The sequence below is a fragment of the Pholis gunnellus genome (genome assembly GCF_910591455.1).
Source record: "Pholis gunnellus genome assembly, chromosome: 6".
NCBI classification, from domain to species: Eukaryota; Metazoa; Chordata; class Actinopteri; order Perciformes; family Pholidae; genus Pholis; species Pholis gunnellus.
Window position 1 is genome coordinate 24,285,321 of NC_136532.1, and position 119,706 is coordinate 24,405,026.

Sequence of the window (119,706 nt, forward strand, 5' to 3'; positions counted from 1 at the left end):
GTACATGTATGATGGCAAAATGTGTTTTTGAGTACATTTGTTTTAGTTCAGGATGAAAAAAAGGTCATTTTTGAGGCATAAATCAACACATTTTGTAATATTTTTGCGTGGAACTGGAACACCAAAGCTTGTTATTGTGGTTCATGCGCCGCCTCCTCCTGCTATCACACTGAAAACATGTCCTGATATGATGAATGAAGCTTATCTTTGGTCTGGAGACATACGTACTTATTTTGGATCATTTTCTCTTTTCTCAGCCAGAGCAGCTGCTCGATATTTCTGAAGCTGAACCTTTGAGTATCGCTGAATAATCAACCAAACTGGAGCTCCAACACCAGACGCCATTCATCAGTTCAGCCCCTTTCTTTACTGGTTTCAGAGTTAGACTCACTAAACAAAGAGAACGGCTTTAAAATAGGTTTATTCTCTCTTCCATTGGTTTGAATCTTATTTCAGAGCATCAAAGGAAACATTTTTGGAAATGCATGTATTGGTTTTCTTACTGAGAGTGAAATCAGAGGATCAATACCGTTCTCTTACAGTAAAGATGAAGCTACAGCCAGCAGCTGGTTAGCTTAGCATAAAGACTGGAAGCAGAGGGGTTTTGTTTGAAACAAAGTACGACAACGTGCTGGAAAGATTCCTTGGTTGCCAGAATCAGCCGGAGAGAAAAGATTTATGGTTCTGCCATGAAACCTGGCAACTTCACCGTGACCCTGGATGGATTACTGAATGAACCTACGGCCGAAAGTCCTCACCGACAAGATGTCACAATCTAAGAGACACAAACCCTCCAGGAAGAGACTCAAAATGTCCACAAAGACACAAAATGACCACAAAGAGACACAAGATAACTACAAAGAGACACAAGACAACTACAAAGGGACAAAGAGACACAAAACAACTACAAAGAGACACAAAACAACTAAAAAAGAGACATGAAATGAACACAAAGAGACATGAAATGAACACAAAGTCACAAAACAACCACAAAAAGAGGTTTAAAGTATAAAGTCTGTGTCTTGCTGAGGTGGTGGGTCACTTTTCCTTCTTTGTGCTCAGAGGACCATTATTGTCTCATAATCTGCCCGACTCTGTGACGACTGTGATTCTGTTCACACAACGTTTATTAATTAAACAAGAAATACTTTCAGCTCATAACTCTCCGTAAAGCCACAAACTGTTGTTTCACATTTCTGTTTGTTACGGATAAAGAAATGGAGATGAGGGAGCTTTTTTGTTAGGTGTTGAAATCCTGTCTTCAACATTCCCAGGAACAAAACTCTTCCTCTTTCCGGATGTGAACACATTCCTGACATTTGTCCGAGTATGCTAAAAATGATATTTCTGCCCTAAAAAAAAAAAAAGGTAAAAAAGCTGCTTTAAGGGAGTGAATCTGCAGCCAAATGACAGCTAATGTTAGAAAACGCAGAGATTTATTGACTCTGACGGAATGCAAGCTGACAATTATTATAATAGTTTTATTTTTGTAAGGCAGCTTTAGCACAGAAACCTTGTTAGTGGGTCAGTAAAGTGTAATCTCTCCTCTCACAGCTCCCCGTTAGCGCACGCCTGCATGGACGCCGTCCTGGCGGGCCTGAAGCCGCTGTACTGTCCGTCCGGACTCGGGTACTGCTCCCGGACCCTCCGCACGCAGCAGCTGGGGATGGCGGGCTGGGCGTCGACGGGCGGGACCCCGAACCTCCAGCTGACGTACTGACCGTAGGCGCAGTGACGCAGGGCGGCGGTCCGGCCTTGGCCGGCGGGCGGCGAGGACAGCGGGTCCCGGTACAGGAGGACGGCCTCCAGCAGGGGGCGACGCAACACGAGCCGCTCGAACAGCGGCGACGAGGCGACGCAGGCGCCGTCGCTCCACCGGCAGCATAGCTCCTCCTGGGGGAGGGAGGAGGGAGCGCAGCGGCCGCACTTACACCAGGCCGGAAAGAGTCGGCGGAGTTCGGGGTCAGGAGCGGGTTTATGGTCGGGAGCGGGTTTATGGTCGGGAGCGTCGGGGTCCACGGCGATACCCGGCTGGAGCAGACAGACGACGGCTCTCAGGTGCCCCTCGTTCTCCTGTCGGGACAAGATGAACAGGTTCAGGCTGTAGTTTGAGATTTTGGTCTATTTTACTTCCATAACACGTCTTCTTTCAGACTTGTGGAAATAAAACATTTATTTTGTGTGTTTGTAGATTTCTCCTAAATATACCAAGTTACCATTAGATAATGCCTCATTTGCATATTTAAACATAACATTTCAGAAAACGTGTGATACATAAAATAATCGTCTTAATGTCAGTAATGAACTGGTGAAGTTTCATGGTGACATCTATGAGTTCATTTTTACTATAATCTCGATTCACCTAAATTACTAAACATATTCACTAATAGAAATTATGCTTTTGTCCTATTTTAGAGATGCAGTATCTATTGTTCCTCAACAACAATACAGTGGAGGTAATTTAAGTTGTTAAAAAAATCTTCATTTCACATTTGTATGTCAGTAATATGACAATAAATCAAAGTTTGATGCTCAAAAACTACCTTATGGTCACTTACACCCTAAAAAACAACAACAATGTTTTAATGTTCTTGGCGTCGCGTTCAGTGGGGAATCTGAGGATCTGTCTCTTTATGGGGAGTTTATATTCATTAAATAATGCTTCATATCAAGGTTCCATAAAGTCACCAGAGATTCATCGCTCACTGACGCTTCAACCCTGAACGCTTTCTTTAGTTTCTGAGGCTATACTCTTGGATTATCAGACAGATTGTCGGTGTTGATTAAATATAAGAAGGATATTTAATGCGTGGTTCCTCTTCACCTTGTGCGGCCGAACAGACGTCGGTTTGACGTGTTGTAAACTTTTCTTCTGAGATCTCTTCACCAGCCGGATGTGTCTCTCGTCTACGTAGGACACGCAGAGGACACACTGCAGTCACACACACACACACACACACATCAACGGGATTATTTCATCACACTGTAAATAAAGTGTGTGTGTGTGTGTGTGTGTGTGTGTGTGTCGTCACCTTCCGTTTGTCCGCCACAGACTCCACTTTCTTCTTCGAGTAGATTTGTCCGTCCTCAGCAGAATAGCAGCTGGTTCCAATCAGCCAGTCGATCATCACGGTCGTCTGGAGGATGAAGAGACACACACACACACACACACACACACACACACACACACACACACACACATTTACCTCCCCCTGCAGCATCAATCGATGGTGCTGATGTGTCAACTGTGACACCAAATATGGCTTTATTATTTATTTTTGTGTAAATGGAAACGTATGAATATAATCATATAATAATAAAAATAATATTAGAAACGTGACAATGAAATGTTCCGTTCTGCATAACGAGAACTTTTACTTTTACTACTTTAAGTACATTTTGATGCTCAGAGTATTTCTACGCTGCAGTACTGCTACTTTGTACTGCGAGTACCAGATCTCGAGAGTACTTCTTCCACCTCTGGAGAAGTTTAATCCTCTCGTCTTCACCACGAAGCGAGCGAGTTTATTTACAGCGTGTCAAACTGTTTATTTGGTGATTAAAGTGTAACACGTCTCACCAGAGCGTAGTACGACAGCGTGGAGCCGATGTAGATCATCAGCCGAATGAAGCTGAACTTTCCCGCCTGTAAAGTCAATGAAACTTCACCACTTCATCACATTAAGATGATCATTTATTCTATTACAAGTTTCCTCAAATGTTTTGTTTAAATATGTAAATGAGGCATTATGCAACGGTAACTTTGGTGAATTTAAGAGAAATCTACAGATGTAAACAGACAAAAGTAGTAAAATTAATGTTTTATTTCCTCTCGTCTGAAAGAAGACGAGTTATGGAAGAAAAATAAATCAAAATCTATAAATAGACCAGCGCATGAAAAACAAGTCTAGAAAACTCCCCAACGTAACAAATAAATCGAATCTGTAAAAGTAAAAGAGAATAAAGCCACCTGTCCGAACACCATGACATCGAACCGGATCCCGAATGCTTTGTACAGCGTCCGCTCCTCCACCCCGTTCACCGTGTTGTACTTAGCAAATCTGATTAGAAGACGACAGAAATATGAGAAATAATGAATAAAAATAACGTTGACCTCTGACCCCGGCTCACCTGAAGGACGTTAACGTTGACCTCTGACCCTGAAGGATGTTAACGTTGACCTCTGACCCCGGCTCACCTGAAGGATGTTAACGTTGACCTCTGACCCTGAAGGATGTTAACGTTGACCTCTGACCCCGGCTCACCTGAAGGATGTTAACTTTGACCTCTGACCCCGGCTCACCTGAAGGATGTTAACTTTGACCTCTGACCCTGAAGGATGTTAACGTTGACCCACGTTGACCCTTGACCCCGGCTCACCTGAAGGATGTTAACGTTGACCTCTGACCCCGGCTCACCTGAAGGATGTTAACGTTGACCCCTGACCCCGGCTCACCTGAAGTTGAGTCCCGGGTAGAGCGTCCGGTTGCTCTCCTTCTCGTCCAGCCGTCTGAAGGAGTACCTGGGGAGGCAGCGCTGCGTGAGTCGGTCCAGGTTACAGTCCCACTTGATCTGGATGCCGATGACGCCCCCCTGTGGTCCACGGAGGAAGTGCTGATCATCAACCACAAAACCCTCACTGACCATCAGTAACTGATCCAGGGTCACATTTCACTCAGAGGGGACAACTTTCTGCTTTTACTTATTGTTTAGTATTACAAGATGTCTGAAATATTATGTTTAAATATGCAAATGAGGAATTCTCTAACGGTAACTTTTGGTGAATTTAGTAGAAATCTACAGACGTCAACAGACAAAGAAATAAAATGTATGTTTTCATTCCACTAGTCTGAACGAAGACGTTATGGAGGAAAAGTAGATCACAATCTCTAGAAGTGCATATTTGTACCTGCAGTGTCTCACCTTAAGTACATTTTGTTAATACTACTTATGTACTTTTACTTCAATGAAGGATTGTTTTACTTTGTGGTATAAAAACGTTAAAAGTGTTTAGGACGGAGTTCAGTTATTCAACTACAGAATAAATGTAATGAGTTACAGAGAATGAAATATCTCATTAAATGACTGTTAAGCTTCTAGAATAGAACATGAATGCTGTTATGTTAAATTAAAGTTTGACAGTAATCAGCTTATATTACTCTGCCTGGTTTCAGTTCATGCTTTTATGACTTTTCAACTTTATTCCCTTTAGTTTCAAACATTTGATAAAGAAGACTTTGATAAAGTAATTTAAGAAGTTACATTATTTAATCTGTAAACTATGTTTCTAAATTAACCTTCAACGGCTGGTTTTTGCTCAAAAATATATGAAACAGGTATAAACATTTGACACTAGACATGTTTTTAATCCTCTCAAAACATGTTAGTTTAAGCTTTCAGCATGAAGTGTATCCCACGAGTCACTGCAGCACAACCTTCAGCTCAGACCATGTTCAAACGGTGGAAATGAACTTTTTGTGCATCTTCTGCTTTTGTCTTTTCCGTTTGAGTCACTTCTGAGTCCTTAAAGTCTTATTTCCTGAAAACAAGAGAATGAAATCGGCCAAAGACGTAAAAGGATTTAAACTTGCTTCCAACAGAATTTAACTTCTTTTGAGATTTTTATAAAAATTGTGAAGAAGGAAAAAAAAAAGAATTGTGTGCTAAATATGACAAAAGTTGATCTTCGCTGGAAGATTTCTATCACTTGTTTTAAGAGAATAATACTGTTTAAAAGATGTTTAAATGTATTTTTAATGTATTTCACTGTGAGCAGATTTTTCACTTTCACACAAAGTGAAAGTTTGCTGAGTCAGCACTTCCTTTTTTTCGGGCTGTTTCACTTCAGCTTTTCAGAAAAACAAACAGGTCTGGAGTCAGTCAGTAAAATGTAATACTGTGATGTAAAATATACAGAAAGATTTAAACTTCACCTCCACGGCCATTTCAGAGAAGTTCTCCCCGGCCTCCCGGACGACGTCTCCCAGTCTGAAGATGGGACACAGAGAGTCTCTGTTCCTCTGGCAGCTCCTCAGGTAGCCTTCGTTCATCTCTGGGAGGATGTTCCTCCTGGAAGACACAAAGACACAAAGACACAAAACCAGACGCTTTTATTCACCTTTTAGAAACATCACCAGTCTGTTTTCAGCTCAGTTTTAGGCTCAATCTTCACACTCAAGAGGGTTTTATTTTCCATATTGCATTTCTGTAGACTTTGCCAAAGAGAATTACCCATAATTCATAGCATTGTGACGTTAAACATGGGGTTACCAGCGGGGGAAGAACAAAAAAAAGGTAAACAAAGAGGAGAGCAGGATGTAAAATTACATTTCCACAGAAAACATAAAATGATTATTATTCATCAAACATCTCTTTTGATTCTGATTATTGAGGCTGTTGACAAAAAACAAACCTCTCGTCTCTCGTCTCTAAAGTAAAAACCATCAACCATTTAAAGTTCCATCAGCTTTCTTATTTCATGAGAATAAAACAATGTAACCAAATACTTAACAAAAATAAAAAAGGAATAACTTCAATAATTTTCTTTTTTTTTGATAAGCTGTGACATGATACATGATAATACAGTAATTAAACCCCAAAGAGAAGAAAAACACTACTTTGTTGAGATACGGTATAAATGAAAGTGTTGCTGTTGGAGATAAAGCGTAACAACGTCTCACCGGGTGAAGTTGAACGCAGGGAACCGGATGTTGTTCTTGATGAGGACCGTGAAGTTCTCAGCTGCTGCCAGCAGAGCGGGTCTGCGTCATGGGAAATTAAAAGATATATTATATAAAACATATATATCACACTTAAGTCATTACAGTACATTTTTATAACAGACTCAAATCCACTGAACCTCCATCTTTGAGACCTGAATAGTTCTGAGGACGTTTTAACATGTTAGAGACTCGATCACGTTCGCTTCAAATCCTTTATATGCTCTAAAGACTCTTTACTCTGCAGCAAAGACTCAACATAGAGGAGCATTCAGCAGCTAAAGAGGAGGTGGGGAACAAAAACAGAGCTAAAAGAGGTATTATCTTATTAAATATCTGGTCATTTCATACATTTCCAGAACATGAACGTTGGATAAAGCCAGGTTCAAACCCCTCTGTGTGAACCTTCAGCACATAGAGAGGAGTGAACCTGTGAAGTTTGGTGTGTGTAAGAGCTGCTGAAGTGGAGATTTATCATCAGAGTCTGAGAACAAACTCCTTCAGAGAAAACGTCCTTTAAAGAGACGTTTAGTTCAGTTACAGACATTTAGAGACTCTACAGGTGAAGAGGGTCAACACATGAACTCATAGATATCACCATGAAGCTTCACCACTTCATCACTCACATTAAGGAGGATTTATTGTGTTACAAGTTATGTTTAAATATGCAAATGAGGCAATATGTAATGATATTATTGTGTCATGATACTATTCTGAGTTGCTTTCAAATTCAAAATAAAAATCTAATCAAATTTTAAATATGATGATGTGTCAACGTTGTGTCCGCGACTTGTTTCTGCTGCCCCCAAGTGGCCAAACAATAATAATCAGTTTTTGTATGTTTTAAGTTACATTCTGACCCGTTGGTGCCTCAACACTATTAGTCAGAGGACCAAGAGAAGAGGACTTCCTGCTGAGTCACAGGTCACATGACAATGAAACGGTGGAGTTCACCTCGGAGGCTTCGTCCTGGATTCGATGGGACACCAAGCAGAGACCTCGCAGGTTTTCCTCAACACGTCAAACTTCAGACACGATCCCGTCTTGATCCCTGAGACAGAAAACAAAGCGCTCAGCCTGATTCTGCAGCAGCTGTAATGTAGCAGAGCGCTGAGAGCGACTCGTCTGAATCCACAACACAGTGACGATACATTCCTCTGAGCGACGGCAGAGAAGTCCAAACCCCAAGTCACACAGAGACGCCTCGACACGTTGAGATGAGCCGGTAAGGCTCCCAAAGCTGCATGCAGCGCTGGAAAGTACATCTACTCGAGTACTACTTTCTGCTTCTCAGATATAAATATTGTACTTTTTACTCCATAGAAACAGACCATCTTCTCTCTGATGGTCTCTTTACTGATGGAGGTCTGATAGAGGATCAGGACTACACTGAGACTTGTTCATATAGAGGATCAGGACTACACTGAGACTTGTTCATATAGAGGATCAGGACTAGACTGAGACTGGTTCATATAGAGGATCAGGACTAGACTGAGACTGGTTCATATAGAGGATCAGGACTAAACTGAGACTGGTTCATATAGAGGATCAGGACTACACTGAGACTGGTTCATATAGAGGATCAGGACTACACTGAGACTGGTTCATATAGAGGATCAGGACTAGACTGAGACCGGTTCAGATCCAGATAAAGGTTCCTCACAGTAACTTTAAGATCTGAGTATTTCTTGCATCTCTGGATTTACTGTAACCAGGTTTCTAAAGTCCACGTTAACGATCCGGCTGCTTGACCCACATCAGGCTCAAAGAGGCACAAATCACAATTTGTGTTTTTTATTATCAGTTAATCTGCTTTAATCAATTTTACTGATGAGTCATCATCCGGTCTTTAGAATCTTCAAACGTCTGGTTTTGTCCAACAGAAAGCCCCAAAAAACTAAACGATATTCAGTTTATAATGATATAAAACCAGCATATCTTTTGCCAAATTTAGTCTTTAAAGGGGAATCGATTAGAAAAAAATGTTGCCCATTCATTTTGTGTCGCATCAATTAATGGACCGATGGTTGCAGCTTCAATCAGCCGTCTGTTTACTGGAGGATTTACTGACCCGACGACAGTGAAACAAGATGAATAAACAGGGAAAAGAACAATGAAACATCACGTTCACGTTATTTTAAATGTAACAGAAGCAGAGAGTACCGTGGCTCTGCTGGTCCCAGCCTCCTTCCTCACAGTCCTTATCACTGCGACACAATCTGTCCTTCTGGGGAACCTGGAATATAAACACTGCTGCAAAGTAAGAACGGTTTGCTGACGAGTTTTCACCCGAGTCATCGTCACTGCTACCTAATTATTAACGATGATGATGATGAAGAAGGACGAGCACCTCGGGACACTTCCCCTGCTTCTGGTTCTTCGTCACGATGACGTTGGTCACCACGAAGAAGGAGTTTTTCTCCTGAAAACAACAGAGAAACTTCTTAACTTACGGAGGACCAAAAGGACCTAAAGGGACCCTGAGGGGACCTCCTCCCTACCTGTGCGGGCCCGCTGTAGTCCACCACGTCCCAGACCACGTCCCCGACCCCGGGCAGCTGGGTCCGAGCTACACCCTTCAGCTTGGTGGTGACGGAGCTGACCACCAGGTCAAACTCCTGGTACTGCCTGTTCCACAGCAGCATCATGCTGCAGGACAACGAAACACACAAACTCTTCATTCAGCCGGGCAGACGGGCAGACTCACGTGTGTTTATTCCTTTAACCTTAAAGATATTTTCTTTTTATGCAAATCCAGATGATGGCGCTCTTCAACATTTCACCGATTTCATGAATTTATCTGCCAAATGTTTCAAAAATCTCTAATTCACTCCTTAAATTCTCTCTTATAATGTAACTTCTTCTCAACTCTCAGTTTACTGAACAACAAACAAGTTAAACCCTGTCGGAGAATTATGGAAGCTCTTTCCTCATACGTCCGATTGACTTTGTGTATATATATATATATATAATTAATTTAATAATTTCTGCCCAACGACTAATAAATCAATCAGCTAGTTGAGCGTTCTGTGTTTTTTCTTTTGTTGCTGACAGTTTAAAAGTATACCAGTATTTCATCCCTACTGTGTACTTGTACATGGATGTGTACTAACACTAAGGTTCTCTTGAGTCTTCAGTAATGACATAAAACATGATATGTTTGGTCTGACTCTCGAAAACCAAACTCACAGAACTTTGTGGGTACAAAACTGTAGGAATATACCGGAAATTACTTTAAACGCAACTGAGAACTGAACTGATACCAGACGACCAGATACAACAAGTTCTTTCTTTTTGTTTCCAAAGATATAAAACAGAGAAATCCAACAGCTCCTCAAATTACAGAAGAGACAAACAGAGAATTTCTAACATTTTTCTTAAAAAAATGTCTTAAATTATAAATGTATTCTCAAAATACAGAAATTGCAGATTGATTTTCTGTCAATTAGCTACTGGAGGAATGGACTGATAGTCAGATGTGACCGTTCTGTTTATAATCTCTCTTGTGAGTCGCTCAGGATCCAGTCAAATAAAACTCTAAAGTGCAATGAAACAAAAACTAAACTGCAAAATGAAAGAAATATATATGTTCTCATATTGTAAGCTACATTCAGAGGAATACAATCATCTGTTCGCTAATAAATGAAGGTCACCACTGGGCATTTTGAAATTATAAATATAAATGGATAAGTGATATTAAATATTACAGGGATCATTGTAAAAAAAAACTAAAATTAAAAAAAACTTTCCACAGAGTATTTCTTCCACATGCTCAGTAAAATACTCAGTACTTTATGGGATTAGTATACAAGTAAGTATTTTAAAGATAAACCGGAAATGATTTAACAATAAAAGCGTACCAAAAACGGACTGTTCCTACAAAATAAAACACATGTTAAAGAATAGTGTATCACGTGTCCACAGCAGGCGGCTCAGCTCCATTCAAACACCAATAATCCGCGTTATTGATTATCAGTTAGTGTGTCGTTTGAACCGTTAACTTGTTAGAAAGCAGCAGAGAGAGCGCCGCCGATCACAGCGCATGCGCAGATCAGCGCGGCTCAGAGACTTCTCACATGGCCTTCACTCACCAGATAAACAGCAGTATGGTTGCGTTCAGGCTCCACTTGAGAGAGCCGAGCCGGACGCTCTGGATCCGGACCAGCTTGTTGGTTTCATACTGACACAGGACTCCGCAGCCCGGCATCCTGCTGCTGCTGCTGCTGCTGCTGCCTGCTTCCTCTGCCGGAGGTGGAACCTCTGGCCAAATCCCAACGTGCCCCCTCACTGACTCACGGACTTTGAGGCGCGCTCCCGCGAAGTCCGTGACGGTTTAGGGCTGTCCCGCTGTCAAATCGTCAAGTGTTTGAGGGCTCTCTCGCAGACATTTTGAGCCCTTTATGAACCCTTTCCGCAAGTCAGCATGGTATGCTGACTTAGCCTAAGGGAATTACCCACGTCATTGCAATGTGACGTTAAACACGGGGTAACCAGTGGACGCACGGAGACGTAAACAAAGAGGTAAACTGAGAGGACGGCTCAGTATTACATTTACTCAGAAACATTAAGGGTTAAAGATGGAACAAAAAATAAACATGACATCAGAGAATATGTATTTATTTATTCATCAAATATTAGATTTTGTCATTGAAGCTGTTTTGACAAAAACGAGTAAATATATTATATGAAATTACTTCTAATCTTGTGAGTAAAGATCCTGGAAGACGTTCAAATCAGGGAGTACAAAGTATAAAATAAATACACACAATTCTACATCATATTTGTTGTCGTTTTCATGGTAACGTGATAAGTTGCAGTAAAGTGCTGTCCCGTTCATATTTACACCATTTGAAGCCCTCACAGTCCCTCACACTCAACCACTCACCAGGTGACGTCAGTAAGTCCTTGAGGGTTCAGGGTTTGAGGGTTTAGGGGGGACACTGGGGCCAAATCCCAACTTTTATTCAAATAAGAAGAGGGACACGTCCTCAATACTGTGGAAAGGAAAAAGACATTACAAAACAGAAAGTGTCTGTTCTGCAACAAAGTTCAGTTTTTAAGTAAAATATCACTCTGATAATATGAAAACAATAAGTTTCTTATAATTATAATAATAAACAATAAGATCTTTTGACCGCAGCCATGTTGGGAAAAGTGATCGCTGATCGATTAATTAATTAATTAATCAAACTTCAAATTAAACGAGATTCGTAATTGTGCAGAAATGTGTTTATATTTATTTATTGAATTCACTTTTCCTAGAATGCAGTCTCCAAATGTCTTATACAGCCAATTACGAACACTTGTTTTTATACACACCGAAATGTGTGAAGTCTTGGAGGAGAAGTATCTTCTTCTATCGTCTTTGAGCTGGACGGTAAATGATGCTGCAACATGAAACACGACGTGTTTACGCGTCAAATTATGAAGCTGACGCATCACTGCAGAGTATCTCAATTACTAAGAATATAATGAGACTAAAAAGCATCAAAAGCTGAGGCCTGGTCGCCAACCTGGCAACAACATGTTAGAAGTCGACGCCTGAAATAGTGATTCTGATGAACAGGACGGGGAGCTGAAGCGATGAGTAGACAAGTTATTGATCAAAGAAACCGTCTCTGGTTCCAGCTGGAGAGACCGTTCACTGCGTTTCTCCATCTTAAGTCTTTTTAATAGAACATACATCTTTTGTGTATTTTAACCTTTTTCACTACTTGTGTTGAAGTGTTTTCCTCACCGTGAATACACAGACGAACATACTGAGAAATAGAATAAATATAAAACAATGATTAACTTTCCATGATATAAAAATGTGAGAACATTTGTTTGGAAACAAACCCAGAAAAAAAAAGTAAAATCTGTTTTTCCATCTGCATGTTTTGCAGCTTTCCTTGGAGATAAAGAGCTTCTTGTTCCCGACAGGAACAACAGAGGATTTCTTTTGAGGAAACAATGAGCGTCTCTGCAGAAAGTCATGTGTGCACCGCTGGAATGTCAGCGAGGACGTCCACTATGTGTTTTATCCAACTAAATACTTCTCCTCCACCACAGCTAGTTTACATGCTGAACGATACTCTAGTGTGGTAGTGTTTAGATGTATAGTTAGTGTTTAGTGTTTAGATGTATAGAGTTTAGTGTTGTATAGTGTTTAGTGTTTAGCGTGTATTTGTATAGTGGTGCTGTGTGATGCAACACCAAATGTCAATTTATCAAAATGTATAATGTTCTCAAAGCGTCAGTTTTTCATTTGAATAATGAATTCTCATTTTGAAGGAAGGGCTTTTATGCCACCAGCTTTTTATGTGGAGGTCCAATCAGTGTCGATGGGAAATGTAGTTGAGCGCCTAAAATTAATGTGACAGTGCTGAAATGTGCCAGAAATCCTCTTCTTTTCCCCACATACTTAAAGGCAATGATGGACTGTGACTTCCTCTCACCGAAATAACTGTACTATATATATATATATATATATATATATGTATATATAATGTGTCATATAACAATTTAAATGAATCCAAATGATCTTTTTAAAACTAAAAACTACGTTTCAGAAAGCAGTTTAAAAGTTGACAGAAAGTAAAAAAATGGACACAGATGTTGTTGTTTTTGTATCACTTTAATATTTGTGGCGTTGGGATCATAAATGTGCATTTATTCATGACAAAGCACACACTGATACACAGTAACACACATTTGTCCTCGTTTTTCCTGGCGAATATTTAAAGTTTCCATTTTGTTCATTTTAATTTTATAGCATGAAAACAAAGTTTTGTTGTTTTTTGCTGATAAATCAAATGATGCTGAATCCGATAATCACATTAAAGATGTTTAAACAACCTGCACGGGATTTCTGCTGATGAAAAATGAAACCCACCATACATGAGTGAAATTAAGATGGCATTAAGATATGTTGACGGTAGTATTATCTGATCGCACTCAGCTGAAGAGCTTCCTAAACTTTGGTTTGAGCATCTCCATCTCGCTGTTGTTCTGCATCTTCTGCGTCAGGCTGCTTGCCGTCATGATCAACTCGTGGCCTTCGTCAAACAGCTTCTCACCGATCGCCTTCTTCACCCGCTCTCTCCAGACGGTCAACTTCGGCCGGCCTTCGAACACGTCCACGCCGACTCCAACGGGCTGAAACACACACACACACACACACACACACACACACACACACACATATATATATATATATATTACTATTTCTTAAATGTACTTTTTTTTTCTTGTTCTTACTTTTTTATTTTCAATTTTTTTTTTTTATATTTGAAATCTAAATTTGAAATTTAGATTTTGGTATAGTATATATATATACACACATATATATTTATTTGAAGTTATTTTTGTGTATTTTAAGAGGTTACAGAGTTTGTTATGATGGCGTGTTGGGGCCATTGTAGGTATAAAAAGGTTGGGTAATATTCCAAGAAAAGAATATATAATCTTTAAGATTATGAAGTTATTTAATCTGAAAAAAATAGTCAAAGTTAGAACAAGAACAAAAATCTATAAAAAGCTATTTTGAAAAGGTCAGAAAAAAATGAAATGTGATGAAATCAAGATCAAATAGTCACAGCTGTAGAATCAGTAGAAGTTGTTACTTACACGTACTTACCACTACTACTAGGTAGTAGTAGTAGTGGTACTAGTAGTAGTATTACCTGCATGATCTCAACGATAGCCACCAGATCGGCCAGAGAGATTTTCTCTCCGATGATGAACGGTTTGCTCTGCAGGAATTTCTCCTCCAGCATTTTGAGCGACTGATTGAGATCCTCGACGGCGGCGTCCATCTTCTCCTTCGGGACCTCAGCGTCCATGATGAAGGGAAACAGAGCCTGCAAACATCAAACACACAACAGCAGGTGTTCCATCATGACGGGTCTATTCGGAACTTTGATGCTGATTCTGCTGCTTTCTTTGATAGTCAGTGAGATTCTGTAGTTTTCATTTCTATAAAAACTAGAGACGCGAGAGGTAAATTAAATCAATAATGTAAGAAAGAAGAGGAATATTTTAAAGTCTGTAAAAGCTGAAGCTGAACTGGATCATAGGATTTAAAGTGTAAGAAGAAGGTGATTAGTTGCAAAATTGGGAGTTTGTTTCATTCGTATGAACGTCACGGAAAAGTCAAACAATACCAATTATGTATTTAAGATTATAATTATACGTTTTTTTAAAGGAAGTGAAGTAGTAGGAATAGGAATATAATCCTTCTGATTGTCGTTGGAAAGTTGAATAATACCCCAAAAAACTAAAGCTACAAAATAAATAAAGTTACTCCAGTTTGAAGCGGTTAAATGTGTGTGTGTGTGTGTGTGTGTGTGTGTGTGTGTGTGTGTGAGGACACAGCTGATCCGGGACTCGTACCTTGAGCAGGAAGACCTTTGAGCCGTGAGCTCTGAGGTTCATGTGCTGCCACGACAGATATTCATTAACCCGAGCTCTCTGCTGCAGCTCAGCCGGGAACCAGTGATCCGCCACCGACGGGTGTTTCTGCACCAGGTACTTCAGGATGGCCGTGCTGCAGCACAGACGCAGGACAGAAGAAACCTGTCAATCACTGTGTAGCCCCGCCCTAAAGCATCCCCTGCTTTATGGTCTGTTTGACTCTAAATGGACCATCATTTACTAAATGAACATCATGCTGTATTGAAGAAGACTTGAAACTAGAGATTGAGACCATAAACTCATGTTTACAATGTTTACTGAGGTAATAAATCAAGAGAGAAGTAGAGTCATTTTCTCATAGACTTCTATACAACCAGAGGAGTCGCCCCTGGTGGACATTAGAGAGAATGCACTTATAATAAATCTATTAAACGTCACTTTTGAGTGCTTTAAGTAGTGAACACGTCCTTTGAATCCACCCATAAAATTAAAATCCTATAAAAAAAACTCTTCCTCCTGCTGGTGTCTGAAACACAAACAGATGGACTGATCAGAGTTTACACTCACTCCAGTCCATAACTATCAGCATCAGCTGTATTTAATAGTAGATGTAAGGACGTCACCGTTGTACCTCTCCGTCAGGACGAAGCTTCCGTCCTTCATCACAGGAACCCTCCTCATGGGGCTGATCTTTCCGAACTCCTCGCTGTACTGTTGTCCTGAGACAAACACACACACATTGTTTGTGTTGTTATGTGAACAGAAAGAAAAGAAGAAGAATTCAATAATGTGAAGAGTTCACGCTCCATTTAGGGACCAAGAGATTTATGAAATATGAAACAACATGAAACTGATTCTGGTGATGTTTTTATGTGGGTCCCCCCCCCTCTGCTCTCAAACACGCGTCTCCTTCCTTTATTTCCTTTCCTCGTCCCCTCCCTGTTACACTCAATCACCTCAGGGACGCAGGACGGTTTTATCTGGACGCTCTGACCTTTGACCCGAGACATTCCCCCCCCCCACACACACACCCACTGTTTGCTTGTGACGGCCGGTGATCGAGGAGTTAACTTCGCTCTGCTGCTGCTTTCTGGGTGAAATGTGGAAATGTAAACTGATAGCCTCGAGGAGGAGGACGAAGAGGAGGAGGAGGAAGAGGAGGAGGAGGGATTCTTTTTCACTTTTTTTTAATCTTCGTGCTTACGGTTCAATGTCCTTCTGTTCTTGTGCAAAATGTTGCACAAGATGGCTACAAATGTAGATTCCTGGAGCTGCATCTTATGCAACAAGTTAAAAGTTTTGCACGTCGACGAACTTTGGAAACTTTTGCAAAACATCTGTTAACTTTGTGTTCACTTCTATAAGCTCAAAAACAAAGTATTTTAAAAGGCAGAATGTGAGCTTTACAAACACAAATCACACATGCAAGCATCAAATAAAAACAGGTTTGTCCCTGTGTGTGTGTGTGTGTGTGTGCAGCATTACCTTTGGAGAGATCCACCAGCTTGAACTCAAAGGGAATCCCGACCGCTTTGGCGAACAGGAAGACGGATCGGCAGGGCTGTGAGTGCAGGTCCAGATAGAGCTCCATCGTGATGCTTCGTGTCCAGCGGTTCAGTCCTCTCCCGTCCTGCAGAGACTCTTGTTATCCTCCCGTCCTGCAGAGACTCTTGTTATCCTCCCATCCTGCAGCAGAGCTCCTCCCCCCCCTTTGGCTGCTTGTTGAGAGGCTCGTGGTTTCTAAACGGTGGCGACAGTTCAAAGTGAAGCAGGCCGTCGTGGTTGAGCGGTCTGACCTTAGACCTCGGCCCGGTGAGACACTTGTGTAAACACACTCTGCTGAGATCGTCACATGACTATCTGCTTTATTTATCTCCTTATTTCTGATGACTCTACAGCAGCAGGCGTCAGTGGAAACAGGGTTTGACGTACAAAACGCATTCTTTACACATTAATAAAACATCACTGTGAATGTGCCAAGAGAATATTTCATCTGTAGTCCGGACAGATGTTACAAAGTCCCCCCTAAAAAAACATTACAAGGTTATTCATCATTTATCCTTTTATAAACACGCAGAAACAATAATAAAAGAGATTAATATATATTTATATATACATATACATATATAAATACATACATACTTCCAGGTTTTGGACTGTTGGTCGGACAAAACAAGACATTTGAGGACGTCAAGTTTGGAATCTGGGAACTTGTGATGAGCAATTTTTCACTATTTCCTAATTTTTGTTATTAAAGCAATAATTCAACAGAATAATCCTCAGAGTTATAAAAATAACTTTTCAGTCTGTAAACAGTAATTATCTCCAAATCTACAGAGTAATCTGAACAAAAACAGGATGAAAGTGACTAAAACCTTTATTTTGAAAGCGAGCGGTGGGATGAAAACAGTTGTCTTTCTTTTCTTTTTGCCATTTCTGCTTTATTGTGACGGTGAAAGGAGGACGGGGCCCTGGTCTGGACACAAACCCCCGGCGCCAGCCTCCTACGCAAGTCCACATTCATCTGTCTTGCTGCTGACTGGATCTGGTTCAGCGGTCTGCAGAGGTGGAGGCCTCTGGATCACAGCTGGATGTCTTCTCACGGCACAGTTTCCTGCGGGACGGACGGAGCGACAGCTTTTAAACAAAGAAATAGAGTCAAACTAAGAACACAAGTCAAAGACAAGAGTCCGGTTTATTTTATTGCAATAATCTGAAATGCAATTGTTTTTACTCTTCCCAGCAGCTGGGCTGGCCGGCTCAACATCCGGCTCAACATCTGGCTCTAGTTCGGCTCGTAAAGTGAAAGTATACTCCTTGTGCAGACTGGCCCATTCCAAATCATATACTCACGGTGGGTTTATATCATTGATTATAGTTATTGATGCATTAATGTTGCAACTCAATGTTGAGCTCATTTGAACTACTTTATATACTTAGTAATTAGGCTATATAATACTTAATGCTACATCATAGTTTAGTAGTTGATTTATATTTTTGGTATTTAAACTGAATCTGCAAAGAAGCCCAACTAGTAACAGATATTGTTAAATAAATGAAGTTAAAAGTAGAATGTTTCCCTCTGAGATGTAGTATAAAGTTACATAAAATGGAAAAGCTCAAGTAAAGTAGGCAACGAGTCCCTCAAATTGTACTCAAGTACATTCCACCACAGCTAAAACAAGAGCACAACGTTCTTCTTGCATCCAGCCGCTTCATTTTAGAACCAGATTGGTGCTTTTAACCTCCGGTTCTGAGGTCCACCCACCAGCCTCACAAAGCCCCGTATGGAAACACCGAGGTAGGGTACGGTGGGTGTTCAGCTACAAGCAGCTGCTCCTTTTGGCCTCACACAAACGCTCTTTAGTTTGCATGTTTTGATAGTTCAACAGCTGATATGGTTCTGGTGGGACCAGAGCCTCAGCAGGACTCTGACCCGCTCGCTGTGAGGAAACAGCTGCAGTGTCTTCTGTTGTTTTTCTTCTTTCCATAACAGGAAACAGAGACACGTTTCCTGTGGAGAGGGATCCCAGTACCTGTCTGGTTTGGAGGTCTTAGGTCTGAGGTTTCTGTGCTCGGGCGAGTCGTTGAGGGGGCGGAGCCTGGGGGGCGGAGCCTGGGGGGCGCTGCTCTCCAGGATCTCCAGCAGCCTCAGCATCTTCCAATCGGTCTCGGACGTCTCCTTCGAGTCCTGCAGAGGACAGTAGACTACATCAAGAAGTGATCTCAACACAGAAGCCTAAATATTTAATGTAATGCAAATATTATATGTTGAAAGGTCACAAACAATTTGATCAAAATGTGATTGATAATAAACAACACAGATAAAAGTATGCTTACAAAAATACAGCTTCAATTATTATTATTATACTATTTTATAAGTTTCTGATGTTTTCCATTTTAAAAGACTCTGTTCCTGAACACAGCAGCTGCATGTGAGTCATAAAATGTAGACGGGATCACTAGACCAGCTGACAGCCGGACAACAGAAGCACTGATCAGATTAAATGAGACAGAAAGTCGTTAAGTGACGGTGAAGCTGTTACGATACTGTAAAGATGCATATTGTTGAATATTAATGCTCACATACTCGTCCTAGTTTGGATTCATGCAGAAAAGTGAAGCAGCTGTTTAATTGTTGCTAAAGCACATTTAATCTCGTACTGCACTCAAGTATAATCTTGAGGTACTTGAACTTTAATCGAGTATTTCTAACATGTGCTACGTAATACTTGTACAGCTGTAAACTACTTCTACTCGTAATGGAGCGTTTAAACGTGTTAGATTGTGTTGCTAAAGATCTGAATACTTCTTGGATGTTCGTCAGAAGGTGAAGGTGACGTCATGACTCTCTGGGAAAACAGCCGACGGTATTTCAGAGCAACGAGCGGTTCAAGGTTTTTGTTTGGAGGCGGCGGGAAGTGAAGCAGCTGTCCTGGTGCTGTGTTGTTGTTGTGATTTACCGTCAGGATGTGTCTGAGGAGGAGGACTCCCTCCTTCGTGACGGCCTCCAGCTGCCTCCCCCGGCTGCTGCTGCCGCTCTCCCTCTGGAGCTCGGCCCTCAGCTCGGCTGACTCGGCTGTTTTCTGACGGATCTCCTCGGACTCTGAGGTCAGGAGCCGTCTGACATCACGACTGAGAGAATCACAGCAACGACGTTTACATGTACACTAATATTCCACTGTTATTCCAAGTATGAAAATACTCAGAATGTGATGACAGTCATTATTAGGCCATATTCAGAATGGAGCGTTTTCTGGCATTTCTAGGACATGTGAAATATGCCGATGATATTCAGGTTTTCTTCTGCACAGCTGCAAAGAACAATTACAACTTGAAGAACACAGTTTTTCTAAACTTGCAGGACGGTGACATCGAGGGTTGACCACAGGAGAGACATGACTGCAGTTAATAAAAGGTTTAGGATATTTAAAAGCACGTTTTTAAGAATCAGAATCAGCTTCATTGGCCGCGTGTGTGTCGGCATACGAGGGATTTGACTTTCCGTTGCTCTCAACGTACATACACAGAATGTACAGAAGAACAGATACCAGCATAAACATGAACTACTATGTACACATTTTAATATAAATATACATACAAAAGCATATATATATGAACATAAGAACAACAATGACCATGAAATGGAGGTACTACTGCAGATCAGAGTACGCACGGCTGCATGTAAACTGTAATAATAGCAGAACGTTGATTTTCATTAACCATCCAATCAGATTAATGAGAGTACCGTCTGGAATATTTTGTGCATCTAACCGTAGTCACTGTGGAGCAACAGTGGGGGTGTAGCTCAGTGGTAGAGCATTTGACTGCAGATCAAGAGGTCTCTGGTTCAATTCCGGACGCCCCCTGTGACATTTTTATTATCGCTTCATTGGCTTGAACTCAGGGTGTGAAACACCCGGCCGGGGGTTCTGGAGGCCTCCACAGACTCAATACATAAGATTCAAGACAAATTGTAAGTGACAGATGATTCTCTTATGAATTTAGAGACCCCTGTGATCTGTGTTGAGGCTTTCAGGAGATCTCAAGTGTCAATCTACGGGTCTCGGAGCCCCAGAGAACCCCCGTATTCCACGCACGGCTGGTACTGTCTGTTTACTTCTATGAATGGACGCGGTGCAATCGGACAATAATTACTATAAAAAATGGGGTGTAAATACTTTGAGCGTTTTAATGTTCCTTGAAATGCACCTTACATGACAAAGAAAGTGAATCTCAGGCGGTTCGTAGGACGAGAGTAAACTTTTACCTGAGAAAGCGTTTCCTGGCCAGCACGCTCTTGTGGGAGGAGCTACAGTCCGTCAGCTCCGCCTTCAGCTGCTCGCACGCCATCTTCATCTGCTGCACCTCCTGGAGAAGAAAAGAAGTCAATGATGAAGTGTCTTAAAGCTGCATTCTCTCTAGTGTCCACCAGGGGGCGACTCCTCTGGTTGTATAGAAGTCTATGAGAAAATGACTCTACTTCTCTCTTGATTTATTACCTCAGTAAACATTGTAAACATGAGTTTATGGTCTCAATCTCTAGTTTCAAGTCTTCTTCAATACAGCATGATGTTCATTTAGTAAATGATGGTCCATTTAGAGTCAAACAGACCATAAAACAGGGTATGCTTTAGGGGCGGGGCTACACGGTGATTGACAGGTCTCTACCAGAGACGTATACGGCGTCTCTAAGTCACTCCTCCTCAGTCCAGATATGGACACTTCCTGTTCATCGGTTTGCGAAAATAAAAAACATGACGACCATAATCCAAGATGGCGACGGTGAAATCGCTGAACTCGAGGCTTCAAAAAACTGCAGCCCTAGTTTCAAGTCTATATTCTTTCTCTGATTTTTGGAGGGAAACTCTGTAAGAAACGCTTCTTCTCTGACTGAGGTTCATTTTCAAGTTTCTCACATGTTCTCGCCTTCAGTTTGCTCACCTGCTGCGCGTTAGAGTGAGGTTGATAAGCTAATACTACAAATCATAGATTAGCAGAATGTACTACAATGTCTGAACTTTCTGCACAAGCTATTCTCTCACAAACACCGAGGCGGAGTTCTCCAGCCTGTGACAGTGACGCTATAGTCAGAATGTTGGGGTGTAGCTCAGTGGTAGAGGTATTCAAGAGGTCTACAGTTCAAATCTGGATGCCCCCCCTGGAGTCTAAATGATGTTTAACTGTCCTTTACCTTCCTGCGGGTGTAGTTCTCCATGTACACCCTCATCAGATCGTTCACCAGCTGGTCCCTCTCAACGGCGACATCCCTGTCTTTGTCTTGCAAGGCATCTCTCTCCACCAGCAGAGCCTCGTTCTCCTTCTGCAGGGGGTAAAGCTGCTCCAGCAACTTACCGTGAACGGCTCTCTCCTCACGGAGAATATGCGAGGTGTTCATCCCAATGTAGAAGTCCATTAGTTTCCTCTCAAACGCAATCATCCTGTTTGTTGGGTGAAGAAGAAGAAGAAGAAGAAGAAGATCAGCATGGAAACGTTTCCCTGCGGATTTAAACGCTAACTCTGTCCTGGACTTTTACTTTTGCCCCTCCAACTTGTCTTCGTTCTTCCGGCTACCAACGTTGGCTTTGAGCTTCTCGTTCTGACTGACCAGCAGCTTCACCTGGGCCTCCATGTCCAACTGCTGCTGCGTCAGCAGGATCAGCTGCTCCTCCAGCTCCTGCTGCTTGCGGGATTTTGCCGCTGAGGGGAAAAGAGGAAAAGTAAATAAGGAGATGCTTCCCTGTGTCCGGCTTGAGGTGTTGCATCCAACAATCTGACATTCACAACTTCACGCAGCAATATCAAGCTTTAACCTTTGACATCAGAATCTAGTCTGAGTCAGGCGGCAACCTCGGGTTCTGCTGATTGAAGCCAATGCGGAAGTGTCTTAAAGCTGCATTCTCTCTAATGTCCACCAGGGGGCGACTCCTCTGGTTGTATAGAAGTCTATGAGAAAATGACTCTACTTCTCTCTTGATTTATTACCTCAGTAAACATTGTAAACATGAGTTTATGGTCTCAATCTCTAGTTTCAAGTCTTCTTCAATACAGCATGATGTTCATTTAGTAACTTATGGTCCATTTAGAGTCAAACAGACCATAAAGCAGGGGATGCTTTAGGGGCGGGGCTACACAGTGATTGACAGGTCTCTACCAGAGACGTATACGGCGTCTCTACGTCACTCCTCCTCAGTCCAGATATGGTCACTTCCTGTTCACTGGTTGCCAAAAAAAACACAAAGATGACGAGGGCAATATCGCCGAACTCGAGGCTTCAAAACATCAGTCCAGAAACTAATGAGTGACGTCATGATGACTACGTCCACTTCTTATGAACAGTCTGTGGTCTGAGTGCATACAATTCTACTTTGACCCAACCAGTGAGAACTAGGTGCTTTACTAATCCTGTGTTTTGTTTGTTTTTAAGGCGATTACACTAATGTCTCACAATCAATATATTGATCATTTATTGATGTTACACTGCCAATGAGACAAAAGGCTCCTCTTCTCTGTCCCGGTGTCGTCAAATTATTTTTCAATCAAAACAAAAATCTGTCAAATGTTGAAGAAAGATTTACAGACTTGACGTACATTCTGGGACCTCATTAAAAACTCAATCCACCGGGCTGTGATCATGAGGCGACTCTTCAACCACTACACAGTATTACTAACTCAAGAATCATGGGCACGGTAATCAAAACCAGTTAATCAGTTTAAGCCAACATTAAAATAATACGTTTTCTCAACGAGCAATGCTGTATTCATTTAATGTCAATCAATGTCTCGGAGCAAATATCGATATCTAAATGCTAACTTCTGAGTGAACATGAGCGCAGTTCATGCTCGGTCAAGATGAATACCGTCTATTTGATTTAAGTTCAGAGAAGTTTAATTTATTTTTTATATAAAAATGACAAATTAAGTGAACTGAATATATCATTTTTAACTTAATATTTACTTAAAAAAAACATTACCATTACTTCTTTTATTCTTAGGTTATCAGTTCCCTCAAACATTTTGAGTACTGTGAACTAGCTGCTTAAAATGCTAAATTAATAATAAATGTAGTACTAATAAGATAATTAGTTAATTTCCCTAAAGTGCCGTCGCTGCAGATTGAAGCAGCTCTTAAAAGGTAAAGAAGAGTAAAAAACACTTTTTCCATCGTCTCACCCAGCATCTCGCTCTCCGAGTTAACTTCATCCGACCGCTGCTGCAGCTCCTCCATCTTCTGGCTGTGCTGCAGCTCCAGGGCCTCTTGGTCCAGTCGGCTCACCTCCGGCTGACTCTTCAGCTGCTCCTTCAGCTCCTTCACCTTCTTCTCTTTTGCACCCACTATGGCTTTCAGGTTCTTGGTGGTGTTGTTCTTCTCCTCCTCCAGCGAGCTGTACTGAGAGGTCCGGTCCCCGTTCTGTTTCTCCAGCTCGTCGTATTTCAGGTTACATCTGCAGGTTGAAGATATGTTGTTGGTTGTGTGTGTGTGTGTGTGTGTGTGTGTGTGTGTGTGTATCTACTGAGGTTTGTCTTGTTTAAAATAAAAAAAGACTGCACTAAGCTAATAGAAAAGTTAATAGATAAACTGATCCACCACATATCATACAGGTTTGTTATATATGTTTTTTTAATAAAAATATATTAATAATGATCTGCAAAAGAAGTGGAACAGAATTATTTAAATTACCAATAACATTTAGAAAATGCTGTTGCTCTAAAATACATAAAAATAACAGACTAACTTAAATAAAGCTGTAACATTACTATTTATAAAATATTAAATAATATTCAGCAAACATTTGCAGGTTCCAGCATCTCCAATGTGAAGATCTGCTGATTTTCTTTGTCATGTATGACAGTAAATCTAATGTTTTTGGATGTTTGCACTGATGGCTTAATAAAACATACAACTAGAATACAACCTCTGAGTCTGGGAAGTTTTAATTTGCATTTTTTCACTATTTTCTGACATTTTATAGAAAAGACTATTAGCTAATTTCAGTTGCAGCCTGAGCTGTCACTTTACATTGTTTCTGTTTTAGCTAGTTGGCTATATTATATTTATTATTGTACTGTATGTTTTAAAAACTATTTATATTATAGTATATAATTGTAGTTAAATTTACACTTTAACTCAGTATTGGTCAAGGTTGTATCTTTGTTCCAATCAGTTAATCAGTTTTATTATAATTACATTTTTTTATTATTAATTATTTTAACAGCAGATTTAACATTGTGGCAGTGACACTGATTTCATTTGTCGTCAGTCACAGTTAGCATTTTATTTAGCACAAATAAGGGGAACAAACTGGTGCTAATGCTAACAGAGCTAACGTCGATTTAGCTAACGTTAGCTAAAGAGCTAGTTACACGACAGTTCTCTTTTTTATCAGTTGGTTACATTCACTAAGTTTAAAAAAAAAAACTAGAGCATATATCTAAGTTACATTTATATATCATTTGTTATATTATTATATACTTTGTTTTAATAAACTATTTAGGCTTTATTCCCCCCCAGAAGAGAAGCAAGTCTGTAGTGTAACATTAGCTAACATTAGTTAACATTAGCTAACGTTAGCTAACATTAGCTCAGTCTTACCTCTCCAACTGCTCCTCCAGGTATTGAATTTGTCTCAAATATAACAACCTCTCTTTGTCCGTAGAATCGATTATATCCTCCATGTTTATGTATTTGTCTTTTTCGTGAATATTTTCCCGTTTTTTGTGTATCTCTGCTTTTTTAGGGCATTTAAAAAACATACAAGATGAGAAAATAACCTCAACTTGTTGCTACGGAATGCTGCATTCAGGGTCTGCTCGGAAAGTTCTACTCTATTCAAAACAAACTGTCATTAATAGGATTTACAAGAGAAAACAAAACAATTAAAACATGATTTTATGAATTTCTAAAATTGAAATATACAATATAATAATATATCATATATATATATATTTAATATCCAAACTTTTACAGATGTATTCCAGTTGTTGCTTGTGAATGCTGCCTTCAGGGACTGCTTGGAAAGTTCTTCCCTTTTCTAAAATAAAGAAAGCGATTTCACCTGCTGAAACAGACACCTGAGAGAAAAGCTCAGAGCGACGCTGATCTGCAGGAGAAAGAACACAAACACACCAGATGAGAGTGGAGTAACAGTTTGACAGTTATATTTGAGAAACGTGGGCAATGTTGTCTGTATAAAATAAATAACAAAAAAAACTATAAATATGTAAATATATGTATTTCATATTTTTATTATATATAATACTGTAATATAATACTGTATACTATTCTATATCATGACATTTGTATATTTGCTCTTTTAAATCTTAACCACACCGGTAATTTCGGCTTTACACCTTCTGGAAACATTCCCGACAAAAAAACACCTCCTGAGTGTTCAGGGAAAGTTACCCAAAAAACAACCTTCCTAGAACCATTATAGCTTGTGGGAACGTTCTCAAAACTTTCAAAAAACTAGAACTAAATGGGAAAATGTAGGGAACATTCCAGTCTGTTATATTGTTGTTATCATTATGTTGAAAATTACTGATTATACATTTTCTGGTTTTGATTGTTCTTAAAAGAGACATTTTGAATTGTTATTGTTTTATTGGTTTGTTGGTTGGTAAATGACACCCTTTATTTTATTGTCTATATTTTCTATTGATTGGCAAATAATGTGCACTAATAATGACATAAATTATCAATTGATAAAGATTACCTGATTGACATTATTAATTCAGTATTTGTGTGTGTGTGTGTGTGTGTGTGTGTGTGTGTGTGTGTGTGTGTGTGTGTGTGTGTGTGTGTGTGTGTGTGTGTGTGTGTGTGGGTATATAAATCTGTTTACACACTCACATTGTGGGGACTCGCCTTCTTATTGGGGACAAAATGCACGTCCCAACAGGTAAATAATTACATTTTAGAGTTTTGGTTTAAGGTTAGGGTAAGTCTCAAGGAAATTAATGTAAGTCAATAGGCTGTAATCAATGTAATAAAGTGATGGAAGCATGACTGTGTGTGTGCGTGTGTTTTTGTCCATGTTGTTGCAGCTCCCCATCATCACCAGCAGAGGTCAGTAAAAGCTTGCTTTGCTTGTGGTGGACACACTCTGAGGTGTGTGTGAGACAGACTGTGACAGTTGGAGAAACTCTCTCACCTCCACCTGGAATGCAAAAGAAAGAGGACGAGGTCAACTGGTCAACTAATCAGACTTTTTTTTCTAAAATACCATTATAGACATATAAAAACTACAGGAAGTTTGAAGTGATTTTATGCAACTACTTTGAGACAGCTGTAAATCATTTAGTACATCAGGAGATGTATCAGGAGATACCTGTACAAGGTCACTAAATATTCTCACCTGACCTCTGCATACATACCTCAAAATCACAAATATACAGTAAAATGTAGCCTATAGTATTACAGTAGTTTTAGTATATTTAATATATTTAATCATTAGTATTTTAATAGTATTACATTATATATTCGGTTTTTTTAGAAGAAGAAGCTTTGTAAAATATTTAAATAATGTAAAATATTTATTTTGCTCATTATATAACCCTTAAACATATGAAGAATAATAATAAAACATCAGTCCGAGCAATCAAATATTTTCTGGCAATCCTCTGGATGAATTATTGCCTTTTTTGTGCAAATAAACATCCAAAAAATCGACATATAGGAAACACCAAGAAATGAGATATCAGAATCTTGAGTAGAACGGGCATTGAGCCATTTTCAGTGTTCATTTGACTAGTATGAAAGAAAATGGGGATTGTTGTTTGTTGTTTGGTGAGAGCGGACGCAGCTATGGAGACAGCTGGCTGGCTAGTTAGCTAACATTAGGTAACTAGCTTGTCTTTCTCTGGAGTGACGGGGCTGTTCTGCTCATTTTCTGTAACCAGTGTAGCTTTAAATCTGGTGGAATTATCAAGCTAGCTAACTAGCCAGCTGTCCACTAGTTAGTTAGCTAGCTAGCTTGTTAATTCAAAATGCTAAAATGCCACACTGGTTACAGAAAATGAGCCCAACAAAGTTGTCAATCATCTGGCGATAGCAATGTGCTTTCCTACGCTAGCCAGCTGTACCCTAGTAAACTAGCTAGGTTGTATATTTCACTATGTACCCCTGTGAAATTAGCATGATAGCTAGGTAACTAGCCAGCTGTACGGTAGTTAGCTAGCTAGGTTTTAATTCTGCTATGTACCACCATGTAATTATTAAAGCTAGTTAGCCCGCTACAACAGTCAAAATGGAAACGGTACACGTAAAGATGGCAGCTGCTCAGACAATCCTGCTATGTTAAAATGAATGTGAATGTCCGCTCTACTCCTGCTCTATTTCTATGACCTAAAAGCTTTCCAGGGTTTATACGCATGCTGGCAGAGCCTAAAAAACATAAAAGCTACTTGGTGCGTTTCTTTTGATTGATCAACAGATCAATCTCCATGAGTGAATAACGCATGACATGGTTGAAAGCTCCAGAAAGGTTAGTAAGCGTACTTTGAGTTGGGATTGTTTGGTTTTTTCATAAATGTTTTCTTTTCTTGTATCTCAAAGTGAAAACTAAACTTGTAGAAGGAAACCTGGTTGAATTTGTTTAAAAAAAGTACAATAAAGCCATGATAACATTACAAAAACTTTTAAATAAATGGTGTGAGATTTCTGGACCAGCTGCAGGTTTTTTTATCTTATCGTCTCCAAAGAAAAATATTTCAACATGCTGCCGACAAAAGTTTTTATCACAGAAACTGCAGCAAATTGATGTTTGCTGACATGATTCCACGACAGAGGATGCTGAGGCCTGTTATCCTCAAAGGCGAAACCAAGATCAGCTGCAGCAGCAGACGGTTCTGGCTCTGTTTTGATCTCCCCTTCTCTACGCCGTCGCCCCCTTTGGCCCTTTTTGTTGTGGCGAGGCCTGCAAGAGGTCACCTGGGGTCACGCCAGAAGGAGAGAACGAGGGTTAAAGCCTCCAAACTCCACTAATAACCCCCACTGTGCCCCCACCATCCGTCCTTCAAGGCTATGTTTCATAGCTTCTCTCTCCACACACCAGAGCTGGAGGCTGCTTCCATCCACGCGTCTGGTTTTCATTAAAATGGACACATGTGGTCTTTGTTTTGAGACGCGCGGCCGACACGATCCCATAACCGGCCGTATGAAAAATGGAATTCTCAGGCAGCGGATTAAGGCTAAACCTTGTTCAGGGTTTCACTTTAAACAGGAGGTATCGTAATGACAGGAAGACGCATGATTTGACTCGAGCCCTTCGTTACGAGCGCGAGTATCGCTGCGATGTGGAGCTGATAACGTATGTTAGATGTTTCAGCTCTAACTTATATATATCACATGTCAGAGTTTTTTTTTTTTTTTTACGGCTGGATGTTACCGTAAAAAGCAAGACGACTAAGATTTACACTCCAGGCTCTCACACAATGGCTCAGTGTTTAGTTCAGGGACACATGGCGGTTGATGGACACCTTGGCTGTGGCAGAGATCGAACCTGTGACCTTTTTTTATTTATTTTATGACCGGACAATCTATTTAACCACCAGACCACCCTGTAACTCCAAACAGCCACTAGATACTTCAATAAAGTCTAGTGCTCTCCATTAAAAACTCATCAATAAGCCTCATTGTAGAGAGCACTAAATGTGGATTAATCCGCCGCTGAAAATAGTCCCAAAACAAATGCACTATTTATTTTTTTCTGTTTGTTTGATTAATAACTAGAGTGAACAACTGTTTTAGGAAATTACTTAGCCTTTGTGAGAAAAGGCAATCTAGTAGCTGTTCTAGAGCTTTCAATCAAATCACATGATCTTCATTGACAGATGGTGTTGCCAATGATGGAATTGTAGATGTCTAAATTTTTATTTTGTTGCAATAACTTCAAAGACGTCTCAGCCATGTTGGCTTAAAATATTGAGATCCAAAGTGCATTCTTGAGCTTGGAAATGGCAGTAGGTCCATTTAGTATAAGAAGATATCATTTTATATGACAATCATAATTTCATATCAGTGTTACACTTCAATCAGCTGAAACCAACGGGGAGATTTTTCTCACCTCACTGAGCTTCACTAAGCATGAATATGGGAACTCACACACAGTTACTTGTGTTCAAACAGCGAGACAGAGTCATTTTTTTTGGGGGGGGTCCAGTTTTAAGTTTTGATTTGTTTTGAAGTTGAGCGTAAAAGACATTTTAGGAAATATAAATCTCTTCTGCTATCAGGCAAAAGAGCTTCTGGGTAATGTAGTTCCTAACAAGTGCACATCAGAACATACACTTATTCACTCGCGTTAGATGAGGAGATTGATACCACCGTCATGTCTGTACGATGTCTGTAGCTTAATTTAGCTTAGCTTAGCACAAAGAATGGAAAGGGAGGAAACAGCTAGCCAGGTTCTGAACAAAGGGAACAAAATCTGCCAGAAAAGTGCAACAGTTGAAGTTTGTTTTTACACTAGATGTAACGTGTTAATATGGGAGCTTTAGAGGTGTTGGTAGGACGATATTTGATTATCCAACAAACGTACATGGTGGAATTAGCAAGCTAGCTAGGTAACTAGCCAGCTGTACATTAGTTAGCTAGGTTGTGATTTCCTTCATGTTTTAATGCTACACTGATTACAGAAAAGGCACACAAAGTTCATCACTCATCTGTTGATAGCCATGATCTTTCCTACCATGTGGACAAGAGTGTTTGGATGAAGCTGAAGTTGTTAAATTTTACTCATTTACTCCGGCTCTCTACACTTCATGATGTTTTAGTTTTAGTTACTGCAAAACCTCACCTCAGTGAGTCAGCGATTTGCTGTAAGTCGGTTTAGTTTATATGGAAGTTAGCCCGCTACAACGGTCAAAATGTCCGCCATTTTGATCATCCTGCTACGTTGATTTGAAGAGGGATGTCTGCTCTTCTCCTATTCTATGTCAACACACTGAAATAACAGCTGTAGCTACTAAAAATATAACGTTAAGAAGCTTAAACTATTGATACAATATGAATGAAAGTTAAACTGAGAGATAGTGACTCCTGAAACTGCTGTCATTAAAGAGAGCAGAGCGCAACAAAAACACAGTAAACTTCATTGAAAAGAGGATCAGAATTTGATCAGCTTTATTTTAGCAATACTGATAAATTATGATCATTATAATCGACTCGGGACATTTCTAATAAAAGTAATATCGATCTTCTGAAACGAGTATTTCACAATATGCGGGACGATTCCTTCAAGTTTACACATCTCCTCACTTTTATACCTAATCTGCCGAGTCCAACAACAGTCTACTGTCAGTCAACAGTGCCTTGCTCAAGGGCACATTAGCCTTGGGAATAAAGAAAGTACAGATTTATCAGGCTGCTCCAGGATTTAAACCAACAATCTTTAGGACACAAGCTCTCCTTTCCAACCTCTACTTTATTGTCACATTCAAGTCTTTAAAAAACTACTGTAAAATGTGTGTGGATGTGTGAGATGATGAGGCGTGTTCAGAGGCCTCGAGGGTTAACCAAGTCAAGTCCTTGGCATGAACAACCACCACCACACATACATAACCGCGTAACATGTGCACGTTTTTTGCATTTCTACCAAAAGGAAAACACCATCATGATGATCTGCACACCTGATAAACAGATTCCATTGATATCGTACCAACAGCTGCTGCGTCAGGACCAGATGGAAACCACTAAATCTTTCCGTCTGAACATTCAGCTTGACTTCAACAAGACAAAGAGATTGTTACATGAAAGCCTGCAACTAATTTGCAGCTGTCAGATTGGGATCGTAGATATTTATCTTGTGCTTTAAACTAATAAAAACGAGTACATCGACATTGAATTGTTGATGTCCACATGAAAGGTTTTGGCCACATACTGTATATCAGAACTGAATGTCACCCACTGATTTGTGGACTGATGTTTTGGCATTTTGGCCGTCGCCATCTTGTTTTTTTGCAACCAGTGAATAGGAAGTGACCATATTACGACTATGGAGGAGTGACGTAGAGACGCCGTATACGTCTCTGGTAGAGACCTGTCAATCACTGTGTAGCCCCGCCCTAAAGCATCCCCTGCTTTATGGTCTGTTTGACTCTAAACGGACCATCATTTACTAAATGAACATCATGCTGTATTGAAGAAGACTTGAAACTAGAGATTGAGACCATAAACTCATGTTTACAATGTTTACACTTGAGACAGGCGTTGGACACCACTGTCCCAAAGTGTTTCCCTAAGTTTACTTATTATTTTAAGCCCAACCATGATGTGTTTTACACCAAACTAAGTGGTTTTGCCTAAACTTCACTGAGCCTGTTTCACAGGAACAAACTAAAAGCATAAAATGCATAATAATGACACGTGGTAATGTCGGAAATGCAGCGCTATTTATATATGAGATCGGGTTGATGGTCCCTAAACTTTGGGTTCATGGACTTTTGCTATTATGGCCAAAACTTCTTTAATATACTGTATATGTATATAGATTATATATACTACAAACATATGATGATCTTATAGAATATGATGCATTGATGTAGATATTAAACTAGTTCAAAACATGCAGCAGAAATGTTAATCCAGAAACATCAGATATACTGTACGTAACAGTAATATATTTTACTGATCAATCAACACTTTACTTTAAGTACTTTAAATTTGCTGATGATACTTACATAATACTTGTACTTGTAGTGGAGGACTTTCACAGTGCGGTATTAGTACTTTTACAATACTTCTTCCAAACGGTCCAGGTCACCAAAATACAACCGGCACTTCCTTGAAGCCAGCATCTGTGGCTGTTAGAGAAACTTCTAAAAGCATTTTGCTCTGTGTTGATCTTGTTTTCTTTACATTTAGTCGTAGATGTTCCCATTTGAACTTTTACAGTGGCTGTCCCTGTAGTCTCTGATGTCCTTATACTCATTATCAACTTTGTGTCACAGTGTACCGAGCATGTATAACCATTATTTTGAATGGGTATCCTTTTATTGTGCTTTAAATTACATCCTTCTACATCCATCAGCATGTTGTGTTTTCAGCATTTCCCTGCACCAGTGTCACTCACTCAAATTCCTATATATTTTGTGGACTTGGCAGTGACTCGTATCCTGATTTCCAGGCGTATTTCTTTTCTAATTGAGAGCTGCTGTCATGCATTGGACCGCTGCCACCTCTTGTAAAAAGTACTGAGGAGGAAAATGTATTGGGACCATATGTGGGGAACACGAGATAGCTTGTTTTTATGATTCATGTGAAGACAATGGCCAGAGCAGGTTACTTTTGGAGCTACAAGTTTAAAGTCTGCTAACTTGAGGGAATAAAGACTTTGTGAGAGTCAAATATCAAACATGCCGTTGATCAAAAACACAAAAATATATGGAGCATGATCGAGTTCAACTTACAAACAGAATCATTTTGGACAGAAATGATGTCATTGGTTGAGTTCAATCTGAAAAGGCAAAAACAAAACAATGATAAAACAAACGTGACAATAGAAGAGAGCATAAAGCCAGATTTTAGCATTATTTTAGTTAATAAAAAAATGTATTAAGGCTCACAGTGTTCAAAGCTTCTATTACTGATTATCGCTGAGGGTGGCATGATCTCCTGTTAGCTAACTTGCTAACCGACAAGTAATGCAGCTAGCATCAGCTAGCTTAGTCACAATGATTTAAACATTTTAGTTTTTGGTGTAACCACAAATTTAATTTCTAGAAAACTTTTAAATGTATTTAAAGGAAATACATTTTGCTTTCTTTGTGTCTGTGCGTTAAAAGAGCTCAGTCTGTTCTCATACAGCATTTGTAGCTTTAGCTACAAAAATGAATTAATTCGAACTAAAACTGCTCTTTCAGCCATTACACCGATGTTGGTGAGTCATGTGAAACGAGAAATCAACATTGATTTATTTGTCACGAAACAGTAAAAGCACCTCCTCCACCTCCACGATCTTTTATTAAACCAAACTAAGTATTTCACCATCTTTTCCTAAACCTAACTAAGAATTTTAAGATCTTTTCCTAAACCTAACTAAGTATTTTAAGATATTTTCCTAAACCTTACCTAATTTTGTTGCCTAAACCTAACTAAGTTATTTCCTGGGAAGATGGAAGTTTATTTTGAAAAGGCCGTATTTATGTAATGAGCACAAATTGACACGTTTTGCTGGACTTTTGTAGGAAAACGCATGAAAAACGTGTCCTCATACTAGCAGTTGTATGAGGACACGTTTCATTACTAGCTGTTTTGTTTTTGCATCAATGTCACAAAGAAATGCGTCTGTCGAAAACAGGAACACAGCCTAATTCATGATTATTACCGTCATTACATGTTATTGTGTTACTATCTTATGTGCCCCCCGACACACTAACAACAGCTTAAATAAGAGGGTGAGGTCATCTGACCAATCCAGCGTGAGCTTTAACTCTAATTGGCCTCCGTACGCAACACATCTGCATCCAGTAACATTGATTATAGTCTCCTGTCCAGAAATTACAAGCGTCACTGTCTCTTGAAGCCTTTCCCTTTTTTCCTCTTTCATTACACTCAGAAGATAACGGGCCTGATGTGGTGCAGAGCTGGCAGTCGGTCAGGCATTCACATTTTATTAGAGCCCCTTTTTTTATTTCATGTCCAAATAGCCTTCAGAAACCCGGCAGCCATTACACCGGAAAGCTTTGCTAAATTCTTTGCTGCTATTAGTGGTTGTAATTATAGAAGTGATCTCAAACTGACTCAGAGGTTTTTTTGTTTCGGAGGTGGGTCAGAAAACTCCAGTGGGTCCGACCGTGGAGCATTTTATCTTACAGCTGCGAAAATAAATCAACGGATTCCCACACTCTCATATAAAACTACACTTCACACACATTGTACCCGTCTTTGATGTTGTAACGGTTCCTCTTTTTATCCGTAGTTTGGCATTTTGGGAAACATTTGTTTTGTTTCTGAGAGTTATTTTATGAGAAGATTGTTCAATCAAAAGGTGGTTAGCTTATCTTTGCAAACAGGAAACAGGAAAGCTGATCACGGTATATCTGGCTGGGTTAATGCGCACAAAAATAGAAATGGAAAATGTGGTTTTATTGTCTCAGCTGGTTGGTTTGTACCAATCAAACAAAGGAGATATAACATGTTAATTAGTGAGCTTTAAAGGTGTTTGTAGGTGTGTTCTTGATCTATGAACAGATCCAAGCTAAATGTTCCCATCTGCTTCATGTCTTTACGCTAAGCTAATCCTCTGATGCCACATATTTTACATTTCATAGTTTCCAGGTGTCCAGATGTTTTAAAAGTAGTTTAGTGTCTCCAGAGAGAGCTGTGTGAAGTCCAAAGACGGTAATAATCACAAAGTAGGCTGAGTTCCTGTTTTCGACAGTGTACAGATGCATTGTGATATTGGTGCAAAAACAATGGTACTGAGTTGGTATGAGGACACATTTTTCATGCGTTTTCCTACAGAAGTCAAAGGAAACAACTTTTTTTAGTTTAGGAAAAAATCGTAAGATACTTGGTTAGGCTTAGGCAACACAACTATGTACGTGGGATATCTATGAATTACTGTGCATTTATTTTCTGTATGCGTCGGGTTTTGACAAGGAAGGCAAATGACGAAATGACAAGAATAACAAAAAGATGATAGCTGAGTTTCAAATCACACACTTTTTATTTTTACCTTTGGTTCATGCTGTAGCTGCCCCTACAAAGCATGCACTGGGACAAACTACTTCCTCATAACACGGCACCTTATACTTTGACACTCTTGCTCATACATCTGCTGCACAAAAGGATTGTGGGTCAGAATAGCCAGAAAAACACGCCGGTTTACAAACTGCAAAACGTGACCGCATGTAGTAGAACATCCTGGTATTTTTGGCATTCTGCATTTGACGAACTATGTTTTAGGACATAATTAATATTTTTCTGGCATACTAAATAATATGGAAGTATGTGGGTTTACTGCATCAATTTGGATAATTGGTGGACTTTTCACTCAAAGACATTGCTGATATCAACCGGTAGCATTGAGCTTTTTCATCCAAACGTCAAAAACAGAGGTCATATCTTCCGTATTCATTCTGGGAATTATGATGATTCAGTTACATCCTACATTTTTTTTTACTCATTATTTCACGCTTGCATTTTACTCCTAGCAGTGTGTAGAGTCTCTGTACAGTGAAAAATATCTCCAAATATAGTGATTTCCACATTTTCAGATAATTTTATGGATTAACTTTGATTAAATTGGACTTCTTAGGGTTAATAAACTATCTAAAAAAAAACTGAAAATGCAGTTTTGGAGACACATGCTCAACTTTAACTTAAGAGAATAATAAAATGTTAAAGGTTAAGAATAAAAAACTTTTATTTGGTGTTTGTGGTCAAATTTGTTCTGAGGAAGTTGTGAAAGTCGGTATACATCCCTGTTAAAAAGAAACAAACGTCACATTACTGAAAGCATTTTAATCTGCATTGTTTGACATATACTTTTATATATGTATTTCCTCCACATAAAAGGGATTTTGAACAGACTTGTCGCGTGTTTTGTGGTTGGCTGGTTAGTTTTTACTGGAGGTGATTGTGTTCTTGTAATACTCTTATCATAATCCTGTAATATCTCCCTCTTGGTACACGCTGTTTCATTGTGTTTACGCTGTTTAATGTGGGGCAAAGTGTCCATTTTATAAATATAGATTACTTAATATTAGGCTTCTTGGTTTTGATAAACTCAAGAACCGCAGGTGGGTAAAAAAAACGCAAAGCCATCATCATCTGTTTTGAGTTGACGGGCGCGCGGCAGAGAAAGGGTTAAGAGTCACATGGTAGCGGGTGGTATTATCAGCCCTGGGCTGTAAAAAAAAAAAAAGTGTATGTGGAGGAAAAAAAAACCTTTAGGAGAACAAAGAAATCAGAGTCTATTTAAAGAGAAGTAGCCCCGGACCCCGCAGCCGTTGTGACACCCGGCTTTTTTTGCGCAACCGCTCCACAGCTGCGCCAAATCCAGCACCAGCACTGCCCGTGCACCACCACGGTTCTCCCGACGTGCGGCGAGGATGCGGACTTCTCTGGTCGTGTGCTGCTGCGTCTTTGCGCTGCAATGCCTCCCGAGCACGCTTTGTCTCCCAGTGCGGGGATCCAGCTGGTACAAAGTGGCGCCGGTAAGTTGGACCACGCTTGTTTTCTTTTTTAAGTTAAGTCGAAACAAAAAAAGAGTTTTTGTGCAGAACGAGTCGGTTTGGTTTGAATTGTTGCACGCGTGGGAGATGATTAATTCTGTAGCATTTTAAAGGAATCTGCAGTGTTGACTTTCTTGATTCTTTCTCCTACAAGTGACTCCCCCACCCCCTAAACACACTAAACACACTCAACACACACGCTCGCACAATATTTTGCAACTTTCCTGTGCAGACTTTAAAGCAGCACGAGTCTCTTTGCTGCAAAGTAAATACTATCCACATTATTGTATGAAGAATTTATTTAAGGATTAAGTGTCACTTTTCTGCAGCGAAATGCACACGCACGTGCACGCACTCACACTATTTTGCAATAGTTTTCTTGTGCAGACTCAAACGCAGCATGACGCTTTGCTTCAAAGTAAATTCTATCCTCATTATTGTTTGAAGAAAGTGTCAACTTTTCTGCAGCCAAATGCACAAGTGCACGCGTGCACACATGCACGCCCCTACCCCATCAATGACACTTAATGTTGTATTTAAGAAAATTGCTATTTCTAACGTGCGCACGTGGAGCTGACCTGTCACTGTAATTAGCACCGGGAGCTGCTCTTACCTTGAAAAGATTACTATCATCACTATTTATTCATTTGTATTTTTGTGTCTGCTCAGCAGCAGCAGTAGACGCAGTCATGCCAAAAAACCTGACGTCTTCTCTCCTCTGCGTGCGTGCGTGCGTGCCAGCAGAGTGTTTTGGTTTTTTAGTCTCAGTGCAGCCAGCGCTGAAAAAAACACTTAAAGGTTGCTGAGTTCCCCCTCGTCTGCAGGACAGGAAGCAGTAATAACAGGTCTTAGAGGCATTTTGTCAACAACACCATAAAAGACAGGGGTCCTCCATATGGACCCGTGATGAGGGAGTCTGTGGCACGTGTGACCTCTGCAGATAGTCACGTGTCTTTATAGCTTATTTACTTACTTATCTAACAAGTTGTATTCTTTTATCAGCCTCACTTTGCTGTTTTGCACACCGGACCACATGCTGCTACTTTAATACTTTTAATTCTAATATTTTGGTATTTTGGAACACTTTGTTTACTGTCCTCTCTTCTCGTGCATCTAACCTTTTTTAGGCTGGTTTAGCGTGCATACTTCTTTTCCACAGGAATGTCCTGTTTACAGGTACACCAAAAAATAAGGAATTTATCAAAACATACAGGCGGCTCAGATAAGCAGTTACACGGAAGAATGTGGCAGTTGTAGTGAGAATAGCATGTGGTGCTTTTAAGGTTGTGATTTTTAGACTGTACAGTAAATCCCTTTTGGTTTTGAAGCATCAGCCGGTCACAAAGCAAGAGATGTTTGGAGTCGAGCCGCAAAACAAACGGCGAGCTTCTGACGAGAGCTTTCCGCAGAAATAAAATCAACAAGTTTGGCACATTAACTCGGGATGAAACAACCAATCGTATAATAAGAAATGAAGTGTCTTAAAACCTGCATTCTCTCTAGTGTCCACCAGGGGGCGACTCCTCTGGTTGTATAGAAGTCTATGAGAAAATGACTCTACTTCTCTCTTGATTTATTACCTCAGTAAACATTGTAAACATGAGTTTATGGTCTCAATCTCTAGTTTCAAGTCTTCTTCAATACAGCATGATGTTCATTTAGTAAATGATGGTCCATTTAGAGTCAAACAGACCATAAAGCAGGGGATGCTTTAGGGCGGGGCTACACAGTGATTGACAGGTCTCTACGTCACTCCTCCTCAGTCCAGATATGGTCACTTCCTGTTCACTGGTTGCAAAAAAACAACATGGTGATGGCAAAGTTGCCGAACTCGAGGGTTCAAAACATCAGTCCACAGACGTCCCCATGACTACGTCCACTTCTTAAATACCGTCTATGGTTGCACTTATTTTACAATTTCCTGAAGGTCTTAAAGGCTCAGTGAAGTTCACCTGACCTGCTATAGAAGCTTGGTGAGCAGGGCGAGTGGGGATCTAACCTCAGTAAACATTGTAAACATGAGTTTATGGTCTCAATCTCTAGTTTCAAGTCTTCTTCAATACATCATGATGTTCATTTAGTAAATTATGCATTTAGAGTCAAACAGACCATAAAGCAGGGTATGCTTTAGGGGCGGGGCTAAACGGTGAATGGCAGGTTGCTACCACGGCAATGCCTGGTCTGTGAGGTATTCTTGTTTTACAACTTTAACCCTTTCACAGTGGGTTTTCACTTTATGACAGTTAATTCTTAACATTTTTGTCACCTAAAAATGTCTAAGGAAAGATGTCGAAAGATGGCACCTTCTTTCTGATTATCTACGTCACACTAGTCATGGAAAGACGTCAAAGCTTCAAATTCAGGATTCCCCAAACCCCCAAGAAGTCACAGCAAGAATGTTGCTTTAATCTACTGGTTCCCAACCTTGGGGTCTTCTTGGGGGTTTCTCAGACTTTCCTCTAGTCTCTGTTTTAGTCTTGTAAATACGTGGATATTTTTTACGTTTTAATGAAATAAAACACACCTGGTAGACACATGTAAGTGTTGAGTAGGGGTCACTTAAGTAGATTCATAAACCTTTATCTGACACAGTGAACATCTCAAAGGGCAAAATAAATATAGTATAGTGTGGACTGATCCTAGCGTAACCATCACTTAACATGCTGCCTTTGTGTTGATTCATTAGTACCCACACTTCATTTTGTTTTTGTTGTTTAATCCACAGTAATCAGAAGCCGTTGTATTTTTTACGAGACGTCTTTCGTCGACGGCGTGATCGTCTTGTCAAGTTGAAACCCCCCCCCCCCCCAAAAAAAACAGGTTTCCACACATGAAAAATGACTCTCTTCTAGCAACACATTATCAGAGCAGTGTTGCACCTGTGATGACAACGTTGTTATGTCTGCTGGTCATCTCGCTGGAAAGTCTAATCTGTAGTTTTGTCAATTTGCCCCCCCCCCCTCGTTGTTGAAAAAGGAGTGAGTGATTACACAGGCCCGGACAGGCCTCAAAGTCAGTGGCATTCAGGGGATTCACAAAGTGTCTGTTTTCCCTCTCTCTCTGGGCTGAAGAGGGGGAGCTAACAGCTAACTGTTTTTGTCAATAAACCCCGAGTCGCTGGGTTCTGCGTTTTCTTTCTTCTGTCTTTGCACTATCATGTCGATGTCTTCGGGCAAAGCGATTGGTCGGGGGAAACCGTGGGAGCAAAGGTGACATCAGAGCCGGGCCCGGGTTCCCAGCGAGTATAGATCTAGGTCACAGCTGCGCCGGGCCGTGAGTGGCTGATGATAAAAGGCCCCTCCCTCACGAAGTTAATCAGATGCTTTTGTTAGCTATAGCGCGAGGAGCCCCCAGCCTCAAACCCCTCACTAACAAGGTGAGAGGAGGGGGCCGGCAGAATGAACCCCGTCAGGACTGGCCCAGTTTGACAGGATGGTGTCGGCACTTGAATTGAGATCCATCCTCTGGGTACCATGAAATGTCTGAACAAGATTTCATGGCAATCCATGGTTGTTGAGATATTTCAGTCATTAATTCTGCCGGTATTTGCTCAGAAACTAAAGTACTGGACAAATGAAAGGTTTGACATGATGGTGGCGCTAGATGAAAAATCAGAGAATCACCAAAGTCAGTGGGATTCATCCTCTGGGTACCATGAATGTCTGTACTAAATGTCATGGCAATCCATAAAATAAATGCTGAGATATTTCAAGTCTGGATCAAAGTGACCTACAGACAAGCAGAGCTGCCTAAAAAGTGTTATTCAAGAATCAGCGATCGGGTTTTTAAACAGCAGGTGTTGCTCCAGATGTTTTTTTTAAAATCACTCCACACTCCCTAGAAAAATAGATGTTGTGTAAACTGGGCTGAACGTTCACCGCATGTGACTATGATGTCCTGACTTAACCTTCTTGACTGGAGTCTTGTCACTTTCTATCCGTCCATCTCAACCACATCAAATAACAACTGATTGCCCCCAAAAGCCTAAAACAAAAAGAAAGCATAATCTGCCTGGTATCCATTACTCTCCAGCGCTCTAGTTAACGATGGAATAATCCGTTAGTCATCCTGCAGCCGGACGGACAGAAGATCTGCATGTCTGAGGTCTCTGCAGAAGGAGAGATAAGAGATTCAAGCAGATGGTTTATATCACCTTCCACTGGCGGGTGTTTCTGATTTTCAGATGACATATTGGATCAGCAGAGTAAAACAGAACATAACGAGGTATTTGTTGATGAAGAAAATGAACCCCCCTTTCCTATCCGGCATTTTAAATCCTCTCTCACTGTAAGCAACCCTTTGTCCTCTGTTTTTTTCAGAGCACACCCCTCCAAAATTGAAACCTTATCTGTCTGCTCATGTAAACACTTACTTATGACTTACTTCCTATCATCCGGATTCTCTGTAACCAGGTTTAAGACGGTTAAGATATCCTCAGACTTTTATCAGGCGCTTCTTGTTTTTCTGCTACAGATTCTTGTGAGAGTCATCGGCTTCTTTGAAACAATCAATAAAACCAGTTTGTGTTTTTTGCACCGTCAGATCTCATCTGTCTGAAATGTTCAGTGAATATCAGGAGGAATTTTTCGATCATCTTTTCCAATTTCCTTACTTTTTTGGAGTGACTTTCCACTCAATCTTCTTTTTCTGCTTCTGCTGCAGTTCCTTCTTTCTTTTATTCAGAACACATGTTGTCGAGGATGCAATGCATTCTGGTATGTGATGAACAAATTGGTCTCTGAGCCTTTTGTTTGAGTTGTTGTTACCTCCGCAAAGAAGGTTTTCGGGTTTGGTTCATTTTGTCTGATTGTCAGCAGGATCACGTGAAAACTAAAGGCTGGATTTTCATGATACTTGGTGGAAGGGTGCATCATGGGGCGAGGAAGATGTCCTTTAAATTACACAATACATTCATTATTTGTTCCTTGTTAGTAGGATCAATTTATTGTTGGTTTTGGATTTCATGGGATTTAAAAAAACATCTGAAACTGCATTTTCTCTTTTTATTGGCAAGAGTTAGCTGATAAGATTGATACCAATATGACATCTGCACGATAACTTAGCTTAGCATAATTTACTAAATGAACATTTGTACAACAACAGCTGTATTGAAGAAGACTTGAAACTAGAGATTGAGACCATAGACTCATGTTTACAATGTTTACTGAGGTAATAAATCAAGAGAGAAGTAGAGTCATTTTCTCATAGACTTCTATACAACCAGAGGAGTCGCCCCCTGGTGGACACTAGAGAGAATGCAGGTTCAAGACACTCAAGATTCACTTTTTAGAACTGCAGGTTTACTGTGATTGACAGGTCTCTACCAGAGATGTATACGACGTCTCTACGTCACGCCTCCACCATCCAAAAATGGTCACTTCCCGTTCACTGGTTGCAAAAATTCGAGATGGCGACGACCAAAATGCCAAACTCGAGGCTTCAAAAACGTCATTGCACAAACCAATAAGTGACGTCACGACGACTACGTCCACTTCTTATATGCAGTCTGTAGTGGAGGAGAAAATGTTACCGTGGCTACTTCTTTTTTTACATTATTATGCAGTTTCTCCTCAAACTCGCTGCCGACTAATTTGAAACGATGTTCGAGCGTTGCTCAGACGGAGGCGGGCGACTGAGATGAGTCGGTCATAGTAGTCATCGCACCTGGAGCCGATAAACACCCGTGTGACTACTGCAGAGTAATTTGTCCTGGGAATTAATTCTGATTGTAACCTTTTCCTTTAAAAGACAAAAAAGCCAGGTGTTGGTGGGTTTTTGTCAGGTAGGAAAGAAGCTTTAGACACCTGCTGGCAGTAGCTTCATATTAAGAAAGTAAATAAGCTTATATCTGATTAGATCTTTATGTTCACTTCAAAATAAAATTAGTAGAAACACATCTGGCGAAGTTCATGCCAATAAACGTCTATCTCCAGGGGTTTTAATTTGCTAAATGTTGAGTTTGCTTTGTATCTTGGGGGCAGGTGATCCCATGTCAGTGACTCAGCAGGAGTGTTGTGTTCATGCTCGCGTGTTCGCGTGTAATTTTCAGAGCAGACAATGGAAATCCTGTTAGGAGACTTTGTGACGACGCTACAAGAAAAAAAAAAATACCCTCGGGACAAAGTAGTCTGTCACTTTCTGCTGAGAGTGCAAGAAGCCGGTTGATGAGATGTGAAAACTCCCAAAGAGCCTGAAGGCCTCGTGAAAAAGGCTTCTTCACTCTGGAAACATGTGAATTTGTGATGGTGGCGGTGGAGGAGGAGGAGGAGGAGGAAGGTGTTTATTACATGTATGGACATATCTAGCTTCTGGTTACAGCGATGACAAGATGTGTGAGCTGCGGTGGATCTGACAGCGGTATTCAGAGAGAAACGTGTCCGTACACGGCGCGTCTGAACGTCGTTGTCTTCAGTCTGACAACAAACCCCCCCCCCCCCCCCCCCCCCCCCCAAAGGTCAGTCAGGACGTTTTCCACCGCCACTTTAACCAAGAAACCTTTGACCGAGTCCAACGCCAAGAGAGACCCTTTATTTAATACCTTTAAAGCAAAAATGGAAAACAATTAGGTGAGTACAGTATTGAAACATTACAGTAACAGCACAGTAAAGGCTTCTTGATTAAAGACATTCTTAGTCGACTAACACTCACACGGTTTCGTCGACTAATCGTTGAGTTGATTTAATAGACAGATCTGTAAAAGGGATCACCACTTTAAATCTTGTGTTTACCAGAGATGTGCTCATAAGTTTATTATAAAAGTTTTTCAGCACGAAAAAATAACTAATGGACGAGAGAAAGCTTCTTTCCCTCCTTGTTTTTGAGAAAAATATATTGTGTGTTTTACATTTTACATTACATCATTTTACATAATTTCTTCCTCCTTTCCAATTCCAGTATGTTTTACTTTTGGCAGCAACTGCAGTTAAAAGACAAACTACAATGAATGTATTGTAACAAGTATTGTGTGTGTTTTAAAGCCTGATGTTTATTATTCCTCTGACCCATAGAGATCCATTAAGAACACACTTTAGTTTATTCTGACTCAATCCTAGAAACACCGACCTGCTGCCACAAATAGCACTTCATTTGTCTCTTATTGGGCAGCCTTTATCAATGAATACTATTTGTTATTATCAAGTTAAAAAGCATTAAAGCACACACAAGATATTCTAGATGGAGCTCTTGTTTGGGTTTGACCTTGAGCTTTGATGTTTGGAATCAGGAACGTTGAGGTCAGACAGGTCAAACAATCACAGTGTTTCATTTCCTTCTTTGAAATGACACCCACCACTTAGAATTAGCCAAAGTTTTACGACCCTGAAAGCCGACCCTCCCCTCACAGATTGGGATCAGGCGGCGGGCGACTTCGGTCTAAACTGTCTCGTTTTTCGGGGGACAGCGGTCGGCTTGTGACCAGGTGACCTACAGGTCAAATCAAACCTTAAATTAGTTTACATTATCCTGACAACAACAAGGCTGGATTATACGTTACCAACTGGGAAAAGTGGGTAACTCCACAAAAACTAAATTATTATTATTATAATAATTTGATTAATTTACCTTTCAGTTTACAGTGTCTATTGTGGTCGCAAGATGCACATTCCCACTAAAGTTGAATCAAATTACCACAACACAGATACAGCAGAGGAGTTCTGGTTACACTGGATTTACTGGGATCTTCTCAGAGGGCAGGAGATGGGGGGGTCGGTAGGGGTCATTACCCGGGGGAGGAGTGACGTAGAGACGCCGTATATGTCTCTGGTAGAGACCTGTCAATCACTGTGTAGCCCCTGCTTTATGGTCTGTCGGACTCTAAATGGACCATCATTTACTAAATGAACATCATGCTGTATTGAAGAAGACTTGAAACTAGAGATTGAGACCATAAACTCATGTTTACAATGTTTACTGAGGTAATAAATCAAGAGAGAAGTAGAGTCATTTTCTCATAGACTTCTATACAACCAGAGGAGTCGCCCCCTGGTGGACACTAGAGAGAATGCAGCTTCAAGACATGAAGCATCGGCTTCACTCTGCAGAACCGGAGGTTGCCGCCTGGTTGCTACATTTCTTGACACCACCAACTGTCAGCTGTGGAAAGAACCTTCAGCAGGAACGCATATTGCACATCCCTCATGTGCTCTCACTTTAACTTCACACAAAAAAAACACCCACTCATCAAAACAAGTGGACAAAACTCCACAAGGGAGCCTTTAAGTCTTTTTGAGGCTAAACTTGTACTAACTTTTTCCACACAGAGGAAAAAAAAAACCTCATTTGTTATTATTTTTTGGCAACAGTCACTGACAAACAACCGGCTCTATCGTTTTTTTAAGTGGATTTGTTTTAAATATTATGTTAAAGAGTAGGAAAAGCCACAGGGCTGTAGGCTTGAATCTAACTTAATTATTTTTCCTAAAACAGTCACATCGGGAATACAAAGAATATCCAAAAAAGCCTTTAAAACCCCATCATGCGTATATAGTCTGTAATTCTATTATATAAACAAAAAAACACAAATTCCTATAAACAATACTGAGGACATGAACTCAACGGCCTGTTTCACTTATAGAGCCTATAGCCCCCCCCCCCCCAGGGTAACAAATGTATAAACAAAAAAAGCAAATAGAGACTGAATTCCATGCTGGTTATGTTTTCCAGCAGTTTCATGTCAACAGCTTTTAGAAACGTACTTCACACCGCGATAAGGGTTTCGTTGTGAGTCTTTTTTGTTGTCATTGGTCCAGATGACAGAGGAGAAACCTCAGATCTCACTCCAGAAAAATAGGAGCTGAACAAGAAGCCGGTTTAGTTTTTTCTGAGGCCCTTTTTTAGCTTATTCACAACCCTAACAAGCCGTTTAAAGAAACACTGTAGGACATGAGCAGAGACGCCCCCCCCCCTAATGTGATAAAGTGCTTTGTGCCACAAAATAAGCAGCTTACATCTCGTTTAAACAAAGTGAAACACAGGAGGTGGAGGAGGGTTTTTTTTTCGGGGAGGTGTGTACTGTTTGTTCTGTGATCCAGACCCATCAGTCACCGTGTTTTCTGCAGTCTGGAGCACATTCCATGAATCCTGCTGGGTTTTGTTCCCCTTAACCTACAACAACGACACGGTTTGAGAGCTGCAGAGCCGAGCGAGGCAGCCTCGTTCAAACACAACACAAAACACGGTGGTGACAATTATTGTCCTGTATTTTAGGCATCTATTGTGAATTAGGGGGTTTGGCTTTTGGTGTAGGAGTTGTAAAGTTGATTTCACAATCTCTGGTTTAATAACGCTTACGATTGATATTTTTTGGTCTGTTTGACTCTAAATGGACCATTATTTACTAAATGAACATCATGCTGTATTGAAGAAGACTTGAAACTAGAGATTGAGACCATAAACTCATGTTTACAATGTTTACTGAGGTAATAAATCAAGAGAGAAGTAGAGTCATTTTCTCATAGACTTCTATACAACCAGAGGAGTCGCCCCCTGGTGGACACTAGAGAGAATGCAGCTTTAACATGAAGAATCAGCTGCAGAAACGGAGTTTGCCGCCTGGTTTTAACCCAGAAGCTTAGACATATTTCTACCTGCACGTCTCTAAATTTATGTTTCGTGGGAACCGACACTCGGGAATATTGCAGTATTTCATGGACAAGGACAATATCAGAAAAAACATTCGCAGGATTATATAACAGAGAAGTTGTGGGAAGATTCACAGGATCTGATGATAAAAGTAATTAGTTTCATCTCTACACAATAAATTGATAGCGTCTTTTCCCACAGGTTGTTGTGAGTAGCAGCGGAAAAGGAAATGCACTTAATTGTGTGATGGGGGAGAACACCCAACAGTAAGTGAAGTACTGTAGATGTGGTCTGGATCAACGGGATGAGTCCGATGAGGCGGCTCTGCTCTGTAATTTGATTCAGTGGAAATGAGCAAAGCCATTTCCTCTGGATCTGGTGGTAGTACCGATAACGGGACATCCTGGGACCGTCTCTTAAACTGGGGCAATCGACGTGACTCTGTGACCTGATCATGCGAATTCAAAATTAATTCAAAGTGTTTATTCACATTTAACCATCTCCGTTATACACGTCTGTCTCAGGTTTTTGTCTTTGTTTCTTCCTCCTCTTTCTTCTTGTTTTCTTCTTCCTCCCCCTTTTCTAATATTCCTCTTCTTCATCACACCTTTCTTCTGTTTGCTATTTTGCTCATCCTTGTACTTGTACTTGTTTAACCTCCTCGATCAGATTATAAACTGTTATTTGCAGACAGCTCATTGAATTTTCATTTAATTTGTTTATTTATTCTGTGATCAATAATAAAGACAATAGCCAAAACTAAGTATATTTAAATACTCAATTACTATAGTTGAAAACACAATTACATTAAGATAAAGATTTCTGCAGTCGAACCTTTTTTACCTCTTTAACTGAAATATAATTATGTTGTTGTTTTTTAAAACAAATTTCTTTCAAATCATATTATTGAGACAGTGGTTTTGGACATTCATTCATTATTTGTAACTGCTTGTTCTATTAAACATGTTTTTCTTAAAACAAGGTTGATATCATACAAACTTGTGGAGGAGCATCTACCATTGTTTCACAATCTCATAGCTCGTGGTAAATCTACCCTGGATGGTTACAACATCATGGCTGACACTGTGGAGCTCAATAAGCTATATTACTATTAAAATAAATAAATGTACACTCAGTTAACAGCACAGTATTGAGTAAAAAGATAGCAGCTCAGAGCGCTAAAGACTGACTAGCACATGTTTCCGGCTAGCTAACGTGTTAGCGGTTAGCTCACCAGCAACAAACTATGAGAAATACGTCTTCAAGTCTCGCAAGTGTGACCAGACTTTTATTCTTGTTTGTCCAACGTTTCTCCCTTTACTTTTTTTATAATTCTCTTTATTTGCTTCCACCCATTGTTATACCACACCAAAGACGATTAGATGACACAGCACAACAATTCCTTAATTATTTACGTATTTAATGACTGTTGAACAAAAACCAACCTGCTCTGATTCATGAACATCGTGTTTTTGTCCCCCAGGTCTCTGAAAAGTTCCCCGACCTGAAGAAGAAGGGGAAGCTTCCTCACGCTCAGGACTTAGTAAAGGAGGTGAGTTTGCCGACAAACACCTCGAACGCGTGGAACCGACCTCGCTGTGGCGTACCGGACTACCCCGCTCACAAGGAGGTGCACTATCGGGGGCGACACCGCCAGAGACGCTTCGTCCTGTACGGAGGACGTTTGGAGAAGACAGACCTCACCTACAGGTACAGATAACCCACCTAATCAGCTGTGATCCAATATTACTCTCATTTGAAGAACTCACAACATTGTATTATTGGTAAGCAGAGGATGCTCACTAGATATCTGAGATGGTCTGGAAAAGCATAAGCTGATTGGACGTTGATTTATTTGTTTCCTATTGCAAGCACAGTGAATCACCCCATTTTACTATGTGCTGCAGTTCTTTATGTGATTTAAAGTAAAAAAATAAGTTGTTTAGCCAGGATCCTCGTCTGTAATTCAACTCAAAATCATACTGCAGCAAAACACGAAACGCAAAAAATACAAAATATATTAACACAAGAATAAAATGTTGAAAGGTAGTGGCCAATCCATAGTTGACCCAGCAGTGTCCAATAAAGTGAAGACACATTATGTGTAAAAACATCTCAATTTTAGCACTAGAGCAATCCTAGAGTGGAGATTTACTTTTGTCTGCTTTCAAGACTAAGAGTGAACGATCATGCTCAACTTTTAAGACATGGATGAGAAGTGCTCAGAATAAACTGACATCTGCAGTTCTGTGAAAGCTTCAACTGCAATAAAACTGTGTGATCTGGACGAAAGCTCAGAGTGTGTTTCAAGTGTGAAACATGAAGTCAATGTTGATTTATTTGTCACGTAGCTTCCGTACTTAAGCAACGCCACTTCCGTAGTTATATTAACTTAAACCACAATCTTTTCCTAAACCTAACTAAGTTGTTTCCTGTGAAGAATGATGTTTATTATTTATTAAGACTGTATGCATGTAATGAGCGTCAATTGATACGTGTTGCTGGAATTCTTTAGGTTCTTTTCATAAGATATCATACGGATACGCTGTGTGTAAATAAGTAACGATTTGCTACCGTATCAATTTAAAATGTAACGATATGTCAATATTAACTTGTTTCTGCTGCCCCCAACAGGCCAAAAACAAAATAATTGATTGCAGGTTTAAGAAATTATTTTGCACGCTACGAAAGTTCATGGCGGACGTAATGATGACTCTGTTGCAGGCAGGATGTGACCGATTCGTAGACACATTGAATGTTGAACTCAAAGAGAGCACATGTAACACAGGGAGGGCTTTTATAGTTCTTAGAAAATCAAATCTTGAAATTATGATTCTGACAAACGAGTGCAGGTTTTCTTTCATCTAAGGCCTTGGCACCACCGAGCGTCTGGCAATCCTCTGTTGGCTGGCTGCCGCTCTGTCTGCGTCTCCTGGAGTCCCTTTCATTGTAGTCGTTCTTTAACGTAACAGTATATTAAGACAGATAGAGAAAGAGAGACGGGGGAGGCAGCAGCGACCACAGACTAATGAGATTCTGCTGGATCGGACCAATAAAAGGGCTCAGAGTGACACCCGACAAAGTGAAGTTTAACCAGGCAGCAACCCACAAAGTTAAACTAAACTTGACCCAACGGGGCCACCGTTGCGTCTACGTCCTTCTAAATGACTTAAGCATGAAGAAAGAGTGGAGCCTCACTAATGAATCCCCGTGTTTGCTTTTTATTTAGAATCAGTCAGCATTTTGATCTTGTGAAGCAAGTTCTGGCACGACACTTGAAGCCAGCTGAGAGCAGATTTGATTTTAACGGCTTTAACGGTTGTTAAGGAAGCTGAAAAGAAGGCTGCAACACGTTGAAAGATTGAGCTTGTTGTGGTAGAGGGGGGTCGTCCTGTAACCGCAAGGTTGGCAGTTCCTACAGTTTGTGTGCCGACGTGTTTGACTGTTGAAACGATCAAAACGTGGGCAAATTAGTCTGTAAAGAGCCCCAAAAAAAGAATCCAAACAAAGAGATACAGCAACTAGATTGACGGTTACAACCACAATGATGAAAGGAGAGACCACCTGCACCCGGCGTGTTACTATTTTACATTGGCTCAGTTAAGTTGGCAAGTAGCTAACTTACGAGCTAACGTTGTTGTGAGGAATGCAGTGTCAATGTTAAAATGATCTATTTTATCAGAGACATCACTAGTCTGAAAGCTTATTAGTTTGATATATTAGTAATATGACAGCAGACTAAAGCTAGCTAATGCGAAGCGCTAACGTGAAGCACTCCAGCTCACTAATGTCTGCGTTATTCTTTAATAAAAACACCGGCTAAACACTAAAATGACCTATTTGAAGCTCAGCAAAGTGGGGCTGGAGAGTCATCTTAAAAATATATATATATATATCATCTTTAATCTACAGGGTATTTGTGTTGAAAAGGTGATAAGCTCAATGTGTGAACTTTACATTACTCAAACAAATGTTTGCACCATTGCACAAGCACTCTTTATTTATGATCAAACATAAATTATTCTCTGTCAGTTTTTTTTTTAAATGAACATTTTCCAGAAAAGTTATCTCTTCCTCTCCTCCTACATACTTGTTGTAAACAAAAGACAGTGGTTGAGATGAACACCAGTGGTATTTTTTATTGCTAGTGTTCCTCTAAATCAAGACCACATTTCCCGAAAACCTCGTCTGCTTCCTGTCCCTCTCGATCCTCCTTGCATGGAAATGACAAGAGCTGATGACAGCCAGGATAAATTCTTAAATTCTCCGGATTTGTGCCAAAGAATGATGCAGCAGATTTTTCTCAGCAGAAAGGCCTCTGGAGACTCACAGACTTGGTTTGTTTTTGTCCAAAGTAGCTGTATTTATACATCTTAACTCTACATGAACTACACAATACTACACATAATGCCTTTAACTTTAAACTTTTACATCACTAAAACCTGTACATGTAGACCCGAGGAAGACAAGCTGATATTCAGGTAATCAGGATACCTTTATTAAAAATTAAACAACTACTTCAAGTGCTCGTATCCAGAATTGACAGCTAGAGGTTAAAGGAATAGTTTTCATTTAGGTAAATACACTTATTATATTAATCTCATGTCTGTGAGTTCAGTACAGAGCTGGAGTCAGGATGTGTTTATCCTAGCTTAGCATAAAGACTAGAAACAGGAGACGGTTAGCCTGGCTCAGTCCAAAGTTTAAAAGTCTGCCTGCTAACACCTCTAAATCTCTTTAATCAGCATCCTGTATATGTTGTGTTTATTGTGAAACACAAAGCAGTCATTTTTGTGACATTTTCTTTTTGAATGATCCGGACGCGAGGTTTGGTACCATTGTGCCAAAACCCAAATCTTTGCTTACATGTGGGCCGCGTTATAGCCAGAAGCGCTGCACAGAATTCAGGCTAAACACGTCCTGACAGCTCCGTACTTCGCCCACATCAGAGTGGTTTCAATCCTCTCGTCTCAATCCAAAATGTTGAACTATTGCTCAACTTCAACTAATCGGCTCATATATTTATAACAGGTCACCGTGTTGTAAGTTAAAAGAAGAGGTCGACAATTTGGGATATATTGGAATTCGTCGGCTAACTTAGCTTAGCACAAACACTATGGGGGGAAACAGCTAGCCTGGCTCTGTCCAATGTGGGGCTCAACAGTAACAGACATAAACAATCACAAAGAAATGTGCAAATTGATTCAACTGACAAAGAACCAGATGAACATGAACAAAAAAAGAAAAAGGGAATTTGTGAAGTCTTCATCTATCTTTGAGCTGGAAGGAAGAATTTAGTTTGGCTTTACTAATAAAGCTTTCATTTTTTTATCACATTTTCATTATTAATAAGCTGACGTATAATTGTAAAGTATCTTAGCAACGCAAAATATAAGTTGACAAAGGGCTGATGACCTTTAAAAGTTAGTGTTGAGCCCGGTAACAGGTTACAAAATCCAGCTAGCAACACCTATAGAGGTCACCAATCAGCACCAGGCGGCAACCTCCGGCTCTGCAGAGTGAATCTGATGCTTCATGTCTTAAAACCTGCATTCTCTCTAGTGACCACCAGGGGGCGACTCCTCTGGTTGTATAGAAGTCTATGAGAAAATGACTCTACTTCTCTCTTGATTTATTACCTCAGTAAACATTGTAAACATGAGTTTATGGTCTCAATCTCTAGTTTCAAGTCTTCTTCAATACAGCATGATGTTCATTTAGTAAATGATGGTCCATTTAGAGTCAAACAGACCATAAAGCAGGGTATGCTTTAGGGCGTTGGCCTGTTTTTGCTTGTTTCCACTCTTTATGCTAAGCTAAGCTAACTGTCTGTGGCTTCATATTGACCATATAGACATTCTCATCAAACTCTCCGTCAGAAAAACAACAAGAGTATTTCCCTAAACTTTTACTTTAATATCAGGATTGAACCTGTTACCTTCCTAGATAAAAAAAGCAAACTCTCCACATACTGTGACAACCTTTCTGCAAGTTAATACTCTCATACAAAGAAACATTTATTCTCATTTTACTGCAGCAGTAACTTTTAGATTTGAGTCATAAGATAAGGAGGTTTCTCTTCTTCTTTTTTTTCATCACGCTGGGTGGTTTTTATCAGAAAGGAAAAGGGAGGAGACGGTGATGCGGTGTTTTGTTAGTGAGCCTGAGGGCATCGGTAACGGCACACCTCCACTGCTGCAGATATCAGATTAGAGGGAGGCATGCGAGGCCGGTGGTCCCCTCTCTGCTACTATACTGTACATCCTGTGTGTATGTGTGTGTCTGTCTGTGTGTGTGTGTGTGTGTTTGTGTGTTTGACACCTGCGTTGATCTCCTGCAGGATCGTCCGGTTCCCCTGGCAGATAGGTGAGGAAAAGGCTCGGCGTGTCTTTCGGGAGGCGCTGAAAATCTGGAGCGACGTCACACCGCTCACCTTCACCGAGATCCACAGCGGGAAGGCCGACATCCGCATCGACTTCACAAGGTGGGAGGACTGAGACGAGGGGGAAAGTAAAAACTTCTTTAAGACTTATTTTATATGTGTAGATTCAAAAATACAAATATTACTTAAAAAGGAATGCATTTGTTTTGGGGCAAAATAACAGAATATGAATATATTTGGTCTGGTTCAGACATTCATATCTTTATTTATTCAACATTTTCCAAAACAAAGTTACAAAGGGCTTCCAACTGCAAAGAAAATATATCAATTACAACACAAAATAAAATGGAAATAAAATACCCAAAAGTAAAGTCAAATAATTAAAAGACATAAAAAAACTTAAGTTTAAATGAATTTCAGCAGCTATATTATCGTTAAGGAAATATTTTACCGTTCTTTGTTTTTTCCAGAGTTTTTTTTATTCTCATCAGAGTGTTTGTTTTACGGACCTGCAGGTACTGGCACGGAGACAACCTTCCCTTCGACGGCCCGGGTGGGATTCTCGCTCACGCTTTCTTCCCCAAAACTCACCGACAGGGCGACATCCACTTCGACTACGACGAGTCCTGGACCCTCGGAAACCACATGGGTGAGTGTTCGTCTGAAGAAAACAGAATAATATTTCACCAACTTTGTTTCTTTTAGTAGAACATAAAGAAATAAATATGATCAAATAACAGACCAGGTCACCAAAGACAATACACGTGTCATTATTTCATCGATACAAGAATCCAAACAAGGAGTTTTAAGTTCAATGTAATAGAACAATGTAATTGCCTCATATTACAGATATACTTTGCCTCGAGTTAAGCAGGATCATAATCAAATACAGAGATGCTAGGAACCAAAAAATAAATATATATATATATATAATTACAAAAATAAATCAACTACAACACTAGAGCCATCTCAAATTAAATTAAAGCTATCAAGTAAAGAAAACAACTTTAAAGCGTACTTGTCTTTAACAAGTTTCAGTGACTTACTAAACAGTTTTAAACACATTTTAGTCTTAAAGTATTTACATTTATGTATAAAGTCCTTCCCCATGTAGCAACACAATGTTTTCAACACAGACACCAAATGTAACTGCTGTAAACGGGTGAGAACTCAACCCTGAAACTACAATATACCAGACACATCTGTATCATGAGACATGAGGACTAAACAGAGACGTGAGTCAGGAAGGAGAGGAAGTGGTGAGGTGCTTTTTCTTCATGACTCTTTGTTGGCACTGTAACGTCTCAGGTAGCAAAATCTGCACCGCCAGCAGCTCAAAACAGACAAATGTTTTTTGCATCCTCTGACTCGTCTTTCCTCCCTCCCTCTCTGCAGGGACAGACCTCCTCCAGGTGGCTGCCCATGAGTTCGGGCACGTCCTGGGCCTGCAGCACTCCCGTGAGCCGGGAGCCATCATGTCGGCGTACTACTCCTTCTCCTACCCGCTGAGGCTGAGCGACGACGACAAGCGAGGCATCCAGTACCTCTACGGCGCTCAACCCCAAGTCCTGCCCTCGCCGCCGCCTCCGCCGCCGCCTCCGCCGCCGCCTCCGCCGCCGCCACCACCGCCACCGCCTCCGCCGCCTCCATCAAACCCAGAGACCAACGAGATTGTCAGGAACGTGAGTGGAGCCGACGCAGCATTTAAAGAACAAAATCGTGTTTAAAACTTAACCGGTCAAAGATGAGCATGTCTGTTGACACTTTGGCGCCAATTCACAAAAAAAGCTTTTGCAGCCTCACAACTGCACAAATAAGACTGAGACTATTTGCATATATTTAAAATGAGGTCACATGAAGACGTTTGGCCCCTTTTCTATGCAAACCAGCCCGTCAATATACCATATACAGGCTTGTCAACAACACATTTGTTGCCATCAAATCGTAGATTAAGGGGTTCCACAAATTTTAAAGGAGCAGTGTGTCGGATTTAGTGCCCTCTAGTGGTGAGGTGGCAAATTGCATCCCGACTGAACACCCCTTCCTGTTCTACGATGGCCTTCGGGTAACGTAAAAACATTAAAAGTTTGGTTTGTCCGCTCTGGGCTTCTGTAGGAACATGGAGGTGCAACATGGTGGACTCAGTGAAGAGGAGCTGCTCCCTACGTAGATATGAAGGACTCATTCTGAGCTAACGGAAACAAATATTCTTAGTTTCAGGTGATTAAACACTAATGAAAACATAATTATGAATATTATATTCCATATCTGCCAATAGATCTGTATTTCTAGATATTATACAATGTTGTAGATCAATATACAAATATATTTGACGGATGTCACGCCCAGATCCGTCAGTGATCTTTGGTATTAAATCACAAAGTTATGAGGATCCTCTGCACCCCGTCTGTCTTTGTTCTGCCTCCAAAGGCGAAATTTATATTAATTTGCCAGATGGATAATTGCACTCAGCTGCAAAACATTAGGAACGTTTCTATACATCTCTTGTGAATCGGACCTTGAGACGGAGCAGAGAGCGGATGCAATTAATTCTTTGTGATTTTGTCTTATTGTCTCTCTGACTTCCTGTCTGTGTCTCGGCTCAAAGCTCAGTTGGTTCCTACTGAAGACGTGAATCTTTAATACAGCTCAAATTAGAAGTTTCATTATTTAAAGAAAGGTTCAGTAATTTCCTCAAACAGCTGGTCAGTTTAAAGTGTACTAAAACAGGAGGAAAATAGTGGATTTGTTTGGGACTATTTTCAACGGCGGATTAATCCGCATTAAGGTCAACCCCCCCAAAAAAGAGCATGAGCTCACTTTAGAGTGTCATGTATGTTTCATTGTTTTAAAACGTTTTTTTGATCAAGTTGAGCTCACTTGTTTACAAAAGATACTTAAAACATTATTGAATATATTTTAGGAAATCCCAAAAGACAAATAAAGAGCCTTGCTCTTATGAATTCGGCATTTACTCAAAAGCAACAACAACTGAAGACGTAAATCTTTAAAAAACGTCTCAACAAAAATAACTCAAACAACAGGAAATAGTGTATTTGTTTGGGACTATTTTCAGCGGCGGATTAATCCACATTTGGTGCTGTAGTGAGTGTTTGTGGGATTGAGTCGGAATACGTTTTTAAATGGAGCTCTCTGACTGAGAGGAAGAGGAAATATCCACAGGAAGTCACTTTTTCATTTTTATGGGATTTGTTGACAAGATGAAAAACATGGCACCCCCCCCCCCCCCCCCCCACACACCCCCCCGGCCTTCTCCCCTCAGAGTTAGTGGTTTCTGTGGTCATGACACAGTTAAATAGAGAGAATATCTTTGAGACCGCACCACATCATACAAGAGTGTATCTTTGAACCTCGGATGATAAATGAGGGTGAAAGACAAAAGTAATCTTTGTGTGGATGTGGAAAAAATATCATTTTTCTCCTTCAAAACTTCTAACCGAGAGGTTTTTTATTTCGGGATCAGACAATAAAAACGTCTCCTTAACACGTTTTAATCTCCGCTGCAATAAGAACTTTTGCGCTCGTGTCTCATTTTCTAGCCCGACGCTTGCCAGACGGACTTCGACGCCGTGTCCATGATCCGGGGAGAGCTGTTCTTCTTCAAGTCGGGCTACGTGTGGAGGATCCGGGACGGGCATCTGGAGGGCGGGTACCCGGCGCTGGCGTCCCGTCACTGGAGGGGGATTCCCGACAACATCGACGCCGCCTTTGAAGACAAGTCGGGGAATATTTGGTTCTTTCAAGGTGGGCAGCGAGGAAAACGCTCGAGCTGAGATGAGTTATGTGTGTTGTCTTTACGGTTCTCAGGATCACCGTGAACTCTTGGGCGAGTTTGAACAAGTGTAAAATGTTAATTAACACAGAGCCGTGAAATGATTGCATCATAAGTCTTTCTGGGGGTGTTTACATTAGATGTGGTTAAGGGTAGAATGTGCAGCAGCAGTGTTTTCACTGTGAGGGGACATTTACTCTTCTTTTACCACTCTTCTTTAGATGGTCTTAATGTGATGAACATTTAACATTCATCATGAGCTGACGTTACCTGCAGCTGATGCTCAAAAACATCAGGAAACACAGATGCTGTCTGGCTTCAAACCTCTGACTCCTGGTTGTTTTTTGGGGTTTTTGCTTCACTGCAGCTCTGAATGATTATTCTGAAAACAGACATGGAAGTAAAAGCTTTAATGTACATGAAAGAAGTTTATTTGGCGCAGCAGCAAAGGAATTCTCAGGTCATTTTGTCCGAGGATCACATCCAGCTGGGTTTAACATTTGTTGGGGGTAAACTGGGATTTTAAACTAGACTTTCCGACTGGGTAAACGACTGAATGGATCTCTAAAAGAAAACCACCCACAAGACTTGAACGGCGTCCATTACTCACCGTCTCCGTCTTCTCTGTCCCGGATCAGGTGAGAACTACTGGGTGTTCGACGCCGAGATGCAGATCAGAGGGCCGGAGTCCATCCGGAGTCTGGGTCTGTCGGTGTCCGGGATCCAGGCAGCGCTGCGCTGGGGCCACGACTCCAACTTCAACACCTACTTCTTCAAGTCGGGCAGCTACTGGAGGTTCAGCCCCAAGGAGAAGCGCGTGGAGTCCGTTTACCCCCGAAGCATGCAGGACTGGAGCGGCATCCCCGACGACGTGGACGCCACGTTCAGGGACGTCTACGGTAATTATTCCCTCAGTAAACATTGTAAACATGAGTTTATGGTCTCAATCTCTAGTTTCAAGTCTTCTTCAATACAGCATGATGTTCATTTAGTGAATGATGGTCCATTTAGAGTCAAACAGACCATAAAGCAGGGGATGCTTTAGGGCGGGGCTACACATGGGGTTTAAAATGTTAGTATTTTAGTCACAATGGGATTTTAATACTGCGAGATTCTGCACAATATTTAAGTTTACATGCACGCTCATATTCCACTTATAATCCAAATATGACAACTTTCAGGATTTGATTCGTTGTGCCTTTGGGTGCATAAAAATGTCAACAAACAACTTTTTGAAGGAGTAATTACTTATGACCTCAGGGCTTCCTGCTCTAGTGTGATGTACAGATTTATGAGTTGTGATATGAGGTTACATGAATTAAATTAACTTGACTAGACGTCATCTGTCAGGCTACTTCTGGTCAAAACGCTCACAAACAAGTGATTTCATGATATTTATATATATATATATATACCAGAATATTAACATCACGATGTGCCGGTTGCACCATTTTAGAATATTACTGCATTCCATCACAAAGAAACTGCACATTTTATGTAATTTTAAGCCACAATAAAGTCCCGATGATTCATTTTTTGACCTGAGATTTCCCGACGTGTTTCCCGTCCTTCAGGCTACGCTCACTTCATCCGAGGTCGACAGTACTGGAAGTTCGATCCCGTCGGCATGAACTCTTTGGAGGGCTACCCGCGCTACATCGGCATGGATTTTTTCGGCTGTAGAAACGTGTGAGTCTTTTAACTGTGAAGAATCGCATCGACAGGATTTGTGTTCTTTTTTTAACCATGAAGAAGAGTTTTTTTTTGGAGCAGAGACGTTTTGTGTTTTTCATCCTGCGGATTCTTTAAATCCGTCTTGGCTTTACTCCATTTATCGAATCTCACCTTCTTCTCAGGAAAACCCAGTAACGTTTCCTCAGACTCGGCACCTCCTGTGCAGCTATACTCGTATTTATTTTGCACATTGTTATTAGTCACCGTGAGGCTGAGAATCTGGGCCCCGTGTTAACGACGCGTCGCCCTCACTTCCTGTCTTTGAGCCTGAAAATGAGATTATTTTTAACTGGTTTTGCAGACGTAACCAGTTCAGACCGTCGAGGATGTTTTTCATTTGGAACTCTTGTGTTTTTTTCATTGTGGACGAACTCTCTGGTCCTCAAGTGTTTGAAGAGTGACATCAAACTTAAAGCTGCAGTCAGCAGATGTGTTTGAACCCAGAAGTCATTCAGCATGATGTCGGGAAACAAACGCAGTTTATTTTATTGCTCAATCGGACTCACGCTGACTCTGAATGACAACACATGAACAAAAGTCACATTATGTTCAAGTCTTTCATTAGTTAGAGTTGTTGTGACTTTGTTGTGACTTTGTTTGAGTTCTAATTAGCTGAATATCTTTCAAATCATTTTGGGGTTTTAAGGTCCTGACATGAGTCTCTCAGGCAGCTCTCGCTCTCATGTCGTCAGAACTGTAGCGTTAATTTGAACAATATTTTAAGAAAATCTGCAAACAAAAAATGTGATTAAAATATTTTATTTTATATATTTGATGAGTGGAGATAAAACAGTCGCACTAATTCTTCTCAAACCTTTGCAGAAGAAGAGGAAACAACGCTGATATATATATATATATATATATATATATATATATACATATATACACTTGATTTATTACCTCAGTAAACATTGTAAACATGATTTTATGGCCTCAATCTCTCGTTTCAAGTCTTCTTCAATACAGCATGATGTTCATTTAGTGAATGATGGTCCATTTAGAGTTAAACAGACCATAAAGCAGGGGATGCTTTAGGGGCGGGGCTACACAGTGATTGACAGGTCTCTACGTCACTCCTCCTCAGTCCAGACATGGTCACTTCCTGTTCCCTGGTTGCAGTTAAAACCAAATATCGTGCATCGCTCGTTCAAAACGTGCCGGTTGTTTTGGCCTCTGGTGCTGCAGCGTTCTGGAGAACCGCTCATCCGAACAACGTCACACTCGATGCTGAGCCTCCGTGGGTCCTCAGCTGTAGAGACGCCGAGTGTGAAGTCTGTCGGCTGAACGGTTGTCGAGGAAATCAGACAGACAGACAGACAGAGACTCCTTCCATTATAGTTAGATGGAGGATTTTAACTTTTTCTAGAAGGATGTTTAAGGGGAAAAAGTCACTAAAGTTGTTTTTTGGGGCGTCTGAGAGGCTCAATTCATGGCAAGAAAACCCTAAATCCTTCTAGACATAAATATGGACGATGTTCTCACGTTTTCAAGTATTTATTTTCCTTATTTGGGCAAAATGAACACGGTTTCAGTCAGAAGAAGTTCTTCTTGTCCCTTTTAGAAGTTACGTAACACTTTTTCTTCCCGGACAAACACAAAAACAGCTTCTGCCTTCCAGTCAATGTGGAGCCTTAAAGAAGATTGACATTGGGAAGAAGAAGACGATAACGTCTGTTATTTGTAATGTTTTGATGTCACTCCTCCAACATGATGCCATGAAGCTCTTAGACGACGTCGATCACTCACCGGTGACGGCTTAAAGGAAAAAGCTCCAGAGCTCCATCTAGAGTCAGCCTGCAGGAGGACTCAGATATTTCCTCATATTATGTCTCTCTCTGTGTGTCTCTCTCTCTCTCTCTCTCTCTCTCTCTCTCTCTGACTCTCCCTCTCTCTCTCTCTCTCATAAACATGGTGCTCTGTTCAGGTCAGTCAGTGTGACACATTCAGGGACAGCAGCTGCTGTGGGGATCGGCGGTTCTCGAACCTCCGGACGCTTTAACTTTCAAACTCTCTGTTGTTGCAGAGACGAAGCCAGAAGTTATCGTATAGATTACCAGCTGGAAAAACACTTACTTCAAGTACAATTTTGAGGTACTTGTACTTCACTTCTACCCAAATCTATTCTATTATTATGGTAAACTGTTGCAGTACGTTTACAAAACACAACATACTTTACCATTTAATACCAACAGTAAATGATAAAATACGAGCATCGATCAAACATGTTTCTCACCAGGATTTAAACAACGACTTCTTGTTTTTGAGGATCTCTCTGAAGCTTTTTCATCCTCAATTTACTTTAATGTTTTCCAGCTGTGAGCAGCTCGTCCACTTCCTCGGTGCATTGCATTCTGGGATGATAGAATGCATCAACAGCACACCTAAGACATTGTCCATATGTAGTGTGCATGCTCTCTGGTTTAACTTTGTCCCTTAAAACGTCTCTTTGGTGACGAAAGCTGCCTCCACAGTGTTCACCTGGCTCCAGATCAGCTCATAGCAAAGTTCCGTTGTAATCGCCGCGTTCCTACCAGCAGAGGGCAGTCGCTGTACATAACACAACATGTAGGAATGTCAACACACATAAACATTAGTTTCCAGCTGGTTTTAGGAGATTTAAAGGATCTCATGGACCTGTTAAAAGTCACATCCCGACCTCTTAGTGGGTCCGGTGCCCCAGGTTGAGAACCGCCGTGTCCCCGGCCTGCAGCACTTGAGAAGTGAAGGCTCAGCTCCAGACTGAGGCTCATCAGATGTTAGTTTTCAGTGCAGGACGCTGACGAGTCGTTTGACCGGTTTCATCGTTCACACTTTGTTGCTGTTGTTTGAATCTAGTCGAGAGTTCAATCAGTGAACGAATATTTATACACAAACAACTCAACACGTTTGATGTACATACATGTCTTTGATTATTGTTTTGTTTTTTACTCATATGTGGTGTAAACCCTGTACATTGAAATGTATGAACTACGTATTGTTTTCTTATTAATAAAACCATAACCTTTGTACCAAACGAGGGATCAAAGCTGAGTTACTTCTGAAAGTTAGTTTAAAATACTTTTTTTACCCGTTGTGCAAAGTGAAATACATTTATTTTTGACCGCACTTTAATCTTTGTGCTGATTATGACGATAAATATGGATTTAAAAAAAAAATATATATATATATATATATGTATGTATATATTATATTTAACTAGTTGGAAGGGGAAGTAATACTTTTAACACCATTACTAATAAATGTTGGTTTTTTTTGTTGCTAAAAAATATCATATTTATTACATATTAAACTTAGAAATGAGACATTAGACATTTTAATTATTTCAAACATTTCACTATGAAGCCAATTTAAAAATGACAAAAAAAACATGTTGTGATATGGCTTGAAAAAAACTATTATATTATATTATAATTATACTTTTTATAGACTGAATCATCAGTATTTAATACAAATACAGATAATAATATATTCATGAACTTAAAGCTTTAAATTGTGAATTTTGAGGCATTTTATGTTGTTTTAATGGACAATTTTTAAAATATATTCTCAATCACAATTTTAATTTAAATAACTGGGTTTATTTTTAATACATTTTATTTTATTCATCTATTTTTTATGTAACTTTTAAAATCTCTGTTTTAATACAAACTTTATTTCACAAACTTCAAACGGAGACTTAAAATGTTTAAAAATAAATTAATAAATATTATATTACTGGTTAAAAATGGGGATGTCAGAAAAACAAGAAAGTAACTTCTAAACTACATTTCTGCATCTGTTTTCTAATTTAAGTGACATAATGTGTTAAAGGTTTACAGCCTGTGGGCTGGATGGTGTTAATTGGTGGGTGGCTCTGATTGGCTGCTGCAGTGCGGGGGGCGGGGCCTGTGCTGCTGTGCGGTGAGTAAATGATGGCCTACAGTGAAGCAGCAGCAGCAGCGATGCCTCTCAGCCTCACTCGGGAGTATTTTCAGATCCCCGTGGTGACCCGAGCGTACACGACCGCCTGCGTCCTCACCACCGCTGCTGTGGTAAGAAACAGAAACAGCAACAACAACAACAACAACAACAACAACAAGTCGGTAACAATGAAAACAACAGAGTTTAAACTCTGACCTCCAGGCTCTGATGAGGCAGGAAACATTTATTTAGATATATTAAGAAAACATTCATTTCTAAATTTTTTTCTTAACATTCAATTCACAGTCGAGCTGTTTGTTGTGTTGTTGTTGTTATTGGTTTTCTAATGTTATTTATTTGATGTCAAATAAATTGATGAAACACCGAGCAGCAAACAGTTTCTGTCAGGTGTTGATTTTTTAAATACATTTACTGAGAAGGTACATTTAACAAAAACTTGCAGTTGAAAACATTTCATATCGTTTTGAGTCTTTGGAGCTTTTTGAAACAATATTAAAAAAAGTGAAACTGCTTTAAAATATGATAAAACTCTTTAAGATGTAGGAGAGTTTTAAAGTACCGATTTGAAATAACAGTTTACGTTTTAAGAGTATTGTACATATTCTTTGTGTGAGAAAAAAAAAAAAATATATATATATATATATATATTCACACGTGCTACTGTGTATATGTATACACATACATGTTTGTATATTTAACTGTATATCTTCCTTGTAAATATAATTTAGTTATTTTTATTTCTTCCTGTTGTGCTGTTTTTCTATACTGTATTATTTTTTATCACTTTAAAATATTTAATTTAAATTTTTGTATAAAGTTGTGCGATCCTGTTTTGTACAATGAAAATAAAGATGAACCCAAAGTGTACGCACTGAAGGGAATTGAGGCGTCATTAGAAGTGTAAAGCAGTGGATGCGTCAGTTGAAGGTTTATTATGGAGTTGAAATGAAAGTAGTGAACAAAGTTGAAGTGGAATCACTGAGTGCTGTTGAATGAAATGAACGCAGTTGAACTGTCAGTTACAGAGTTAAAAACTAAGCAGTTAAGTTGAAGTGTGTGCACTTAAACAGTGTCAGTGGATTTGCAATTGAAATGTCGGTTGATGTTTAAAAAGTGAAAGCAGCTGAAGCGTCAGTTTGAGTGTAAACGACAAAGGCACATTTTTGTTGAAGTGTAAGATTTAAAAGTAGTTATGAGTAGAAGATTTCAGATGAAGTTAGTGATGAAAGCAGTTGAGGTGGAATCACTGAGTGCTGTTGAACTAATGTAAGGAGAATAAAATGAAAGCAGTTGAAGTGTCAGTTAGAGGAGAAAACAACAGTTGAAAGTAGTTCTGATTTTAGTTGATTTGGAGGCGCTGAAGATGGTTGTTTTCCAAGCATTGACAGGAGTTGAAATGTCGGTTGTGTAAAGGGTGAAAGCAGTTGAAGTGTCAGGAAAGTTGTAAGCGACAAAAGTACTTTTTTCTTTTTATACACATTGTAGATTTTGAAGTATAATATCTGGAAATAGTTTTATTATACCTAACTTAATACTGAATATCAAGCCGTGTGTTTTTATCTTTAGCAACTTGAGGTCATCAGCCCCTTTCAGCTGTACTTTAACCCAGACCTCATCATCAGAAGATACCAGGTAACATTTATTTAACTATTAAAACTTTTAAAACTTGGCCGTATGGTCCGTTATTATATTTACATTGTTTTATTTCTCTCTTTCTCTCTCAGATATGGCGTCTGATAACCAGCTTCCTCTTCTTCGGTTCTCTTGGATTCAGTTTCCTCTTCAACATCATCTTTCTGTATCTTTTTATCACAGAATTAATATCTGTTTATCTAGAAAGAAACTCACTAGTATAAAGTCTACTATATAATAAATTCCCTTAACTAACGGAAGTTATCGATACTGTCGGATGCTGGAGGAAGGCTGTTTCCGGGGAAGGACGGCGGATTTTGTTTTCATGTTCCTGTTTGGAGGAATCGTAATGACGGTATCCTTTAAGTCTTTGGACTTCCTGAGAAAATTCCTCGAAGGGTCGATTTAAAGAAATGAGAAGATAAAAGATTTATGTTAAAGATGAATGAAGAGTGGGAACACTGAGGTTGTAAAGTAAGAAGAGATGTTTGTTTGTCCTGGTTTTGATCTACGTCTCTGAGATTTTTCAATATAATGGAGGTGAATGGAGTTCGTGGCATTCACAGCTTTTAAAAGGTTCAAATAAGATTTAAACTACTTTCTACTGAAGAATTATTCATTATGAAGTTGGGCTGTGACGACAGATTCGTGGCACAAAGAATTCACGATAATTATATAATCGCGATATCTTTAGAAAACTTTAAAAACACCAATAATAATGCTATCAGTGAAATTCATCTTTAACTTTGTTTATTATGCGTTTTCTCTTTTTTTGGCAAATGAATTACACTCAAAATGTGACTGTATTAAAAAAATTATTTAAGAGGCGATAATTTATACAATATTATCATCATATGTGTATTAACATTATATCATCTATCCAGTACTTTTACATATTTGTGTTTTGATATGTAGTATTACTGGAGGCACAAATGGATCAAATTCAGTTCATGTGCCGTAAAAAGAAGAATTAATCCCATAAATGAGCAATAAAGGAGAGCAGTAAACTATGACATATTAAGTCATTAGATTCAGATATAAGATCAGATGGAACGTATTTATCCTGAAGGAAGAACTGTTGTGCAGCAGCACAAAGTAGGAAATAGTGTAAATACATCAACTGTAAATAAAGATCATCAAGAAGGTGCAAAAAGCAAATGTTCTTCAGTTAATTATGTAAAAGAGTCAAAATTTCTTCATTTTAATCTAATGAATTAAAATGTTTAATTAGCTCATAATTTTGACTGAGCAAGTGATGATTTTGATTTATATTGATTTACCATTTCAACATATTAATGAACTCATTGTTTGACTTTCTATTTCCTGACTATGACTCATAATCTGGACAAACGGTAATTAACCATTTTAACTTTTATCAACCCAAACTTTTAGTTTTTATTTCAGTTTTAGCAACTTATACAATCACATAATCACAATGCTGTCTTGTTTTCAGGGGTTTTAAGCTGTATTTTCTATATATGGTTTATAGATAATTTAACAGAATTAATGATAAACTTTACTTCAGCAAGAGGTATTTATTGTAACGGAGTAAAACAGAGGTAGAAAATGGACAAAGGGGGGTTAGAGATGTGTGTGAATGTTCATAAAAAGACAAAATGATGATTCAGAATATCAAACATACCTTTTATTCCTTTTGTGGTGTCAGCAACAGTCTTCATATAAATGAGATGAGAACACAGATATTTAATTTTGCAGTTCCTTTGAACCAGAGTTCCTTCTGTTCAGTTACTATCTGCAGCTTCACCAGCTCACGGTTCACTTGATGAGGTTATTTCTGCCTCCGGAGGAAGTTTTGTTTTCACCTTTTTCGAGAAGCTGAAACTAAAATGTGACGAGTTGAATTTAACCTGAAGGCTTCGCAGCTGTTCGGTCTGTTCGCCAACGTCTTCTTCCTGGGCCAGGCCTTCATCGTCATGCTGGTGTACGTGTGGAGTAGAAGACATCCGCTGGTTCGCATGAACTTCTTCGGCCTCCTGAGCTTCCGGGCGCCGTTCCTCCCCTGGGTGCTCGCCGGGTTTTCGCTGCTGCTCGGGAACTCAGTCGTGGTCGACCTCCTAGGTACGAGAAGGTTTCACCAAACCGCCAACATCTGATGTGACCAGAGTTTCATCTATTAATCTAGACTTCTTCTTCTGTAGAGTTCAGGACGGCTGCACAGTGAACTTAAGACTAAATATATAAATTAAAATTGAAAGAGGCCTAAATTTAATTATCAGACTCTCAGCAGTTCAAAATGGATCCTGAGTCAAATTTAAAGTTCATGAATTGTATCAGAAAATGTAAACGTGAACATTTAAGTTTACTGGATCAACATCAGAACACAATCAGACATTTTTTGTGTCAAAAACATCCAATGAAAAGACCAGAACCAGAAAAGTCTCTCAAGAAGACGTAAATCTTTAACAAAGCTAACAATTCTAGATTATTTTTTAAAGTCTTAGTAATCTCCTAAAACAGCTGGTCACTGTGGTTTTTTAACCAAACAAACAGAAGGAAATTGTGCATTTGTTGGGGACTATTTCCAGCGGTGGATTAATCCACATTTGGTGCTCTAGTGAGTCTTTGTGTGTGTTCATGGTGATAAAGAAGTTATTTCTTCAGGTATCAGCGTCGGTCACATGTACTACTTCCTAGAAGATGTGTTTCCAAACCAGCCGGGAGGAAGGAAGCTGCTGATGACACCAGAACTTCTGTAAGAACCAGAATTCATCTCACCGTGTTTTGTCTTTTGAAATGTTCTTTTACGTCGAATACCAGAGAAGATCCAGAGCAACTCATTTACCACTCAGTAAACATGAGTTTATGGTCTCAATCTCTAGTTTCAAGTCTTCTTCAATACAGCATGATGTTCATTTAGTAAATGATGGTCCATTTAGAATCAAACAGACCATAAAGCAGGGGATGCTTTAGGGCGGGGCTACACAGTGATTGACAGGTCTCTACGTCAGTCCTCCTCAGTCCACATCTGGTCACTTCCTGTTTATTGGTTCCACCACCTTCTGGTCCGGTGAGCGCTTGCTGTCTTTGTATTTTTAGGATGGACAGAGATATTTCGTAAAACAAAGACGGTGTGGAAAGAATGTTATTTTAAAACGTAGATGAAAATATCTTCTATAGTCTTGTTTACTTCAAACTCTGACCTGAAAGTAAAGTTTTCCAGATACGGAACATTTGAGTAAAGATCATTTGATTATTTAGGAAATGCAGAGAGACATGTTTTCACCCTCGTGTGGCCTCGTTCTCTCCTCTCAGACGGGTCTTGTTCGACCGGCCCGAGGACCCAGACTACCGTCTCCTCCAAGAAGACGAGCAGCGGGACGACGAGCCGAACCACTGAAGCACACAAGAACCCCCCGAAACATCTGGATGAATCAGAGGAAACAGGAAGAGAAGTCAGAGGACGTGGAGCCCCGAGTCTCTGCAGAGGACAGTCGAGAGTCATGAATATTCAATGATGACGTTTGACTGGAAACATCTTCAAACTCTTTTCTGGTGACCAGATGAATAAACTTGGTGTTCGTACGTCTCTTATGAAGAACCCACTGACATCAGAACTCACTGCCCTTCCTGTTGTGTCACTGCAGAACTGCCGACCGGCCTGAATTCCCGTCAGCCCCGTCTGCACACTCTGCACTTTCACCCGCTGCCTTTGTGGGTCAAACACTGGCGGACAAAATGGAAACTGCTTAGCACAACAACAACAGGTCTCTGTGGTGTGTTGGCCCAGATAACACAACACTTCATCATCATGACAACACAGCACTGATGATACATGTTGGAGTTTACAGTGAAGGTCATTGTGTCAGAACAGGAAAGTCTGAGATACAAAGCGGCCTTTAAATGAACTATTAGTTTACGGTGAACATCTAATTGTAATTGTGCTGATCAAATATTAAAAATCAAACCGTGAACGTGTTCAATAAATTAAATGAAGTCTCTTTTTCCGTCAGTCGTCTCGGTAAACTTTGCTTCTTCTACAGAAGAACTGAGCAGTTTATCACATTATCGTACATATTGTGAGAGGCTGCGTTTAGACACAAGCTGAACGCTAACAGAGACATGCTAACATGCTCACTGATGCTAAGCAGGTCCAATGTTTACCATTAGCTTAGCATGTTAGCACGCTAACATTTTGAGGCGGATGGGATTGTCGTCATAAACCAAAGTATCGGACTAATAAATGATTGGACGTGACGGTAGAGGGTAAAAAAAAAAGTCAAACGATCACATAAGTTATTAGAAGTTATCCTCTGAGGAGCAGGACAACAATTCATGGCAATAAAAGACGTTTTATCAACCTGGAACTACATATTGGACCGACACATCGCACTGCTAGCGTGGCTAGAAACAGACTTTCCACTTCTGTTTATGGTAAACAGCAGCCTCAGGAGAACATGATATTTATATTTGCCACTTTGAACTCACTGTCAGCTCGTTAAACTATTAATCAGCTTTAGAGATTTCTAAATTGCATCCTAAATAAGCAGAAACATTATTCAATGATGCACAATAAACAAGACGGCAAATCCAGCTCTTTCACTTTTTTTTTAATTTTGTAAGAATTATTAAAATGTACAAAAAGACAACAAATACAACATAACAATATATATTATCTGAGACTGGCTGCGTGGTCGTTCTTCTCCCTCTGTGGTCAGTAAAGAGAGTCAGTGGTCAAAGTGAGCGGCTCCTCCACGCCGAGGGGAAACACGAGGGCTTTCTACAGAACATGTCAACATTAATAATAAAAGACGTAAAAAGGAAACGACGCGGTTTGAACGGCCGAGCGAGAAGCCGGCAGAGCGGAGGGAAAAGAAGATCCGGCGCGCGGTGGAGGGATATCTCTCGTGTGCTGCTGACGGCGCTCATACCTCAAAGAGACGAGCAGCGCTCCGGTCTTCTACCACGCGGGAGCCGTGTTCGCCAGCCGCCTCATCCGCCTGAGGAGAGACAGGAAGCACGTCAACGACAGCCAACTATGTAAAACCTACAGCTACGACTTAATAACCATGACCTCATCGTCTTTATTCACTTATGGTGGGATATTTAAAAGAGGCTTTCACAAGTTTAAGGCTCATTTAACCTGTAGGTCATTTTATCAACCAATCAATTTAGTCACATACTGTTTGTTTCGTCTAAAACATGAAGATGCTCAAATTATTTTCAAATTAAAAAAAAACGGTCAAAAGCTGAAATATTTCAACATGTCAGAAGCTGAAACCATCTGTTTTTAAAATGTCTGCTAGAATTAAACAACGCACTACTTACGGTCCAAAACCCAAATATATTCAGTTTACAGTTGATGAATGACTTAATTGGGTGATAAATTATTACGATTGTGTTGTTTGTTGCAGAGTCCTAGAAAGACTTGCGTACTTTGACTCTAAATAAGAAGAATAGTGACTTCTGCTGCAACGATTCGTTCATCAGCCACTAGTTGATCACTGATTTATGTTTGGGGTCATTCCTCTGAAAAAAGCCTCTTAAATATATATATTTATTTGTTTTTTCAATGACGGTAATGTGAATTAGGACTGAAACTAATACTTTTCAACAATTTTACATTTTCAGATCTCGTTTTGTCAGAGAAAAGCTAGAAATCTCCGTATTTCAGAAAAAAAGCATTTTCTGTAATGAGATGAGATCAAAACTCTTATTTTGAAGGGCAGACCTGGACAGGAAGGAAGCATTTAAAACAGACAAATTGATGTCCGGCCAACACTCACCTGGTGTTTCTGTCCTGATCTCTGATCTTCTTCTCCATCTCGGCGTCTGTTAGCGTCTCCAGCAGAGGACACCACTGGTCAGCATCACCCGTGTTTCTGATGGCGATCTCCACTGTGGGGAGCGGGTTTTCACTGCACAACAACAACACAACAACAACAACTCTTCATCATCAGCATCATCACGGGACAGAGACAGACAGACAGACAGACAGACAGACAGACAGACAGACAGACAGGCAGACAGGCAGACAGGCAGACAGGCAGACAGGCAGACAGGCAGACAGGCAGACAGGTTTCTTTCTGGTTTTTCTCTGGAGGTTCAGTCTGGACTCAGGTCGGATGTTTAACAGTTGAAGTGAAACGTGGAGGAAAGATGAATCTAACTTGAAGCTTGTTTCCGTTACAATGATTAAATATTATGACGTGTAGCTAAAAACATCTCTCGTATATTTCAAAGATATGAAATGTTAAATAAAGTTTTAGATCTTTAAACTGTGTTTTTGTAACTTTATACTGTTTGATATGAAAACACATTACAAGTCCTGAGGACATAAAAAAAAGCCCCAAAAACATTTCTTCCTCACCAGACGTCTGTGTTAGAGGTCAGTGCTGCTGTCTGGCTTTCACACAGTTCACTGTTTCACATCCTGATAAACTCAGACAGACTGTCGGCTACATTTCACCCAAAGAACAGAACATCAAACACCGGACGAGACCGTAAGTCAATGCCTCAAACTCTGGAGTCTGATATAAAAACAGGTCGGGTAAGAAAGGTCAAAGGTCACGGGCACCCCAACAACAGCGACCGGGCGACGTTGGCGCACGTGACCCGGGCGTTGCTTTTATTCATCTTGTAGTGTCCTCATCTTCCTCTACAACTTTTTAAATATCACCCGACTGGAGAACCAAGTACTAATATTCAACAAAGTGCAGATTTTCTGGAAGTTTGGCCAAAATCTGAGCTAAACTTTGATATTTACTGATGCTTTTGTTCCTGAAATAGTTCATTAACAGTCAAATCTTAAGCACAAACTGCTACTGGATCTACTACTGGAAACTATCAGGCAGCCAGGTTTACTCCCCCTGCAAAGGCAGCCAGGTTTACTCCCCCTGCTCTTACCTGAAGGCGTAGGTCCTCTGGTGCCAGCTCAGCTGACCTCGGATGCTGTAGGCGATGGTGGTGACGAACTCTCCACCGAGGCCGAGCTCGGAGCAGAGCTTCAGGGCGAACTTCTCCGGAGAGTTCTCCCTCTCGGACATGTCCCACTCAAACTGGTCCACCAGGGAGATGTTGCCCACGTGGATGTTCAACTGGAGCACGAAGACAATCAGTCAACGTCGCTACAAGTACGGAAACTTTAAAGGCAATAAAAAGATCTGCGGTCAGCGCAGAGCGTCACCTTGATGATGACCCTCTGGTCCGACTGCTCCTCCAGGATGCTGTCCGTCGGGTACGACTCGATCTGCTGTCGGATGGCGGAGGCGATGGCGGGGACGAAGGCCAGTGGGTTGAGGTCCAGGTCGTCGCAAAGGATCTCGGCGAACATCTCGGGCGTCATCAGCTTCTCTGGACATTCAAAAACAGAACAAACGTTTACGTTTTTGGTCGTGAAAGAGAGAAAGTGATGATTAGGGATGGGTATCGTTAGCATGTTGTCGATGCTAGTCCTCTTATCGGTTCTTTTTGATTCTTTTGATTATTGACGTTTGAGACGAGGTCGTCTCAGTCCAGACGTTCTAAAGTACCGATAGCAGAACCGCATCGATACTCTGGGTATTTACTACTAGAACCGGGTTTCGGGTTCTCGTGATGATGGGACGTTACCGTTCATGTTCCAGGTGAAAGCGTCTCTGAGCTTCTGTCCCTCGATCTCCATGTCCAGACGGATCGGAACCAGGACTTCGGACTGAGTGGCGTTCTCGTGGATCACCGCTGGGTCGTGGTCGTCAAAGCTGGGTCACACAAAACACACACGGGGTAAAATAAAACAGCAGCTAAAACATACACAGATGGAGGTTCTCCATGTGGACTCTGGTGAGGTTTCTTTGTGGTCTGAAAGCAGAAAAATGTTTTTAAAAGCTAAACTACTAAAAACAAACTGCAATCTGTTCAGAAGAAATGAACTGAACTGGTGTGAAAGAGCCCAAAAACTAGAAGTTTGGCAATCGCTTGTATTTGTGATATTGTAGGATAGAAGCGATCACTCCACCTCCACCACAAACATCTGCACATGTGGACTGTACCAGCAGGACCAGTGTGTGAAAATACCTCCAAAGAACAATAAAGCCAGATGTTTCTGTGTTCACACTGCTGCACATCAAGTCTATAAACATGAGTCAGGTTCAGAGTAACAGACTTATTCTGTCCTTTTTATTATGAGGGATTTTATTTATTTATTTGTGATTTCTTTGTCTTAATGCTGCGTTCACACCAATTGCATCATTCGCGCCGCGTTACTCACGGGGGACCATTTGTGGTCATTGGCGCCATAAAACCTGACCTCAAAAAGTGCTTTCTGCTTTAAAATCTTACGATGCGATTCTGTCACTGATCGTTGGTCATAAAGGGAACTAGTGAATGAAGGACGGTGATCGGTGCAGCTTCCTGTCGCTCACCACAGCGGGAAAGTCCTCTTCTTGTCTCGTCCCAGTCGGCTGCGGTTGATGGTGGTGGAGCAGGGAACCGCGTCCAGGTGGTGAGAACTGTTGGGCAGCGTGGGAACCCACTGACTGTTCCTCTTGCCCTTCTGCTCCCTGGAGACACAACAAGAACGATGGGTGGGTGAATATATATTTTATATATATATATAATAAACACTCCACAAACACCACCCTGTCTGTCTGCACTGAGGTGGGGGTACCTGAGGTAGGCGGGCGGCTCCGTGCTGATGGAGATGGCTTTGTACTTCTCATCGTTTCCCTCGAGGATCTCCTCGACCTCCGAAGCCTTCAGCAGCGTCACGCTGGTGGCCAGCTGAGTGTAGCCGTGATCTGAAGGACGACAACCAGCGTCAACCCAACGCAGAGAAAAGTCACCGACACCGAGGGACGACAACAACATCTAGCACTACTGCAGTGACGCAGTAATGCTCATTTCACAAGACTAAAATCACGCGTGGCCGTGTGATGACGTCACTCTACTGACCGTGCGACGACTCCACTATTTTCTTCCGTTCTTCTACTGAAGCCAGCTTCCTCCATAACGACGGGTATCTTTTGTACAGGGAGCCTCTGAACATGCGGAGGTAGTTTCCCACCTGAACGCAAACAAACGGACAGAAAGTGAAGAATCATGAAGCAGAATGACTTTGGCTAAACAAAGATAGTCTCTCTCTTTTCTTGCTGGTTCCAATTTTGCAAATGTGATATTTTCTTCTTCTTAGGATATAAACTGAATAACTTTGGATTGTTTGATACTGGAAACAGACGGCATTTTTCTGACATTTCATGAACCAGAGAAATGATTTATTAATCAAGACAGATGTTTACAGATGAATCACTAACTAAAATAACTGAGTTGCAGCTCTATACAGCATGTTAACATGTCTTGTTGGACATGTAATACAACATCTGTATCACAATACATTCTCACAATTAAGTTCTTTATAAGTTATTAGTTACATGAGATGAAAGCTTCACTATTTATTGAACTGTGCAATAATAATAAATGTAGCTCAGTGACAGATTCTTTGTTTATTGTCCAACTCTAGCACACAACATCTATATATTACACATGTATAGCTGTGTTACTTCTGTGACCCGTAACGTTACATTTGAATCAAACTTTATTTAACAGCAGTTAATAAACACATGTTGTATTTAGAGTTAAACGTTTTAATGGCTGTGACGTTTGTCTGTGTACCAACACTACAGTGTCTATTAACCTGGATATATATATATATATATATATATATATATATATATATATATATATATATTATAAATATACATGTATCATAGTATTTTTTATAGTTTATTGTGCAAGTTAACATAACGTAATATGTTATAATTAGTATGAGAGGAGTCACGTAACAAAATAATAGAAGATAATTATAAATAAATAATAATAAAAATATATATTTCAACAAGTACGCTTCAAGTCTTACACCTCACTGGTAGTATATTATTTAACCTACATTACTCCGAGTAAAACAGCTTTGGCCTGGCTAAACGACGTTAGCTAGCTAGCTTAGCATAGTTGTTTACCGTTAGCTAGCTGAGCCGAAGAAAACAAGGTGAACCTCTGAAGAAGGACGAACGTCAAATTATATTCCATTAAATCGGCAAAATAAATTAAATTAACAATAAAAGCCCAAAATAAATGAATGAGCCTTGGTGAGTGCTGTCCTTAGCATCGTTAGCTGGCTAGCTAGTCGCTAACGGACCGGCTGCCAGGGTTTAAACGACACTTATCTCCTAAAATACGTAACTTACTGAAGCAAGTCTTATTTTTACCAACCTCCGATCCGATCATGTAAAAGTCTCCATCCTCCTCGAGCTGGAATTTAACCGGTTTTTGTCCAAACGTTTTGCTAAGCGCCATACTGACATGAAACAACAAAGCTATGTGCTACTGCGCAGGTGCGAATGATAAGAAAATTCTGTCGCTGAGAGATGACGTTTTCGAAATCAGCAAAAACCGTTACTGTGTGGAAACGAGAAGCAAATGGATATTTTACTACTTTTACTAATTTATTACTTTGACTATTTTTACTTATTTATTTACATTTGAAAAGTTACGGTATTGTTACACGTATCAGGAATTGTACATTTACTTCACTGTGTGTATATTGAACATCTTGAGCATCAAATAAAGAGGAATAAAGTTATTGTCCTTTGTGAACCTCTTTACAAACTACATATATATTACATTATAATGCTATTATGATCTTCAACAATCAAGTTAAGAGTTTGGTATGACGTCTACATAAATTACAAGACATCCTTTAACTATTTTATCTCTGGTAAATACAGACTTCAGTATGAAGCTTCTGTACAACACGTAAAGTTGTTGTGAATCTCTGTTCCTTAATCTTAACACAAAGGACGCAATAATAAAGAGAAGTGAGTCTATATACTTTTATAAACTTAATGTTTATTCGTATATACATGAATATATTAATCTATAACCAAGAAAGGAGAGAATGTACAATGCAAAACAAAATCTTTATATACAAATCAATAAATAGACAACGTAATAATCGAGGACAAGTTTGTTTTCTACACGTGTGTTTGTGTTCTAAAGTAGGAAAAGAAAAACAAAGAAGAGACTCCAGTTAGAAAAAGTTCTTTTTTTTGTTGTTAAAATGGAAAAATGGCACCCGAGCACAGTCCAGGGGAACGAAACAAGAACAAGAAATGAAAATTAGAAAACACACACGCCACCACGTTTATCCCGTTTGTTTTTTTTCCTCCTCTCTTCTTGTAAACGCAGCCTTTTTTGTTCAAACTCGCACAGAATCAGGTCAAATCACAAAAATAAAAACAAGGTTTACGTCATTGTCAACACGGGCTACGACGACACACAAACCAGCTCCAACATCCGTTAAGGTTCCACTCGTGTGCACAACGTTCACGTTCTCACGAGAACACAGACGGAGCCGCTGCACAAACACCTCACGGGGAGAAAGAACAAGGAACCACGGGAACAGACGTCGTTGGTTAAAGGCCTGACAACATGTTTTTGTTCCAACCAAACAGAGAAGGAGCTCAAGGTATGTTTTAGGACATTAACGAGCCCTTAAAACAACCATTTTAAAGATTTACATCTTCAGTAGGAACCAGAGAGAGAATTGAGAGACGAACTAACACACTGTTGGTTTTGCTCAACTTGTGATCAAGTAGCAGTAACCTTACAGACACCGTGGTGCATTTAAGGTCCTGTTGCAAAACTCTAACATCCCCCTGAAAAAGACACTTCACAAGGCGCCGATGAACGTTTGTTACACTCAACGCTCTGTTGGGTTTCCACCAGACTTACAGTGGTTTGATCCCTGAAACTTGGCCAAAAAGAAAGCAAATATATCTCAAAGTCTGGTGTAAACTACTGAACACCATGGGAGGAAGTATATCCAGAGAACACAGTTCTGACACAGCAGAAAGTCTTCTTCTTCACATTTATTAACAACATTTTGGGACCAACACCTCGTTAATAAAGTGAGACTCTTTGTTTCCTTCTAATTGGCTCCTACGTTAGTTTCCAGATGGAGAGTTTGGTTGGAATATAAAACAGGTTTATGGTAAAGAGTTGCTGGATTAGACGTTCCAGTTTTTAATATTTGATAATTTGGCAGCTGTTTGATCCTGAAAGACATTAAAATAAATGAGGATAAACTCATGAAAGTTTCTACAACAGCTTCGTCTGCAGCTCCGAACAGAAACGTCTTCGCTTCAAGTTTGTTGGACTTGGTCCAGACATCATAGTGTTCTCACCCTTTTTAGTTTTTTTTTTAGTTTTTCCAGAAAAATGCGACAACAGTAAACATACAAACTTGTTTTTTTGTGTTTTTTTTCCTCTCACTGTGAAAGGCAAAGAGGACTCGTCTGTTAAAAGCAACCGTTTCTCTTTCCTTGTTATTTTTTGGCACATGGAGGCTCGAGCCTGCCGGAGGATGTTCACTACGACCCCGTTAACGGTTTTTAATTATCTATTTCATCTTTTTTAGGTCACAGTGCTCGACACGACGCGCCGATCAACAGGCAGAAATGTCACAGTGTTCAACAGCGAAGGACACGAACAAACATCCACGACGGGCCTTCCTGCCGCTCGTCACCATATTGCTCTGGCAGGGTGTGGGGGGGGGTAGCTTCATTCATTTGATCGTTATGATGAACTTCATGCAGCTGAAAATAACACAAAGAAAGAAGAAGAAGGCAACACACGGTAGTGCAAGCCAGGAGAATGTTCAGGAAAAATCCAACCTTAAGATATTCAGTCATGAAGACACACTTTCCTACATTTCCCAGAATGCTATGCAGCAAACATGTTTATGTGCTCCAACTGTCTTGTAATCTTCAGAGTTACTTTCAGGGCCAAAGAGCGCATCGCTAACAACGGTTTGTGTTAAAGAAACATTGTGTTCACGAGTAATAAGTGAATAACTAGTAACTGTCGTGAGTTTAGCTCCCGGATGCTATCAGAGGTCAGGCTAACGTTAGCCGCTCTGTCGCCTTTAATGTTTTAAAGTCTATAAAGTGAAAAGATGTGAAAGCAGGATCTGCAGTTCATTACATTTGCCCTCATCATACTTGTAATACTTTTGATTATTTCCATCATCAACCGGAGATGATGACTTTTCAAACATGACGTCATGTATGAAGCATTAAGTGCACATTTCAGAGTCAGAAACATTAGAAGGTAAAGAAATCTACGGCTGATGAAATCTGTCAACAGCCAGAAGAAGAAGCTGCTTTTGGTCCCTTTGTTTCAGAATGTTGAAGGTTAATCTTCTACCGCTGTCAGTCTGTAAGGTGATTTAGCAGCAGTGAGTGTTGTGTGCAAACAGAGAAGAACTGAGCAGAATCCTCAAAAACAAGCCCTGTAGAGAAAGACCACTGAAGGTTTGTATCTCAGCTTTGTATTCATGGGAATAAAAGAAATACGGCACCTAAAAATGTAAAGCACATCACCAAAAACTGCTTTTATAAAACAGTGTTACGGTGTTTCAGGTTGGATTTTTCCTCTAAAGAAACGATGGGCAGCACAGAAAGAAAGAAAGAAAGAAAGAGAAGAGTTTGTTCCCTCGTGTGTCGTTTTGGCAGCTTCACCGTCGTTCATCTGGACTCGTTTTAAAGAGATTTTCTGTATTTTGACAACCTTTAAGAGAGAGAGAGAGAGAGAGAGAGAGAGAGAGAGAGAGACAGAGAGAGAGCGAGAGAGAGACAAAGAGAGAGAGACACAGAGAGAGAGAGAGCGAGAGAGAGAGAGAGAGAGAGAGAGAGAGAGAGAGAGAGAGAGAGAGAGAGAGAGAGAGAGAGAGAGAGAGAGAGAGAGAGAGAGGAACGACTCAGCTAAACCACAGCCGACAGGTGGAGGAAACGTCCCGCAGGATCAATCGGTGACTCGTCGTCGTGTCACGTTTGTAAAGTGGTTACTGATGGAGATGAAGGACGAGCCGCCATGTTGGAAGAACTACTAAACACTAACTTCATCTCTTCTTCCTGTTGAACCACAACTTCAGTTTGCTGTTGCAGAAAATGTTGTGATTTAGTGAGATGATAGAGATCTTCACTGACAGACAGAAACCCGATCATCTGATATATATTATAATTCTCTATGAAATTATTATTTTAATTCATAATTTAAATGCCGTCACTGATGAGCTGCTGACACAAATATTATTTATTTATTGTTTTTTTTAGCTTTTAGTTTCAGGGTCAAAATGCTGTTTCATAAAGATTCTTCCAAAGAATAAATGTTAGATATAAATAATAAAGGTGACACATATAAATAAATGTGTCACCTTTATTCATGTTAATTGAAATTATAACTTAATATCTCATAACTTTTCTTGGTTTTTGTTGTGTTTGTTATTCTTTTTCTGGCAGAAATTGTCTTCCACACCATGTGTTATTTTCTGAAACCAGCAAATAGACATTTAAAACCATTCATCAGGAAAGAAGAGATGTTTCCTGTCGTCTCTACCAACATGGCGGTCAAGAAGAAGAAGAAGAAGAAGAAGCAGCAGAAGCAGTGAAGCAATAACTAGCAGCACCATATCAGAGCAGAACAAAAGCAAAATGAACAAAAATACGTTGATATCGTGACGAGTCTATTAACAAAAGCTCACGGTCCGTTTTAAACAGGAAATACTGCACAGTCGGTGTTAATGGATATATATACACACACTGTTTTTACTTGTTCTTCCCTCGAGGACGCTTGGAGTCCCGGTCAACGGACACTGGTTACCATTCACTTACATTAAAAAAAGAAAACAGCGGCATGTGATTCATGGCTGTGCCCACTGGATCCTCAGCCTCCACTCCAGACCGCTTCACCTCTCTTCTTCTCTTTCGTAACATGGCAGCGCTCACAAGTTCAAATAGTTTTGGGCTCCCTCGATGTCAGCGTTAAAACGTTAAAACCTCTGAAGGAGTCCCAGCGTCCACAGAGGGTTCAGTGCTGCGGCTAAAGGCGGCGGTACACTCACAAGAAATAGTTCCCTGAAAAAATAGAAACACATTCGGAAAAAACACACCCAGCCGTCTGCACACGTGTGCTGCAGGCTCTGGTCTTTGTTCGTGTATGTACATGACGTCTGAAGGTCAGGGATCGAGGAGGGACTTCTTTATTTAAAAAAAAAAAAGTTGTATCGAAGGTGCAAAGAGGCTTGAAGAAGAAAAACTCATCTTTAAGAGCTGACTTTTAGAGATGTAAACGTTTGTAAACAAAAAGTAACGGAACCAGGAAATTAAAAAAAATCTGCTTCCCCACAAGCAGAGGCTGGCGGAGAGTTGGGCGCCCGACACCAACAGACGCGTCCTTTATAAAGTCCTCTAAAGGGTCCTGATGAGGAGACAGCTGCTCCCTAAGTGCTTAGTCCTCTGTCCTCTTGCTTCCTGCCGCTCTGCAGAAAGGTCGCTCGTTTTACCACGTCTCCTCTGGCGTCTTTTATTCCAAAAAACTAAACTCAGAAAACTTTCAGGTGAGTTTGCGGTCCGGACGCACAGCGAACACAAATGTTTTCCTCTGAGGAGACCAGAGAGGGTTAAAGAGGGGAGGAAGGAAGGAGGAAGGAAGGAGGAAGGAGGAGGCAGGAAGTGGCTCGAGTTTCTCTCCTCAGAAAATCCCTTTGGCGATCTTCAGTCCCTTCTGTTTCATGCGCGGCAGCGTGGAACTGGCCACGTTCTTGGCACGCATCGGCCGCGCCGAGCCGCGCCTCTTCAGCACGAAGTCGTAGTTGGCAGTGGAGTTCATGGCGTAGAAAACGTTGGCGTTGTCCGGGATCCGCAGCTCTGCAGACAAAAGAAGAAGAAGAAGAAACAACATGGCGGTCAAAAATAAATCTGGTATAAAATCTATTGTGATGGAGAGAAATGTATAATAATCTATTAATCTATTTAATAAAGCGTCAATGTGAACGGAGACCTCAGTGTCAAAACGTTAATCTGTTTAATCTACAAAATAAGATTATAAAAAGATTACGAGTTAAACTTCACAGGTTCAGAAGAATCTCTGTTATAAACTATTAAAAATGAAAAGATCATTTTACACATTAACAGAAAAACTGAATTTATTTCCTTCGTCCGGCAGCAGTAATACATAAATATTTATTTATTTACATTTTATTTGGTAGTTTTATCCAATTGATAACAGGTGTTTTTAAACAAAAAATATAAAAAATATTTAATTAAAAAACATCCTAGTTTTTTCAAATATTTGTTTTTTTACAACATTGATAAGAAAAGCAACCAGAAATAAATAAAGTACATATTTACAGATATGTATTTTGTGCTCTGATCAGGATATTTGGGGCTGCAGGTTCTATTCAAAGCCTTCTATTTATCATGAAACATTATTTAATCACTTAAGAATGTATATTAAGAATTTAAAATGAAGAGATGGGAAAGTTGACCGTCTCTCTTTTAGAGACACGACTTAAACCACAGCTTCATGTTCCTTTGATGAGGCTAACCGTCAAATGTCCCATTAAAGGTTCGTGGTGTTGAAGACTTCACCTGAACCCCACCACAGTTCTTATTGTTCATCTTCAAACGTAACTTCTCTGAGCATCACGGTTACCTTTGTCCTCTGAGATCTTCTGCATCAGCTCGTACTCGTCCGTCTTCTCTCGCTCCAGGTTGTGTTTGATCATCGCCTTCCTGATGACGGCCGGAGTCTTGTCCTGACTCGTCACCTGAACCAAAAGCAACGAAACGGAGTCAAACCAGCCGCACCTGTAACATAGCGTAGCTTCTCCTACAGCGACGTCAGCGGGTTTATAAAAGCTACAGATTATATTTCTCTCCTCCCATCAGCCAATTAGCATTAAAGCTCTGAAGCTAACAGGACATTTATCCTCCGACTCACCAGGATGCTCTTGTACATGTTCCCGTTCTCCACGTCCAGACTGACCCTGATGATGCAGCAGTCGTCCACCTGCTGGTTGTACAGCGGCAGCGACAGCGTCGAGTAGTTCGACACCGCCGACACCGAGCGCTTGTGCGAGCGGGAGGCGGACAGCGGCGTGGAGGACGAGACGGAGGACGAGGACGCGCTGCTGGAGCCCGACGCCGAGCCGGAGGTGTCCAGGGAGGACAGAGATGTGCACTCCCAGAACTGAGCGGGGGAGACAAGGGGAGACGAGGGGAGGACAGGAACTGATGGTTAATATTGTATTACTTCAGTGCATCTTAATCTGGAATAATCCGCCGGTTTTAATCAAGACCAGGAAAGTTATCTGTGTCAGAGACTGGAGGTGTCTCAGAGGTGTCCAGGTCTTATCAAGAGCTGTGAGCGTTGCATTATGGGAAATGTAGGAGCCAGTGTTTTTCGAGCTCGAAACTAAAAGTCAGGACGTCTCGGCCTTTGCGCCTTCATTTTTATTTAATCATTCGTTATTTAATCTCTCTCTTGCATGTCTACAAGCTTTATGGAAGTAAAGTAGAAGTTGTTACCGTTGACGTTGTATCGGCTGCCGGAGGTTCTCTCCCCAAAGCAGAGACGGTGAGTTTCACCGAAGGAGTCGACGTCTAGAGAAAGACACAGAGAGAGAGAGACAGAGAGAGAGAGAGACAGTAACGTCACCAAACAGCCTCACAGGTGAACCCCTTAACAATCGCATATGATTGGCTGCTGGGCGGTGATGTACCTCAAAAGTACAGTATTTGAGTGAATGTACTTGCTCACCTTCCTCTCGTGTCCCTCTGGAGAGTCGGACAGGAAGCTGGCGTTCACGTCCTCCAGGTCTGACCCGCTGGAGCTGACGGAGGTGACGCTGAGGGCGTCGCCGCTGTCCCCACCGCCGCCACCTCCCCCCCCACCACCTCCCCCGCCGCTGCCACCTCCACCACCACCACCACCACCACCACCACCGCTGCCGCCACCTTGGTACGGCCTGTAGTGCGAGTGGTCGAAGGACTTGGAGTGAGAGCCGGGGGCGCCGCTGCAGCCGGCCTCCGTCAACTGCCGACTGGACGCGAGACAAAAGGAGGAGGAGGAGTTTATAATGTAGCTGTTGTGAAACACGCGTAGACGGATGAAGATTATTATTATTATTAATAATCACGTACTCGCTCCAGCGCTTCATGATGCCGCCGTTCTTCTTGGCTCTCAGCGTGTTGCTGGCCGACTCCGACAGCGGCTCGATCTCACAGGACAGGTTGTAGCTGCAGAGACAGGAAGTGATGACAATGTTAATCTCAAGGATCAGACAAGGGGGCGACCTCGTCGTTCTGTCAATTCAGTGCCCAGAAATCCTGCACTGGTATGTGTCAGTAAACGCAACACTAACCTCTCGGCCTCGCTGAGCTTCTCCACGCCTGCGAACCACTCCCTGAAGTGACTGTCCTGAGTGAAGCTGTAGTTGTTGGAGGCCAACTGGAGCAGCTTGATCTGAGCGATCACCTCGAACTCCTGACAGGAGAGAGCAGAGATTTTAAAAAAGGCTTTTATTGTCAGATTCGTTGTTCTTCTTTTACAGATCACTACAACCAAACACGAAAAATGCAACTCACCTTTCTTCTCTTCTCGAAGTTGATCAGACCACCCTAAAAAAAGAGAGAGAGGTGAAAAACAAACTATGAGAACGTGATGGTCGGAAAATAAAAACACATGTCATAAAACTGCTTGCTCAAATGAAGTGATCTGATTGGTTCATAGCCGTGTGCAGCCAGCCGGCCCCAGGAGGGCGTGTTCTGTTGTCAACTTTATTATCTATTAATAAAAGACTATTGTGTTCATAGTCTCAATGTACAGAGCAGTAAATAGCAGATGGCGGGTGTCTGACCTCAGTGTAGTCCTTCATGGCCGTGTCCATCATCACCAGGTCCGTCAGGAAGGTTCCCAGGTAGGGGATCGTTCCCTGCATCACTCCCTGTTCACAAAACACAAGGAGGACAATGAACACAACTCTTTAATAAAGAAAACACAATAAATAAAATAAAATAAATAAATAAAATAAATAAATAAAATAAAATAAAATAAAATAAAATAAAATAAATAAAATAAATAAAATAAAATAATCACATAAAAGCCTGTAAAAATGTGTTTCACTCTATCAGCGAGCTGTTAAAACACTAAGAGTTTTATGTAAAAAATAACTTAAATATAAAGTGTTTCTTCTCATTTCTCAGTTTGTACATCCTCGATTCTTTTCCTCGCCTCCTCTCCTCACGTCTTAGTCCCTCCCACCTGAGATGTGAGCGGAGGAGGCGAGGAAGAGAGAGTGTTATATTCCGCCATCACACACAATACAATAAGTATAGTTAATATACAATCTAGTGAACAGGCAGATGCATAATGCTTATATATGCATATAATAATTCACTCCCAACAGCTTTTTAAATCATTCTTTTGAAAACTAAAAGTGAGTAATACAGATTTCACATTGAACTAAATGAGACAACTTTATTTAAAGACAGCTGTGCATCCTCGCTCGTTTTAGATCAGCTCAAAGCAGAGAGAGGAGAGGAGAGTCTCCTTCTCCTGGACAAACTGCAGTGACGTTCCTCACCACTAGATGGGGCTGCTGGCCCATGGATGCAGCTCATTGTTCACATTCAGAGGCTGCAGAATGAGAGTTTAACGTGGTGAAGCAGAAGCACTGAGGAGTGTGAGGACTCACCAGCTCTCTCTGCTGCTGGTGTCTCCTCTGAGCTCGTTTGGGGTTGATTTCCAAAGTGGCGAACTTGGAGGTTCCCTCCTGCAGAAGAACGAACGGAGAGGAAGTCGACTTTAAGTACACGCAAGAAATAAAAACGACACTTCTTCAGATCCAGCCGCACATTTAACCTGCAGGACTGTGTTAACCTGAGGAAACTCAAACGTGTCTGAGTGAGAACATCACTGAAGAAAACATTCCTCTTTCTTTAAACGGAGGCTTTTCAACAATGTTTAATTTAACGGCAAAAATATCTCGACGAACACGACTCGATTAAAAGTGAGAACAACCCTCACTGCCTCATTAAAAGCTGGTTTATACTGTTTATTTATTTGATGTTTCAGTCCTCACAACCTTCATCGGGTCGGTTGAGTTCAACAGAACATTGGACATAAATTTTAAATATGCTTTTACACAAAGAAGAGCTCTCACTCCCACGTATGAATGATATATTAGTTTCTGTTATCGGCTCAAAGGCTGTCTTCAAAAGATTACAAAGCAAATATAAACTAAAGATATAAATCCGTCTAATATGAATTATTATACATTTCTTATAAATATGTTGAAGTCATAAACTCATTTATGTAGTTTGACCACCAACGGTTTAAAGGACGGTCGATGTGGTGGAGGGTGAGACAGCCGGACTTTAGTCCCCAGACTGGGCCAAACTACAAGGATGCTGGATCCTACATTTCCCATAATGCAGTAGCATTTTGTTGCTGCTCTCAACTGTTTTCATCGTTGTTCTAACCATGACGAGTAAACGGATCCTCGTGTGTGAAATAAACTCCTTTAATGATGAAAATGAAGCAGTGGACTTATGTGTGTAAAACAACTACATTACTGTTATATACATATATATATATATATACATACTGTATATATACATGTTATATAATAACAAACAGACTCTGGTGTTTCTATTGTTTGTGTTGTTTTAACAGGATGTTAGACAGAAGAGGGAATAAAGTGGAGCACTCCATCACGTCCAGTGAGTTTTGGTTTAGTTTAGTTTTCATATGAGTAAAGAGTGAATTCCGTCATAATGAACATGAATGTGACCGTGTGTTTTATATATACTGGCATATATCTTTAAAACGTCTTCTCCTTGCTGCTGTGGGGGAGAACCCCCCCCCCCCGGTCACATTCCTCGGGGTGACGTAGCGCTCGGAGGTATTCTGTGTAACTGGAGCTGAGCGAGTCGAGTGAACTCAGCCGACGGTCGGAGCAGATAAAGGCCGACGCCCCCGAGAGACGTGGGATCAGAGCCGTTATCTACGCCGGGCAGAGGTTTCCTCCTCCTGACGTCAGCGGGGATTCCCTCAGAGGAAGACGAGGTGTTCACTCGCTGTTGCGTCAGAAAAATACTTTATATATAATGTCGTAATATTCTGTATTTATCAGTATTGAGTGTGTATTGAGCCATAGAGCTCCATTAAAACACATCAATGATCCTCACTGTTGTTCCTTCATCACCATGAACACGTAGTTTATTCTGACTCCATCATTCATACGAATACTCACTACAGCACCCAATGTGGATTCATCCGCTGCTGAAAATAGTCCCAAAACAAATATTTCCTCCTGTTTGTTTGATAACAGCTACAATGATCAGCTGTTTCAGGGGATTACTAAAACTAGTATTAATACTTGTGACCCGTTGGAAGATGCTTGTCTTCAGTAGGAAATAATGAGCCTTTTTTATTCTTTTTAGATATAAAATAACAGAGAGGAATGTTTGGTTTTGGGCTTTTCTAGTTATTTAAATTCCTGACAAAGTTACTACATATTGATAGCGTGACATGAATGATCCATAATATGAATGGATTCTGTAACTCTGAGTCCTATTCCTCGTCTTATTTCTGTTTGGGGGATAATCGTGCTTTAAGTTCGGGAACTGCATCTCCCAAAGTTTGAGGGGTTTGGGGGATGCAAACAGGAAGTATAATGTTGCCCCATACGTGAAGTCTTTCTCTTCGCTTACATTTGTTTACATTTTGGTAAACGGGCACCATTAAAATGATGCCGAATCATCTATTATCAGCTCCTGTTTGCATTGTACCCAAATATGTACAGACAAATATCACTGGATTACTTTATTGTTGAAGAAAACGAAAAACCGTGATGATTCTCAGGCAAGTTCTGTCGTTTTAAGGAGCGCCATTTTTCTCTGGTTTCTAAGTGGTCGTTTACCGATGTCTGTTCATGATGGAAAACGTAGATAACGTAGATAACGTAGTTAACCTAGATAACGTAGATAACGTAGATAACGTAGTTAACGTAGATAACCTAGATAACGTAGATAACGTAGTTAACGTAGATAACGTAGTTAACGTAGATAACCTAGATAACGTAGATAACGTAGATAACGTAGTTAACGTAGATAACGTAGATAACGTAGATAACGTAGATAACGTAGTTAACGTAGATAACGTAGATAACCTAGATAACGTAGATAACGTAGTTAACGTAGTTAACGTAGATAACCTAGATAACGTAGATAACCTAGATAACGTAGATAACGTAGATAACGTAGTTAACGTAGATAACCTAGATAACGTAGATAACGTAGATAACGTAGATAACGTAGATAACGTAGTTAACGTAGATAACGTAGATAACCTAGATAACGTAGATAACGTAGTTAACGTAGATAACGTAGTTAACGTAGATAACCTAGATAACGTAGATAACCTAGATAACGTAGATAACGTAGATAACGTAGATAACGTAGATAACGGTATCATCAGATGTGACTGAGTTACGACTCTGACTAAGACGTCAATTGTGGGAATTGAGCCTTCTTCATATTTCTATCTGAAAACTGACATTTTTTATCATTCTAATCTTTCTTGTTGTTGTTTTGTTGTTGTTGTCCAAGGACAAAAACTGTATTCTGAAGTGTGTTCTGTTTATCTGTGTGTGTTGTGTTTGTCTGTGTGTGTTGTGTGTATCTGTGTATGTTGTGTCTGTGTGTTGTGTGTGTTGTGTGTATCTGTGTGTGTTGTGTGTGTTGTGTTGAGGAGCAGCGTCTCACCTTCACCAGCAGCTCTCGGCTGAGGGAGTAGTTGTTGTCGTCTGAGAAGATCTCCGACAGCTCGCGGAAGGTTCGGAAACTCTCCCTGAGAACAGACGCAGAGGTGAAAACAACGAATAATCAGCAGCTTCATTAAAAACTCAATCTGTGCACACGTGAGAGGATGAAGAGCGGAGAGCTACCGGCACACTTCCTCCCAGGTCCTCTTCAGGCGGTGGATGGCGTTGCACTGCAGGGCGGAGAGGATGGCTCGCAACGACGAGAAGTTCTTCAAGATCCGACACTCCTGAACACATCGGGAACAATCGTTCACTTTACACGTGTTCTCCAGGTTCTCCTGTTCCTCTCCGTCTGATACGCTACCGTCACACATACGGCTCTTATCACATCATTTAACACTTTAACACTTTTTATAACTTTTCCCTTCAACTTTCTTTTTTCTTATATTTATTTATTTTATATATATATATAAACACACACACACACAAATAAATTAACAAATATAAATACAAGCTTTATATATCTATATCTATATATAGATATATAAATATATATACCAATATATATATAGCATATATTATTTATATACTGTATATATATATATATATATATATATATTACACACACACACACACACACACACACACACACACACACACACACACACACACACACACACACACACACACACACACACACACACACACACACACACACAACCACACAAGTATATACAATTTAAAAAATATATATATAATAGTAATAGAAAAACTTCCACACGTAAACAGTGTAGATCATATCTTGGTAAATGTAAGGTACAAGCATTTCTATGTATATTTAAATGTATATTTATTTGTAGATAGCATTTATTTCCACATTCTGGGAAACATTACTTCATTGAACTTTCTCCTGTGACCTGGACAGAGTGTGAGTTGTGTTCCTCTTCACTTTGATTGGAGCTATAAAGAGTCTGATATATAATAATGTCTGATAATGAGCGTATGTTGAGTAGATCTGAAGCTTACGGAGAGGCTTCCACTTTAACAGCAGTCTTCGTAGCATCAGCTCCAGAAACTCACCCGGGCCACGTCGATCCAGCGCTCCAGCAGCCTGGCTCTCTGGTTGGGCTTCAGCGTCGGGTTGCTCAGGCAGGTGGTGATGACGCAGTTGGTGACGGAGTTGAACTGGGCCACGGTGGCTCTGATGGTGGGAGCCAGGTGCTCCTTCCCCTTCTTGTCCCGCTGAGACCAGATCCCTCCCAGGCAGTGGTAGGACACCACCTTCTTAAACAGGTCCTGGACCGAGACATGCGACACATTAACAGTGAACAGCTGATGAAGCGCTTCATTTCATGGAACAAAACTGTCATTTTGTACAATTTCACACAGAAATGTCAGTTTACTCGTCATCAGGAGCAAAGCAGTTTCGGGCCTTTTTTGTTGTTGCTCCGATCACATTTTACTCTCTGTGGCTCGTTGTTCACGACATTATAAAAGTCTATTAAACTTTCTTTGGGAACAACACAGTCACGACTGAAGAAGAGAGAACTCAAACATGTCTTTAGTGCAGAATAACTCAGTTATTATGACATAAAGCAGTTAAATTTTTCAAAAGGAAGACGGAGGCTCCCCCTGCTATGTATATTGAACTATTCACATTTTACATCCTTATAAGAATTTAATGTTTTTTACAGGATCCGGTTATTTGGGGAGAGATTTATAAATGAGACATTTAGAATAAAATGTTTATGATGAAATAAAACAATTTTAAGTTTAGTTTTGGCTGCTTTTTCAGATGGAAGCGTTCGTTGCACATGATGTGTTCAAGGACCGTTGTAAAGATGAAAATCTGTCGATAATGACGGCGTTTACAGCTTCTGGCTGTGATAAAACGGTTTAGATTGTTTAAAGAAAACATGCAAAGCAAAAACACCAGAATTTCTCCAATGTGCTGCTTTCTTTGTCTAATGTGTGAACTGAATATCTTTGAGTTTAAGACGGTTAGTCAGACACAAAGAAGGTCATTTCTGATATGTTATGAACTAAACGGGTTAATTGAGGATATAATTGGCAGATTAAAGTTAAACTAGTTCAGAGAAACCGGCTCACCGCGTCCATGAGCGTGAACTGCTCCGCCACCATGATGGGGTCAAACGACAGGAAGCTGAAAGCAGGAAGCTCGTCCTCAAAGCCGCTCTCTTCCTGCGTAGCGAAAGGGCAGCCGATGTGTTCGCCTGAGGAGATTCAAAAACAAAAACACCTTTCACAACACCGCCTCGACCGGAGCTCAACATGAACTCACATCCTGCACTTTCTCTTCCTCTCTTTGACCGTCATGTGTGCGTTTTGTTTTCGAGTACATGAGCTGTACATGAGGACAAACGGTTATTAACAAGCAAAAAACAAAAATCCAGCGTTTCTCTCTGACCCCCTTTTCCTGGAGTCCCTGCCCTGCTGGTGTCCCTCTCCTGTCCTGCCTTCGTACCGTCGGGATCGGGCTCACACTGCTGCCGGCGGTGGAAGTGGGCCAGCAGGTTGCGGGCGCGGCGCTCCAGGTCCGAGCCGGGGAAGTGGCGGTGGAGGTAGGACATGAGCTGGTGCAGGCAGTCGTAGCTCGGAGGGCTCCAGAAGTCCTCGGAGTACTGGTCCAGCCACGCGCCCAGGATGGACGACACAGTGCTGCGACACACACACACACACAATAAAAGACCATGAAAGACGTCAGCAATCCTCTGAGTTAATATGAGCATTTAAAACCCGGTTTACACTTGATTTTAAAATACACTTTGAGGCGATCGGATCACAAGTGACCAGCGCTCACGGCTCGTTAGTAGCGGTTGCCTTTGGCGGCCATTTTGACTAATTAGCGACCAGTTCTTGTCCACTTTTAAACAAAATAAGGACAGAAAACAGCCAAATGTGCAGCACGAAATAAAAAACATTTTGTATTTAAATATTGCTGTTGGATCCAGACAACGTTGCAGGTACGTTGGTGCGTTCACTTGTGTGGTCAAACGGTGGTTTTTTTTAGATACATGTCCTCCTGTTGTTCCTTCTTTTGCTCATCTACGTTAACACATCATTCGTAGACTCATTTAAAGATTTTATTCCTAAAAACATTTTAAAATGTGTCATTTTAAATGGCTGTTGACAGTATTTTCTGAATTCTTAAGTTGCTCAACTGTGGGTGTTTTGTTTGGTGCCTGTAATAAAGCTTTTATTCTTTCATTTCACATACAGAAATGTATGCAAATTAGCACATATTTAATAAGTTAATTACTCATGTGTGTTTTTAAACACAACATTTCAGAAAACGTAATAATAATCGTCTTAATGTCAGTAATGAATTGGTGACGTTTCACGGTGGTATCCGTTAGTTAGTCTCTCATTAAGAGGATAAAAGAAGCTTCATTTAAAGGTTGAATCATGAGAAGCTGTGGTTTCTAGAAGCTAACAATGCTAAAGCTAACACGTGGGCAGACTCACCTCCTCAGCTCGGTGCAGTCGTCCATGGACACTCTGTGAGCGGCGGCTGCAGGGACGTTGAGCAGCTTAGCGTACCTGAAACAAGAAAACACAAGAAGCACTTAAACTCTGACAGAAAGAATAAAAGAACCGTGTGTGCACACTAGACATAATGTTTAATGTGCTGCTTTAATTCATCTTGTAAGAAAAGCTTTCTTCAAATGTGAGATATCATCTGAGAACAACACGTTAACACGTTAACTTAATGTTCTAACTTCGTCTACTGAGCCAGATTTATCATTTTTAGAAATGTCCAAAAAGAGGTTTGAGATCTAAAATCTACCAGTTTGGACGACAGCTGGAGTCAAGAAGCTTATTTATTTTACTTTATTGACCAAAAGTCCTGTTGAAAAAGTCAATAAGACGGATATACACACTAAGATTGTAACATTCAAAATACACTAGATACTCGATGTTAACTTTTAAAAGACGGCTTTAAATTGTGAATACATTTGTAGAAACTTACAGAATATTGAAATAAAATGAAAATGAAAAGAGAAGCACGAGTCAGAATATTAAATCACAGATGACGTCAGGTTTCTCTGAAGACGTTGAGGTCATGTTAAACAGTCTTTGTCTGTTTCTTCAGCTTGTTTCCTGAACTGCTGAATCTTTTTAATCACTAGCTCATAAATACCAAACACAATAGACGCAGCAGAATATAAGTTAGCATGAGGGCTAAAGCCGGGTTCAACATGATTGTTTCATGTTGTTGACATATTAGAATCAAAGGTTTTTAAAGAGGGAATCTATCATATCTCTTTGCATCACTCCATGAAATCTCAGAAACATGTAACACAATAAATCCTCCTCTTAATGTGAGTGATGAAGTGGTGACGTTTCATGGTGATAAGTCTAAATAGTTGCGTAAGAGAGATGTATTGTCCCTCCCTCAGTCACTCTACCTGTTGAGCAGCAGGTCCAGCACCTGCCTGGTGGTGGCGAAGGAGCGGTAGGTGCAGAGGAAGATGGTGACGTAGGTGGAGTCCTTGCCCCTGAAGGCCGACACCATGTACTCCACCAGCCTCTCCAGCGTGCCGGCCTTGATGGTGCGCACCTTGCAGGTCTCGTAGAGGCTCAGGGCCGAGTCCGTCTCCACGCCCAGCCACCGCTGCCCTTTGCTGGCCGACTGGTGGAGCTGCACCTTCCTCAGCGTGATGGTGAAGACGGCGTCCTCCTCGGCCTCCTCGCCGATCTCCTGCATCGAGCTCTGAGAGATGGGAAAGAGAAGACATTTTAGTCCAAAAACAATTGGTTTTCACGTTCCAACAAACTCTTCAAACGTCTGCTTTGAGCGGATTAGAGGGAGCAGAAGATGCCACCGTTACCATGAGGACGTTGACTTCAAAATGCCGTATTCTGGGACCAAAAGCCTTTAATTATGACCGTGAGTGTGGCCCGGCTCTCCTCCGTGAGTCATTCTGTGTGAATCATGTGCGTGGACGAACAAACAATGGCTTGTTACTAAACAGAGCTTACTGGATAAACGGGCTGCACAATACAAGCTGCAGCCTGCATGTAACCCAACGAGAACGAGCGCTCTGTGAGAGGACGCTCGCATGTCGCCATCGCTGCATTTCGGCTCTTGTTGTTGTTGTTGTTGTTGTTGTTGTTGTTGTCGTTTTCTCCCCCGAACACGGAACGCAACAAACGAGAGGACGCGGCAATGTCGTACGCAACAGAAACTAATCAAAGGTAACGATAAGCTGAGTGACGTGTGACAGCGTGGGAGTGGATTAAACACACAACGTGTAGCGGTTCTGTTTTCTATTTCAATGATCACGTTTCATCTTTATCTCTGGAGTTTCTGGCCTCAAACGAGCCGTTTAAAGACGTTACTTTAGGCTAAAGACGTTAACTTTTAACTAGAAATAAAAGTCTGCTCGTTGTATTGCATTATATGTTATGCTTTATGACATAAAGATACAGATAACATATTCTTTTTGGTATCAGTATTTACATGAAGGCACTGAAGGTATTTTAAAATGTCTACTTTTGCAGAAAACAGTTAATGAACACTGAAAACAAACATCAGTCTGTGAACACGACACCGACACCAGTCACGGGTCAAAGTCTCCGATACTGGGACATCGATCTCAGAGGTCCTGGTCTGAACCGCAGAGCCCTGTGTTTAAAGACAAACGTGCGTGTTGTGAGATATATAGAATAACGCTGACTTCATCGCTTTACGTTGCCGTCAGAGCTCCGTTATCGGTGCTACTCTCAACGACACCAGACTCCACTGGAAGAGAACTGTAGCTTCACCTCACAGAACGCAGGGGTTGCTGCTCCACCACTGCTTCAATTGATCAGTTAGTTTGTGTTGCTGTGCGACTTCAACACAAACAAGGCAACCGTAGACCAGCAACTCCTGTGACCTGCAAGGTGAAATGACTGGCTCTGATTAATGGAGTCTGGTGGCTCTGCAGAGAGCATATAGTCTCTGTGTACCGTAGTAACACACGGACTATGAAGAACCTCTTACGACCACACTTCTAAACATCACTACTGTCCCTTTAACGCTGTAAAACCTGACACGACTAAAAGTCAAATCCTCGCTATCGCTGATGAATTACAAAGATCGTCCCGTCCGTGTGGAGCCGTTTCTAACTGGTTTGTGTGACACAAAGAGACGTTTATCACACGGCAGCATGAGGGATAATCCTGCATGGCAGAGCTGCTGGTGTGAATCATGATACGGAGGAACAGCACGTAACCTGGAGGTCTACAGTCCTCTGTCACGGATCCGTGCAATGCATCCTGGGAGCATTAGTCATCGTGAGCCTTCACTGCCTACTTTTACTTTTCTTATATTCAGTAACATCTCAGTCAACCAGCTCAAAATGAGGACGGCTGTGAACTTGGAGAAAGAGACGGAATATCTGCGTTCACTGCTACTGTATTTGAGTTTTTATTGATTTAGGACATTAGAATGTAAATCTATGAGGACGTCACAAAGGTCACGGCCTATAACATTAAAGAAAGAGGGAAATATAAAACAAGCAGACGGACAACAAGTCAACAAAATACCAAGTAGCAGAGAACTGGATGTCTGAAGTTTAACTCGCTGTCTGAGCTGGTTTACTTATAAACATGTTGTTCTGTAAACTGATGATTGTAATGTTGTTTTTAAGTGATTTACTGTGCGAGTCTCATGATAACTGAACCTCAGACACCTAATGAAGTGAAGTTTATCACGTCTATAAAGCATGAACCTGGAAACACTGGAAACTGCTCACAGCATTGGAGGCAGCACCACGTTCGTTGCAATTAAAGTTGATAATTGGCGCATGAAGCAAAACAAAAGTTACAGACGTCTCTTTCACAAAGTACCTCTACGGGAACATGGATCACATGACCAGGAAGTTGTCGTTCCGCCGTTTGACCACGATGTAAAATTGGCTTCAAAGCCCGGCGCTCTTCCTTCGGGGCTGAGTCATAACTGCTTTTGTCGGATGATATATTGTCCCAGAAATAATTGCGATAAACAATATCATCTTCATTTTAAGAGAATATAAGAGCACAGACGACCCGACAACAACTCACAGAACCTTTGTGAACCTTTACGGCATTATGAGAACACAACGGATGAAAAGCAACAATATGTGTTCTGTAAAGAACGAGACGTTTCCACTCGGATCAGAACAAATGAAGAGCGGAGCGTTCACACAGAACCTGAACTTCAGTAACCCGACAACAGATACAGATTATAGCAGCTGGTCTACGAGGAAGTCAGTTTAAACTCTCTATGTGTAATCATTTGACTTTGTTATAACAATAGGAATTAGGAAATAAAAGATCTTGTTCAACAGCTCATAATTCATCTCTAATATCTATTTTATATTCACGTGAAAACATCTTCAAACTACTGGATTTATTCTAGTTTATCACCAAAATTACATTTTACAGATGACATGTGAACACATCACGATAACGTTATAATGTACCTTCAGCCAGTACTCATGTTCACTGAGCAGAGCCTGAAGGCATCACAGCGTAACCGTTAACCGTTATTTAAACGTTAGGAGCAACGTAGGAGCTGAATAAAGTGGTAACCGGTGCCGTTACATTTCTAACGGTAAATTAGAGGGATTTCCCTCTTTTCTTAAATATAACTTGGTCTCACATTCCTGCAGCCTGACTCGGTGCTTCAACCATCAACCCTGCTGGTTACAAACACACAGGAAGTGGCTTCTAAAGATAGGCCGCCTTCTGAGCACCAGCGGAGCGAGAAACGAGAGGTTTTAGAGAAAATTACAGACAAAAGATGGTTCAAACAAAAACGGCAAATAAACGTCGTTAATTTGCTGGCAGGGGAAACGATGCGTCATCGTAAATCACAGACTCCACCTTCATGTAAACGTTGTGATCTCTCGTCCTTCCTTAAAATAATCAAGATTGGATGAGGAGAACTCAACAACCTTTTAAACTGAGACTATTCTATCGCTCTCTTCCCCCCTTCTCTCTTCTTTTGTGCGTTTATTCATCTACTTCTTTGTGTCAGTCTTTCTCATTTTGTTCCTCATGGTGAATTAGTCTGAATTAGCAATACTTCAGAGTTAAACCAGGCGACAACCGGTTGTGACAGTTGAAGTCAATGGGGAAGTGTCCCTACTGTAACTTTAAAAGAGTTAAAGTGGTTGTTCTGTTCAAAGCTCCCATTAGCTGATCGATAAAGACGATGTTTGTCATCGTATTTGTGCCGTGAAATCGCAAATGTTCATCTCTTCCAGCGGGGAACATGCAGTGACTCTATGCACTAAAAAGAGAGGTAGTCGTGTTAAATGCAGCTCTGACGTGAATATTCTGAGAAGGGTTTCTACAAAACTGGAGGAGGGTCCACAGAAATGTCTGGCATCCAGAGCCGGGCCTCCTCCTCCACACCGATCACATCTACGCTCACCTACACCGTCCACACCGTGAAGCACCATGAATGTACATGTGGGCCGGAGGAATGTGAGCAGAACAGAGAGAGTGGGAGGAAAAAAGAGGGAGAAAGGGAAGTTCCAGAGAGAGGAAAATCACATCGTACATGTCGACCGACTCAAACTCATTTTCTTTGAAAGTCCCATCGCTCTGGGAGTGTGTTTTCGGAGGCCTCTGCCAAATGTTTACGACGCTTGTCGACCCGATAACACACACCTGCCTCGATAGTGGTGGACCAACATGAGCCTCAGAAAGCCCCTTAGAGGCGAGCCGCTTATTAATGTGGACCGGCAGGGAAAGTCCCAGTGGAAAGAGAAAACCTGCGCCCCCCAAAAAAAACAGTCAACACCTAAACAAAGCCAACAATAGAGAGCGTCCATTACAGCCCCGTAGCACAAGCCAGTGACTTCCCCTCGCTAACAATGACTGCTGACAGCCAGTGAGATCATTTGGATGTGGGTCAAGAGGCAGAGGAGGAAGAGGAGGAGGAGGAGGAGGAAGAAGAGGAGTAACCGAACGTTCAGAAAACCCTTCAGTGGTCTAAGTATTGAGAGAGCAGAAACCCTGTTTGTTCACTGAAATCTTCACTGTACCAGAGCCGGTTAAAAGGCTAACATGACTCATCCTCCTCCTTCTTCTTCAAAACGAAAGACAACACTTTCTCTTTTAGAGAACACAAAACGTCTTCTTCAGCTATTTATAAGTGTAACAAGCTGTGGATTCATGATGAAAACACATTATTGCAGCTTGAAATTAAGTCTGCAGCCATGCTAGCTGCTCTTTGAGACAGTGAGCAATAACAACGCTAACACGCTAATGTCTAGCATGTGTAATGCTTACCATATCTACCGTCTTGATTTAGCATCTTAGCATGCTAATATTTGCTAATAGGCAGCAGGCAATCTGTTGATTATATCATCAGTTAATCGTTCCAAGGTGGCATCTGCACATTTGCTTGTTTTGTAAAACCAACAGTCAAAAAATATACATTTATATAAATCTCGTCAAAGTCAGCGGGGTTCATCCTCTGGGGACCATGAACGTCTGGACCAAATATCATGGCAATCCATCCGATAGCTAACAATGTAATGAAACAGAAGTCGCTGAGATCTGTTCTTTGAGCAAACATGCGTTGAACACAGAGTCCATTCTTCTTCTACTCCAGCTGAACGCTCCCTCTGGCATCGGGCTGAGCTAAAATAAGATAATTTCTTTGACACAAAGGGGATATTTCTGTCTTTTGTTTGTGTTCCTCTTAAGACCTTGACCTTAACATGAACACATTTATTATCTGAGACACGAAGTTGACGGATCAGCTTCGGGGGTTAGATGAGATTGTGGTAAAAGAAGAACTAAAGTCACATTTCCTGCCATCAGATAATTCATTTTGTGTATCTGTAACATCAGATGTATTCTAAATCCTCCGTGACTCTATTTTTAATTCAAAGTGAAGGAGGAGGTTTGTTTTCGTGTTATTTGTACCGTTTTTGCTGATTGCTCTCGCCCACACAGTGTTCTTTCAGCTCCTCTCAAACATAAAGCGAAACGTTGCTTCAACTCGTGGTTCAGAACACTCCCGTCCACGTGTTGCCTACAACTTGGTGACAGATCTGTTGTGACAACACTCCTGCGGCTAAACTGGCTTTGTCGGCCGTTATCAATCACCATGTGGAGAGTTCCATGAGGAGAATAATCCTCTTGTCTGCTGGGGATTGTGTTCTTTACTCAACTATTGTACGTTGTTGTTGTTCGGCTTTAGTCGACTCTGTTCTCTCACAACAATGATCAAGTATTTAGCAAGTAAGAGAGCTAATTCTAGCTCTTCCACTGTGAGTATTTACTGGTTTTACATCCTTTTAAATCCTCCGTTTCCCAGACTAAACGATATAAACTCAGAGTCCAGCTCCTTGTTTTGCTCAGGAGCTTTCGATCGCACCTGTGTTCATGTTGGGAATCATGAAAACTTGGTTGAAAGCTCCGGAAACAGAACTTCTTTAAGAGACAAGCCACCAGAGACGGTGAGGTGAAGACTTCTACTGAAGGAAGCAGATTATCCTGCTGAATCAAATCAAATCCTTCCAGAAGCTTCTCTCCGATCTCACTCAATGCAGAGAATAGAACATGTGGTCTTCTTTTCCTTTAAGTAAAAAGGTAAACACAGGCGGAGCTCTTTGTGATGCACTTTCTCCATCTCTTGTTTCTTACATCAAGATGTTTACATCTGCTTCTGTTAGGCATCGGTGTTTCTTCTTCTACACTATTTTTACTCTGTTGTTGTATTGAATTGTTTTACTGTATTTATTTACCTTAATCTTATTGTTATTCTATTTTGCACTTAATGGTTATCCCTCTATTGTTCGTATATGTTTATATTTGTATTCTATTGTTTTCTTATTCTTTTGTTGTAATCTTTATAATAAAACTCTGGCACAACAATTTTCTTTTGGGATGAATAAAGTTCTATCTTATCTTTAGATATCAAACAAGGTACACGTCTGTTTATAACAACATCTAATCTAATTAGCAGAAAAGAAAACGTTGAAATATTCCTCTAATAATGTTCAATTTATAGACCCTGAAATATTCAGATCTGAGGTTCTTCAGGCTGCTGTTCTCATATTTTAACTCCAGATGGTAAATTTAAAAAGGCGACTTTATGATAACAAACCCTCTGATTCCCTGTAAACGATCGAGGTTTGATGTGGGTTGATTTGAGCTGCTCCTCTATGAATACACTTCAGTTAACACGTGTTTGAAGTAGCTTTATGTAGGACCGGTCCAGGTTAATTAAACTGCAGCAGACGGTTGTAAGTGTTTCTCCAGGTCCTTCACATTCCAGCCGCTGTCTGTTTCTGTCGTTGTGTCTGAGATCCGGCTCTCGACTACTCGACTCTCCTCAGAAGGAGACGAGGAAACAGAAGCTCGTCTGTCCGGCTCCCGGTTCTCACCGAGACGCTCGGCCAAACGCTTCAATCGGTGTCACAGTTCACCTTCACTACCGCGGCTCAGACTGTCCCAATACCACGTCTCCTATGAACCAGTCTCAGTTTAGTCCTGATCCTCTATATGAGCCAGTCTCAGTCTAGTCTTGATCCTCTATATGAACCAGTCTCAGTCTAGTCTTGATCCTCTATCAGACCTCCATCAGTAAAGAGACCATCAGAGAGAAGATGGTCTATTTCTACAGAGTTATTCTTAATGCTCATCATGGACAGACCCAGATCCTCCAGCAGAGACCGGTCCACCGTGGACAGACCCAGATCCCCCAGCAGAGGCCGGTCCATTGAAAGCTTTGCTGAGTCACTGTTAGCATTGAGGACAGTCAGACCATGATACAGCAGAAATAAAGCTGCTTTTAGAACCGTTACAGCAGCTCTGTGGCTCTGATTTCACTGTAACTTCATAATTGCGCTGAGCATTGATTACATCTTAAAATAGATGTGGAGACTTCCATAGAGGCGGCTGTTGTTCGGATCCAACGGTGCTGAACTGGTCTGAACTGGTCTGGGAGTCCAGTTTAAAGGACTTTCTGTTGAAGACCTCTCGAGCAGCCTCAATGAGCAGCAGGCTACTCTTTGTTGAGCCGTGTTTTATGTCGGTTTGGCCTCTAATCCTGCTGGTTCGCTACTGATAGAACTCCACTCTCTATTATGACTATTTCTAGCTTTGAATGCACCGTTTCATTACTGTTAAAATGCAGCTCTTTACACGCGTGTCAGTGTGATGAATCTACGATCACAGTGGGGCGGCACGGTTACATAAGAAGGCTGAAACAAGATGATATTCAAACAGCTGAGTTACACAGTGTTTGCTCTTTCCTATCAAACCAGATGTGTCGGTTTCAGACTTCCTCACGTTAAAGTATGAGAGAAGAACGAGCATCAACGTCATTCTGTCTGCCGCAGCTGCAACTTCATCTTTAAACCAAAAACCTCCCATTTCAAAACCACTGGATCCTCTCAGCTGTATACACACACACACACACACACACATATATATATATATGACAACGGTCATACACAGACTGGTGATGCTGGTTTACACGGAGCCAGAGGGATCAACACATGACTGAGTCCACATCCCACCACATTTTAATACAGTAAAAAGAACCGTGACGTTGAGCAACGTCCGTCTCGGACTCTCTGGGACTCTCTGGGACTCTCTGGGACTCTCTGGGACTCTCTGGGACTCTCTGGGAGTCGGCCCCTGCAGGACTCGGGGGGTGTGGGGGGATTAAGCATTAGGTAATTGTGTTGGAGGAGAGGATTAGATTAGAGCTGGAGCTACCGCTCTGAAGGGAAACTCACTTGTGACATATCAGTCCAGATCCATGACGGAACCGAGCGGAGAGTAAAGTGAACAGACGGAGGAGACCAGATCCACGAGGTCCTGGTCCGATCCCGTTCAAATATGACTCATCATCCTCTCCCTCCTCCTGATCTGATAGAACGTTCTGGAGAATGTTTCCACTTAATCCATCAGCATGAGGACCGATAACAGAGTATCTCGGGGTCATGGGGTTTGAAGAGATGACGTAGTGAGAGTGAAGGACGTTATGAAATGAAACAAGCTCAGAGTGGACTGAAGGCGTTCAGCTGGTCCCCCTAAAACATCTCAACTATCGGATCGTCATGAAATATCTGAAGATCTGAGCCATGTTTTTGTATTTATCATTATTTGTTTGACGTGCCGTCTTTGTTCTCGGACGCTCTTGCAAATTAAATGTTGACTCTCTAACGAGGCCTTTTCCCGGATAAATAAATCTAAAATAAATAAATACTTTGAGGCACATTTCCAGCTTCTAATTTGATTATTTGCTGAAGTCCTCTGTTTCACATCATTGTAAATCAAATCTCTTAGGGGTTTTGGACTGAAATTCTCTTTTCTTTCTATTTATTGACTTTTTACTGGCAAAACAACAACAAAACAATCAGCTGATTACTCAACAGTAGAAACCCTGTAGACTCTTATTATCATTATTATTATTAATCTGTAATAGACCCTGTCATTGAATCCTGACTACAGTAAACCTTACAGAGACAAACTGGTGTTTTGGCTGTTCATAGTCGACAGTATGAGCAGTTTTAATACTCGTGACTCACGGACGCTGCAGAGGAAGGTTTCGGTCCGCATTGTACTGAACGTGTGAGCAGAGATAACCACAGAGAGTCATCGTGCTACAGCTCTCTGTGTACCCACAAATACAAAGTACACAAATATCATCTATATTATTATAATAAGGCTTTAAAATCATATCTCATACATGAGAAGATATTCACTGTATGTTTAGGGTTCCTATAAGTTGTTTAAATGTGTAATAAACTGGTTAATCACATCTGCTTTTAACATTAGTTTCTATGTACTAATACCTCTAAAAGAATGTATGTAAGTTGGTGGAAACTCGCCTCAAATTAAACTCCTTTTATTTGTGACTTTGAGTGATTTGTTAGTAGTTCAGGATCATCCAGGAATACTGATCCCTGGACCCTCTGACCAGTCCGGGTCCTGGACGTCCTCCTAAATCACAACACACAACAATCTGCACCACCTAAGGGACCTGCAGTCCTTCCCACCTCACCTCCATCAGCGGGAGGTCCGGGTCCAGGTGCGTGAGGCTGTGCAGCACCACCGGGCTCCGGTCCTCCGTCACCTCCATCCTCACCCCGTCCCAAATGTTGCGCACCCTCCACGACGAGTCAAACATCTCAACCGGCTGCTCCGTGTGCATCCTCCGGGAAATGGACCACGGATGCCCGCAGAGCCGAGCGGTTCCGTCACGGAGACGGTAGCGACATATTTTTTTTTCTTCTTCTTTTTAACTGTTATAATCTGTTTTCTTAACGCGGAAGCGACATTTTGTTTTTGTTTTAATCTGTGTTTTTTGTTGTTGTTAACCGGAGAGTCGGTGCTGCTGTCTGCGGATCTTCTGCTGTCTGACGCGTATAGACGAGTCACTCTGGGGTTTTTCTAAACCACGCCCCCAATGCCTGTGCTGCCTTCAGGGCACCTCGGAAATATTAGATACGCGGTAAATAACGGAGGATTCACATTATTAGTGTTATTTATATTAATTCTGAGAAAACATGGCCGACATGCTCTAAAAAAGAACATACATTATTTCAGCTATATCATATTTTAAACATGTATATATTCACACAACAATCAGCTGGTGTTTAATAATTATAGATTCATTCATACACTTCATTACGTCTGTACATATATTTGCACAGATCTTGTATACAAGCAGAGTAATGTAATATACATACATATATATATACACACACACACAGTATACAATATATATATATATATATAATCTCTATAAAATTGTATGTTTCTTCCTTTATTGTTTTGTTGCGTTCATAATGTTCAGTACTTATTTTAGTTTTTTTATACTGCTTTTGTAAGTTTTCTTTTCTCCAAATTTTCAATAGTTAATTTTGGAATAAATAATATATCATAATCATTTTCCACATTTGGTTTACTCCCTATAAATCAGTAGAATTTACTTATTTTATTTATTTGCCACTTTCTAAATTTTCCCTTTTCAGAATATGCATTTAAAATGCTGAATGTACATTTATATATATATATATAATATTAGAATAACAGAATATGATTATAATAGTAATAATAATAACAATAATAATAGATCATTATGTTCCTTAAAGTCACAGATATGAATTAACATTTTTTTCTGTTTCTTAAGGAGAACTATTCTCTGTGTTAAATTAAGACTGACGACGTGTCCTCTGTGAATCACAGATCTACGAGGTGTCCCTGAAGGCAGCGTTACGTCATGCCTTTGGGAAATGACGTGAGTGTTGTTTCTGCTCACTATGGCAGCAGGTTGGTACGAGAGAAGAAGAAAACATGATGTACAGACTTGAGTACAGTTTAAGGTACTTCTACTTCAATATTTAAATTTTCCCTCTTAAATACTGAAGGTTTTACTTCATTTTTATCCACAGTTGCATTAAAGAGCTTCAGTTTTTTGTATTTGATCAGTTTTTTAAATATAAAGCAAAATCTACCCAGCAGTGTTTAAAGTATTTAAAATGAGTTTAACTTTTCAGTTTTAAAATGCTGCACTGTGTAACTTTAATATATTTATATTATATATGTATTATAATTCTTATTTTGCATAATGTGTGCCGTCATCACTTTTTTAAATAACATTTCAGACTACTTATTGATTAATCTGCTTATTATTTGCTTGATTCACTGATTAATTTGGTTTCTTTGTTCTATAAAGCGTCAGAAATATTTAATAAAAATTGATGTGAGGTGATGTCTCAAATGTTTAATTTTAAATCGACTTATCATCCAAAAATAAAAAAATACACACATGAATTCACAATGCTATATAAATCATGTGTGACAAGCTGTAATAATAAAAAAGATACATATTTACTAAATATGAGCACTTCTTTTATGACGGTCAGCAACAATAACAAGTCAAAGTTCACGATAAACCAGCAAACTAATGAGAACGAATGCAGGAAAACTCTCTGAACAACAAACTCCACCTGAACTCAAAGATCCACCAGAAGAAGAAGAAGGTGAGTCTGAGCTCATCTCTGATGAAGGAGCCTCCGTCAGTTAGACACCCAACCCTGCCCCCTACTGGCCAGCATCAGGAACAACCACCACACCAAGATATGCATCATCTTAATGAGATGTCTGCCGAGCTTATAACATGATTAGCGACTCTAATTAATCCAGCCGGTTCCAACGAGAGGAAGATATGTCGACAAAACAAACGAACGCAGCAGACCGGCCCCTCTACACATGAGTAACGGTGGACTTTAATCAAGGTTATTTATTTCCAAATATGTTATATTTAGTAAGAACAGGTGTGAGAGTGATGGAGCAGATAGTAAAGGAGAACATCTGCTGCACCAGCTGAGAGACGAATAGAACTACAAACATGTCTGACCTGTGTGTGTGTGTGTGTGTGTGTGTGTGTGTGTGTGTGTGTGTGTGTGTGTGTGGTGAGGGGCCTGTAGAACAGCGTCGATCGTGAAATAGAAACTATAAATATACAGTTTTTATGTAAGCAGTTCTGCAGAAAGTCTTGAAAGTTTTGTCACTGAATAAATCAATTAAACTATTTGTTAACGTTATGATAATTGATCGTCTTTCAATGGAATCATACATCGAGATATCGCGATACACAATTCTGCGTCTCAATTGATAACGAGCAAATACTAACTAATATTTCTCAGAAAGTCTGAGTATTTTGCACTTAAATTCTAAATAAAATGAGAAAATACAAAAACACTAGTTTTTAACTAACACTGGTTTATGAAACCATGAGTTTATTCCATATAGACTATATATTTATAGGATCAACAGAAAACATGCCATATCGTCATATATATCGTTATCGAGATATGAAATCTATATAAGGATAGAAGATATACATATTAAATATGTTATAAATGAAACCAAATAAAAACATTTAGGCGAAGTCAACAGACAGTTAAACAAACAGAATGTACGCTAGTCTCTTATATTTCACATCATGTGGCTAAAAGGTGAACTAAAGATATAAATGCGGCACTAACAAATTCTCCTGCGACACAGTCTTTGGGAATGACCGGTATCAAGAGTATAAAGAGTGTTTGTCAGCCTTTTCTCACACTGCAGCTCGTCAACATGAACACATAAATCAAACTTATTGCAGTGCACCTGACACCAAAACGTCGAAACCTAAAAGAAAGTCTGACATGGAGTAAAAGTGTTTAATGTGAGTGCTTCCTGTCTGATCTGTGGGACAAAAAGATGCTGTACTCCAGTGATACAACCTGAGGAGGAATGAGCAGCATGCCAGACACCAGTGTTTACTTCTTCTGACAATTTTCTTTGCACTACTGGTAGATTGTACACCAGGACTCATTGACTGATGACTCTCAAGACTAAAACTTTGTAAAGTATCAGATTAAACCAGGCAGCAAACTCCGGTTCTGCAGAGTGAAGCCGATGCTTCATGTGTTAAAGCTGCATTCTCTCTAGTGTCCACCAGGGGGCGACTCCTCTGGTTGTATAGAAGTCTATGAGAAAATGACTACTTCTCTCTTGATTTATTACCTCAGTAAACATTGTAAACATGAGTTTATGGTCTCAATCTCTAGTTTCAAGTCTTCTTCAACACAGCATGATGTTCATTTAGTAAATGATGGTCCATTTAGAGTCAAACAGACCATAAAGCAGGGGATGCTTTAGGGCGGGGCCGTAGAGGACGTAGAGACGTATACGGCGTCTCTACGTCACTCCTCCTCAGACCAGATATGGTCACTTCCTGTTCACTGGTTGCGGAAAAAAACAACATGGTGACGGCCGTAATCCAAGATGGCGACGGCGAAATCACTGAATTTAAGGCTTCAAAACATCAGTCCACAAACCAACGAGTGACGTCACGACGACTACGTCCACGTCTTATAAACAGTCTGTGGGCAAAACACAAACTACATAGAAGTTTGTTGGATTACTGTGACACAGTTTTATCTCTTTATCGTACATTTTAAGCAGACATATAATACATGGTTGCCACTTTTCAAAGTTAAGTGTTGAGCCATGAAAAGGTTTGAAACCTCTGATCTAAATGCTGTTTCAGACCATTATCCAACCACATTAGTAGAAAATTAAACACTGACTGATGACTTTCTAGCAGAAGCTTCAGTAAAAAACATCCACACTGGTATTCGTCTCCCGGTAACGAATAAATAAACCCATACGGTCTGAATCTACGAGATCTCTACGAGCTCAGAGGAACGGCCAACTTTAAGTCTGCTGTGATTTAAGCTAAGCTCTGCTCCCATCTGCTGGAAATCAATACCAGAGGAAGTTGTGCTGCTGCTGCTGCCACATGCTCTACTGATCCCCGAGGAGAGCGACACTAACAACCCTCCATCTTTACTTATGCTCTCTCACAAACCACACGGCTTCACTCAAACGCAAACAGATACGAAGAGCGGCTTATTTAAAAGAGGACGACCACACCCGGCAAGAGACGAAAGGAAATGGACGTCAACGTGGCAAAAGATTTCCATCCCGGAGAGGTTAAAACGCTCTACTTCTACTTCTGTGAAAGGGCTGTCAGGACGCCACTGAGGAAGGCACTCCGCCCCCCCAGTGGAGGTCTGTGGTTGCACCGGGCTGCTGCCAGGCGCACAATGTGTCCAACACATGAAAAGCTTGGACGGAGGACAGAGTTACATAACTGATGAATGGAGAATAAACGGATTATAAAACATCGATGTAGTTCCTGAAGATGAAGAAGTCTCAGCAAAGACTTCTTGTGTTTAGTTAAAATGAGTTTTTAGGGTTCAAACATTTAAAAGTGAAGGTGTCATGTTTTCCTCTGCTACTGTTTTAAAGCTGCACTAATCAATACATTCATATGAATAATAGATTATCTCTAATGTACAAAATGATTTTGAAACATCACTTTCAGTTCTGTGAATGAATCAAATAAATTAGTTAATAAAGTAGCCTTTAAACCCTATATTTAGCATTAATAAGAAGTATGTAAAATATGTAATAACTCACTATAATGTAGCGGTAAACGTGTAGAAGTGTTTATAGATGAAGTCCTCAATATGTTTAACTCCTCCTGTGAAGCATCTGGATTTGATATTTAAATGAAAGCATGTTACAGTTAGCAGTTGTAATAATATTATGTCTTCAGAGGAGAAGTTCTACTAGTTGAAACTCCTGTAAACACCTTAGATCTGCTCATAACTACATTATAGTTCACGGTTAATCTATACGTATGCTTATAAAGGAGAACTAGGGCTTAGCTCGTGTAAAACTGGTGAAGTTTAAAGGAAATAACCACATAAATAAACTAATAAGATGCAAATACCAGAAGTAAAAACATGTCAAAACAGACAGAATGCCGATAAAAGGCTAACTCTGGTTAGCAGGAGACAGCTAACGGAGATGATTGACAGGCGACCCACTGAGAGGGCGGGACTAACAACACGTTTCCTGACTCCTTCAGGAACACATTTCTCGGTCTCCTTCCTGTCCGAAGGATCTCTGATTGGACGGATCAGTCGGACAAAGACAGAAACATCACCTGAAGGGTTAGACCTCTATTCTAAAACCAGGAGTCTGATCATTTACTCAAGGAACCAAACCGGGAACGTTGTGTTCCTGATGTTTACCTCCTCCTGCTCTTTGGGATCTTTGTGTGTGTTGAGAACATTTAGACAGGAAATCAAAGACAAGGCAGGAATTATTGACCCGATGTCAGAGAGAGTTTTAAGACAAGTCCAAGTGTTAAAAAGAAAACCACAAACGGTCCCTGAATGCTGACTGTTAAAATAAAATGGCTTATGTACACACACACACACACACACACACACACACACACACACACACATATATATATATACTGCCTGGTATGAGGGTCACGGTGCAGCACAATACATGCACAGAGATTGATGCACGTCAATGTGGAACCAAAGGTTCACAGCGCGAGTTCTGCCCAGAAACCTTTTAGCCGTACACCGTTAGCATGTAGCAACACATGCTAACGGTGAAGATCCTCCTGTGGGTTCAATGACTACAGCAGAGGAAGAGAGAGCCGAGTGTAAGAAGAGGACGCTTAGATGGAGTTGCTCCACTTTTTGGATAAAAGGCAACAACGCATACGTTGTGTTTTTACTTTCAGAGCAGTAGAGATGCTTTAAAGCCTGTTGTGTTTGAAATGTTCTTTATTTTCATGATAAAAAGTCAATCAAACCAAAGGTTTAGTCTGTCAGACACTGCTGTGTTTTAAATAAGCAAATAAAACGGATCATTATGCAACTGTTTGTTATTCTTCTGCTGTCCTGAACACCCCCCCCCCCCCCCCCCCCCCCCGGCAAATAAATCACATTAAGACGAGTCTCACAGCCGTCAACATGAAAATAAGTCTAAAGTCCACAAGTTTGGGACAAAGTCCAAGTCTTTAATCTGCCCGACACCGTAAATAAATACTTATATCTGTTCAACAAGTCGTGATGATACAGCAGCAGACGTTTTCTTTTCAAAGATGTTTTTTTGCTGCATTTTTACATCCGATGTGATGACGTCAGGAGAGAGAAAAGTGTCTGACATTCAACAAAGGTCCCTCTCAAAATCAGACGCTGTGTTAACACGATGTGCATCTTAACCAGGACACTCTGTACGCATCAGTATTTAAAGCACACTGTGAACACTCTGAAGCACTAAATATGGGATCATTTAGAGAAAGAGCTTCTCTGTCTGATCGTCTCGTCAACCAAAATAATTAAAAGTGGAATTAATTTCCCGCGTATGTATTTTACATTATGAAGAGCTGAAGATTTCACGTATCGTCCCGTTAATACTTTACAGTCTGCAGAGTTTCCATGCAGATCTAGAAATATATTTCTTTACACATTTCCAGACTTTGAAAGGTGTCACAATAAAAGCTTAAATCAAGTATGTTTCAGTCTTCACCATGACGGTTGTTATTTGGGAGCTTTCTGTATTTCACACACATGACTGTCTTCATAATGTCTTCATTCTTTGTCAATGAATTGGTTTATTTCAGCCGGTTGCGACAGACTAAACGTTCGTGAGCGTCAGATTAATTAGCAGTTAAATGTCATTATTGTGCCTGTATGTACTTACATGTTTTAAAAATCAAAACGTGAAGTTAGACTGAGGCCTGAGACCTTTTGGTTCTACTGACAGTAAAGTCTCCGTGTCCTCAAGAGAGACACCGAGCGGCCATGTTTCTTTACGGTGAGAGATTTATGTCCGAAAACAAAAGTAAACATGACTCAAACCTGTGTGCCTGCCCTCCTGACTGTCCCGTAACAGTCCTCCCCGTCCCAGCAGACACCTGTCCTGAGCAGCAGTCCACAGCTCCACCGGCTCCAGCGCAACATTACGACTCCCCTCAGAACCGCTGCAGAGATCTCAGGATCCAAACAGTCCTAAAAACCCATGACCGGGCCTCCGGAGCTCCCACTCCCCTCAACACAGATTGGATGGACCCCCCCCCCCACCCCCCCACCCCCCCACCGCCGCTCTGCTCGAGCATATTTGCTTTACCAGCTGAGTCAACAACGCGAGGAGCAACACTAGAAAAAATTAACTTGTGCCGAGGAGAAAAGGGGTTTCCAGAAACTAGAGCAGTCAGTCCAGCAGGTCCGTCAAAGGTGAAGTGAAACCTGGAAGCAATAATGCAACAACAGCAACGCTGCGGTGTTCAGACACTTCAGCACCGTCAAACTGAAAATGAAAGCTAAAGATGAGGCAGTGACACCCACAGGGACTTCACTGGTTCACGAAAGGAGGGAATTATTAGCACCCACAGAGAATACATCAGTGGTTAACTTTGCCAGGTGACCAGATATCATCTGTGTGCAACAGCTTGAGGAGCTATGTGAGAACTTTAAGCAGCAAAGAGATCAGTGAGTAGAAGACATCAGCTAGTGGTCCAGTATTCAGAGTCCAGATATAAACATGCATCTGTGTAACGTTCCACCAGAGAGACATTAGCAGCTACAAGTCACGAGATGATCAACTCTGTTCTCTGAGTTCATGAACAGAACGTCAGACACATGAAGACACTCAGAGGTTTCACTTGGTTCAGGTTTAAGACACAGTCCAGTGGTAGTCAACACGGTTAACAGCTTGAAGCCGAAGACGCCACCGGTGTTTCGGTTTAAAGAGTGACCGTGTTAACTGGTGACTCTGCAGAATACGTCGAGGTTGCTCGTAGTGAAAAACCTTTAACCAGTTTTATATATCAGTGTTTATAATCTACCAGCCATTGCATGAATTTGGCTGAGAGTCACCAGTCAACACGGTCACTGGTTAAACTGAAACACCTGTTGCTCTGAAACGGTTCTGATAGAACTTGAGTCCGTTGTTGGAATATTGACTCTGACAACCGAACATGAAACAAGCCGACATTCTGATGCTGTTAACTGTTTTAATTCAATGTCTTAAGCCAAAAACAACACTTCTGTTGTTGCCAACAATATGCACGCTCATATTTTTCAAGATGGCGGCTGTAAAAGGCTCTATAAGTGTGAAGAGACTTGTTGCTTTCAGCCGGGACAATATCGACACAGACATTGAATACAAAATAGTTTCCTTCCTGTTTGTTAAGGGTTGGAAGCAGAAACACTGACAGAAGAAATCAAAAAGGACCAAAACCTGAAAACAACGTATTTAAAGGGCTATGTGATCCGATTCATTTAGATATCAACCATCACAAAATAAACCGATACCACCAGAGCAGACTTGTGAAGCGGTCTCGGTTCGGTTGTTTGATTCACAGCTTTCACACACCGGTCTGAAAGACGTCAATACATAAAGAAGAACACAAGGCAGGAGGAAGAACATCTGGTTTACCTGAAGAGCAACTTGAAACAAACCACCTGACCCTTTTATTTTTTCCATTTACAGACACACGTTCTGTTTCTGCTGCTCTGGGAAATGAAACCTCACGAGAGAGTTTCCCAGCAACGGACAGAGACAAGAAGAAGCTTCCCATTCACACCCGGTGGAGCCGGTCTGAGCCGCCTCTCACCGCCTCTCACCGCCTCTCACCGCCTCTGGATTTATCTCCGGCCATTATCCCAGCAGAGCCATTCAGGTCCTCCTCCGAGGTCCTGGCATTTAAAAACGCTGTTTCGTGTCAACGGCAGCCAACTGGGAGATCGCATTGGGAGAGGCGACCTGACAACCATCCTCCGGGCTGAAGAGAGACATGAACCAGCCTCCCGCTGTTTGTTTGTTTTGCTGTTATTATTCTGCATTGCTTTATTGAGTGAGCGACGGCATCGTTCAGAATCTGTTATTAAACCGAGCTTCCCCGTTTCATTTTATCTGCTTTAGGCTGTTTGTTTCTGTCTTGTGAGGTGTTTCTGTCAGATTATAAATAATCCTATTTTGTACACAAATGAATGTTGTATTTCTGCTTTTAGCTACTTCCAGTGCTGCTTCTGTTATCTGTCGAGAAAAAACTAATTTCACAACAAAGTGTCTTGATAAAAACAACGTGAATCTATCTGGTAATAACAACAGTTATACGTATTGGCTTGGCCACATAAACTAAATCTACATTAAAGGTGTAAGATCTGAGATTGGGAGCATTTTGATTGCCTCTCAACGGCTCTCAACATGGCGACGCAGAGCAGGAGGCTGCTAGCTAACGGTGCTAACAGCGCTAACAGTGTTTACCATCGCTCCACTACATCTTTACATAGATAATAGTTGCTTGCTGCTATATTAATGTTCATAAAGTTAAACTCCTTTAATGTTAAAATATTTGCAACTTTTTGTCCATGAAAATGAGAAACCAACAAGATCATTCCCCTTCAAATAACTACATTACCCAGAATGCATCTTGCCCGCCGACAGTCAGGTGTGCTATGCTAGTCGCAGAGGAGATGAGCAGCGGGCTACATGCTAGGGTTGTGCCGCAGCACGTCCATTCATTGCATTAAAACCGGGTATTTCTGCACCTCTACAGATAAAGGTGACGCTAACATTGTTAGCATTATGCTACTTGTAGAGTTAGATTCCAGAGGTGGCTGCGTACGATTGCTTCAGACTCATGTGATCCAAACACTTCCAATAACTCCAAAGCGTTTTAAAGTCCAACAGTCAATATGTATTGAAAAAAGATTAATGTTATCATTTCCAAAATTCTGCTTCTGCTTCAATCCACATTCGTTGTTGTTTAGCGTTTTAAAAACCCTCTTGTGAAACACAAAGGGGAGCAGCACTCACGAGCAACATTCATCAAAGGAAGTCCAACTCATTGAATCTGATGGATCACTTCGTTCATCTTGAGGCTCTGGCTTCTTTTTCTTTTAGGTTGATTAAGGTCATAAAACATGACGCTGGGTACAGCTCTAGAACAGAAGTCTGGTAAGCTCACTTCTATGTAACTCCCCCAGATGTTTTCTTTATTTTAAAACTTGTAGTCTTCAGAACCAGCCGACACTTTATGGTGCAAAATCAGTGAACAATTTCAGCTCATGAACCAGCGTCCTGTGTGTCAGAGAAGCAACAACAGAGAGAAACATAAAGAGAAAGCTAAATGTGAAGAAATCTTTCTTGCTCTGTAGCGAGTCGCTAACATCGTGTCCTGTAGTGGTCCCCAGTGTGTCCCCAGTGTGTACGCCTGTTCCCACTGTAAACACACCTCCCCTCGAGCCATTGTTCTCTGCCAAATTGTCTATTGTGCTACGTAAGCCGAAGCTTTCCAGCCTTGTGTCTCCTTCCTCGCCTTGCTTCCTGACCTTTTTCTGCCCTTTTCTAGACTTAAGCCTCTCAGCTTGATCCCCTTTGGACTCGGTTGCCGCTTCAGACGGCCTGACTCAGATCAGCAGCAGATCATCTGTGGGGGGGCTTCAGGGACCGAGTGGGAGCAAAGAGCGGCGGTACAATAACTGCTCGAAGAAGAAGAAAATCTGCATATTTGTTCTCCTGCCCATAACACTTGGGCAGGAGTGTACTTGTGCACCATATCTAATTGTTGATGAATAAAACGCTCCGGTTGCTTGTTGAAAAGCTGTCTCAGTGTTGACGCTTTGATAAAATACTTCCTCAGAGAATCAACACGCTATCAACAAGTCTGCAGACATCCATTCATTTCCTTTAGAGCGTCGTTGGCTGTCAACAAGTTCTCACATCTCTGCTCCATTTCTTCCTTCCCTCCCGATACAGACTGCAAGAGTTGAACTTGTGTATCACCGAGTATTGATTCGATACCAGTGTATTAAAAACATAAAAAAGTTAAACAGATCATGATTCCCTCTGTAATATCTATTTTATATTGCTGTAAAAACATCTTAAAACAACCGTATTCATTCAAGTTTCTCGCAACAAAACTACATTCTACAAGAAATACTGATTTTATATCCAGGTCCAGCTCCTAAAGACCCTGGATACTACATTTCCCACAATGCACTCAGTAGCATCTTCCTCCCTGGTTAGCACCAGACGGTAACCTCCGGTTCTGCCAAGTGAAGACGATGCTTCATGTCTTAAAGCTGCATTCTCTCTAGTGTCCACCAGGGGGCGACTCCTCTGGTCGTATAGAAGTCTATGAGAAAATGACTACTTCTCTCTTGATTTATTACCTCAGTAAACATTGTAAACATGAGTTTATGGACTCAATCTCTAGTTTCAAGTCTTCTTCAATACAGCATGATGTTCATTTAGTAAATGATGGTCCATTTAGAGTCAAACAGACCATAAAGCAGGGGATGCTTTAGGGGCGGGGCTACACAGTGATTGACAGGTCTCTACCAGAGACGTATACGGCGTCTCTACGTCACTCCTCCTCAGTCCAGATATGGTCACTTCCTGTTCACTGGTTGCGAAAAATCAAAACGGCGACGGCGAAATCACCAAACTCGAGGCTTCATAACATCAGTCCACAAACGACGAATGACGTCACGACGACTACGTCCACTTCTTACAGTCTGTGTTAACCACACACAGTGTTTGTAACACAGACTCTCTGTGTAGTGAGATAACACGATGACTTCACGATGATTTCATCAGACTAGACAAAGCTCCTCCAGAGCCACAGGAGACTTGTGGTTTCACTTTAATATCTAAATAAAACCAACACCACTAGCCTGGACTTTATCTCACAGGACCAGCAGAGAAAGTGAGTGACTTCATGTGAACTCCAGGACACGTGAAACACAATCGGGTGAGAAAGTGTCTCACACTGCAGAGCATCAGATCTAATGAAATATTATTGCTGGAGCAAATTTCATACAACAACATGACCTCAGGTGCTCTACAGGAAGACTATATGAGGAGGTCGTTGGCTCTGCAGCAGGTTAGAACTCAGTAGACAGGATGTCCACAGGTGGAGCGCTACGAGGACACGCAGACGCCACAGAGCTGGAGGAACAACTGTCTGAAATATTACGATGTGCTGCAGCATTGAGGGCTTCCCTTAACTTGAACCAAGGAACCTCCACAGAGACCTTCAATACACTTTTGGCCATATAGTGTATTTTATGTTTGGAAAAAGACGCTAAAAAGAGTATTTTTATGGGAAAACTATGCAGTTTGTGTGGATTTAAACACCGGAAGCAGAGCGATAAAAAAGAAATGAAATTAGGATTTGTTTCTGTCACAGAAAATATCTCAAATTTGAGCTCATTTTAGTCCAAAATCTATAAACCGTTCAGCAAAAGAATTAATCTAAAACAGCAAATAATAAAATCGCTGCACAATTCTTCTAAATTCTATCGAATATGAGGAGCAATAATATACGTCACATTTGTTTTAGAATAACTTTTTTAATTGACTCTTGAGATGTCCCGAGCTACACGTCGTGTTCTTTGTTCGGTTCAGATTCACACAAAAATAAACACCATGATCATGTTACAAATGATCAATCCCTCAAATATCGGTCAAAACGATCTCAATTAGATCATTTTCCAAATCGTTATACATCGTTAAATACCAACAAATGGATCTGTTTACGACAGAGAACCGACCCTCCAGGTTTAATATCAGCGTTAAATCTGTTGTTTTCAGCCTCAGCATGTATTAACACGCTGACACAGGAACACGTTCATTAGGCCACGTGGGATTATTATTACTACTACAGACACGACCAAACATGTCAGCGCGCGCGCGCACACACACACACACACACACACAACCACACACACACACACAACCACACACACACACACACACACACACACACACACACACACACACACACACACACACACACACACACCAATCTGTTTTTATCTTGAGTTGTGTCCACGTTGACGAGGAAGAACAATTCTTTTTAAAAACACATGTTCCCATGTGGAGCAATTAAACACTGACAGCCAGAAGCAAATCCAGGTAAACACATTATCATCATCATCATCATCATCATCATCATCATCATCATCATCATCATCATCATGATGAAGGTAACCAGAGAGTCAAGGTGAGGTGAGAGCAGAGCAGGACAGTACAAGGCACCACGTTTAGATACGAGCTGAGGAGCCGCTGACTCGTTAAACTTCCAGTGGGTCATGTGACGTTTGTTCACGAGCACTAATTGGCTGTTAATTGGTCCGAGGTGTGAAACCCAAAAACAAAACAAGTAGAGAAAAGCAGCAGAATCAGCTTCTGGATCGGACCAGAAAATAACCATCCAGGTGTTAATACTGTGAACCATGCAAACAATACACCACACATACATATATATATAATAACTACACACACATTTACATGTGTATAAGTAGACAAATAAACATAAGCACACAGCTGCAGGCCTGCACATGTACACACTCACACATATAAGATACACACACACTCACACACACACACACACACACACACACGTGAAGGAGTCTTCCTACAAACATCTGGATATTAAGGTGATATGTATTTTAATTATAAAGTATAATATTTACTGTTTTGTCTGCTAAAGCAGACATTTATCAATCATGTGTGGAATGATACACTGATCCAGCCACACACACACACACACACACACACACACACTAAATAGTTAAATGTACTCTGCATGAGTGCACAGAAGCAGACTCACAGACAGAAATGGAAACACGCATGCAATCACAATTTAATGCATGCTCTCTCTCTCTCTCTCTCTCTCACACACACACACACACACACACACACACACACACACACACACACACACACACACACACACACACACACACACACACACACACACACACACACACACACACAGCTCTCTGCGGCGCTCACCAGGTCGTCCAGGATGGTGACGGGGAAATCGAACATGCACATCTTGACGGGCTGAGCGAGCGCTCTGTGAAGACTGAACAGAGACTTGTCCTCCATGCTGCACCCTGAACGCACCGCCGCGAAAACCCAAACATACAGAAATAAAAATAAATGAATACAAAAATCAAGAAAAGGAACTCCCCGAGCCGTCTGCTCGCTCTGCCTCTCGCCGACGACTGCGTAGAAAAAAACAAAATAGAGGAACCTCCTTCCTCCTCCTCTTTCCAGCCACCAACAGACCCTGCACTCCCCTCCTTTCCTTCCTTCCCTCCTCCTCTTCCTCCTCCTCCTCCTCCCCTCACAAGGAAACGTCTTAACTACCAGCAGCTGCCTCTCTCTCGTCTTTCCGTCCTCTTCTGGAAGGTATCGGCCCAACGAGCTCAGCTCAGCGACCGCAGTGTGTTCGTCTGAAACGTTACAGGACAAGAAGGAAGAGAAGAAATGCAGCCAGGTGCAGAGAGAGGAGTCGTTTCATTATGCTGCAGCCATTGAATCAAAGAGAGGAGCTCCCAGACGGTCTGTGTGAGCCCATTAAAGATGAAGCAATGGGGGGGGGGGGAGACCTGCTTCTGAGGCTGATGTATGAATCAGATCTCATTAATGCCACTGCTGAACGTGGGACCAGACGTTTCTGGCTGGATACCAGAATCTATTGGGACCAACAACAACAAAAATAAAAATCTTCCAGCTCGTGAGCTCTGTCGAGCGTTGTTGAATATTTGATGGTGTTGAGAAAGTCAATGCTGTGGTGTTTCTACACCTGTCAATCTTTTCTCCATAGATATCTTATGATGTCTTTTTTGTTTAGTGGCGTTTGTTGTCCCCCCATAGGTTCATACTGTGAAGACGACCTGTTTAAAGGACTTCTTTTACAGCCGACGTCATCAAAAATATCAGTGCGCATGTTGGCAACAGAAGTGTTTTTTTGCTCCAGACATCCAGACGAGTTATCAAGCTTTAAACGTTGAATTAAAACTGTTACCAGCATCGGAATGTCTGCCTGTTTCTCCAGGATTCAGACAGGATCACCACCGCTTCAGAGCCGCAGGTGTTTCAGTTTAACGGGTGGCCGTGTTAACTGGTGACTCACAGTAAATATAAATATGGTAACTGAAAACATCTGAGGTGAAAAAAAAAATACTTTGCTGTCGACATCTTGGATTACGGCCATTGCCATGTTGTTTTTTTCGCAGCCAGTCAACAGGAAGTGACCATATATGGACTGAGGAGGAGTGACGTAGAGACCTGTCAATCACTGTGTAGCCCCGCCCCTAAAGCATACCCTGCTTTATGGTCTGTTTGACTCTAAATGGACCATCATTTACTAAATGAACATCATGCTGTATTGAAGAAGACTTGAAACTAGAGATTGAGACCATAAACTCATGTTTACAATGTTTACTGAGGTAATAAATCAAGAGAGAAGTAGAGTCATTTTCTCATAGACTTCTATACAACCAGAGGAGTCGCCCCCTGGTGGTCAGTAGAGAGAATGCAGCTTCAACACATGAAGCTTTGACTTCACTCGGCAGAACCGGAGGTTACCGTCTGGTTACTACATTCTGGTTGGTGGTTATGCACATTATAGCGTTGTTTGGCTGTCCTTGTATTCCTTAGAGGGTGGACGTCCTCACACAACCTCTCTTCAAAACAAACCACTCTGTAATGTTCTTCTTGGCAACTAAAGTGGAGCATACATGCTTTGCATATATTTACGTAATGCGGACCAAAGCGGACACAGAAATGTATGAAATGGCCTTAAAAGTACACAGATGAGCATGTGATCGATGCTTCCTGTTTTGCAGCCATATGTCGAAGTACACGAAGTACACCGTGAGCTTTGTGCTCAATCTGCAACGTCTAGTTTGATCCGAGTTTCATCGTCCAGGTGCAAACGAACCCCCTCAAGTTTACCTTCACAGTGAAGTGGATCTTCTCAGTGTGCAGGTGAGAGGTTCCCCACAGCAGCAGCACTCATTCAGAGTCCATCACAAACACATTTACTCTCCTACCGACGGCCCAAACAGCCTCCTGCAATCTCTCAAAAATAATATTTCTAGTCTAGAAGTCGTCGTACTGTATGTAGGTCACACGGCTTTCACCCCAAATGGATCAAACCGTGATAGAATAGGAAGGAAGTTTGCTTTGAACTGTGAAAAACAAACCAGTTCAGAGCTGAGAGGACGTCTGTTTTTTGTTTTTGAGGTTAATTTTTATCGCACATCTCATGCTGCTCTGACCACTTTACTTCTGTTTCATTATTGTGCAAAACGTACCAAACTGATCCTAAACGCACCAAACTGACCCTAAACATACCAAACTGATCCTAAACGCACCAAACTGACCCTAAACGTACCAAACTGACCCTAAACGCACCAAACTGACCCTAAATGTACCAAACTGATCCTCCTAAACGTACCAAACTGACCCTAAACGTACCGAAATGATGGTCACAACGATGGTCTGAAGAGAGCTTCTCTCTCTCTTTCACTTGGCTTCTTAGTATTTTGCTTTAGGTGAGCTATTGGCTCTAACAGGTCCAGGTCCAGGTCCTGGTCCTGGTCCTGGTCCTGTGTAGTCTCTCAGGAGGATTCAAACAGAGGAAACAAATGGCAGAGTTCAAACCCCCCCGATATTCACATGCTAATGATGCTCGACGTGGTTGTGATTTATATAAAAAGTACACAACAGAGAGTGAAGATGAAGTGCTGTTGCAGTAAAAGAAGAAGAAGAAGAAGAAGAAGAAGAAGAAGAACCACTGGGATCTGTTTTCACATTCTGAAGACGTCCCACGGTTGAATACTGTAGTCATGGAAACAGAGAGGCAAAGCCGGCTCGTCACGGGGCTAAATAAGACTAACTCTTCCTCTTCATCCTCCTTCATCCTCTTCCTCCTCTTCCTTGTCTACAGATACCCGGCCAGCACAGGAAGCCCGGCTGTAACCCGCAGGCCGTAAACTGTCTAGTAATTTCCACGTTAAAACAGATACAAATTTCAAGATTGTGCTGAAATAGTTGTGCTAAATATATGCGACAATGTTGATAAAATGCCAACATTTAGTTTTAAAGCTCATATTATTATGAACATATTGACAGGACGACTGATCTCTTGAAAACCACATAAATCATAATATGATCTGCAGGCAGGCCGATTACATTTCTTCAACATTATTGAGAAGAAAATCACATGAGATCCAAATGTTTTAGGATCAGACTTCAACCTGCACCTTAAAAATAAAATGTATTGTTTTACATTTGTATGACCTCGTGTTTCAGAGCAGAGATGACGATCAGCTGGACAGATTTAATAAGTCTTCTGTCACTGATTTGTATCCTGAACGCTTCAAAAACTGAACAGAATTGATGAAAAGACGTCATGTTTCTGTCCTTTTCTGGATGAAAAACACTCACTTCACTCAGCATGAATCACAGTGCGCGCGCGCACACACACACACACACACACACACACACACACACACACACACACACACACACACACACACACACACACACACACACACACACACACACACACACACACACACACACACACACACACACAAGAAAAGGCCCTCAGGACTGAAAAACTGGAGGAAGAAATGTCTGATTCTTGTCACATTCCATCAGACAAAGAGGTCCGATATGTTTGGAGTGAAGTCGAGCTTCAAGAACAGAAAAAGCTCACAGCTTCATCCACATTTCCTCCAATAGTACGAGGAAAGAAAAGCGAAAGAAATGCTTTGAAAGAAGGATAAACATCAATTACACCAGCGAGAGGAAACAGGATTTAGGAGGAGAAAAGAAGAAAAGGTTGTTTACAGTGAAATCCAGCGATGACGGTTGAATCTGTGTTTTAAACAAAAGACCTTTAAGACCGATTCATCGTGTTTACTTGTGTTGGAATAAACCTTTCTGTGTCATAAATGTTGGTGTGCAAGAAGAAGTTTCAGTTAGCAGGCGCCACCCGACAAATAGGAAATAATCAGGCCATCTGTCTGTTTGTTGGACGGGGAAAACGCTAGAGATGGGAATCCAGAATCGGTTCCCCTTGAGAACCGGCTCCTAGATGTCCGAAGGTGTCATAAGTTAAGAGCTCAGCTCCCGGCAGCAGCAGCAGCAGCGTCTCCTCCTCCTCCTCCTCCTCCTCCAGGAGCAGAGCTTCTCCTCTCTGGTAGCTAACACCGATACCACGCTGCTGGAGACCCAGGACATATTGCTGGACCCGCTGGAGGGAAGGGAGGTACGGGAGAACCAAAACCAGGACTGAGAGGGGCAGACTGTCAGACCCTGCTGCAGTACAATGAGAGGTTTTCTAAAGGGACTCTGGTGCTCAGAAACACCACCACTTTAGTCCACAGGGACCAACAGAATCAACACAAAAAGTTCCTTGTAGCAGCTTTAAGTAGATTCCAGCCTTACTAACTGCCACCATCAAAGACACGAGATCCCCTCATAATATTAAACATTTCTTCATCCATCTTTTCTACGGTCGGTACAGTTTACTCCACAACAACTGCAGCAAGCATTTGGCAAGCAAGCAGCATTCCTATAGACACCTATGGGCTTCAGAGCGGAGCGGCACCACAGCGGCAATCCGTCTGCAGCTGAGAGGCAACTCCATCGACTCGCTGTCAACTAGGACTGTTACTAAACCAGAGCAGAGAAGAAGGTTCTGCCCTCTGAATACGAACCTAAGCCCATCTATACAGAGCAGACGGAACAATAGGAAACTGACACGGAGAAGCAGAATAGGTGAATAAAGAAAAGTATATATATCCCAGCATGCACTGGGACTCCACATATATACAATTTGAGTGAGTTTGATCAAACCTCCACCAACCTCCTCACACTTCTGATATATTATTGATGTGTTTAGCTTTTAAAATGTTGAAAAATAAAAACAAATGTCCTTTACAAGTTCAGAGACAAGACAGAGAGAGAGAGAGAGAGAGAGAGAGAGAGAGGTTATAACGATGGTAAATATGTGTCATTAAGAGGCATTGATTATTGATCACCTGAAGAATTG

The 119,706-nt window shown here is 40.9% G+C and overlaps 6 protein-coding genes across 7 annotated transcripts; 2 read left to right on the forward strand and 4 right to left on the reverse strand.

The window, feature by feature from the left end:
• Positions 1-412: 412 nt before the first annotated feature.
• p2rx7 (purinergic receptor P2X, ligand-gated ion channel, 7) lies at positions 413-10,985 on the reverse strand. Its single transcript, XM_079161454.1, has 13 exons — positions 10,811-10,985; positions 9,221-9,368; positions 9,070-9,141; positions 8,883-8,955; positions 7,674-7,770; positions 6,681-6,761; positions 5,934-6,069; positions 4,457-4,593; positions 3,971-4,061; positions 3,581-3,646; positions 3,033-3,137; positions 2,825-2,932; positions 413-2,073 (listed from the first exon to the last, which is right to left on the reverse strand). Exons 1-13 carry the CDS (start codon positions 10,924-10,926, stop codon positions 1,549-1,551), a joined length of 1,755 nt encoding a protein of 584 aa, XP_079017580.1. The 5' UTR covers positions 10,927-10,985; the 3' UTR covers positions 413-1,548.
• A 2,315-nt stretch (positions 10,986-13,300) lies between these two features.
• Positions 13,301-16,811, reverse strand: gstt1a (glutathione S-transferase theta 1a). The gene is made up of 5 exons (XM_079161982.1): positions 16,599-16,811; positions 15,745-15,832; positions 15,093-15,246; positions 14,384-14,560; positions 13,301-13,856 (listed from the first exon to the last, which is right to left on the reverse strand). Exons 1-5 carry the CDS (start codon positions 16,702-16,704, stop codon positions 13,656-13,658), a joined length of 726 nt encoding a protein of 241 aa, XP_079018108.1. The 5' UTR covers positions 16,705-16,811; the 3' UTR covers positions 13,301-13,655.
• Positions 16,812-36,668: 19,857 nt separating this feature from the next.
• On the forward strand, positions 36,669-58,241 carry mmp11a (matrix metallopeptidase 11a; the record flags this gene model as incomplete). The annotated part of the gene is made up of 8 exons (XM_079162035.1): positions 36,669-36,776; positions 47,857-48,083; positions 52,714-52,857; positions 53,271-53,404; positions 54,151-54,437; positions 56,316-56,520; positions 57,187-57,447; positions 58,123-58,241. Exons 1-8 carry the CDS (start codon positions 36,672-36,674, stop codon positions 58,239-58,241), a joined length of 1,482 nt encoding a protein of 493 aa, XP_079018161.1. The 5' UTR covers positions 36,669-36,671.
• A 3,952-nt stretch (positions 58,242-62,193) lies between these two features.
• On the forward strand, positions 62,194-68,304 carry LOC306697836 (derlin-2-like; the record flags this gene model as incomplete). The annotated part of the gene is made up of 7 exons (XM_079161906.1): positions 62,194-62,313; positions 63,770-63,835; positions 63,928-64,001; positions 64,097-64,190; positions 65,719-65,914; positions 66,458-66,548; positions 67,109-68,304. The coding sequence occupies 7 exons, from the start codon at positions 62,194-62,196 to the stop codon at positions 67,191-67,193; spliced, it is 726 nt and encodes a 241-aa protein (XP_079018032.1). The 3' UTR covers positions 67,194-68,304.
• An 83-nt stretch (positions 68,305-68,387) lies between these two features.
• smarcb1a (SWI/SNF related BAF chromatin remodeling complex subunit B1a) lies at positions 68,388-78,602 on the reverse strand. Of its 2 annotated transcripts, none has more exons than XM_079161902.1 (9): positions 78,499-78,602; positions 72,725-72,836; positions 72,441-72,570; positions 72,196-72,333; positions 71,405-71,532; positions 70,980-71,146; positions 70,700-70,890; positions 69,580-69,711; positions 68,388-68,793 (listed from the first exon to the last, which is right to left on the reverse strand). In XM_079161902.1, exons 1-9 carry the CDS (start codon positions 78,598-78,600, stop codon positions 68,754-68,756), a joined length of 1,140 nt encoding a protein of 379 aa, XP_079018028.1. In that variant the 5' UTR covers positions 78,601-78,602; the 3' UTR covers positions 68,388-68,753. The 2 variants fall into 2 exon arrangements, with proteins under 2 accessions (XP_079018028.1, XP_079018029.1); XM_079161903.1 differs by lacking the exon at positions 78,499-78,602 and adding an exon at positions 74,039-74,159.
• A 740-nt stretch (positions 78,603-79,342) lies between these two features.
• Positions 79,343-100,813, reverse strand: LOC306697076 (ral guanine nucleotide dissociation stimulator-like). The gene is made up of 18 exons (XM_079160818.1): positions 100,465-100,813; positions 90,866-91,170; positions 89,922-89,996; positions 88,864-89,114; positions 88,545-88,669; positions 87,516-87,731; positions 86,619-86,722; positions 86,437-86,521; positions 83,364-83,441; positions 82,527-82,613; positions 82,255-82,287; positions 82,032-82,153; positions 81,811-81,906; positions 81,428-81,710; positions 81,196-81,270; positions 80,609-80,857; positions 80,321-80,435; positions 79,343-79,533 (listed from the first exon to the last, which is right to left on the reverse strand). Exons 1-18 carry the CDS (start codon positions 100,612-100,614, stop codon positions 79,358-79,360), a joined length of 2,625 nt encoding a protein of 874 aa, XP_079016944.1. The 5' UTR covers positions 100,615-100,813; the 3' UTR covers positions 79,343-79,357.
• Between the last annotated feature and the right edge of the window lie 18,893 nt (positions 100,814-119,706).

Bases quoted from the DNA above. Each gene is read 5' to 3' on its own strand.
- p2rx7 (XM_079161454.1), bottom strand. From the start codon at position 10,926: ATGCCGGGCTGCGGAGTCCTGTGTCAGTATGAAACCAACAAGCTGGTC. The intron at 6,070-6,680 runs GTGAGACGTTGT...TGTGTCTTCCAG, and splicing joins CCTGCGTTCAACTTCACCCG to GAGGAACATCCTCCCAGAGA. The intron at 4,062-4,456 runs GTGAGCCGGGGT...TCTTCTAATCAG, and splicing joins TACCCGGGACTCAACTTCAG to ATTTGCTAAGTACAACACGG.
- gstt1a (XM_079161982.1), bottom strand. From the start codon at position 16,704: ATGGAGCTCTATCTGGACCTGCACTCACAGCCCTGCCGATCCGTCTTC. The intron at 15,833-16,598 runs GTAATGCTGCAC...TGTTTGTCTCAG, and splicing joins GCTGGTGGATCTCTCCAAAG to GACAACAGTACAGCGAGGAG. The intron at 15,247-15,744 runs GTACAACGGTGA...TCTGTGCTGCAG, and splicing joins AGCTTCGTCCTGACGGAGAG to CACGGCCATCCTGAAGTACC.
- smarcb1a (XM_079161902.1), bottom strand. From the start codon at position 78,600: ATGTTACGAAAGAGAAGAAGAGAGGTGAAGCGGTCTGGAGTGGAGGCT. The intron at 72,334-72,440 runs GTACCCCCACCT...TTGTGTCTCCAG, and splicing joins GAGCCGCCCGCCTACCTCAG to GGAGCAGAAGGGCAAGAGGA. The intron at 69,712-70,699 runs GTAAGAGCAGGG...GTTGTTGTGCAG, and splicing joins CAGAGGACCTACGCCTTCAG to TGAAAACCCGCTCCCCACAG.
- LOC306697076 (XM_079160818.1), bottom strand. From the start codon at position 100,614: ATGCACACGGAGCAGCCGGTTGAGATGTTTGACTCGTCGTGGAGGGTG. The intron at 91,171-100,464 runs GTGAGGTGGGAA...CCCATCTCTCAG, and splicing joins CGGACCTCCCGCTGATGGAG to AGCTCGATGCAGGAGATCGG. The intron at 82,288-82,526 runs GTCAGACACCCG...CTCTTTTTTTAG, and splicing joins CCATGAAGGACTACACTGAG to GGTGGTCTGATCAACTTCGA.